The sequence below is a fragment of the Ranitomeya imitator genome, chromosome 5 (genome assembly GCF_032444005.1).
Source record: "Ranitomeya imitator isolate aRanImi1 chromosome 5, aRanImi1.pri, whole genome shotgun sequence".
NCBI lineage: Eukaryota > Metazoa > Chordata > Amphibia > Anura > Dendrobatidae > Ranitomeya > Ranitomeya imitator.
This window is the reverse complement of record NC_091286.1, coordinates 459,423,959-459,568,137: the sequence shown is the minus strand read 5'-3', so window position 1 is coordinate 459,568,137 and position 144,179 is coordinate 459,423,959. Positions and strand designations below refer to the sequence as shown.

The 144,179-nt window shown below is 45.0% G+C and overlaps 1 protein-coding gene across 2 annotated transcripts; it reads left to right on the top strand.

Annotated features, from left to right (window-relative positions):
- Positions 1-27,852: 27,852 nt before the first annotated feature.
- On the top strand, positions 27,853-90,681 carry LOC138638182 (actin-like protein 6A). 2 transcript variants are annotated; one of them, XR_011312461.1, is made up of 14 exons: positions 27,853-28,038; positions 35,314-35,390; positions 58,333-58,507; positions 73,661-73,761; positions 73,872-73,969; positions 75,982-76,076; positions 80,403-80,509; positions 80,930-81,019; positions 81,108-81,169; positions 81,432-81,546; positions 81,934-82,014; positions 82,820-84,999; positions 86,018-86,104; positions 90,166-90,681. XR_011312461.1 is itself a non-coding variant. In XM_069727267.1 (14 exons), the coding sequence occupies exons 1-14, from the start codon at positions 28,014-28,016 to the stop codon at positions 90,244-90,246; spliced, it is 1,290 nt and encodes a 429-aa protein (XP_069583368.1). In that variant the 5' UTR covers positions 27,905-28,013; the 3' UTR covers positions 90,247-90,681. The 2 variants fall into 2 exon arrangements, 1 of the variants encoding a protein (XP_069583368.1); XM_069727267.1 differs by having other exon boundaries at positions 27,905-28,038; positions 82,820-82,915.
- The last annotated feature ends 53,498 nt before the right edge of the window (positions 90,682-144,179 follow it).

Sequence of the window (144,179 nt, the reverse complement as noted above, 5' to 3'; positions counted from 1 at the left end):
TTTGCGGTCAGTAAAGTTACCACTGCTCCAGCGAAGGTCATTTCATGCTGCTCCAAGGCCACCTGATCATAACAGTACTACTGGCCAACAATGAGTTAATTGCATCTCAGAAGAAGGGAGGAAAGATCTTGAGCCATTTTTTTTTTCTCCAGTCTGTTTTGTCTTCTCCTCCCTCTTTATCTCTGGGTGGCTGAAGAGCCTTGTGCTAGCATGAATGTTCAGGAATTAGTTTCTCGTATAGACCAGCTTGCTGCTAGAGTACAGGGTATTTCTGATTACATTGTTCAGACTCCTGCTTTAGAACCGAAGATACCTACTCCTGATTTGTTTTTTGGTGACAGGTCCAAATTTTTTAGTTTTAAAAACAACTGTAAACTGTTTTTTGCATTGAAACCTCGATCCTCCGGTGATTCCATTCAACAAGTTAAAATCATCATTTCCCTGCTGCGTGGTGATCCACAGGATTGGGCATTTTCCCTGGAATCTGGGGATCCTGCTTTGCTTAATGTAGACTCCTTCTTTCAGGCGTTAGGATTACTGTATGATGAACCTAATTCGGTGGATCAAGCTGAGAAGACCTTGTTGGCCCTGTCTCAGGGTCAAGAGGCGGCAGAATTGTATTGTCAGAAATTCAGAAAATGGTCTGTATTGACTAAATGGAATAATGATGCTTTGGCGGCAATTTTCAGAAAGGGTCTTTCTGAACCTGTTAAAGATGTTATGGTGGGGTTTCCCACACCCTCCAATCTGAGTGATTCTATGTCTCTGGCCATTCAGATTGATCGGCGCTTGCGGGAGCGCAGAACTGTGCGCGCTATGGCGTTATCCTCAGAGCAAATTCCTGAGCCAATGCAATGTGATAGGATTCTGTCTAGAACGGAACGACAAGGTTTCAGACGTCAGAATAGGTTGTGTTATTATTGTGGCGATGCTTCCCATGTCATTTTTGTCTGCCCTAAGCGGACCAAGAGGATCGCCAGTTCATTTACCATCAGTACTGTACAACCTAAATTTCTGTTATCTGTGTCCTTGATCTGTTCATTGTCATCATTTTCTGTCATCGCGTTTGTGGATTCAGGCGCCGCCTTGAACTTAATGGACTTTGAGTTTGCTAGGCGTTGTGGTTTTCCCTTGCAGCCTTTGCAGAACCCTATTCCTTTAAGGGGCATTGATGCTACACCCTTGGCTAAAAATAAGCCCCAGTTTTGGACACAGGTGACCATGCGCATGGCGCCAGCCCATCAGGAAGATTGTCGATTTCTGGTGTTGCATAATTTGCATGATGCTATCGTGCTGGGTTTTCCATGGTTGCAAGTACATAATCCTGTTTTGGATTGGAAGTCCATGTCTGTGACTAGTTGGGGTTGTCAGGGGGTTCATAATGATGTTCCTCTGATGTCTATCGCCCCTTCTCCCTCTTTTGAAATTCCGGAGTTTTTGTCTGATTTTCAGGATGTATTCGATGAGCCCAAGTCCAGTTTCCTTCCACCACACAGGGACTGCGATTGTGCTATTGACTTGATTCCAGGCTGCAAGTTTCCTAAGGGCCGACTTTTCAACCTGTCTGTATCTGAACATACTGCCATGCGGAGCTATATTAAGGAGTCTTTGGAGAAAGGGCATATTCGGCCATCTTCTTCACCGTTGGGAGCGGGGTTCTTTTTTGTTGCTAAAAAAGATGGTTCCTTAAGACCCTGTATTGATTATGGCCTCTTGAATAAGATCACGGTCAAGTTTCAATATCCTTTACCTTTGCTTTCCGATTTGTTTGCTAGGATTAAGGGAGCTAGTTGGTTTACCAAGATTGACCTTCGGGGGGCTTATAATCTTGTTCGTATTAAGCAGGGTGATGAATGGAAAACTGCGTTTAACACGCCCGAGGGCCATTTTGAATACCTTGTGATGCCATTCGGACTCTCTAATGCTCCATCTGTTTTTCAGTACTTCATGCATGATATCTTCCGGGATTATCTTGATAAATTCCTGATTGTATATTTGGACGATATTTTGATTTTTTCCGATGACTGGGAGTCTCATGTGCAGCAGGTCAGGATGGTATTTCAGATCCTTCGTGACAATGCCTTGTTTGTGAAAGGGTCTAAGTGTCTTTTTGGGGTGCAGAAGGTTTCCTTTTTGGGCTTTATTTTTTCTCACTCGTCTATAGAGATGGATCCGGTTAAGGTTCAGGCCATTCATGATTGGATTCAGCCCACATCTGTGAAGAGCCTTCAGAAATGTTTGGGTTTTGCTAATTTTTATCGCCATTTCATTGCTAATTTTTCCAGCGTGGTTAAACCCTTGACTCATTTGACGAAGAAGGGTGTCACGCATGCGCCCAGACTGGTAGGCGCGGGCATACGGGGGTGTGGTCCCACTGGACCACAGACCAAACTTCCCTGGAAGGGGCGTAACTAAGTAGCTTCCTAGGTGTTCGCTGGAGCCTCTGATGGTGAGGTCAGACTTGTGCAATAGGAAGCTACCAGGTGCCACTCCAGGGTAATGTCTGGCTGTGGCTGCTGATCCCACTAAGGAACGGAGCGGGCACGGCTGGCACTCTGGCTGACAGGCGGGCACGGCTGGGACACTGGCAGGCAGACGGGTACAACAGAGACACTGGCGGGCAGGCGGACACGGCTGGCTCTCTGGTAGGCAGGCGGGTACGGCTGGAACATAGGAAGAACCGGTAGGGACCGGTCTGCAGGCAGGTATGTGGAACAGGTAGGAACCTGTTCAGACAGGAGGACTAAGAAACAAGTAGAGAAAGACCGCAAGAGCGGATGCAAAGCATAAGCACAAAAGCTAGAACCAAGAACAGAAACGCAGGAGGCTGAGTACGAGTAGAAGGTGGAACTAAGAGAAGAGAAGGAGAAGGCAGAGCCAAGGGCGGAGATGCTGGAGGCGGAGCCAAGAGCGGAGATGCTGGAGGCGGAGCCAAGAGCGGAGACGCTGGGGACGGAGCCAAGGGCGGAGACGCTGGAGGCGGAGCCAAGAGCGGAGACGCTGGAGGCGGAGCCAAGAGCGGAGACGCTGGAGGCGGAGCCAAGAGCGGAGATGCTGGAGGGGGAGCCAAGAGCGGAGACGCTGGAGGCGGAGCCAAGAGCGGAGATGCTGGAGGCGGAGCCAAGAGCGGAGACGCTGGAGGCGGAACCAAGAGCGGAGATGCTGGAGGCGGAGCCAAGAGCGGAGATGCTGGAGGCGGAGCCAAGAGCGGAGACGCTGGAGGCGGAACCAAGAGCGGAGACGCTGGAGGTAACGCCAAGAGCGGAGACGCTGGAGGCGGAGCCAAGAGCAGAGACAGTGCCAAGTGCAGAAACACAGGAGGCGGAGCCAGATAGAACCGCAAAGAGCGGAGCCAGATAGAACCGCAAAGAGCGGAGCCACAGAGCAAAGCCAGAGAGTGCGAAGCAAGGTCTGAGTGCAGAGCCGCAAGAGTGCGGAGTGTAAGCAGACTGAGAACACAAGGAAAGACAAAGCAGGGAAGGAAGCCACAGACAAGGAGACCGAGAAAAGACAAAGTACAGACAAGGCAATGGAATCAAGACACAGGGACAAAGACACAGGGACCAGGATATTCTGCCTCCTGGAGGGCGGACTACAAGATCAAGGCAATAGCACAGAGAAAAGCTCAGAGGGAGAAACTCAGAGCAAGGCCAGGCAAACTCAGCAGCTAAACACTAACTGAGCTAACACATTGCACAGGCCCAGACCACAGGGTGGAGCTGCACTATATACAGGAGGCCTCTTGATAATTGGTCAGGAACTGATTAGACAGATGCACCTGATTCCTATAAGAACCAGAGAGTTCAGGCGCCGGCCCCCTATACACATAGCCATGAAGCATGAACAGAGCAGAGACACAGAACATGGAGCTGGCATGAAACATAAACCACATCATGGCCTGGAGCAGTGGGTAAGATTGTGTGAGAGATGTGAGGCCATGCTGTGATGCCAGCAGAGTTGTTACAAAGGGCGCTGATGTGGCGATTTAGTCCCCTGCGGCTGTCTCTGCCTTTCAGGAACTTAAGCATCGTTTTACTTCTGCTCCTGTGTTGCGTCAACCGGATGTTTCTCTTCTGTTTCAGGTTGAGGTTGACGCTTCTGAGATTGGGGCAGGGGCTGTTTTGTCTCAGAGGGATCCTGTTGGTTCCTTAACGAAACCGTGTGCCTTCTTTTCCTGTAAGTTTTCGCCTGCTGAACGCAATTATGATGACGGCAATCGGGAGTTGTTGGCTATGAAGTGGGCGTTTGAGGAGTGGCAACATTGTCTTGAGGGAGCTAAGCACCGTATTGTGGTCTTGACCGATCATAAGAATCTGATTTACCTTGAGTCTGCCAAAGGGTTGAATCCTAGACAGGCTCGATGGTCCTTGTTTTTTTCTCGTTTTGATTTCGTGGTCTCGTACCTTCCGGGTTCTAAGAATATTAAGGCTGATGCCCTCTTTAGGAGTTTTCTGCCTGATTCTCCTGAGGTCTTGGAACCAGTCGGTATTTTGAAGGAAGGGGTGGTCCTTTCTGCCGTTTCTGTTGATTTACGACGGGTTCTTCAGAAATTTCAGGCTGACAAACCTGATCGTTGTCCTGTGGGGAAGCTGTTTGTTTCTGACAGATGGACTAGTAGAGTAATTTCTGAGGTTCACTGTTCTTTGTTGGCTGGTCATCCTGGCATTTTTGGTACTAGAGACTTGGTTGGTAGGTCATTTTGGTGGCCTTCTTTATCGCGTGATGTGCGGTCTTTTGTGCAGTCCTGTGGGACTTGTGCGCGGGCCAAGCATTGTTCCTCCCGTGGTAGTGGGTTGCTTTTGCCATTGCCGGTCCCTGAGAGGCCCTGGATGCATATTTCTATGGATTTTATTTCCGATCTTCCTGTTTCCCAGAGGATGTCTGTTATCTGGGTTGTTTGTGACCGATTCTCTAAGATAGTTCATTTGGTGCCTTTGCCTAAATTGCCTTCGTCTTCTGATTTGGTTTCGTTGTTTTTTCAGCATGTGGTCCGTTTGCATGGTATTCCTGAGAATATTGTGTCCGACAGAGGTTCCCAGTTTGTTTCTAGGTTTTGGCGGGCCTTTTGTGCTAGGCTGGGCATTGATTTGTCTTTTTCTTCTGCATTTCATCCTCAGACAAATGGCCAGACCGAGCGTACTAATCAGACTTTGGAGACTTATTTGAGATGCTTTGTGTCTGCTGATCAGGATGATTGGGTGGCTTTTTTGCCATTGGCCGAGTTTGCCCTTAATAATCGGGCTAGTTCGGCTACTTTGGTTTCGCCTTTTTTTTGTAATTTTGGTTTTCATCCTCGTTTTTCTTCTGGGCAGGTTGAGTCTTCTGACTTTCCTGGTGTGGATTCTGTGGTTGACAGGTTGCAGCAGATTTGGGCTCAGGTGGTGGACAATTTGGTGTTGTCTCAGGAGGAGGCTCAACGTTTTGCTAACCGACGTCGCAGTGGGGCTTCGGGTTGGGGATCTGGTTTGGTTATCTTCCCGTCATGTTCCTATGAAGGTTTCTTGGTCCTTATAGGATTTCTGAGATTATTAATCCGGTGTCTTTTCGTCTGGCGCTTCCGGCCTCTTTTGCTATCCATAATGTCTTCCATAGATCTTTGTTGCGGAAATATGTGGAGCCCGTTGTTCTCTCTGTTGATCCTCCGGCCACTGTGTTGGTCGATGGGGAGTTGGAATATGTGGTTGAGAAGATTTTGGATTCTCGTTTTTCGAGGCGGAAGCTTCAGTACCTTGTCAAATGGAAGGGTTATGGCCAGGAGGATAATTCTTGGGTTTCGGCCTCTGATGTCCATGCCGCTGATTTGGTTCGTGCCTTTCATCTTGCTCTTCCTGACCGGCCTGGGGGCTCTGGTGAGGGTTCGGTGACCCCTCCTCAAGGGGGGGTACTGTTGTGAATTCTGCTCTTGGGCTCCCTCCTGTGGTTGTTGATGGTAATGCAGTTATTCCTGAGCAGCAGTCTTGGACAGGTGTTTCTGCTGATTGCAGTTCTGACTGGGGTATTTGGCTGTGCAGGACTCATTAGTCCTTGCCAGTAGTCAATGTTCCTTTGGAAGTGTTGGTCCTCTTCCTGGCCTCTCCTGCTTGCTGCCAATTCAGCTAAGATTTTGTTCCTGCTAGACTGTGCCTGATGTTTTTCTCAGTCTAGTTGGACTCGCTGGAGTCGCAGATATATATATATATATATATATATATATATATATATAGATATAGTATCCTGTACTATCCTTTCCTATTTAGGTAGAAGTGGCCTCCTTTGCTTATCCCTGTTTTCTGTCTGCGTGTCTTTTCCTCTCCTACTCACAGTCATTATTTGTGGGGGGCTACCTATCCTTTGGGGATCTACTCTGAGGCAAGAGAGTTTTCCTATTTCCATCTTTAGGGATATTTAGTCCTTAGGCTGTGTCGAGGTGTCTAGGTCTGGTTAGGCACACCCCACGGCTACTTCTAGTTGCGGTGATAGGATCAGGGTCTGCGGTCAGTAAAGTTACCACTGCTCCAGCTAAGGTCATTTCATGCTGCTCCAAGGCCACCTGATCATAACAAGCCACCACCCCCAGTAAGCAATAAGACGCATGGATTATAAGCACCACCATTTTATTAGAAAAAGTTTTTTTCCTCTTTTTCTCCTCAAAATTTGGGGTGCGTCTTATAATCCGAAGTGTCTTATAAAGCAAAAAATACGGTGTCTTTCATGAATCTATGCTTGTTGTCAGTTATTGTATTATTCTCTGCAATATATTTCTGCAGGTCATCTCTTATAATGCCCTAAAAAACTACGCACACTCCTGATGTCAGACTTGCTAAACGGTAGTTGCCTGGATCCACCATCTTTCCTTTGTTAAATATGGGTACCACGTGAGCCATCCTCCAATCCTGTGGCACTACCCCTGTTACAAGGGAGTCTAAGAATATGAGCTACAGCGGTCTGTCAATTACTGAGCTCAATTTCTTCAGTATCCAAGGATGAATGCCATCTGGGCTGGGGGATTTGTCAATGTTTTTCATTTGCTCAGACACAGGCGTACTTCTTCTTGTGTTAAACTAGTTATATCAGGTGGTGATTGTTGCCTTGTTGAAATATCCCTGAAATAGACAGTTCATTGGTTTACACTGATGAAAAGTGAATGTTTTCTGTGTCAGCTTTTTCTTTGTCCTCATAATTATCATGTTATTATCGTCTCTTATCCATTTTTTTCTTTTTGGCATTGACGTATTTATAAAATTTTGGGGGATTTATTTTAATGTCGTTGGTGATTTTTTTCTCTGTAGTTAACATTGATAGCTTGATTTCTTTTTTACATTTGATATTGAAATCTTTATACTCCTGAAATACTAATTCTGTATTCTCTGGCTTCAAGATTTTGAATGCCCTTTGTTTTTGTCTTATTAAAACTTTGACATTTTATTACCAGAGGGTTTTTCTACGGGATTTTAGTAGTATTTCCTTAAACATGCACTATTCATGTTCAGTATCCTCAGTTACAGGGTTACACCAACAAGCATTTTGCAGCTGTGAGCGCGGATTAATGAATCATCCAGGGTACAGCAGCTAAACTTCCTTTTGTTATCTTTTTATTACATTTTTATGTAGGGCAAAAACAAGGCAAAAAGGGCACAATACTTTACAAGACCTGAAATGTTGAAACAATTACTGTAAGTTAGTGAACTCATATGGACATGAAAATGTTTGCCATAAACAATTATACAAACAAAAAGCGGTGATTAATCCACTACTGGAAAATGACTCCTAACTAATCAATACAGTGCCCCATAGAATAAAATACAATGTATACTCACAACTCACAGCAGTGCCACTTAAAGTCATGTTGATGCCGCTGTCCCCGCATGTTTGTCAAATCTTTCTCAAAACAACTCTTACCATTGGTGTTATCAGAATTTGTTTATATTTCTGCCTACTCCCTACTTCCACCCAAGTCCAAACCTGCAAGTCATAGTCCTCTCCAAACATGGCAATGATAAAGTTTGTAGTAGTTACTGCACAATGCCACTTCTAAATGAGAATTGACCAAGACCAGGCTGAAGGAGAGAGGTCGCAACAACACCCTTAAAACTCTGGGCATTATACATCACACTCACACTAAGAAAATCCCTGTTATTATTTTATCTCTAGAAGCCGAAAAGCGGTCAACTATATCTTTCAAAATAATGGCCCCATAATGACAATTGACAGGGCTGTCAACTTGTCATCCCTTTTGTATCTTCTTGTTATGTAACATCTCTTGATCTATCTTTGTGACAACCCTGACAGTACTGAGATTAAGATTGATGGTCATAAATAACATTGATTGAGCATGAAGTTTTGCACATTTGCTGATAACCTTATGGTTTATAGCTAGTGATGAGCGAATACTAAAATATTCTGATTCATGAAAATCGGCACAAATAATTTCTAATATCCGTGTATTCATACCGAATAACGAATCCAATGCAAGTCAATGGGAAAGCCGAATACATTTCTGCTGGACCCAACAAACAGGTCTAGGGGCATGAGAAAAAAACTGAAATGGTTGGGAATGAGCTAAAACCTAAATGGGAACAGCATGGAGCAGATGCCTGCACACCTTTCTGACTCACATATGGTATCTAGGAATAATGTTGTCAGACTATTGCGCCAGCTTTACGGATTTCCAAGAAGACCTACCAAACCAAACCTAAATTTTTGTTTCAAAGGGAACAATGCCAAGAAACATTTTTTCCTTCATAATTACATGTATATAACGCAAAATAAATATATATATATATATATACATATATATAAAATGATACCTCCTCTCTAGCATATGTTCACACAGAGCATTTTGTTAGCTAGATTGTTAGCTAGATAGTGGAATACATATTCCCCACCCCTTTACAATGCCAGCTAAAACATGCCCATTTGAATTTTGGGCTTCACCCGCCACCACCACGTCCACCACCACGTCATTATGTGGCCCTCGCTTTACATTTTCAGAGTGCCAGCGGGTGCCGTGAAACCTGAGATTGGGAAGGAACCTCAGGTGGCCCTGTATCCTACATTTGGGAGAGATCTCACTCCTACATTTGGGAGGTCCCTCCCTCATTCAAAATTGTTAGCTGAATAGTGGAATACATATTCCCCATCACTTTAGAATGCCAGCTAAAACATGGCTATGTTAATTTTGGGCTTCATCCGCCATCAACACCATGTCCACCGCCATGTTATGATGTGGCCCCCGCTTCACATTTTCAGAGGGCCAGCAGGTGAAACCTAAGCATTGTGAACTCTACAGTTCATTTTGGCCATCGGATCCCAATGGTGTCATGGCAGGTGAAGCCACTGTAAGTTGAATATACAGTGAAGGAAATAATTATTAGATCCCTTGCTGATTTTGTAACTTTGCACACTGACAAAGACATGAACAGTCTATAATTTTAAAGGTATGTTAGTTTTAACATTGATAGATAGAATATAAAAAATAAAATCCAGAAAATCACATTTTTAAATGTATTTGCATTTTGCAGTGAGAAATAAGTATTTGATCCCCCTGGCAAACAAGACTTAATACTTGGTGGCAAACCCCTTGCTGGCAAGCACAGCAGTCAGATGTTTTTGTAGTTGATGATGAGGTTTGTGCACGTCAGGAGACATTTTGGTCCACTCCTCTTCGCAGATCATCTCTAAATCATTAAGATTTAGAGTAGTGTAAAGTTGATTAATACTGAAATCCCATTGTGGGCTTGTCTGGTGCTGCTTTTGGAATCACTGGTGAACTTTGTCCAGTGCCCTAAGCAGAGAAACACCCCAAAATATGTTTCCACCTCCATGCTTGACAGTGGGGATGGTGTTCTTTGGGTCATAGGCAGCATTTCTCTTTCTTCAAACATGGCTAGTTGAGTTAATGCTAAAGACCTCAATTTTTGTCTCATCTGACCACAGCACCTTCTCCCAATCACTCACAGAATCATCCAGGTGTTCATTGGCAAACTTCAGATGGGCCTGCATATGTCCATTCTTGAGCAGGGTGAACTTGTAGGCACTGCAGGAGTTTAAACCTTTACGGCATAATGTGTTAACAACGGTTTTCTTGATGACTGTGTTCCCAGATGCCCTGAGATCATTAACAAGTTCCTCCCGTGTAGTTTTAGGCTGATCTCTCACCTTCCTCATGATCAAGGATACTCCACAAGGTGAGATTTTGCATGGTGCCCCAGATCGATGTCGATTGACAGTCATTTTGTATTTCTTCCATTTTCTTACAATTGCACCAACAGTTGTCTCCTTCTCACCCAGCATCTTACTTATGGTTTTGTAGCCCATTCCAGCTTTGTGAAGGTCTATGATCTTGTTCTTGACATCCTTATAAAGCTCTTTGGTCTTGCCCATCTTGTAGATGTTAGAGTCTGACTGATTAATTGAGTCTGTGGACTGAAGTCTTTTATAAAGGTGACTATATAAGACAGCTGTCTTTAATGCAGGTAACAAATTGATTAGGAGCATCTAACTGGTCTGTAGAAGCCAGAACTCTTAAAGGTTGGTAGGGGATCAAATACTTATTTCTCACTGCAAAATGCAAATAAATTGATATAATTTATACAATGTGATTTTCTGAATTTTATTTTTATATTCTATCTCTCAATATTAAAATTAACCTACCCTTAAAATTATAGAATGTTCATGTCTTTTTCAGTGGGCAAACTTTCAAAATCAGCAAGGGATCAAATAACTATTTCCTTCACTGTAATACAGGAGTTGGAGGAGCTGTATGCTCAATGTCAGTAAATTTGGATTCTACGAGACAGCAAAAGCATTAGAATTAAGTTCTTAATACAGTGTATGCAAGCGAGGGCCTGTATTGTGGTCAGTCTATAACCCATGTCAGGAACATGTAATAAGCTTAATTTTACTTGGAAACAACCTCTTCAAGGAAAAGAGACAGAAGTGCCATTGACCAATCTGCACAAGCCTATGCAGTTCTTATGGAAACTACCCAACCAGACAGAATTTACTTTTTGCATGGGTTTGAGCAACAATGGTTTAATTACAGGATATGGACCAGAGAGTGACGAGGTCTGTGGAGTGTATTACTCAGGTAACAGGCAGTGCTACAGAGGTCAGGTAAAGGCCTTAGCTTGGCAATGACCATATTCCAATATGTGTAAGGCTGCGGTCTGAATAGGTCTGTGGAGCATATTAACCCAGTCTCTTAGACCTTCTTAAAATGCGAAGAAACTGTGCCATACTCCATCACCATTTTTTTTCACCAAACTGCTCAAAATTTAAGGGAAGCGACAGTTTAATAAAGAGACACTAATCTCATGTAGGAGCCTGGAAAAGCTAGGAATGGTCTTTGTCCAGCACCAGACAATGTAAAGTGCTAACGAATATGTATGCCCTATCTAATTAACAATTTGGGAAGAGACATATGTGCTGACAAGGGACAACTAAATGGTGCGCTGGGACAACGAACTGGACTTGGTTGCTGACTGTTGTGTCTGTGCAACTGCAGGTTGTGGACAGAGGAAGGGCCAGTGGTTTCACTCTCAGACACAGATTTTGTACCCAGACATTCCACCGACTTACTGGGGTGTTGAGTATGTTGGCAGTATATGGTGTATACTGTGATGCAGCGATGTCCTTGCTGTGCAGTGAATAGGCAGTGACCCATATAAAGTTCAAATAAAGTCTTGTTTATTTTGTAGCATACTCACAAACCAAAAACATAAGCAACAAGTCCTTCGGTATGCAGCCGGGAAAAGTAAAGACAGTCCACAATCCGTTGCCGTGGACATATTACACCACTGTGTACGCTGGGGTGTCAGGCTTTTAGGCTCTGCCTGACCCGTGTTGCTCCACACGGAAGGAGATCCTCATGAACCTCCTGCTAGGTCTGACTCCCAGACCAGACTGACACACCCAAACTCTCTTGCAGGGTTTTTTTTTTCTTTCCTCCAGATTCTATGGCCATGGGCCACTATAAGATCTGGGCTGGAGGAAACGGACCGGCCCCTCTACCTTCCTGCAGTCCGTTTCAAAATAAAAGCCCATACCGGGTTTTCCTGAATAATTTCTGGGACAAATTACTTGATCCAGTTCACACTCACTTTTATTCTTCCCTGTGTCTCACAGGCAACCTGCTGTGAGCACAGGGCACTCCAGCGGATCTAATATGCTTCTAAGCACATCCTGGGGGATACATAGCGACCCTCGCATATGACACCGGTCACTGCCTCACAATACTAACAGAGGTATTATGTCGAATTTCCCTTTATAAAGGGATGTGTGGGTAACTAGCAGCATATATATATATATATATATATATATATATATATATATATATATATATAGCATGTTTAATTACTCCTCATATTATAACTCTGTGTAAGGCTGAAACCTGAAAGTGTGGAGCATATTAATGCATTGATGTTCCACAAAGTCCAAGTGCAGACACAAAAATCAACATCAGGCTCCCAGATACACACTTAAAGAGACCGTGAGATGGGCAACACAATAAAAAATTATAATAATAGAATATATAGAAATTCACAGTAGAAATTTCACCATTGAACAATGTACAAAGGTTTCCAAAATTTACCCAAGGGGTCTGTATCATACATGCCTAAAGAGACCGTGATGGTGACATCACAATAAATTTTGAAGTTAATATTATTGCTAGACATAGGGGGTACAAGTTTCACCATTGCACAATTTACATAAGATTACAAATTTAAAAACATTACCCATGTGGGGTATACATATATGACCACTAAGCTCTTGTAGCAGAAGCAGTAGGATGTGATTTCCAGAACAAAATGGGTTTGGATGGTAAGGGATGGACGTTAAGACAACTTCCAAAAATGGACATTTGGAATGCTTTTACATTGGATTGCTGTCATCTGTACGGCTTACAAAGTCAGAGGAAATCCAGCCCTTGTTCAATTTTCCATTGACCGCCGTGTGCGTCTATCTGTTATGCTTGAACTGGCTGAACTAAAAACCCACTCAGACAACACATTAGCAGCATGGCATGGCAGCACCTCCTAGGAGTACAAGGAGTGGTTTGGCCAAGTGTGCAGCTTGGACAACCAATAGTTAAAGGGAACTGAAATATCAGGAAGGACGTTGGTATGGTCACTTAAGTACTCCTTCACCATCTTGGTCAACTTCTCCCTCCTTGTCATAGTTACACCCACAGATAGCCCTTGCTGATGTGACGGATTCTTGAAAATGGCCCAATTGGTAGACATTCCCCCCCAACCTGAGTTGCACCTGTTGTCTGCATCCTTCCCATTCTTGTGGGTGAAAAGAGCCGGTACCTATGCCAGCAGCATTGTCTGAGGGTAATCTTTTCAGCAACTCTTCAACAATGGCCCTCTCGCATGCATGCACTGAAAAGGTCACGTCTGACTCAGACATGAGAGAAGGAAATTTCTCCTTTTACCGTGGGTCAAGAAAGGTGCACAGCCAGTATTTAATGGTGGACAAAATGTCTTTCACGCGAGGGTCTTGGGAAAGGCATCTGAACATGAACAGTGCACATTACAAAGAGACAAACGTTCAATTTTTTTATATCGCCTTTATGATACATGCCAGCAGACTCAGGAAAATTAGTGGCACTGGTAAATAGTGATGTTTGAGTATCTCAGCAGGCTTTGCACCAGTCTCACAACTGCTAGATAAATATAAGCTATTTAACCAATAGAAAATTATTATTTTTTCATATCGCCTTTATGACACACACCAACAGCAGAGTAAGGAAAATTATTGACACCGGTAAACAGTGAGGTTTGCGTATCTCTGCAGGCTTTGAGCAAGTTGCACAACTGTTAGATAAATATCCGCTATTTATTTAACCAATAGAATTTTTTTTATATCGCCTTTATGACACACGGCAACAGCAGAATCAGGGAAATTACTGGTAAATAGTGATGTTTGCGTATCCCTGCAGGTTTTTCGCCAGTCGCACAACTGCAAGTTAAATATTAGCTATTTTAGAAATAGGTAATGAATACCATTGAGCAATTAGCTTTTAAAAAAGATGTTTAGTATATGTTGGCACTGAGGACTATTATTTAGCTGTAAAAAAAGTAGTTTAGTATATGCTAGTATGCAGGAATATTATGTAGCTCCCCCAAAAAATTATTTAGTATATGTTGGTACTGAGTAATATTATTTGACTCTAAAAAGAGCTGTTTTCTATATTATGGTACTTGGATCAAACCTTGCCTCGCTCCCTAATCCCACAGTGTGTTCCTACACTGTACAGCACAATGAAAACTAACAGAGACCTGCAGCATGTACTTGCAATGATAACACCAAGGTATTTCCCTCTCTCTCATATTAAATCTCTCCCTACGCTATCTCCACCTAACAGAGAACTAATCTTCACTCTCAGTAGCTCTTAAAAGAGCTTTTTGACATCACAAACTCTCCCCAAATGCTGCTTTCACTCTCCCTACGCTCACACTACTGTTTCCAGTTGTAATGTGCACAAAATGGAGCCGGCAGGGATTAAATATCCCCTATGATGCTGTAAGGCCAGCCAATCACAGTAATGCCACAACAAAGATGGCACTACTGTGATTATCAAGCAAGCCCAGCATGTTCATTGGCTGCAAATAAAGCGCCAAACATGCTAGGCGGGTCACTCGGATATACCGAGGTGAATATCATATTACTCGCCGAGCAACAAATAGCCCGAATAGCCTACTGTTTGTACGAGTAACGAATAGTGCTCTATGTATTCGCTCATCACTATTTACAGCATAAATCGCAACATATCCCTTCTTTTTGATGTTGTAGTTATTTCAGGGAGTGGTCAAACTTTCAAATAAATATTTCCAAGTTGGAAGCATTGAAAATCTCACCTATTTTGCCTGGTGTGGTAATGGAATGGTGTGGTCTAGTAATGGAATGACCTATCTAGGATTAACAATTTCCTTGGGCATTTCCAAATTGTTTAGGGCAGACTTTCTCCTCTATTGTTCCAATTTCCTAGAGATCTAAACTACTAGAACTGTGAAGCATTCTCCTGCTTTGTTGCTACTGCAGACCATCCCAATTCCTATTCCCTCTTCTTTTTTAGCTTCATATAGCAATGCTTTATATGCTTTGTCACGTAATAAAAAAAGATTTGCTTTTCTGTGAAGCTGGACTACCTCCTTTCTTGGATATGCTGTCCACACTCCAGATCACAGCACTTACATGCTGGATTACTTACAATGAGACTGCCCAATCCCAATGCATGGAGGAGCTGGTAGCCCAGACTCCTGAAGAAAATGACAAATATCACTTGGTTTTATTGGAACACCTTCCTATCCTCTCAAACCAATTGTACGCTTATGGGATGATTTCACTCTATGGACAAATTATTTACATATAGTTCTTGTAGGTAGGCTAGGGTTAAATCCTAGCTTTGCAGGCTATTGTTAGTACACCTGGCTAGTTCTGCATATAAAAAGGCTAGCTGTTCATTTAAGCCAGTTAGCTCAGGGAAGCTGACCAGACTGGATGTGTCTTGGAGTAGGAAAGAGAGAGACAAGACAGAATTCCTTGTGAAGATTCTGCACAGGCAGTGTTCAGAGAACTGCAAATATCAGTGGTTGCTATGGACAGCATCTGTTTTGTTTGAACGAGCTAGGGCTAGCTCAGCCGCGTATGAATAGCCAAGGTCTGTTCTGTTTAGTTATGCCTGGACAAGGCTATGGATTTATGTTCATGAGATTGTTTTGGTATTGCGCAATTATTTATTTATTTAGCATTTATTATATAGCACTAACATATTCCACAGCGCTTTACATAATTATTGCTATCCCCAATGGGGCTCACAATCTAAACCCTATATCAGTAAGTCTTGGAGTGTGGAGGAAAACTAAGTACCAGTAGGAAACCAACGCAAAATGTGAATATCACCTGCGGTGTTGTGAATTCTGTTGTCAAGCTCCCTCCTGTGGTCATGAATGGTACTTCGGCTGGTTCTGTCCATGGGGCTGCGGCTTCTGAGTTTCCTTCCACAGGTGACGAGGTTAATTCGTTAGCTGGCTGCTCTATTTAACTCCACTTAGATCATTGCTCCATGCCACCTGTCAATGTTCCAGTATTGGTCTAGTTCACTCCTGGATCGTTCTTGTGACCTGTCTTCCCAGCAGAAGCTAAGTTCCTGCTTGTTTTTCTTTAGTTTGCTATTTTTCTGTCCAGCTTGCTATTTTGATTTTTGTCTTGCTTGCTGGAAGCTCTGGGACGCAGAGGGAGCGCCTCCGCACCGTGAGTCGGTGCGGAGGGTCTTTTGCGCCCTCTGCGTGGTCTTTTTGTAGTTTTTTGTGCTGACCGCAAAGTTACCTTTTCTATCCTCAGTCTGTTCAGTAAGTCGGGCCTCACTTTGCTAAATCTATTTCATCTCTGTGTTTGTATTTTCATCTTTACAGTCATTATATGTGGGGGGCTGCCTTTTCCTTTGGGGAATTTCCTTGAGGCAAGGTAGGCTTATTTTTCTATCTTCAGGGCTAGCTAGTTCCTTAGGCTGTGTCGAGTTGCATAGGGAGCAATCCACGGCTATTTCTAGTGTGTGTGATAGGATTAGGGATTGCGGTCAGCAGAGTTCACATGTCTCAGAGCTCGTCCTATATTATTTGTAACTATCAGGTCATTCCGTGTGCTCTTAACCACCAGGTCCATTATTGTCCTTACCACCAGGTCATAACAGTACAGGTGGCCCAAAGTATTAATGCATCTCAATAGAGGGATAAGAGAAGTTCTGAGACCATTTTTTTTTCTTTGCAGTGTGTTTTGTCTCTCTTTTCCCCTTTACCTCTGGGTGGTTCAGGATACAGGTGTAGATATGGACATTCAAGGTCTGTCCTCTTGTATGAATAATCTCACTGCAAGGGTACAAAACATTCAAGATTTTGTGGTTCAGAATCCGATGTTAGAGCCTAGGATTCCAATTCCTGATTTGTTTTTTGGGGATAGATCTAAGTTTCTGAATTTCAAAAATAATTGTAAATTGTTTCTTGCTTTGAAACCTCGCTCCTCAGGTGACCCTGTTCAACAAGTGAAAATCATTATTTCTTTGTTACGTGGCGACCCTCAAGACTCGGCATTTTCCCTTGCGCCAGGAGATCCGGCATTGCGTGATGTTGATGCGCTTTTTCTGGCACTCGGATTGCTTTATGATGAACCAAATTCAGTGGATCAGGCAGAGAAAATCTTGCTGGCTCTGTGTCAGGGTCAGGATGAGGTAGAGATATATTGTCAGAAGTTTAGGAAGTGGTCTGTACTCACTCAGTGGAATGAATGTGCCCTGGCAGCAATTTTCAGAAAGGGTCTCTCTGAAGCCCTTAAGGATGTCATGGTGGGATTTCCCATGCCTGCTGGTCTGAATAAGTCTATGTCTTTGGCCATTCAGATCGATCGACGCTTGCGTGAGCGTAAAGCTGTGCACCATTTGGCAGTATTATCTGAGCATAGACCTGAGCCTATGCAATGTGATAGGACTTTGACCAGAGCTGAACGGCAAGAACACAGACGTCGGAATGGGCTGTGCTTTTACTGTGGTGATTCCACTCATGCTATCTCCGATTGTCCTAAGCGCACTAAGCGTTTTGCTAGGTCTGCCACCATTGGTACGGTACAGTCGAAATTTCTTTTGTCCGTTACTCTGATTTGCTCTTTGTCATCCTATTCTGTTATGGCATTTGTGGATTCAGGCGCTGCCCTGAATTTGATGGACTTGGAGTTTGCTAGGCGCTGTGGTTTTTTCTTGGAGCCCTTGCAGTATCCTATTCCATTGAGAGGAATTGATGCTACGCCTTTGGCCAAGAATAAGCCTCAGTACTGGACCCAATTGACCATGTGCATGGCTCCTGCACATCAGGAGGATATTCGCTTTTTGGTGTTGAATAATCTGCATGATGTGGTCGTTTTGGGGTTGCCATGGCTACAGGTCCATAATCCAGTATTGGATTGGAAATCAATGGCTGTGTCCAGCTGGGGTTGTCAGGAGGTACATGGCGATGTTCCATTTTTGTCTATTTCGTCATCCACCCCTTCTGAAGTCCCGGAGTTTTTGTCGGATTACCGGGATGTATTTGATGAGCCCAAATCCAGTGCCCTACCTCCTCATAGGGATTGCGATTGTGCTATCAATTTGATTCCTGGTAGTAAGTTTCCTAAGGGCCGACTGTTCAATTTATCTGTGCCAGAGCACGCCGCTATGCGGAGTTATGTAAAGGAATCCTTGGAGAAGGGTCATATTCGCCCGTCGTCGTCACCATTGGGAGCAGGGTTCTTTTTTGTGGCCAAGAAGGATGGTTCTTTGAGACCTTGTATTGATTACCGCCTTCTTAATAAGATCACAGTCAAATTTCAGTATCCTTTGCCGCTGCTGTCTGATTTGTTTGCTCGGATTAAGGGGGCTAGTTGGTTCACCAAGATAGATCTTCGTGGTGCGTGTAATCTTGTGCGTATTAAACAGGGCGATGAATGGAAAACAGCATTTAATACGCCCGAGGGCCATTTTGAGTACCTGGTTATGCCATTCGGGCTTTCCAATGCTCCATCAGTATTTCAGTCCTTTATGCATGACATCTTCCGAGAGTACCTGGATAAATTCCTGATTGTATATTTGGATGATATTTTGGTCTTTTCGGATGATTGGGAGTCTCACGTGAAGCAGGTCAGAATGGTGTTCCAGGTCCTTCGTGCTAATTCTTTGTTTTTGAAGGGGTCAAAGTGTCTCTTTGGAGTTCAGAAGGTTTCATTTTTGGGTTTCATTTTTTCCCCTTCTACTATCGAGATGGACCCTGTTAAAGTCCAGGCCATTTATGATTGGACTCAGCCGACATCTGTGAAGAGTCTGCAAAAGTTTCTGGGCTTTGCTAATTTTTATCGTCGCTTCATCAGTAATTTTTCTAGTGTTGCTAAACCGTTGACTGATTTTACCAAGAAGGGTGCTGATGTGGTCAATTGGTCTTCTGCGGCTGTGGAAGCTTTTCAGGAGTGAAAGCGTCGTTTTTCTTCTGCCCCTGTGTTGTGCCAGCCAGATGTTTCGCTCCCGTTTCAGGTCGAGGTTGATGCTTCTGAGATTGGAGCAGGGGCTGTTTTGTCGCAAAGAAGTTCTGATGGCTCGGTGATGAAACCATGTGCCTTCTTTTCTAGAAAGTTTTTGCCTGCTGAGCGCAATTATGATGTTGGCAATAGAGAGTTGTTGGCCATGAAGTGGGCATTCGAGGAGTGGCGTCATTGGCTTGAAGGAGCCAAGCATCGCGTGGTGGTCTTGACGGATCACAACAATTTGACTTACCTCGAGTCTGCCAAACGGTTGAATCCTAGACAGGCTCGTTGGTCGCTATTTTTCTCCCGCTTTGATTTTGTGGTTTCGTACCTTCCAGGCTCTAAGAATGTGAAGGCTGATGCCCTGTCAAGGAGTTTTGTGCCCGACTCTCTGGGTGTTCCTGAGCCGGCGGGTATTCTCAAAGAGGGGGTAATTTTGTCTGCCATCTCCCCTGATTTGCGGCGGGTGCTGCAAAAATTTCAGGCTGATAGACCTGACCGTTGCCCAGCGGAGAAACTGTTTGTCCCTGATAAATGGACTAGTAGAGTTATCTCTGAGGTTCATTGTTCGGTGTTGGCTGGTCATCCTGGAATCTTTGGTACCAGAGAGTTGGTGGCTAGATCCTTTTGGTGGCCGTCTTTGTCGCGGGATGTGCGTTCTTTTGTGCAGTCCTGTGGGACTTGTACTCGGGCTAAGCCCTGCTGTTCTCGTGCCAGTGGGTTGCTTTTGCCCTTGCCGGTCCCGAAGAGGCCCTGGACGCATATCTCTATGGATTTTATTTCGGATCTCCCTGTCTCTCAAAAGATGTCGGTCATTTGGGTGGTTTGTGATCGCTTCTCTAAGATGGTCCATTTGGTACCCTTGTCTAAGTTGCCTTCCTCCTCTGATTTGGTGCCATTGTTTTTCCAGCATGTGGTTCGTTTACATGGCATTCCGGAGAACATCGTTTCGGGCAGAGGTTCCCAGTTTGTTTCGAGGTTTTGGCGAGCCTTTTGTGCTAGGATGGGCATTGATTTGTCTTTTTCCTCGGCTTTCCATCCTCAGACAAATGGCCAAACCGAACGAACTAATCAGACTTTGGAAACATATCTGAGATGCTTTGTTTCTGCTGATCAGGAGGATTGGGTGTCCTTTTTGCCTTTGGCTGAGTTCGCCCTTAATAAATCGGGCCAGCTCGGCTACTTTGGTTTCGCCGTTTTTCTGCAATTCTGGTTTCCATCCTCGTTTCTCTTCAGGGCAGGTTGAGTCTTCGGACTGTCCTGGTGTAGATACTGTGGTGGATAGGTTGCAGCAGATTTGGACTCATGTGGTGGACAATTTGACATTGTCCCAGGAGAAGGCTCAACGTTTCGCTAACCGCCGGCGCTGTGTGGGTCCCCGACTTCGTGTTGGGGATTTGGTTTGGTTGTCGTCTCGTTATGTTCCTATGAAGGTTTCCTCTCCTAAGTTTAAGCCTCGTTTCATTGGTCCGTATAAGATTTCGGAGGTTCTCAATCCTGTGTCGTTTCGTTTGACCCTTCCAGCTTCTTTTGCCATCCATAATGTATTCCATAGGTCGTTGTTGCGGAGATACGTGGCGCCTGTGGTTCCATCCGTTGATCCTCCTGCCCCGGTGTTGGTTGAGGGGGAGTTGGAGTATGTGGTGGAGAAGATTTTGGATTCTCGTATTTCGAGACGGAAACTCCAGTACCTGGTCAAGTGGAAGGGTTATGGTCAGGAAGATAATTCCTGGGTCTTTGCCTCCGATGTTCATGCTGCCGATCTGGTTCGTGCCTTTCATTTGGCTCGTCCTGGGGGCTCTGGTGAGGGTTCGGTGACCCCTCCTCAAGGGGGGGGTACTGTTGTGAATTCTGTTGTCAAGCTCCCTCCTGTGGTCATGAATGGTACTTCGGCTGGTTCTGTAAATTTGGCTGCGGCTTCTGAGTTTCCTTCCATAGGTGACGAGGTTAATTAGTTAGCTGGCTGCTCTATTTAACTACACTTAGATCATTGCTCCATGCCACCTGTCAATGTTCCAGTATTGGTCTAGTTCACTCCTGGATCGTTCTTGTGACCTGTCTTCCCAGCAGAAGCTAAGTTCCTGCTTGTTTTTCTCTGTTTTGCTATTTTTCTGTCCAGCTTGCTATTTTGATTTTTTTTTTTGCTTGCTGGAAGCTCTGGGACGCAGAGGGAGCGCCTCCGCACCGTGAGTCGGTGCGGAGGGTCTTTTGCGCCCTCTGCGTGGTCTTTTTGTAGTTTTTTGTGCTGACCGCAAAGTTACCTTTTCTATCCTCAGTCTGTTCAGTAAGTCGGGCCTCACTTTGCTAAATCTATTTCATCTCTGTGTTTGTATTTTCATCTTTACTCACAGTCATTATATGTGGGGGGCTGCCTTTTCCTTTGGGGAATTTCCTTGAGGCAAGGTAGGCTTATTTTTCTATCTTCAGGGCTAGCTAGTTTCTTAGGCTGTGTCGAGTTGCATAGGGAGCGTTAGGAGCAATCCACGGCTATTTCTAGTGTGTGTGATAGGATTAGGGATTGCGGTCAGCAGAGTTCCCACGTCTCAGAGCTCGTCCTATATTATTTGTAACTATCAGGTCATTCCGTGTGCTCTTAACCACCAGGTCCATTATTGTCCTTACCACCAGGTCATAACACTGTGGTTCCCTGAAGCAGACTGAGAATCTATAAACACCCAGGTCCAGGTGTGTCAATTAGAGTCAGAGGGAGGTTGCCACTGGGTCCAAAAGTCAGAAGGATTAAGAAGGCATCTGCATCTAGGTATGTTACTACTCCTTTACTGTGGATTGTTCCTGAAATCCTACTCAGATTGTCTTACTCAACATAACTCCAAATACTGTTAGAGCTCACATTGTTATTCTCATATCTGTTTCAATGTCTTTGAAATTTCTAATGTTTTTCATTTCCTGTTCAAGTGTTATTCTTTTTCATTAATAAAAAGAAAGTTGAAAAGAAAAGAAGGCATCTGCAATTCCAAATGCAGAGACCTTCTGCATCCAGATGCAGAGCGACTGTCTGCTACATCTAACACACCCATGACAGTCTCAGACAGGGCTGATTTAGAGACTGATATGAAAGGATTCATGGAATACTTGAATAGGCAAACTTTCAGACACGTAGGTCTCGGATACTGATTCAGGTACTGACCGCACTAGGACCAGAGACTATGGGTTCAGGACTTTGGCAATGTCACCAGGAACTTTCGGTTTAGGACAGGCCAAACAAGAACCAGAGACGTCGGGTTCAGGACACTGGCCACACCAGGACCAGGGGACCTCACAACTCACTGATAGACCACATTACCTAATGATTCTATGATGCTTGGTACCTCAATATTGGGGAGGTTGCCTTTTAAACAAGATGCGTCCCAGCTATTGACTGGGAGCCATCTTGAAGGCAAGAGCACTAGCCCTTTATAAACAGGGCAGCGCGTGCACTAGGTATGGCACCGTAAACTACACAAGGAAGCAATCAGTGAGCATGCCGGGGAAAACGCCATGCGGTGACTATGCCAACATCCCTGCATGGAGAGAGAAGAGGAACCATGCATGGGCATCGGCAATAACATTACAACAGACCATCTGTACATTTTGACCGTACAACCCCTTTAATTTCTTAAGAACTTATAAAGTACATTTTCCTTATAGGTTGCAAAGTATGAAGCCAGTTCTGGAGCTGAGCCTGTTTCGTACCAGGCAGTTAGGCTATGTTCCCATTGCATTTTAGCCTGCTGTCAGTGACTCACTTTAGGCTTACGTCTGAAGCGCCAGACAACCGGGTTCAGACTATTGTGATGATGAGGCCATCAACTATAATGCTTCAGACAGAGTTACATTATGCTTTGTCAGACATCACTTTCGGCAATATAACCCTATTTGAGCAGAGCATCAAGACGTGGTCAACTGCGTCTTCCGTGGCCTCCAAAAACCTACTGATAGCAGGTTCATGTACCTTAGGGTAACAAAAAAATAAATAAAAAGGATTACAAATATAAAAAAAAAGCTTAAATCCCCCTTCACCCTTGAAAAATAAAGAAATTAAAAAAATATATATATGGTATCATGTTCAAAAGTGTCAGATTTACCAAAATATAACATTTAAACAGTAAGTTGATCATTGCAAATAAATAAAATCAGAACCTCAGATGTGCATTTTTTTCATGCACTGTGCTTGCCCCCCTCTCCAAAAAATGTATGCAATAAATCACAATATCACATTAACCCCAAAGTGGTATTAAGAAAAACATATAAGCCCATACAAATAAGCCCTTCCACAAATGTATTTACAGAAAATGAAAAAAAGTTGTAGGTCTCATAAAATATCAACACAAAATTATTTTTTTTAGATTTTTAAAATGTAGTTTTATTTATTGCATTTTTAAAAGAGAAAAGGTAATGCAATCACAAGGCACACGTCATGGAAGTGACGCAACAAAAAGAACAAGAAGTACTGTCTTATCATAGGGATCTCAAAGCAACCCGAGCCAATATCACAAGTTGTACCTTGAACCTACAAGTGCTTCACAGAATTTTATAATGTTGAGCCGTGAAAATTAAAAAATACATTTTTCCTGCATACATGTTGCTTCAGCCTCAAATTTTTAATTTTCACAAGCGTAACAGGATGAAATGGTCCATACAAATTGTTGTGCAATTTGTCTTGAGTACATAGATATCCCATAAGGGCGGACTTATAACATTGGACAGTGAAAATTAAACATTTTTGGGCACAAAAATGTTGTTTTAGCCCAAATTTTGTAATTTTCTCAAAGATAACAGGAGAAAATGAACCCCAACATTTGTTACACAATGTCTCCTGAGTATGTCAGTGCCCCATATGTTGTCAAAAATTACTTTTTAGGCACAGTGGAAAACGCAGAAGGGAAGAAGCGCTATATCAGAGTGCAGATATGCAAGTGCCATGTCTCATTGGCAGAGCCTCTGAGGTCTCAGGACAGCAGTTCCCCCATAAGTGACCCCATTTTATAAACTACACCTCTAAATGAAATAATTTAGAGGTGCAGTGATCATATTGACACCACGTGTTTCACAAAATTTTATACCATTGAGCAGTGAAGGAAAAGAAACTTACATTACCACTATAACTTTACTACTGTTTTAGCCCCAGATTTTACATTTTTACAAGGAGAAATATGAAAAATTAACACAAAATTTGCCACACAATTTCTCCTGAACAAGGCAATCCACCACATGTGGCTGTACAGTACTGTTGGGTCACACGGCGAGACTCAGGAGGGACGGAGCGCTAATCGACTCTTGGAAAACACATTTTCGTAGAATAGTTTGCGGACTCCATATACAGAGCCCAGAAGTGCCATAAGAGCAGAATCCCCACCCTCCTCCTCAATTGACCACAATTTGGAAAATGTTACCACTCTGGCAAACTCTTATCTACAGGTGTAGTGAAGGTTTTGACTCCATGAGTATTTTCCAAAAACAAGCTGCAATGGATGTTGCGAAGTGAAAATGCAAATGTGCCAGTATAGTGCCCATACATTGTGCCCAGCTCGTGCTTCTGGAGACATGCACCCCATAAATTAAGTGGGATCTCATCGCTATAGAAATGCCAAAGATGTGAACACTAGCTGCGGTTTAGCCAAACTGTGGGGCTCAGGAGGGAGGGGGCATTTGGATTTGGGAGAGCAGATTTTGCTGAATTTCTTTTGGTGGGGGCCACGTCACTTTTCCAGAGACTTTGTGCTGCCAGTAATGTATAATTCCCCTATATGTCTGTTAACAGATGATAAACCTGAGTGGGGACTCGTTTTTTTGTGGGTTGAGTGGAAGCTTTTATTGGTGGTATTTTGGGGTACAGGACATATTGGATCACATTTATCCTGTGCTCTAAGCTGAACACTTACATCGGGGGGTTTCCATCTAAATCTACAAAATAAATTATTTGGATGAATCCCGAGATTCACTCAATATAACCAGTCAGACTCCGTCACACTTTTATGCATGCCTAAAAAGACAGATACCACTAGATTATAGGCCAGAAGGTGTCCACATTGCCTAATTATAGAGAATCTTCTGCCGGGGGTTCTGTCTGAAACAAATAGTTCAGAGATTTACATGGAAATTCTGGTGTAAGTGCTCAGCGTAGAGCGCAGGATAAATATTATCCAAGCTTAACTGGGATCAACAAACAAATCAACAGCAGGTAAAGAATTAGTTTTATTTATTTTTTTTAACGCCATTCCTTATGCGGTATAAGTGCTTAGACGACTTTATTCTTCGGGCCGGTGCCATTACAGCGATACCAGATTTATAACGATTTTTTAAAAAAATATAGTCTTTCATTGCCATATTTTGAGAGCTATAATTTTTCCATATTTCTCACAACAGTCATGTGAGGGTTTTGGTTTTTTTTGTGGGACGAGTTTATGTTTCTATTGGTACCATTTTCAGGCACATAACATTTTTTTATCGCTTTCTATTTTGATTTTTGGGAGGCAGAAAGAACAAAAGCCAACAATTCAGGTTTTTTTATGCCATTCACTGTGTTAAATGTGATGAGGCAGCTTTACACAGTATGATTACCCCCCCCCGCCAAACAATAGTGGAATGGGCTTTTCGCAATTTCACTGTAGCTGGAATTTTTTTTGTCATCGTGAGGTAAAATGAATGGCGTCATTCAATACAACCTGTCCTGCAGAAAACAGGCACAAATACGGCTATGTTGTTGGAAAATAAGCTATGGCTCTTAGACAAGGGAGGAGAAGTATTGAGACCGCAAAAACAAAAAATCTCTGGTCATTTTAGGGTTATGTGCAAGAAAACATCTCAAAATAAAGGGCAAAACCTCATTAGATCCAATCCCACATTTTCTCCATGGGAAAAACACAAAGACACAGATTCGTGGAGATAAAAGGGGGAGTTTCCCGCCAATGGATCCACTACTGCTGCCGCTCGGGGACATTGGGGGATGCCGGCGACGCTGAGCGCTTCGAATCCACCATGACCTTGGCCTGTAGGATTATTAGAGCAATTTTCCATGTTTTATTTACAATGTTAGCCCACATATAGCCACGGTACTAGCTGACTGACTACTAGTAGGTTTCTGTAAAGGTGGGAACAAGGCCCACTCTGCAGCCACCCAGCTATACAGGACGTGGCCCACTCTGCAGCCACCCAGCTATACAGGACGCGGCCCACTCTGCAGCCACCCAGCTATACAGGACGTGGCCCACTCTGAAGCCACCCAGCTATACAGGACGTGGCCCACTCTGCAACCACCCAGCTATACAGGACGTGGCCCACTCTGCAGCCACCCAGCTATACAGGACGTGGCCCACTCTGAAGCCACCCAGCTATACAGGACGTGGCCCACTCTGCAGCCACCCAGCTATACAGGACGTGGCCCACTCTGCAGCCACCCAGCTATACAGGACGTGGCCCACTCTGCAGCCACCCAGCTATACAGGACGTGGCCCACTCTGCAGCCACCCAGCTATACAGGACGTGGCCCACTCTGCAGCCACCCAGCTATACAGGACGTGGCCCACTCTGCAGCCACCCAGCTATACAGGACGTGGCCCACTCCGCAGCCACCCAGCTACACAGGACGCGGCCCACTCCTTAGCCACCCAGCTACACAGGACGCGGCCCACTCCTTAGCCACCAAGCTATACAGGACGTGGCCCACTCCGCAGCCACCCAGCTATACAGGACGTGGCCCACTCTGCAGCCACCCAGCTATACAGGATGTGGCCCACTCTGCAGCCACCCAGCTATACAGGACGTGGCCCACTCCGCAACCACCCAGCTATACAGGACGTGGCCCACTCTGCAACCACCCAGCTATACAGGACGTGGCCCACTCTGCAGCCACCCAGCTATACAGGACGTGGCCCACTCTGCAGCCACCCAGCTATACAGGACGTGGCCCACTCTGCAACCACCCAGCTATACAGGACGTGGCCCACTCTGCAACCACCCAGCTATACAGGACGTGGCCCACTCTGCAGCCACCCAGCTATACAGGACGTGGCCCACTCTGCAGCCACCCAGCTATACAGGACGTGGCCCACTCTGCAGCCACCCAGCTATACAGGACGTGGCCCACTCTGCAGCCACCCAGCTATACAGGACGTGGCCCACTCTGCAGCCACCCAGCTATACAGGACGTGGCCCACTCTGCAGCCACCCAGCTACACAGGACGTGGCCCACTCTGCAACCACCCAGCTATACAGGACGTGGCCCACTCTGCAGCCACCCAGCTATACAGGACGTGGCCCACTCTGCAGCCACCCAGCTATACAGGACGTGGCCCACTCTGCAGCCACCCAGCTATACAGGACGTGGCCCACTCTGCAGCCACCCAGCTATACAGGACGTGGCCCACTCTGCAGCCACCCAGCTATACAGGATGTGGCCCACTCTGCAGCCACCCAGCTATACAGGACGTGGCCCACTCTGCAGCCACCCAGCTATACAGGACGTGGCCCACTCTGCAGCCACCCAGCTATACAGGACGTGGCTCTGACTATACTCGAATAGTAGTCAGCCATTTCCTAGAGTTGCCTTTTCCCATTTGATAGCGGAAGTCTGCCCACCGCCATCTTGGTACACCCCGTGTACTCGTGTAGCACTTCACTACAGCTATTCCCGGCCCATCACTAGAGAAAAATAATATTAGCGAGCACGAATATGAAAGGCACTTCCGTTATTCCTCGAAGCCCCTCGCACATGCGCAGTCTTGAAGGACAATGATCAATTGCTTTGTGCAATTGCCCGGCCTTTATGCCGTTGGTAGGCGGGGCCTCAATGCCGTTGGTAGGCGGGGCCTCTATGCCGCTGATAGGCGGGGCCTCCGTGCGCCCTGGCATTCGATTCGTCCAGTCCGGCGGTGACGTGTTTAACGTGCGGCGAGAGTGCACCATTGTTGGCGCGCATTGTGTTTCTCCCGGCTCCAGCCCTCAGTCGTGGTAGATCGGTACCCTGGTGCAAGTGTGCAAAGCTGGAGATGAGCGGAGGAGTGTACGGCGGAGGTATGTGAGGGCCGGGAGCCATGGCGCCAGTAAGGGGAGACGGTGCAGGCACATGACACGTTTGTGTGTGCGGTACCGCAGGGTGTGACCGGGTACGTGTGAGGCAGTGCATATCCCCCTCACTGTGCAGCACGGCAGTGCCCACTATAGTCGGGGGGCTGCAGGATGATGCATGTGTAGACTTCTCCCCGAGCTGCACCATCATGTGCACAGAGATGGCCTGAAGTGGTCGCTGGCCGGACCTTAAGCCACAAACTGGTTGCCATGGATACATCACCTGATGCTGTATCCGGAACGCCATGCTGCAAAGAGGTTCTGCAGGTGCCTTGTAGCAGCTTATTGCTATAGTTTGGGTGCATGGTCTCTCATGAATGTCTCTAGTGTGTGCCCACTGCTCAGGGTCAGTGATCGGAGGCGTCCTGGCTTATAGCTGGCCATACAGAAGAAAGCTGTGAACATGTCCGCTGGATACGACCATGGCGGAGTTATTGATAAGACAGCCATCCTGCTGCAGGACAGAAGTTACAGGGTTAGTCCGAGACCCCAAAGTAACATTCCATGCCTAAATCTATAACTTCTGTAATTTAAATCCTGGTAATATTCCCTCTATATGATTTGTTTGAGGATCCCAGTGCCTGATACTGCCGTCACTCCTCTTTATCGGGGGATGTCGGGTCATCCTGACACTTCTGTTGCTTCATTTGCCGCCCTTGAACGAAGCGTCATCAGGGGCGGTAACACGCTTGTTCTCTTGGCCCATGACTAGAGACGTCATCACTTGCATCCGTTTCACTAGCTGGGCATCGTATTGTCTTCCGCCCGCGTCACTCCCCTCTGCGATCCCTCCTCGGTGCGCTTGTGATGCCTACGCAGTAGAAAATACACAACCCAACATCTGAAACGGATCTCAGTGATGACGTCTTGTTTCATGGACCAAGAGAACAAATGTGTTACCGCTTCCTGATGATGTTTTGGGGCAGAAAAGGGAGTGACAGCAGTTTCAGCCAGCAGATGATAATTCGTTTGCATATCCCATCATGCACTGAGGATTCCCAAATGAATCATCATAGGGCGTGGGTGATACATCAGAACCCTAAGCTGTAGTAGAGTGAATGCTAGGGGAGTGATGTTACGTCTGAAGGCAATAAAGGAGCTCACTTTACCAGGTATCACAAACCACACAACACACTTCACACTCCAGTCCACCAGGGGGAGCTATGCTCCTATTTATTAGGGCACTCTTCACAATCAGGTAAAACTGGTGGGCTGGATAGGAAGTAGAGAGAAGCGAGCTGGGTTTCACCCAGGCAGCACCAGTCTGGCGGACGCTGGCTGGGCTTCACCGAGTGAGCTGCTATCTGGGCTTTGCTCAGGTAGTGGGTCCCTGACAGGGGTGGGATCCTGTCAGAGGCCTAGACAGAAGGACACAGAGATGCGCCTGCTTACCAATGCGGCAGCATCCAAAGAAAGAGACATTGAAGGGAATTGCGTTGCTGAGAGTGAGAAACGAAGTCATAGCAAAAGGAGAGGAAACCAGAAGGAGTTCTGCCCTGTAAAAGGCTGCCTCCTTCTGAGGCGAAGAAGCCGGTAGCCGGAACACCGAGGGAGTCATCGTCTCCAAGCCTGGCTCCACAGACCGGCAGGACAGCTAGTTCCATATTAGTTGTCAGACTTATACCCAGGAAGCACGGTGGCAACTGTGGGGGCCAGAGCGTGCTAGAGTCCCTGTAAAAAGCCTCCGGCCATTAGTCATACGGGTTTGTCCTATCCTTACCATCAGGGGGACAGAGAGAAAGACATAACACCCACAACAGTTGTGAAGACCTTATCGAGACGCACAGCAGGGACGTACTACAACATCCAGGTACTGGAGGAAGGCTACTGATTTCCACCTGGATAAGGGGACTCTGGATTTGCCTTCAGACCGGCCGGACTCAGCCTGCCCTGTGATCTGGTGCTCTGGACTGTGGATGCTGAAGTCTTCAGTAAGGGTGTGTGCACACGTAGAAAGCTCCTCTGTGGATGTTTCCGCAGCGGATATGATAAATCCGCAGTGCAAAACCGCTGCGTTTTTTCCTGCGGATTTATCGCAATTTCTATTGTGGATTCCGCTGCGGTTTTGCATCTGCAGTTTTCTATTGGAGCAGGTGTAAAAACACTGCGGGTTCCGCACAAAGAATTGACATGCTGCGGAAAATAAAACGCTGCGTTTCTGCATGGTTTTTTACGCAGCATGTGCACTGCGGATTTCGTTTCCCATAGGTTTACATTGTACTGTAAACTCATGGGAAACTGCTGCGGATCCGCAGCTGCGGAAATCCGCAACGTGTGCACATACCATCAAGGTAAAGAGACTGCAACCTTGTGTCCTCGTTGTGTCCTCACACCATCCACACACTGGGAAGCCCTGGGGACATACTTCACCTGTGGTAAGGTATACTATCCAGCTGCCATAACATCACCCCAGCGGACCCCTAAGCAGCGTCGGTCACCCTGACCGAATACCACAGGTGGCGTCACGAACACTATCCCTTTAAAGACCTTTCCCCATTTACAACGGACGTCCCTAGGGCCACGGACCAGGTCAGCCACCGTGACATCCCCCTTGAGAACCGAAGGGCCCGGCACCGAGTAACCCCTAGCCCTTGGGGGCGCTCCAGTAGCTGTAAATCATTCAGCTTCCGGGGATGAAAACTAAATCTCCGAGCAGTCATAAATACTCGGAGGTCACCCGAGCGTGCTGGGGAAATCCCGAGCAACAAGTACACTCGCTCATCACTAATAGACATGTTTGGTGTCTATGAACTCGTAATGACCTGGATGATCATAATGGCAGTTTAGTTTTGGCATTTAGTGAAAATGGTTAAAAAAAAATAACTGGGGATTGCACTTTTTTTGTAATTGCACTGCACTTGGAATTTTTTCCCGTGATCTCGGGTTGGCTGAGGGCTTATTTTTTTGCGCACCGAGCTGAAGTTTTTAATTTTACCATTTTGGTGCAGATACGATCTTTTGATCGCCCGTTATTGCATTTCAGTGCAATGTTACAGCGACCAAAAAAAAGTAATTCTGGCGTTTTGACTTTTTTTTTTTCTCATTATGCCATTTAGTGATCAGGTTAATCCTTTTTTTTTTTTTATTGATCGGGCGATTCTGAACGCGGTGATACTAAATATGTTTGGTTTTTTTTTTTTGAATGGGGCGAAAGTGGGGCGATTTGAACTTTTACAGTACAGACCAAAAGTTTGGACACCTTCTCATTTAAAGATTTTTCTGTTTTCATGACTATGAAAATTGTACATTCACGCTGAAGGCATCAAAACTATGAAATCACACATGTGGAATTATATACTTAACAAAAAAGTGGGGTTCGGACCATCAGTTTTGTTGTGCAGAAGTCTGGTGGATACACAGCTGATAGACCTACTGAATAGACTGTTAGAATTTGTATTGAGGCAAGAAAAAAGCAGGTAAGTAAAGAAAAATGAGTGTCCATCATTACTTTAACCCTGCTGTTGTCTTCGGTCTGGGGAGACCGATTTTGAACTTTGGTATTTTTTGGGGTGTTCAAGATGCAGTTCTGAAACTTGTGGTTGATTGACTTAACAACCATCAAGCACTACAAAGAAACTGGCTCACATGAGGACCGCCCCAGAAAAGGAAGACCAAGAGTCACTTCTGCTTCTGAGAATAAGTTTATCCGAGTCACCAGCCTCAGAAATCGCAGGTTAATAGCAGCTCAGATTAGAGACCAGGTCAATGCCACACAGAGTTCTGGCAGCAGACACATCTCTACAACAACTGTTAAGAGGAGACTTTGTGCAGCAGGCCTTCATAGTAAAATAGCTGCTAGGAAACCACTGCTAAGGACAGGCAACAAGCAGAAGAGACTTGTTTGGGCTAAAGAACACAAGGAATGGACATTAGACCAGTGGAAATCTGTGCTTTGATCTGATGAGTCCAAATTTGAGAGCTTTGGTTCGAACCACCGTGTCTTTTTGCGATGCAGAAAAGGTGAACGGATGGACTCTACATGCCTGGTTGCCACCGTAAAGCACGGAGGAGGAGGTGTGATGGTGTGGGGGTGCTTTACTGGTGATTTGGGGATTTATTCAAAATTGAAGGCATACTGAACCAGCATGGCTACCACAGCATCTTGAAGCGGCATGCTATTCCATCCGGGTTTGCGTTTAGTTGGACCATCATTTATTTTTCAACAGAACAATGACCCCAAACACACCTCCAGGCTGTGTAAGGGCTATTTGACCAAGAAGGAGAGTGATGGGGTGCTACGCCAGATGACCTGGCCTCCACAGTCACCAGACCTGAACCCAATCGAGATGGTTTGGGGTGAGCTGGACCGCAGAGTGAAGGCATAAGGGTCAACAAGTGCTAAGCATCTCTGGGAACTCCTTCAAGATTGTTGGAAGACCATTCCCGGTAACTACCTCTTGAAGCTCATCAAGAGAATGCCAAGAGTGTGCAAAGCAGTCATCAAAGGAAAAGGTGGCTACTTTGAAGAACCTAGAATATAAGACATAGCAAAAATGTGTGAAACAACTGAAATTAAGTATATAATTCCACAAGTGTTAATTCATAGTTTTGTTGCCTTCAGTGTGAATGTACAATTTTCATAGTCATGAAAATACAGAAAAATATTTAAATGAGGTGTCCAAATTTTTGGTCTGTACTGTATATTTTTGTTATATTTTTAAAAACATTTTTTTTTTCTCTTGGCATGCTTCAATAGTATCCATATAAAAAGAGAAATAGCGCAATAGGGTTTTATCCGAGTTTTAAGTAGTCAATGCAAAGTAATAGCACTCACCAGATGTCGCTTAAGACGAGCATTGGAGAGATTTGCTGCCGCAGGTCCATGAGGGACTGGCCTTTGAGAATACAATATAGGAAAACGTGGTCAAATTCTGTGCTGCTGAATCATTGTACTCCAAAGGTATTATTAAAAGTGGTTTTTATTCAACGTATTTCTGAGTTTCAAAAAACTCCATCAGGAATACCACATTTGAAACCTTTCTTATGTGGTATTTCCTGATGGAGTTCTTTGAAACTCAGAAACGCGTTGAATAAAAACCACTTTTAATAATACCTTTGGAGTACAATGATTCAGCAGCACAGAATTTGACCACGTTCTCCTATATTGTATTCTCAATAGTATCCATGGGAGACTAGACGCTGCCATAACCCGATCGGCTATGCTACATACAAGCAATGATCAGATCGCCTGTATGAAGCAGAATTGCTGACTTGCTGTGAGCGCCAGTCACCAAGCCTCGCTCATAGCAAGCCGGCAGTGACAACCATAGAGGTCTGTAGGAGACTACTGGTTGTCATGCCAACCCATCAGTAACCCGCGGTCACCAATGAGGGGGTATCCAGCCCAATGCCAGAAGCGTGCGTTAAATGCTGCTGGCAGTTTGACAGGGGCATTTAACGGGTTAATAGCCATGGGTGGATCATGATTCCACCCGTTGCTGTTCCGGGCACAAGTCAGATTTTCAAAACAGCTGACATATGTAGGGAAAGATGTGGGCTCAGCGCCGGAGCTCACATCAAAGGGGGAGACACAACACGTGCAGTACATGTACGGCGCATGTCGTGAGGGGATTAAATGACTTTAGTCAGGGTGTGTGGCTATATGTGTGTATATATGTGTATATATATATATATATATATATATATATATATATATATATATATATATATATATATATATATATATATATATATATATATATATATATATATATATATATATATATATTTTGTATTTTCATATATTCATTATGGGATTAGTGATGGGGGCATCTTTTAGACGTCTTTCCATTACTAGCCTCTGAGCTTAATGTCACCTGACAATACAAAGGTGACATAACCACCCCAATTATCACACCACTTTACACTGGACCAGGGCAAGTGGGTAGACAGAGGCTAAGTGCCAGGTTTGGATGCACCATTACTGGGGCAGCTGAGAGCTGATGTTTTTAGTCTGGCAGGGGCCAATTAATTAATTAGGCTATTAATGTCAGCCCACAACGGCCTGCCTAACCTTTTCTGGTTATTGATTATAGGGGGACCTTTACATACATAAATTTATTTGTTTTTCTTGGGTCCCCCATTTTACTAACCAGTAGAGGCTAAGTATACAACTGTGAGCTGATTTTAATAGACTGGGAAGCTCCATGGGTATTAATACCTTCCCCTGGCTATAAACATCAGCCCCAGCTGTCTGCTTTCCATCTGCTGGTTACTGAAATGTCTGGGTATCCCACACCACTTATTTATTTTTTTTTCCAGAAAATAATTTGGTATGTAAAAATAAATACATGTGCAATAAGCTACCCGAGCACTGTACTAATAAAGATGTGAGTCACATATATATTATCTATCTATTCTATGTATAGCTATTCTATTCTGTAGGGTCACGCTCTGATTTTATGGTATGCGGCAGATGAATTGCCAGCATTTGGGGACGTTGCTGTGTAAAAATTGGACGGCACTCGCATGGTCCGAGTATGTAGCCAATCTGCTTCGAGGTGAATGGGATTTCTGTCCTGTCAGACCACAGGAGCACCCTCTAAGTTGGAGCAATATGGTTACAGGTCTTTGAATATACTTTTTATAATTTAAAAGAGTTGTACACTACTTGGACAACCCCTTCTTAAACTTCCGTAAATGTTTTCCCCTGATAAAATAATAAAGCGTATACTCTCCTCCGGTGCCGCTTCCATTCCAGTGGTGTCAGCACTCGCGGTGGATTGACATGTGATGCCCGCCGCCTACTCAGCGTTGGTGTCACTGTCTCCGCTTACGCACAAAGTGAACATCAAGAGGAAGTCAGAGATCGGCTGCAGCCTTGGCTTCCTCTTCACGTTCAGTTTGTCTGCAGGCGGGGACAGTGATGGCAGCGCTGATTGGGCACCGGGCATCACGTGTCACAAGTCTGCATCACAGCCCTCAGGACCGCAAGTGCCGACACCGCTGGAACGGAGCCGAGGTGAGTATAGGCTTTATTTTTTAGGGGCTGAACATTTAGTTTAAGAAAAGGTTATCCTAGTAGTGGACAATCCCTTTAATCACATTTCCACCTTTGTTCAGCATTTTGGGGGGAATTCACAATCTGTTTAATAAAGGTCTTGGCAATATTGGCTGGGCTAAGTTCTGCGCTCAGGCTTGTCTGTTAACATTTGATGTTTAAACCTTTATACGTGTGTTTTGTATTAATTTTAAGAAAAATGTATTTACTTTCTCTTGTAGATGAGGTGGGAGCATTGGTCTTTGATATCGGCTCCTTTTCGGTACGTGCTGGCTATGCAGGAGAGGACTGCCCTAAGGTGAGCAGCTGCTGTTTTTAAACTGGCATCTTTGAGCAAATCAAGTGCTTTATATATGTACTAGATGGTGGCCCGATTCTAACGCATCGGGTATTCTAGAATATGCATGTCCACATAGTATATTGCCCAGCCACGTAGTATATTGTCCAGCCACATATGTCACAGGTTAAAAAATAAACATATAATCACCTTCCGAGGGCCCCTTGTAGTTCGGTCACATGACCGTGACGTCATGGCAGGTCCTTCTCGCGCAGGACCTGTGATGATGTCGCGGTCACATGACCGTGACATCATGGCAGGTCCTTCTCCCATACCATCCTTGGCACCGGAACCTGCTGCTTGCATGGAGCGGTCACCGGAGTGTCATGAAAGGTGAGTATATAATGATTTTTTATTTTTAATATTAGATGTTTTTACTATTGACGCTGCACAGGCAGCATCAATAGTAAAAACTTGGTCACACAGGGTTAATAGCGGCGGTAAGGGAGTGAGTTACCCGCGGCATAACGCGGTCTGTTACTGCTGGCATTAACCCTGTGTGAGCGGGGAGTATGGAGCAGGCGCCGGGTGCTGACTGCAGGGGAGGGACTAATCGGACTGTGGCTGTCGCTGATTGGTCGTGGCAGCCATGACAGGCAGCTGGCGAGACCAATCAGCGACACAACCAGCTCTTTCCCCACTCTCAGTAGTGACATCAAGAGCCTCGATTACCGGTATAATGATAACCAAAGCTTTTCCACTGAAATCACACCAAGGCAGTATGCCAAGCTTTATGGTTTCTAGCTCTATCTCACCCCCATTCAGATCTGTTCTTCTGTGCAGTGCTGCACACACAAGTCACCATTTAGAGATCTGCTCTTAATAGTTATTTACACCTTGTGCTAATGCTCCTTGCTGGCAGGCAGCCACGAGCCACACCTCACGGGCTCGCGAGCCACAGGTTGGGGATCCCCGATATAGTAGATACTGTTAGCCTAATTAGATAAAGGGGTTTTCTAAAGGTACCGTCACATTAAGCAACTTACCAACGAGAACGACAGCGATCTGTGACGTTGCAGCGTCCTGGATAGCGATCTCGTTGTGTTTGACACGCAGCAGCGATCAGGATCCTGCTGTGACATCGCTGGTCGTAGCTGAAAGTCCGGAACTTTATTTGGTCGTCAGGTCGGCGTGATTCGTCATGTTTGACAGCAAAAGCAACGATGCCTGCAATGGTTTTACATGGAGCTAACAACCAGCGAGAACGATAAGTACTTCACTGGATCGCTCCTGCATCGCTCAGCTGTTGTCGGTGTTTGACGTCTCCTAGCGACCTAAACAGCGACGCTGCAGCGATCGGCTCATTGTCTATATCGCTGCAGCGTCGCTAAATGTGACGGTACCTTTAGACTTTGATATTGATTGTCTAGCCTTATTGTAGGCCATCAATCTTACACCAGTGATGGAGTAGTCTTATCACTCTCACAAATCACCTGATTGAAGGGGTCAAAGCTCTTTGGGTTCTTCATGGTTTGTCAGGCACCTACGCAATCAAGAGGTCACCCTGCTCAGCATTAACATCATATCTTTGAAAAACCCATTTAGGCTGTAATCAAATGTAGTTTTTGTGGCCTTTCAATCCTATCCTTTTAGATTTTCTTTTTGCATCCACTTTTCCCATCCAATGCTGCCTCAGAGAGCTGCAGTATTGCCTTGGTAAATGCAATTCATATCATTTTTGTAGCAGGGGCTAGTGTTAATTGGAGCTAGTAATCAATTATTGAGAGTCTGTCTGCACGATTTTGTAATTTAGGCCGGCGTCACACTACCGTAGAGTTAGGTCGAGTGCTATGTGAGGTTTTCTCCCATAGCACTCGGTCCAGTGTTAATCTATGGGGCAGCTCACATAAGCGTTTTTTCCTCAGGAGTATTGAAAGTGCGTGTAAAGTCACAGCATGCTGCAATTGGCACCAAGACTCGCCAATGCAAACCTATGGGTGCGAGAAAAATATCGCACAGCACTCGGACCATGCGAGTGATGTCCGTTTTTTATTTATTTTTTTGGTTGAAAAGCCGGCAATTCATCTGCCACCTTGTCCATGGAGAAAGCTGGACTCGGAGACCGCACAGAGGCCCTAATCATAGTGGCACAAGAGTAAGCACTAAGTACCAATTCTGAAGAAGCTGGAATCTACCAGACAAGACAAAACCCAAGGTGCAGACTATGCAAAGAAACCTCAAACAGTCCAACACATAGTGGCAGGATGCAAAATGCAAGCATGAACAGCGTATACCGAAAGTAGTGGGAATTGTATACAGGAACATCTGCACAGCATATGGGATAAGTCCAGGTAGGAGACCACAGAAAAAGTGGTGGAGAATGAAATTGCTAAAATCCTGTGGGACTTTGAGCTCCAGATGGATAAGCAGGTGGTGGCTAACCAACCAGACATTGTGATAGTAGACAGGGATCAGACAACAGCAATGATAATAGATGTGGCAGTGCCAAGTGACAGCAACATCAGAAGGAATATGAGAAGCTGTAGAAATACCAGGGCCTCAAGGGAGCACTGGAGAAATTGTGGAAGGTGATGGCAACAGTGATGATAGGAGCACTTGGAGCAGTGACCCCTAAGTTGGGAAAATGGTTACGACAGATCCCAGGAGCAACATCTGAACTCTCTGTCCAGATAATCGTAATGCTGCGAACAACTGGGATCCTGCACAGAACCCTCAAACTCCAAGACCTCTGGTAGAGGACCCGAGAATGAGAAAGGACTAAAAAGACTATCCCCATTGGGGGGTGAGAAGGAAGTTATATTTTTTTTATTTTTTTTGTATGTATGTACAGTGCCTTGTAAAAGTATTCGCCCCCCTGGAACTTTTCAACCTTTTCCCACATATCATGCTTCAAACATAGAGATACCAAATGTAAATTTTTGGTGAAGAATCAACAACAAGTGGAACACAATTGTGAAGTTGAATTACATTTATTGGTTATTTTAAATTTGTGGAAATTCAGAAACTGAAAAGTGGGGCGTGCAATATTATTCGGCTCCTTTAACTTAATACTTTGTTGCGCCACCTTTTTCTGTGATTACAGCTGCAAGTCACTTGGGGTATGTCTATCAGTTTTGTACTTCGAGAGACTGAAATTCTTGCCCATTCTTCCTAGGCAAACAGCTCGAGCTCAGTGAGGTTTGATGGAGATCATTTGTGAACAGCAGTTTTCAGCTCTTTCCACAGATTCTCAAATGGATTGAGGTCTGGACTTTGACTTGGCCATTCTAACACCTGGATACGTTTATTTGTGAACCATTCCATGGTAGATTTTGCTTTATGTTTGGGATCATTATCTTGTTGGAAGACAAATTTCCGTCCCAGTCTCAGGTATATTACAGGCTCCAACAGGTTTTCTTCAAGAATGGTCTGTGATGTGCCAGCCGGTAGAGGAAGATTCTTCCTCTTGTTTTATTTTGGTCACTGTGAGATCCTATCACAGTGATCAAAATAAAAAAAATAGTTAATAACCCCCCCTTTATCACCCCCTTAGTTAGGAAAAAATTATAAAATAAAAAAATGTATGTATTTCTATTTTCGGGTTAGGGTTGGGGTTAGAGTTGGGATTTGGGTTAGGGTTGGTATTAGGGTTACGTTTGGGATTAGGGTTAGGGTTAGGGTTGAGATTATGATTAGGGGTGTGTTGGGCTTAGGGATTTGATTAGGGTTAGGGGTGTTTTGGGGTTAGGGTATTGATTGGGTTGGGATTAGCGTTAGGGGTGTGTTGGGTTTACGGTTGGAGTTAGAATTGGGGGGTTTCCACTGCTTGGATACATCAGGGGGTCTCCAAACGTGACAGCCAATTTTGCGTTCAAAAAGTCAATTGGTGCTCCCTCTCTTCTGAGCTCTGTTGTGTGCCCACACAGTGGTTTACCCCACATATGGGTTATCAGCGTACTCAGGACTGATTGTACAACAACTTTTGGGGTCCAGTTTCTCCTGTTACCCTTGTGAAAATAAAAAAAAATTGGGGGCAAAAAATCATTTTTTATTTTCATGGCTCTGTGTCAAACTTCTGTGAAGCACTTTGGCTTTCAAAATGCTCATCACATATCTAGATAAGTTCCTTGGGAGGTCTAGTTTCCAAAATAGGGTGACTTGTGGGGGGTTTCGACTGTTTAGGTACATCAGGGGCTCTGATAATTCAACATGACACCCGCAGACCATTCCATCAAAGTCTGCATTTTAAAACGTCACTACTTCCCTTCCGAGCCCTGATGTGTGCCCAAACAGTGGTCCCCCCACATATGGGGTATCAGCGTACTCGGAACAAATTGGACAACAAATGTTGGGGTCCAATTTCTCCTGTTACCCATGGGAAAATAAAAAATGGGGGCTAAAAAAATCATTTTTGTGGGGAAAAAAAAAGATTTTTTTTTTTTATTTTCACGGCTCTTTGTTATAAATTTCTGTGAATCACTTGGGGATTCAAAGTGCTCCCCACACATCTACATAAGTGCCTTAATGGGTTTAGTTTCCAAAATGGGGTCATTTGTGGGGGGTTTCCACTGTTTAGGCACATCAGGGGCTCTCCAAACGCGACATGGCGTCCGATCTCCATTCCAGCCAATTCTGCATTGAAAAAGTCAAACGGCACTCCTCTTCCAAGCTCTGCCATGCACCCAAACAGTGGTTTATCCCCACATATGGGGTATCGGCGTACTCAGGACAAAATGCACAACATCTTTCATGGTCTATTTTCTCCTGTTACCCTTGTGAAAATAAGAATTTGTGGTCGAAAAGATCGCATTTTTATGATTTTTTATTTTTTATTTTCACGGCTCTATGTTATAAACTTCTCTGAAGCACTTGTGGGTTCAAAGTGCTCACCACACATCTAGATAAGTTCCTTAGGGGGTCTACATTCCAAGATGGTGTCACTTGTGGGGGGTTTCAATGTTTAGGCACATTAGTGGCTCTCCAAACGCAACATGGCGTCCCATCTCAATTCCAGCCAATTTTGCATTGAAAAGTGAAATGGCGCTCCTTCCCTTCCGAGCTCTGCCATGCGCCCAAACAGTGGTTTACCCCCACACATGGGGTATCGGCGTATTCAGGAGAAATTGCACAAATTTTGTGGTTCATTTTCTCTTTACACTTGTGAAAATAAAAAAATTGGTTCTGAAGTAAAATGCTTGCAAAAAAAAGTTAAATGTTCATTTTTTTCCTTCCACATTGTTTCAGTTGCTGTGAAGCACGTCAAGGGTTAATAAACTTCTTGAATGTGGTTTTGAGCACCGTGAGGGGTGTAGTTTTAGAATGGTGTCTAGTTTGGGTATTTTCTGTCATGTACACCCCTCAAAGTGACTTTAAATGTGAGATGGTCCCTAAAAAAAAAAAAAAAAAAAAAAAAAAAAAATGGTTTTGTAAATTTTGTTGTAAAAATGAGAAATCGCTGGTCAACTTTTAGGCTATGTGCACACGTTGCGGATTCTCTGCGGATCCGCAGCGTTTTCTGCGGTGCAGAAACGCTGCAGATCCGCAATTGATTTACAGTACAATGTAAATCAATGAGAAAAATATAGTTCTTACCGATAACGGTATTTCTCTGAGCCCATGACGGCACCACGGAGAGAGGGGATCCGCCCACCAAGGACAGGAAACCTACAGATAAAAAGGCGGTACCACTCTCCTGCATCAGTTGTTTTACATAGAGAACGATGGGAGACTACTAAAAACATTTGTTAATTTTAATTGTTTAGCATAACGAGATACTGCGTGACTTTAATAATAATAATAATTTTATTTATATAGCGCCAACATATTCCGCAGCGCTTTACGACTTTAAAAACTATGAATAGACTATGGCACTATGTTGATGTGTGCACCCACAAGTGAAGGGAGGGAATGTACGGGTGCCGTCATGGGCTCAGAGAAATACCGTTATCGGTAAGAACTATATTTTTCTCTGTCGCCCATGACTGCACCACGGAGAGATTTGCATAGATAGTACATTCAGGGAGGGACCACCGCTTCCAGAACCCTTTTACCAAAGGTAAGGTCTGAAGAGGAGATTAGGTCCAATCTATAGTGCCCATAGAATGTGGATGGTGAGGACCAGGTAGCAGCTCTACATATCTGGTCAATCGAAGTTCCGGCCTTCTCCGCCCAAGAAGTTGCCACTGCCCTTGTCGAGTGAGCCTTAACCTCCCCGGGAACGGACATTCCACTTGCCGAGTATGAAAGACTGATTGCGTCCGTGATCCATCTTGCTATGGTGGCTTTAGATGCTTTTTTCCCCTTCCGGGGACCCTGGAAACACACAAACAGAGAGGGATCCTCCCTACTCTCTCTAGTGACTTCTAGGTAATGTAAGAGACATCTTCTTACATCTAGTGTATGTAATGTTTGTTCCTCCTTATTTTTTAGGGTTGGGACAGAAGGAGGGGAGAGATATCTCTTGAGACCTGTGAAACTTAGACCCAGCATATCTCCCGAAACTGGCTTCGATTTTTAAAATGACCCTATCCTCTAGAAATTGTGTGTAAGGGGGGTTAGCTGAAAGAGCCTATAAGTCGCTAACCCTACGGGCAGAAGTGAGGGCGACTAGCAGGGCGGTTTTGAGAGATAGATTTTTTTTTTTATTGAAGTTTCGTGTAATGGTTCAAATGGTGGACTAGTTAGAGCTTTAAGGACCAAATTTAAGTCCCATTGAGGAACAACTTTTACCGGAAGAGGCCTCGATCTTCCTGCTGCTCTGATGAATCTAGAGACCCACCTGTTTGAAGCCAAATCAAAATTAAATAGAGCTCCCAATGCTGCCACGTGAACTTTTAGGGTACTAGTGGCTAAACCCATCTCCAACCCATTTTGTAGGAACTCTAATATGGAATTAAGGGGAATTTCTTTCCCTAATTTCGCACCTGATGATGACAGAAACTTTTTCCATATCTTGCCGTACTGTTTCGTTGTAACCGGCTTCCTACTTTGTAACAAAGTTGAGATTAACCCCGGAGAGAACCCTCTGCTTTCTAATAGTTTCCTTTCAAGAGCCTAGCTGTCAAGTGCAAGTTCTTGACTTGCGGATGATGGACTGGGCCCTGTGACAATAGATCTTGGAGGTCTGGTAATACCCATGGGTCGGATATTGACATCTTCCTCATCCAGGAGAACCAAGGTCTCTTCGGCCAGAACGGGGCAATTAAGATGACCAGCGCCCCGTCCTCCCGAATCTTCCTCAGCACTGCAGGAATCAGGATAAGAGGAGGGAAGGCATAGACCAGTTGGTGACCCCAAGACATCAGAAATGCGTCCACTACTACTGGGTTCCCCAGGGGAGATAGGGAGCAAAAGGAGACTACTTTTTTGTTTAGGTGGCTTGCAAAGAGATCTATTTTGGGAACGCCCCATTTTTCTGTGATCTGGGTAAATATCGCCTGATTTAGTTCCCATTCCCCCTGTTTTAGTCTGGACCGACTGAGAAAGTCTGCTTTGTAATTGTCTACTCCCTTTATGTGCAGGCTTGTTAGGGATAGGAGGTTGCTCTCGGCTATTTGTAGGATTGACTTGGTCACTTCCATTAGATTTTTGGAACGGGTACCCCCTTGGTGATTTAGGTATGATACCACCACCCGGTTGTCCGACATCACCCTTACGTGGTGAGAGTGAAGGACCCCCAAGAATTCCTGAAGGGCAAATTTGACCGCAAGAAGTTCCTTCATATTGGAGGATTTGTTTGCTAGTGTCGGAGACCAGATGCCCTGGGCTACCAGATCGCCCAGATGAGCCCCCCACCCTGAGGGGCTTGCGTCCGTAGTCAGGACTTTCGAGATCTGAATTACCCATGGGACTCCCTGGGAAAGATTTTCCTGCGATGTCCACCATGTCAGAGAGTGATTGGAGCGAGGAGATAGTTAACCGCCCGTCTAAATGCCCCCCTAGATGGATTTGCTCTGACAATATCTGCCATTGGAGATCTCTTGAATGTAGCTGGGCCCACTGGACCGCGGGGATGCAAGAGGTCATGGAGGCTAAGAGGGACATACCCTGACGGAGTGTTATGGAGGGGAGAGATTGAATTCTTGATACTAAACTTTTTAGTTTCTGTATTTTGTTCCCCGGGAGCCGACATTCCATTTTTTTTTTTTTAATCTAGGGTGAGACCTGGGTACTCCTGGACCTGAGAAGGCATTAGTCTGAATTTTTCTATGTTTATTAGCCAACCCAATTCCTTTAAGGAATGTATCGCTATTGCCAGTTGATTCTCGCAATGTTGCGGGGAGGAGCCTATCACCAAGAAATCGTCCAAATATGGTACAATCAAGGTACCCGCCGATAATATTGCAGAGCCACTGGGAGGTTGGAACTTCTCCCATTTAAAGCTTTCCCGCCACTCTTTTTTTTTTTCGCGCCTGCGCAGTAGCTCCCAGCCGACAGCGAGGAGCTCCCAACGCCGGTGCCTGCGCAGACGAGCTTCTACGGCGCCTGCGCAGACCATTCTAGGCGCCCGAGCGGCAAACACCGCCGGCGCCTGCGCGGAAGCTCCTGCCGCCTCGCGAGACCAGCGCAATCCCGGGCATGCGCCGTGCTTTCAAGATGGCGCCCGGGAGTGCAGATATGGCGCTGCTGACCGGAGCCCCCGGTCCTATGCAGTCCCTAATGCGCGGCTCTGCACGCCGGATGGCGGTACAGTGTGCAGACTGATGCTTCTTGGGGAGGGCCACGCCGCACCTCCCGCAACCACAGAGGGACCCCCCTGGATGTTGCTGCTGCTGCTGCTGCATCTTACCTCGGGAGGTGACCGCGAAATCATTGTCACCTCCCCCGCACACCCTAGAGGCCCACTAGCCCCCAGCGGTGGCGCTTCGGGTCACCACCCAAGCCGAGGCAGAGGGACCCCAGCTGCCTGAGTCGGACTGGTTGGCCTCGGAATTCCAACGTCGATCTGGTAAGTCCGTAGGTCTCCCATCAAGGACAGGAAACCAACTGATGCAGGAGAGTGGTACCGCCTTTTTATCTGTAGGTTTGCTGTCCTTGGTGGGCGGATCCCCTCTCTCCGTGGTGCCGTCATGGGCGACAGAGAAAAAAAAAGCTGTGCACACTTTGCGGAAAATCTGCTGCGGTTTAAAAGAAGTAGCGTGTCTCTTCTTTTTTGCGAATCTTCAGCATTTTTTTTTTTTTTTTACCCATTCCATTATAGAAATCAGCAGGGGTAAAAAACACAGCAAATCCGCAAAAAAAACACACAAAAAAACGCTGCAGAACCGCACAAAAAACGCGACAAATCCGCAGGTGCGTTTTCTGCCAGGAGAGGCAGAATCCGCACCAGAAATTCCTAAGGCTAATCCGCAAGGTGTGCACATAGCCTTTACCCTTATAACTTCATAACAAAAAAAAAAATTTGTTTCCAAAATTGTGCTGATGTAAAGTAGACATGTGGGAAATGTTATTTATTAACCATTTTGTGTGACGTATCTCTGATTTAAGGGCATAAAAATACAAAGTTGAAAAATTGCAAAATTTTAAAAATTTTCGCCATATTTTAGTTTTTTTCATAGATAATCGCAAGCAATATCGAAGAAATGTTACCACTAACATGAAGTACAATATGTCACGAAAAACAATCTCCGAATCAGCGGGATCCGTTAACCCTAGAACGCATACCTGGGGCCTCGCAGGCCTGCCAGGTTACTTGTTTTCTATTTTCTATAAAAGTACTTTAGTTAGAATTTTGAAAATCTAGGTAATCCTCAGGTATATAGTTGTTAGTAATTTCCAGTTATTCATATATTTTTATGTTACAGACATTTCAGTATAACAACCTTTTTTTGGGACTACCCCATATTCACGCACCTGGGGCCTTTTAGGCCTGTACTAGGTTTACATGTGATACTCAGTCTTTTAGTCTGTATTGTTGCTGGGGAAGAACTTTTATGACTCTAGAGAGTTTTTAGCAAGTGTTTTAAACACTCTAAAAACACTTGCTCTACCAATTTTCAATTCAGGAAAAAATATTACAATGGATAATTACTTTACCAATTTTGAAATTGCCAACTTTTTGCTTCAAAAGCAACTCACACTTGTTGGTACTATGAGGCCAAACCGCCGCAAAATTCCTCCAATCATGAAGCACAATGCACAGCGAACAATCTACGAGAGTGTATTCGGTTTCTGCAATCAAGCAACAATGGTGTCTTATAAAGCCAAGAAAGAAAAATCCGTGATATTACTGAGTACAATGCATCATGATGGAAGTATTGACACCAATGACAGGAAAAAAACAACTGAAATTATACTGCATTATAATAAGACAAAAGGAGGTGTCGACAAGATGGACGAAATGATTGGAGCGTATTCGTGCAAAAGGCAGACTAAACATTGGCCTGTTGCCCTTTTTATCCAATACTAGATTGTGGCCCGAATCTAACGCATCGGGTATTCTAGAATATGCATGTCCCCGTAGTATATGGACAATGATGATTCCAGAATTCGCGGCAGACTGTGCCCGTCGCTGATTGGTCGAGGCAACCTTTATTACATCTTCGTCGCCATGGCAACCTGTTATGAAAGGTAATTCAGTACCACAATGGACATAGAGGTCAGCGCACATACAGTGACCTGGCAATAACCCAAAAAACAAGAACGAGCTCTGAGACGTGGGAACTATGTTGACCGCAATCCCTAATCCTCTCCAACCACACTAAAGGCAGCCGTGGATTGCGCCTAACGCTCCCTATGCAACTCGGCACGGCCTGAGAAACTAGCTAGCCTGAAGATAGAAAATAAGCCTACCTTGCCTCAGAGAAATGCCCCAAAGGAAAAGGCAGCCCCCACATATAATGACTGTGAGTTAAGATGAAAAGACAAACGTAGAGATGAAATAGATTTAGCAAAGTGAGGCCCAACTTTCTGAACAGAGCGAGGATAGGAAAGGTAACTTTGCGGTCAACACAAAACCCTACAAAAACCACGCAAAGGGGGCAAAAAGACCCTCCGTACCAAATTAACGGCACGGAGGTACACCCTCTGCGTCCCAGAACTTCCAGCAAGCAGAAAAAAACAAATTGACAAGCTGGACAGAAAAAAACAGCAAACAAATAGCAAAGAGGAACTTAGCTATGCAGAGCAGCAGGCCACAGGAACGATCCAGGAGGAAACAGGTCCAATACTAGAACATTGACTGGAGGCCAGGATCAAAGCACTAGCTGGAGTTAAATAGAGCAGCACCTAACGACTTCACCATATCACCTGAGGAAGGAAACTCAGAAGCCGCAGTACCACTTTCCTCCACCAACGGAAGCTCACAGAGAGAACCAGCCGAAGTACCACTTGTGACCACAGGAGGGAGCTCTGCCACAGAATTCACAACAGCAACCTTTATGACATCATCGTCGCTGTGCCGGTCTCTGATTGGTCGAGGCCTCGACCAATCAGAGAGCCGGGATTTCCAGGACAGACAGACAGACGGAAAAACCCTGTCGATAATGTCATAATGGTTGCCATGGTGATGTCATAAAGGTTGCCATGGTGATGATGATGGCATAATGGTTGCCATGGTGATAATGATGTCATAATGGTTGCCATAGTGGTGATGATGTCATAATGGTTGCGATGGTGATGTCATAATGGTTGCCATGGCGATGATGTCATAATGGTTGCCATGGTGATGATGTCATAATGGTTGCCATGGCGATGATGATGTCATAAAGGTTGCCATGGTGATGATGATGTCATAATGGTTGCCATGGTGATGATGTCATAATGGTTGCCATGGCGATGATGATGGTCATAATGGTTGCCATGGTGATGATGATGTCATAATGGTTGCCATGGTGATGATGTCATAATGGTTGCCATGGCGATGATGATGGTCATAATGGTTGCCATGGTGATGATGATGTCATAATGGTTGCCATGGTGATGATGATGTCATAATGGTTGCCATGGCGATGATGTCAATGGTTGTCATGGCGATGATGATCTCACAATGGTTGCCATGGCGATGATGATGTCATAACGGTTGCCATGGTGATGATGTCATAATGGTTGCCATGGTGATGATGTCATAATGGTTGCCATGGTGACGATGGCCTCGACCAATCAGAGAGCCGGGATTTCCAGGACAGACAGACACAGACGGAAAAACCCTTAGACAATTATATATATATATATATATATATATATATAGATCCTTGATGTGTCAGCCCTCAATAGCTACATTGTTTATTGTCAAACTAATCCAGAATTCCATGCCAACAGGAAAGACAAGAGACGTCTATTTTTGACAGAACTTTGTTATGAACTTTTGATGCATACTATGATGGAGAGAAGCAGCATGATATGTTTATCAAGGCAAATTACGGAGGCAATGATCCGATGTGAAATACGCTTTCTGGAACATCCAGAGCAAAGAGAAAAAAAAGAAAGCGCTGCTATATTTGTCCAGCAAAGAAGGAAAGAAAATCGGAGCATTTCTGTTCTACTTGCGGACAAAATGTATGCAAGGAACATTCAGCCGAAAAAATAATATGCGAGAATTGTCGGGGGAATATGTAAAGTTACAAATAAATATTCCTGCACCAAGTTTGCTACAACCAAAAAATGTTTTCATAACAAAATTGCATATAGAATGCCTATATTTTAGTTGAAATGCATCCTTGTAAAATAAATTTTGAAAAGTATTTTTATTTGAGTTATTCTGTGTTATTTGCACACAGGCCTAAAAGGCCCCAGGTGCGTGAATATGGGGTAGTCCCCAAAAAAGGTTGTTATACCGAAATGCCTATAACATAAAAATATATGAACAACTGGAAATTACTAACAACTATATACCGGAGGAATACCTAGAGTTTCAAAATTCTAACTAAAGTAATTTTACAGAAAATAGAAAACAAGTAACCTGGCAGGCCTGCGAGGCCCCAGGTATGCGTCCGCCAGCCTTAGCTGGGGTCACCAGGAGGTCAGATCCATTACGGAATCCCGTCCTGGCGGACCCCTGCGCTAGTGGGAATGCATCCTTACTTTGCAATAAACTTTGAAAAGTATTTTTATTTGAGTTATTCCATGATAATTGTAAACAGGCCTAAAAGGCCCCAGGTGCGTGAATGTGTAGATTTCTATGGGTATGCGTTCTAGGGTTAAAGCGTTCCAGAGTTATAACCTCATAAAGTGATAGTGGTCAGAATTGTAAAAATTGGCTCGGTCATTAAGTACCAAATTGGCTCTGTCACTAAGGGGTTAAAGTTTTGGAAATCATTTTGTATCCAAATCCGGCTTTAAACTTCTCCACAACAGTATCACGGACCTGCCTGTTGTGTTCCTTGATCTTCATGATGCTCTCTGTGCTTCAAACAACCCTAAGACTATCACAGAGCAGGTGCATTTATACGGAGACTTGATTACACACAGGTGGATTATATTTCTCTATCGCCTCTCATTGGGGGACACAGGAACCATGGGTGTATGCTGCTGACACTATGCACACAAAAAGTTAGCTCCTCCTCTGCAGTGTACACCCCACCGACTGGCATTATGCACTTCAGTTTTAGCTTACTGTCAGTAGGAGGTGGACACGGGTCTTTCATTAGACCCTTTTCTACCTCAATGTGCGTCTATTTCTTACAGGTTTTCCGGAGGGATACAGGGTGAACAGTCACACCTATAATCCCACAATACGGACTATGAGTACGGTATGTACTGCCACCCCGTATCCTAATAGATCCCTCAGCAGGACCAAGATCCTAGCACACAAGCGTGCTCAGAAGTCTGGTCCTGCCTCCGTCCCCCATTCACTCGCCCACCATAGCCTGTCGGTTGCGGAGACGAGGACGTCCATCAGCTCCCTGGACGTCTCATTCCTCTTCTGGTTAGTAATGGCGTGGGATGTTTAAGGTGAGTATTTTTCCCATCCCAGATCTTCAAAGGGGGTACTTTATTGAGGGGATCTCACTGGTCGTCGCTTGTTGCATGCGGGCAGCTGCACGCAGTTCTAGGGGCCTTTTTACACCCGCACGGGCCGGGATCGCTTTGTCGCGCGGCAGCCGCGCTTCTTTCTGTCTGCCACGCCGCTTCTGTGGCTGCGGCCGCTCTGCCTCCTTTTCCGGCACGGCGGCCTTTGCAGGCTACCGCACCACTTTTTGCCCCTGCGACCGCGCGGTTCCTGCCGCTCTCAGCTGCTGCCCTGCCATCTGTGCCAGCACGGCGGCCTTGGCAGGCGGCTGTGCTGTTCCGGCCACTCTCAGCGGCTGCGATGCCATTTGTTCCAGCGCGGCGGCCTTGGCAGGCTTCCGCGCCTCTTCCTACCTGCGGCTCACTGCTCCGGCGCTGCGGTCTTGCACTGGCAGTCGCCGGCCTCTAATTTAGACCCCGGCTTCTGCCCGGACCTACTTCCGGTGCCGTGACTCGGCCCTCTTGCGTCTCTGTTTGGGCGGGCTTTTCTCCCGCCCTACAATCTCTCACAGCGTTCACCACCTTTTCTCCGCCCACCGGAGCCATCTTGGGACTCCTGAGCGCACGAGTCCTCTCCACTCTGTACCGCCATTTGGCGCCACATCTCAGCGGTCACCACCTGGAAGGCGGTCATTCGGTTCCCACTTTTCGGATTGCGGCAGGAGCTCATACCGCTTTCCTGCCTAAAGGGCTACTTCTCACCGGAGGTCCATCCCGCAAGCCGGACAGCTTCCTCCACCTGGAATCCGTTTTCGTCTGCCGTGAGTAGCTCTGCACTGCAGACTGACACCCCCCTGTCTCCTAACTCTCTGGCATTTTCTTCAGGGACCCTTCAATATGTCTTCGCTCTCATCCTCCTACTTCTTCCTCTGCCTCATCTGCCTTAGTCAAATACTTTGCATGTTCGTGTTGTAACTGCAAACTTCTCTCAGGTCAGTCCTCTCCACTCTGTCAGGCCTGCAGCAACCCGATTGTGCCCACCGCCCTGGATTTCCCGGCCCCTCCGTTTGAGTGATACCCCCACCCCAGGCTGGGCTTCCTCTGTTACAATCGGTAGCGAATCTAACTTGGGTGTCTCAAACTCTGGTGTCCATGCTTGATCGATTTTCCCCTGCAGGCTCCTGTAGTTGCCAGCGGGTCGCAGGAGCCTCCGTCCGAGCCCTCCATTATAAGCCGCAAAAGGTCCAGACAGGAACGCCGGTCTGAGTCCTCTTCTCACTCCATCTCGCCACATGGTCCTCCTCTGCGGTCGGCTTCCTCCCGGTCCTCCTCCCCTGAGTCAGGCGAGGCGTTCTCCGATGCGCCCTCGGAGGATATTTTGGAGCTGGATTCTAACCAAATCGCTACCATGAGGGATATGGTTCAGAATCTCGTCGGAGCGATAAGTCAAACCTGTGGCATTAAGGATTCCTCTACGGAACCCGCAGATCAGGCGGTGTCGTTTAGAAGGGCTAAACCACCTTCCAAGTTTTTCGCTCCTCACCCTAAATTTCAGGAGATCATGAACAGAGAGAGAGAGAGAGAGAGAATCCGACCAGACGTTTTCAGAGGGGAAAACGCCTTGGCGTTTTATATCCTTTTTCTCCAGAACTTACCGCCAATTGCACTGTTTCTCCCTCGGTGGATCCCCCAGTTTCCAGGCTGTCCATCAACACGGTGCTTCCACTGTCCGGCGGAGCATCTCTGAAGGATTCTAACGATAGTCATAGAATCTTTTGCGAAGTCAGCCTTTGAAGCGGCTGCAGTTACTCTATTCCCAACTTTTGCTTCCACTTGGGTTTCAAAATCCATATCCAAATGGGCCAAACAACTCCGTCAAGGCATCCTGGACGGGGCTCCACCCGGACAGCTGGCGGAGCTTGCCAACCAGATTTCTTACGCGGGTGAACACCTGGTCTCCGCTTCTCTGGATGCCACGTCTTGTGCGGCTCAGGCGTCCAGCAATGCTGTTGCCATCCGCTGGAGCGTTTGGCTCAAGGCCTGGCAGGCGGACTTGTCTTCCAAACAGTCCCTTACCAGCCTGCCTTTTCAAGGCTCACGTCTCTTTGGTTCTAAGGTGGACCAAATCATTAAGGACGCCACTGGGGGTACAAGTTCTCTTCTTCCCCAGGCTAAACCTCGTCGCCCTCCTCCTAGATGGCAATTTCGGTCTTTTCGTCGCTTCGCGGCATCAAACTCCTTTTCCCAGCAGCAACAGAGGCCACAGGCCCGCCAAGAGAAGAAGACGTTATCCTTTAGGCCCACTCCTTCCTGGCGTTCTAGCTACTCCCAGGGTAGATCCTCCAGGACTGGAAGATCCACCTCGGCATGACTCTCGGCAAGACCCCAGCCCACTTCCCAGGCTGGGCGGGCGTCTCCTCTTCAGGGACGTCTGGATCTCCTCATTAGAGTACGCATGGGTCAGAGAAGTTGTATCATCGGGTTACAAAATAGAGTTCGTTCCACAACCCCGGGATCGTTTCTTCGAATCCCGACCTCCAAGTTCCTCTAGTTCCGGGTTTTTTCGCAGCCATCGTTTCTCTCTCCTCAAAGCCTGGGTGATCGTTCCCGTCCCAGAAAAAGAACGGTTCACAGGTTTCTATTCAAATCTTTTTGTGGTACCGAAAAAAGACGGCAGGGTTCGTCCCATTCTGGATCTCAAATTGGTCAACAAGAGATTTCTTCTGAGTCACTTCAGGATGGAATCCCTTTGTTCAGTAATTGCTTCCATGGAGGCTCAGGAATTTCTGTGTTCCATAGATATTCAGGACGCTTACCTCCATGTCCCGATATTTCCGGGACATCACTGATTCCTGCGCTTTGCGGTGCTCCAGGACCTTTTTCAGTTCGTCGCCCTGCCATTCGGTCTTGCAACCGCTCCCAGGGTTTTCACTAAGCTCATGGCAGCGCTGATAGCCATCTTGAGGGTCAGAGGCCTGGTTCTGTTTCCATACCTCGACGACATCCTCATCAAGACTCCGTTTTTTTTCTCAGGCTCATGAAAGTCTGTCCCTCGTCCTCGACACCCTAGAGATCCATCCTTCGTCGGGACATACTCTTGCTCCAGGGTCATCGGTTTCCTTCCTTCCGATCGGCCATGAAGGTTCTGGGGAGGATGGTAGCAACATTGGAAGCGATTCCCTTCGCCCAATTTCACTCGCAACCTCTTCAGCAAGCTATCCTGTCTCAGTTAGACAGGTCTGTCTTCTCCCTGGATCGTCCGATCCAACTCTCTCCCGGGGTCAAACGGTCTCAACTGGTGGCAGACGTCCCCCCTCATCCCCTAGGGCAGGTGCTTCCTTCCAGTTCACTGGCAAGTGGTGACGACGTACGCCAGCCTGCTCGGCTGGGGTGCGGTGTTTCGCCACCTGACTGTTCAGGGTCGTTGGTCGGTGCAGGAGTCAACTCTGCCGATCAATGTCCTCGAGATTCGGGTCATCTTTCTGTCCCTTCGTCACTGGGAAAGGATTCTCAAGGGTCTATCAATCTGAATCCAGATGGACAATGCCACGACGGTGGCATATGTCAGCCATCAGGGGGGACTCGGAGCTCCTTGGCCCTGGCCGAGGTATCCAAGATATTCCTCTGGGCAGAAGCAACGGTTCCGGTGATATCCGCGGTGCATATCCCCGGCATGGACAATTGGGCCACCGACTTCCTCGGCCGCGAGGGTCTCGCGGCAGGGGAATGGTCCTTGCATCAGGAGGTCTGCCATCAGATTTGTCTTCAATGGGGGACTCCGGACGGGGACCTCACGGCGTCCCGAGTGTCCCGAATGAACAGGAAGGTTCCTCGGTTCGTCTCCAGGTCTCGCGATCCTCTTGCAGTGGGCGTTGACGCTCTGGCCATTCCTTGGTCGCACTTTGTGCTGCCCTATCATTCATTCTGATAGGGCATTCTGATCGCCCCGGATTGGCCCAGGAGAGCTTGGTTTGTGGAGATCGTCAATCTTCTCGCGGACGCCCCCTGGCGCCTTCCAGACAGGCCCGATCTGCTGTCTCAGGGTCCAATCTGCCACCCGAATTCTCTGTCGCTCAGTTTAACGGCGTGGCTGTTGAGACCGCAGTTCTAACAGCGTCCGGCCTTTCGGACCGGGTGATTCATACTATGATCCAGGCTCGGAAGCCTTCATCTTCCAGGATCTACTATCGTACCTGGAAGGCTTACTTCCGTTGGTGCGAGTCCAACCGCGTTTCAACTATGTCCTTTTCCCTGCCTTCTATCTTGGCCTTCCTTCGGGCAGGACTGGATTCGGGCCTTGCTCTTAGTTCCCTAAAGGGCCAGGTTTCTGCGCTCTCTACCTTTTTTCAGAAGACGTTATCTTCTTGGCCACAGGTTAAGACCTTCCTTCAAGGAGTAGCCCATGTTGTTCCTCCGTACAAGGCCCCTGTGGATCCATGGGATTTAAATCTTGTGCTGGACGTTTTGAGAGGTTCCCCCTTTGAGCCTGTCGGGGAGGTTTCCATGTCCGTTCTATCTTGGAAAGGTAGCCTTTCTTGTGGCCATCACTTCTGTCCGCCGCGTTTCCGAGTTGGCGGCCCTTTCTTGCTGAACTTTCCTCAGACCTCCACCTTCCTTCCTTCCTTCCTTCCTTCCTAAGGTGGTTTCCACCTTAATGAGGACATTGTTCTACCTTCCTTTTGTCCAGCTCTGACTCATCCTCTGGAGCGATCGTTGAGCAAGTTGGACCTCGTCAGGGCAGTGAGGATCTACCTGGCTAGAACGGCCGCTTTCCGGAAGACTGATTCTCTTTTCGTTATTCCTGATGGCATGCGTAGAGGCCTGCTGGCTTCCAAGGCGACTATTGCTCGCTGGATCAGAACGGCAATTTTGGAGGCTTACCAGGTCAAGAACAGAGTGTCCCCTCCTGGGATAAAGGCTCACTCTACCCGGGCAGTCGGCGCTTCCTGAGTGGTACACCACAGGGCTTCTGCCCTACAGCTTTGCAAAGCGGCAACCTGGTTTTCCATCCACACGTTCGCCAAATTTTACAGGGTCCATACCTACGGTTTGGCGGACGCCAGCCTAGGCAAAAGGATCTTGCAGGCGGCAGTGGTGAGTCCTCTGACCTGATGGGAGTCTGTTTTTTCCCACCCCAGGGACTGCTTTGGGACGTCCCATGGTTCCTGTGTCCCTCAATGAGGCGATGGAGAAAACAGGATTTTTGGTTGCTTACCGTAAAATCTGTTTCTTGGAGCCTCCATTGGGGGACACAGCACCCTACCAATGTTTCTCAGTTTCTGATGTTCTATGACTGTTCTCACGTTTACAGTTCTCATGTTTGTGGTTATGTTTCAACCTTGTTGTTTTTCTCCTGCTTTCTCACAAACTGAAGTGTATAATGCCAGTCAGTGGGGTGTACACTGCAGAGGAGGAGCTAACTTTTCTTGTGCGTAGTGGCAGCCTCCTAGTGGCAACAGCATACACCCATGGTTCCTGTGTCCCCCAATGGAGGCTCCGAGAAACAGATTTTACGGTAAGCAACCAAAAATCCTGTTTTATCATTAGGCATTTAGGACAACATTGCATCTTTCAGAGATCAACAATGAACTTTTGGAGTTAGTTTGCTGCACTGAAAGTAAAGGGGCCAAACAATATTGCACGCCCCACTTTTCAGTTTTTGAATTTCCACAAAATTTAAAATAACCAATGAATTTCGTTCAACTTCACAATTGTGTTCCACTTGTTGTTGATTCTTCACCACAAATTTACATTTGGTGTATATATATGTATATATGTGTGTGTGTGTGTGTATATATGCCCGATGCATCGGGTATTCTAGAGTATGCATGTCCACGTAGTATATTGCACAGAGCCACATAGTATATTGCCCAGCTTTGTAGTATATTGCACAGAGCCACATAGTATATTGCCCAGCTTTGTAGTATATTGCACAGAGCCACGTAGTATATTGCCCAGCTTTGTAGTATACTGCACAGAGCCACGTAGGATATTGCCCAGTGACGTACTATATTACCGAGCCACGTATGTCATAGGCTAAAAAAATAAACATACTCACCTAACGATCCGAGGGCCCCTTGTAGTGTAACATACTCACCAGTCTTGTTGCTGCTCCTCTGCGTCCCGTCTGTCCTCTTCCTGGGATCCTGTGCAGATGGGCGCGCGGCTTCCCGGGGCTTCAGGAAATGGCCGCGTGATGCCGCGCGTGTGCAGATGGAGATCGCGGCGGCCATTTTCCTGAAGCAGAGTCCCAGGGCCGGTGTGAGCAGGACCTATGATGACGTCGCGGTCACATGACCGTGACGACGCGGCAGGTCCTTGCCGCACACCAGCCCTGGGACGGGACCTCACCGAAAGCTGCCGCTTGCAATGGAGCGAACCGGGGAGCGTGGCGAGGAGCGAGAAAGGCGGCGGAGGGTGAGTATAGCAGGTTTTTTTTTATTATTTTTAACATGCATATTTTTACTATTGATGCTGCATTGGCAGCATCAATAGTAAATAGTTGGGGGACACACAGGGTTAATAGCAGCGGTAACGGAGTCCGTTACACCGCGGGCCGTTACCGCTGCCATTAACCCTGTGTGAGCGGGATTACGGAGCGGGCGCCGGGCAGTGAGTGTAGGGGAGGGACTAATCGGACTGTGGCCACCGCTGATTGGTCGCGGCAGCCATGACCGGCAGCTGCCGAGACCAATCGGCGAACGATTAACCGTGACAGAAAGACAGACGGAAGTACCCCCTAGACAATTATGTGTGTGTGTGTGAGGATATGTACATACATACAATGTCAGCTCCTGCTCTGATTTTACACTACGTGGCTGCTGAATTGCCGGGTTTTCTTCTATGCAAAATTTATATATAACATATATATATATATATATATATATATAATCATAGAAGAAAAGCCGGCAATTCAGCAGCCACGTAGTGTAAAATCAGAGCAGGAGCTGACAGCATAGAATACATGGATTACATACAGTAAATACACATAGAATACGAGAGAATTTTTCTAATTAAAAAAATGGCGTGGGCTTCTACATAATTTTCTTAACCAGCAGAGGGAAAGCAGATGGCTGGGGGTCGATGTTTATAGCCTGGGAAGGGGGTAATACCCATGGAGCTTCTCATGCTATTAATATCAGCTCACAACTATAAACTTAGGTTTTACTGGCTATTAAAATTGGGGACTCTAAAAAAAGACGTAGGGTCCCCCTATAATTAATAACCAGCAAAGGCTATGCAGACAGCTGCGGGCTGATATTAATAGCTTAGGAAGGGGCCATGGATACTGCCCCACCCCAGGCTAGAAACATGAGCTCTCAGCCATCCCAGAAATGGTGCATCTCTAAAATGTGCCAATTCTGTTACTTAGCCTCGCTCTTCCCATTTGCCCTGTGGCGGTGTCAAGTGGGGTGATAGTTGGAGGGGGGTTCTAGCCTCGAGGTTAGAACTGTAGAGGCATCAATAAGACCCCCCTCCCCCCCCCCCCCCATTACTAACCCCATAGTCATATCGTATAAAAACACACACACACACACACATTCTTTAATTGAAAGACTGACATACTCCTTTTAATAAATCGTAATTAAACCATACTAACGACTTCGCCCATTCCCTCAACTCTATTGTCTCCTGCAGTAGAGTTTAAAATACAAAACCACAATATTCTTCACCTTTCCGCAGAGATGATAATCCATTTGTCCTACGACTGGTCTAGCACTGCTACATGGCATGGCTAGATGGAAGGCTGCATGGTTGACTTATGCGACCATACAGCCTGTCATCCAGCAGAGACGCTGAGCACCATGTGCTCAGTGTCTCCTTGTGAACTCCTATTCCCTGTCTGAGGGCACCATGAGCAGGAGAACTTTCTTGTATGGTAACGGGTCCCCGGGCAGGGCTCACCTCTGCCCCTTTTCCCCACTGCTTCAATCTCTCCTCTGCACATCTCGGTACAGTGGACACGTTTTAGTCAAGTCATCTTGCCCGCTCTGCTGAGACATCAAGCGCAGGGGTGGAATGATGGGAGAGGGAGCAGCAGATTATTATTTATTTATATAGCACCATTAATTCCATGGTGCTATACATGAGAAAGGGGTTACATACAGGGTTATAGATATCGTTTACAGTAAACAAATTTACAATGACAGACTGGTACAGAGGGGAGAGGACCCTGTCCTTGCGGACTTACATTCTATGGGACTCTTCCTCTTCCATTGTTTCTTTCAACTGTATCGACATCTAGGATGCCGATATAGTTGAAAGTGCGATGCCGAGTGAGTCAAATCTATTTGGGGGACCCAAATGGCTTTGTGGGTCAAATATACTCACACTGCAGGCCAGATGTGGCCAGCAGGCCCAAGTTTGACATATCTGGATTAGGAGGATTGTTGTTCTCTCTGCTGTGTATGTTATCTGCACATCCAGAACATTTATTTTTAGGGCATGTTCCGCGGTCCTATTCTATTTAGTAAGAATCCTAGCCTAATTGTGTGTCTACAATATTTTGCTATGTGCACACGTTGCAGATTTGCGGTTTTTTAGCATTTTTGCACTATAAAAACGCTATAAAACTGCAAATAATCTGCATACATTAAGCATCCTATCATTTTTAATGAAATCCGCAATTTCTGTGCACATGATGTGCATTTTTCCGCATGAAAAACGCATTGCGGAAAAATAATGAACCTGCTCATTAATTTTGCGGTTTTTTTCGCGGTTTTCCCACTGTCTAATGCATTGGGAAGTGTCTGGGAAAAAACGCGCAAAAAAGCGCCAAAACCGCGCAAAAAACGCGCAAAAAAACGCATGCGGATTTCATGCGGAAATCTGGCAGAAATGTCCAGATTTCCACAGGAATTTTCTGCATGAATTCCTGAACGTGTGCACATAGCCTTACACTACTGCCTGCTGTGCAATAATGACTCATCAATGTCTGATCACAAGGGGGTGGAGGAACACTTTAATGCAAAAAAAAAAACAATGTAAAGTCTAAATTTGAAGGAAACATTAATTGTAATTTATAATTACAGAAATGAGTAGTTTTCAATGGTTTCATTTTTAATCAATTTTGCAGGTAGACTTTCCTACAACAATTGGTGTAGTACTGGACAGGGAAGATGGAAGCATTCCGATGGAGACAGATGGTGATCAAAGCAAATCCAGAGGGCCTACCTACTACATAGATACCAACTCACTCAGGGTACCAAGGGAAAACATGGAGGCTTTCTCACCGCTCAAAAATGGAATGAGTAAGATCCCTTCACTGGTTCACACCACTAATTAACTGTTATTGGGCTACATTTATGCACATTCTGGTTACATTTAGCTATTGTATGGTGTAATTAAATATTAGTATCTAAACAAATTTGGATTGACTGTTGCCAAGCTTTTTCAGAAGAGGATGTCAGACGTTTTCCTCTTAAGACTATTTATCATATGTCTGCTAGATACCTAATAAATATAAGGTTGTGAAAAGTTTGCAAGGTCCAGTGTGCTTCTCCATACAATATGTGTCAGCCAAGTTAACACCACATCCCGACAACTGTGATACTTAGAGTATGTTCATATGACATTTTCTTCAGGCGATCAAACTGGATGAGGTTTTCATAAGGGAAACCGCTCTCTGAAATGTCACCATTTTTATATTATTTATTTTTTCCCTTTAAGAGTCTTCCTGAAACTGTTTGTTGGTTTGAAGTGCATTAAAGGGAGTCTGTCAGTAGGATCATTCCTCCTAAGCCATCTACACTGCTCAAAAAAATAAAGGGAACACTAAAATACCACATCCTATATTACAGGCTGATCCAACTTCAGTGGAAATGAATCGTGACACGGAAAAGATGCTCAGTATTGTGTGTGGCCTCCACGTGCCTGTATGACCTCCCTACTGGGCATGCTTCTGATGAGGCGGCGGATGGTCTCCTGAGGGATCTCCTCCCAGACCTGGACTAAAGCATCTGCCAACTCCTGGACAGTCAGTGGTGCAACATGACGTTGGTGGATGGAGCGAGACATTCTGTCCCATATGTGCTCAATCGGATTCAGGTCTGAAGAACGGGCGGGCCAGTCCATAGCTTCAATGCCTTCATCCACATGAGGTCTTGCATTGTCCTGCATTAGGAGGAACCCAGGGCCAACCGCACCAGCATATGGTTTCACAAGGGGTCTGAAGATTTCCTATCGGTACCTAATGGCATTCAGGCTACCTCTGGCAAGCACATGGAGGGCTGTGCGGCCCTCCAAAGAAATGCCACCCCACACCATTACTGACCCACTGCCAAACCGGTCATGCTGAAGGCTGTTGCAGGCAGCAGATCGCTCTCCACGGCATCTCCAGACTCTTTCACGGACCTGTCACCTGCGCTCAGTGTGAACCTGCTTTCATCTGTGAAGAGCACAGGACGCCAGTGGCGAATTTGCCAATCCTGGTGTTCTGTGGCAAATGCCAAGTGTCCTGCACGGTGTTGGGCTGTGAGCACAACCCCCATCTGTGGACGTCGGGCATTCCGACCATCCTCATGGAGTCAGTTTCTAACCGTTTGTGCAGACACATGCACATTTGTGGCCTGCTGGAGATCATTTTGCAGGGCTCTGGCAGTGCTCCTCCTGTTCCTCCTTGCACAAAGGCTGAGGTAGCGGTCCTGCAGCTGGGTTGTTGCCCTCCTACGGCCCTCTCCACATCTCCTGGTGTACTGGCCTGTCTCTTGGTAGCGCCTCCAGCCTGTGGACACTACTCTGACAGACACAGCAAACCTTGCCACAACTCGCATTGATGTGCCATCCTGGATGAGCTGCACTACCTGAGCCACTTGTGTGTGTTGTAGAGTCTGTCTCATGCTACCATGAGTGTGAAAGCACAACCAACATTCAAAAGTGACCAAAACATCAGTACCGAGATGTGGTCTGTGGTCCCCACCTGCAGAACCACTCCTTTGTGTGTGTCTTGATAATTGTAAATAATTTCTCTAGTCACCTTGCAGGACAGCATAGGGGATGTCTCCATTCCCTAATGGGGGACAGGATGCACAAGAGGTTAAAAGGCCCCTCCTACCCCTTATTCGCCAGTGTCTTTCCTGTCTCCTGTGGGGCATGGAGAGGTTTTCATATGCTGCGTGGACGGCGACTGCAGTGTACCTGTTTGTTTTCTTTCTGCCGGGTAGTGGTGGTCATGGGCTTTACCGCCTTCCACATCATGCTGCTCCCATCTCCCCATGATTCGGGACCTTTCCTGGCCCACCCGCGCCTCCATGGGAGGTAAAGCAGGCCAGTGATCCCCAGCGGTGGCCTCCTTGAGCTCACCGGCTTTCCTCCTCCCTCCGCAGTGATGTTCGGCGTCCCGGAAGTGATGTCATCGCCGCGCGCGTGTCACTTCTGGTCCACTGCAGTGGAACACATCCACTTCTGGATTATCAGCCTCCTGCGGCCACCCAGACCTCTGGACACTACGGAGAGCACGCCATTCCACGTGGAGGCCTGCGCTTGGACCCGGCGAGGAGGAGGGGAATAGTTTCATCCGCGCTGGGGGCAGGGTTTATTTCTATGTAAACCTGCATGAAGATACCTTGTGGGCAGGAAGGTGCTTCCTGCCGTGCATCTGCAGAACCCAGCGCTGCCCCAGCTCCAGTAAGTTTGTTGCCGGATGGGTCCAAGGCCAGGGGTAATAAGGGGCCCCTTTTTACACTGCTCTCCCTCTTGCAGGGAGAAAAGTCTGCCCAGAAAATCCTGGCCAAAGTCTTCAAAATGTGCAATCTGAAGCTTCCCTCTCTATGGGAAAAAAAACTGTCAGGGGTGCACGGATAAAGTGGTCAGAGCAGAACAGTACCCTCCTTGAAGAAATCCGTGCCCTGGTTAAAAATGAAGTGCAATCCTCTCTAGCCGCCTTCAATCCTCCACCTCCACTGCCAGGTCCATCTCCTTCTAAAAAAAGGAAGATACATATTGAAGATTCATGCTCTGAGTCTGATCACTCATATTCTTCTTCAGAGAAATGGGGTGAATCTTCCACGTCTAAAAATTCGGAGGCGAGAAAGTATCTTTTCTCCTCTGATTACATTGAGGAGTTAGTAATGGCTGTACGTAACACAATGGGGTTACAGGAGGAATCTGTCCCTCAATCCATACAGGATGAAATGTTTGGAGGATTGAAATCAGAGACACATTTGGGGTTCCTGGTGCATAGGAACATTCTAGATTTAATTTCTCAGGAGTGGGAGCTCCCAGAAAAACGCCTAACCACTCCCTCTGAAATGAAGCACCGTTTTCCCTTAGAATCGGGTTCTCCTTCATAGGATATACCTAAAGTAGATATACAGGTGGCAAGAGTAGCGGAATAAAACTTTGCTCCCCTTTGAGCACTCCTCTCAGCTGAGAGATCTGCTGGATAGAAAAATGGAGAGCTTATTGAAAAAGTCATGGGAAACATCCACCTCGGGGTTAAAATCTAATATTGCTGCCACCTGTGTTGCCAGAGCGCTCTCACGTTGGATGGATGAGCTGGAAAAACAGATCTCCCAGGGTACGTCGAGAGGGGAACTTCTAGACTCTTCCCATTCTCCAAAAGGCTTCTGCTTTTCTGGCCTCTATGGAGTCAATTAGAATAGTGGCCAGAGCCTTAGTCCAGTCTAATTCTGCCTGGAGAGCCCTCTGGCTCAACATGTGGAGCGGTGACGTAACTTCAAAAATTAAGTTATGCTCCATTCCCTTTTAAGGGCGATTATCTTTTTGGTCCTGCTTTAGACGAAATTCTGAAAAAGGCCCTTCCAGAGCAGAAACCTGTAAGAAAACATTTTTTTTTTTCGTGCCCCCAGTCTAATACCTCCCAAACAAGAGGTAAGGGGAAAACCGGGAGATGGAGCTATGCCAAGGGCAAGGGGAAAAATATCCTTATTCAGCAACAGCCCCAGCAGGATAAACAATGACTCCATCCCGGTGGGGGGGAGGCTCGCACCTCCCCAACGTCACAGGGAGCGCATACATTTATGATGACGGGCATCGGAGATCTCTTAAAATCAATTGCAATCTCCCCAGTACCCCCTGAAGAATGTGGTTTGGGTCATTACACATATTTTCCTGGTGAAAAAGCCATCGGGGGATGCACGAGTTATAATAAATCTGAAAAACCTCAATTTTCATATTCAATAACGAAAATTCAAAATTGAGTCAGTGAAATCTGCTATTCCCCTGATAAGTCCGCATTATTTTATGGTAACCATCGACCTAAAAGTTGCGTATTTTCACGTGCCGATTCACCTCCGGCACAGGAAGTATCTCCGATGCGCAATACAGTACAACCAGCAAGTGAGACACTTCCAATTCAATGTACTTCTTTTCGGGATTTCTTCAGCGCCGAGAGTATTCTCCAGGATAATGGCAGAGGCGGTATCATATATCCGGAGATAGGGAGTCTGTATCGTTTCTTATGTGGACGATCTGCTTATCATGGCTCCCTCAGCCCAGACGCTCAGTGATCATGTTTCAAAGACTCTCGACATTCTCAGAACCCTTGGGTGGCTCCCAAATCTAAGGAAATCCCAGCTTCAACCTTCCAAATCAAGGAAGTTTTTGGGAGTTCTGTTAGACACTGTAAAAAAAATAAAAATAATAATTTCTCCCGGAGGATCATCGCCAGGCTGTAATCGGAAAAATTGCAGACTTCAGAGAAGAGAGATCCCCGACTCTTCGAAAGGGCATGTCAGTCTTAGGCTCCATGACTGCCTGCATCCAGTCAGTGTCATGGGCTCAGGCACATTCCAGAATCCTTCAAGCCCACATCCTCACAAACTGGGACGGGAATCCGGGCTCTTTGAACAAAAGAGTGCACACACGGGGGCATTTGAAAGCATCCCTAGCGTGGTGGTTAAACCCCAAAAATATACGCAAGGGTGTGAGCTGGTCACAATCTCCCCTGGTGACGATTACTACCGATGCCAGCAAATGAGGCTGGGGAGCTGTGATATCCCATACTCCTTTCCAGGGACACTGGAATCCGGCAACAAGCGCCAGGTCATGCAACTTCAGGGAGTTGAAGGCAGTGGAAGAAGCACTCTTGGCCGCAAGCAGCCTAGTATCAGGAAGTCACGTCAAAGTTTATTCGGACATCACGACTACAGTTGCTCACCTCAGACATCAGGGGAGCTCAAAATTCAACAGCCTAAGGAGCATCTCGAACCGAATTTTCTATTGGGCCGAAAAGCACCTTCTCTCTCTGACAGTCGTCCATTTAAAGGGGTCTTTCAACCTACAGGTGGATTTCCTGAGTCGCCAGGGCATTCAACCAGGAGAGTGGAGCCTTGAACAAAAGTCTTTAACATGCTGGTAGACAGATTGTGTCTGCCAGAGATCGATTTGTTTGCCTCAAGCCAAGATGCGCAGGTCCAAACCTTTTTTTCCCCTGAACCCCAGTGACAATTGCAGAGGAGTGGATGCCCTGGCCCAGCCATGGAATTTCCAAGTGGCCTACGCCTTCTCGCCAATTCCAATACTGGCGGAAACCCTTCAGAAAATCTGGGAAGATCAGGTTCCAACCATACTAGTGGCTCCAGTATGGCCAAAAAGAAGCTGGTTCAATCTCATTATCGAGTTACAGACAGATGGACCAGTCCTCCTGCCAATAGACGCCGATCTTCTCCTTCAGGGGGCCCCTTCAACATCAAAATCCCCAAAAATTGAACCTTGCAGCCTGGCTACTGAGGCCCAGGTCCTGAGTGCTAGAGGGCTATCGGATGCGGTAATCTCTACCTTGCAAAAATCCAGGAAGCCTGTTACTAATGCAATTTCTAGCAAGATGTGGAAAAAATGTTCATCTTTCTGTCTTCCTAATAGCCCAGATCCTTTTCATCCAAATATCTCGCAAATATTAGATTTCCTTCAGCGTGGGCTGGAATTAGGCCTTAGACCCAGCACGCTGAAGATTCAGGTCTCCGCCCTCAGTGCTGTTTTTGACTAAGATTTGGCGAACCACCGTTGGATCAGAAGATTCATGGTATCGGCTCTCAGATCACAACCCATAAAGCAATGGGACTTAAATTTAGTTCTCAGGGGACTCGCACAAGCACCGTTCGAGCCCCTGTCATCATGTACTCCTCAATTCCTGTCATCCAAAGCTTTTTTTCTTGTAGCGATAACCACAGCAAGACGTGTGGGGGAGCTGCAAGCTTTATCAGTAAGAGAACCCTATTTATTGATTACAGACAACTCTAGAATTCTCCGTCTTGATCCATAGTTCCTCCCGAAGGTGGTGTCTGATTTTCACCGATCTCAGAATATTGTTCTTCCTTCCTTCTGCCAAAATCCGGCAAACCCAAAAGAAGAAGAGTTCCATACTCTTGACGTTAAACAAACTATTCTACATTACCTTGAACTGACTAGCTCCTTCAGAGTTGATCAAAATTTATTCATCCATCTGTCAGGTCAGAATAAGGGGAGGAAGGTGGCAAAAAGTACCATCACCAATTGGATCAAGAGGGCCTTAACACGAAACCTATCTAGCCCAGAAAATAACTCTCCCAATCGGGTCAAGGCCCACTCAATGAGATCTACCTCTGTTTCATGGGCAAAAAAAGCGGGCGCTTCCATCGAGCAGATTTGCAGGGCCGCAACATGGTCTTCATCTCATACCTTTACCAAACGCTACAGATTGGACTCATTGTCCAATAGGGATCTAGGCTTTGGCCGGAAAGTTCTCCAGGCTATTGTCCCTCCCTAGTGTAGAATTGGTTAGTACTCCTCCTATTCTGTCATGGAAGGTGACTAGAGAAAATAGAATTAGACTTACCAGTAATTTGGTTTCTAGGAACTTTCCACGACAGCCCTAATTCCCTCCCTTGCCTTGAATAATATCCTGGGTTCATTAAGGTAGCTAGTGCTATGGTATACGTTATAAGTCACCGGTGAATAGGAGGTAGGAGGAGCCTTTTAACCTCTTGTGCTTCCTGTCCCCCATTAGGGAATGGAGACATTCTCCTATTCTGTCGTGGAAGGTTCCTAGAAACTGAAATACCGGTAAGTCTAATTCTATTTTCCATATGTTGTCTATTCCATTTGCACAGCAACATGTGAAATTGATTGTCAAACAGTGTTGCTTCCTGCTAAGTGGACAGTTTGATTTCACAGAAGTTTGATTTACTAGGAGTTATATTCTGTTGTTTTAAGTGTTCCCTTTTATTTTTTTTGAGCAGTGTACAGTCATGGCCAAAAGTATTGACACCCCTGCAATTCTGTCAGATAGTACTCATTTTCTTCCTGAAAATGATTGCAAACACAAATTATTTGGTATTATTTTCTTCATTTAATTTGTCTTAAATGAAAAAACACAAAAAGAATTGTCCTAAAGCCAAATTGGATATAATTCCACACCAAACATAAAAAAGGGGGTGGACAAAAGTATTGGCACTGTTCGAAAAATCATGTGATGCTTCTCTAATTTGTGTAATTAACAGCACCTGTAACTTACCTGTGACACCTAACAGGTGTTGGCAATAACTAAATCACACTTGCAGCCAGTTGACATGGATTAAAGCTGACTCAACCGCTGTCCTGTGTCATTTGTGTGTACCACATTGAGCATGGAGAAAAGAAAGAAGACCAAAGAACGGTCTGAGGACTTGAGAAACCAAATTGTGAGGAAGCATGAGCAATCTCAAGGCTACAAGTCCATCTCCAAAGACCTGAATGTTTGTGTCTACCGTGCACAGTGTCATCAAGAAGTTTAAAGCCCGTGGCACTGTGGCTAACCTCCCTAGATGTGAACGGAAAAGAAAAATGAACAAGAGATTTCAACGCAAGATTGTGCGGATGTTGGATAAAGAACCTCGACTAACATCCATCAAGTTCAAGCTGCCCTGCAGTCCGAGGGTACAACAGTGTCAACCCGTACTATCCGTCGGCGTCTGAATGAAAAGGGACTGTATGGTAGGAGACACAGGAAGACCCCACTTCTTACCCCGAGACATAAAAAAGCCAGGCTGGAGTTTGCCAAAACTTCCCTGAAAAAGCCTAAAACGTTTTGGAAGAATGTTCTCTGGTCAGATGAGACAAAAGAAGAGCTTTTTGGGCCAAGGCATCAACACGGTCCCTACAGTCAAACATGGCGGAGGTTCCCTGATGTTTTGGGGTTGCTTTGCTGCCTCTGGCGCTGGACTGCTTGACCGTGTGCATGGCATTATGAAGTCTGAAGACTACCAACAAATTTTGCAGCATAATGTAGGGCCCAGTCTGAGAAAGCTGGGTCTCCCTCAGAGGTCATGGGTCTTCCAGCAGGACAATGACCCAAAACACACTTCAAAAAGCACTAGAAAATGGTTTGAGAAAGCACTGGAGATTTCTAAGGTGGCCAGCAATGAGTCCAGACCTGAATCCCATAGAACACCTGTGGAGAGATCTAAAAATGGCAGTTTGGAGAAGGCACCCTTCAAATATCAGGGACCTGGAGCAGTTTGCCAAAGAAGAATGGTCTAAAATTCCAGCAGAGCATTGTAAGAAACTCATTGATGGTTACTGGAAGCGGTTGGTCGCAGTTATTTTAGCTAAAGGTTGAGCAACCAAGTATTAGGCTGAGGGTGCCAATACTTTTGTCTGGCCCATTTTTGGAGTTTTGTGTGAAATGATCAATGTTTTGCTTTTTTTTGCTTCATTCTCTTTTGTGTTTTTTCATTTAAGACAAATTAAATGAAGATAATAATACCAAATAATTTGTGTTTGCAATCATTTTCAGGATGAAAATGAGTATTATCTGACAGAATTGCAGGGGTGTCAATACTTTTGACCATGACTGTCTATGGGCATGTAGGTCATAGGAAGCTGAATAAAATACTATGATATCCAATGTCTTTTTCCAGAGAAATGCATGTTTTTTATGTAAGTGAGCTGTCAAGATCTATAGGCCCGATACTGATCTGCATGAGAATTAGCCTCCAGAGACTATTTTAAAGGAGCACCCACATGTTTGGCATTTCTGTAGCGATGACAGCCTGCCTAATTTGTGGGTACGTGTGTCCAGAAGCATGTACTGGGCACAACAACGTGCTGGTGACTACAACGTACTGGGCACTATAATGGACGTTTACAATTTTCACTCAGCAACATGTACTATGGCTTGTTTCTGGAAAACAACCATGGAGTCAAAATCGCCAATACACCTGTAGGTAAATTCCCAAATTGGTGTAATTTCCAAAATAGGGTCACTTGAGGGGGTAAATCTGTTCTTCAAGCATTTACAGGCTCTATATAAGGAGTCTGCAAACTGTTCTAGGAAAATCTGCGCTCCAGGAGACAAATGGCGCTCGTCCCTTCAGAGTCTCTCCTCATGGCCAAGCAGTACTGTACAGCCACATATGGGGTATTTCTACGTTCATTAGAATTGTGGTACAAATTTGCGTGCCGTGTTTACCAATTTCCCAGTATGAAAAAGTAAAATCTGGGGCTAAAACAAAATTTTTGTGGTAAAAAATATTTTTTTTTCTTTACTGCACAATAGTATAAAATTCTGTTATGCACCTGTGGTGTCAATATGGTGACTGTACCCCTGAATGAATTCGTTGAGGTGTAGATTGTATAATGGGGACACTTATGGGTTCTGACACCTTAGGGGCTCTGCCAATGTGACATGGCACCCTCAAACCAATGCAGCAAAATCTGAACTTCAATATGGCACTTCTTCCCTTCTGAGCATTACACTGTGCCTCAAAAGTAGTTTTCAACAAAATATGGGGTATTTGTGTGTGCAAAAGAAATTTCACCAAAAAAATTTGGGATTAATTTTCCCCTGCTATCCTTGTAAAAGAGAAAACAATTGGGCTAAAACCCATATATTCTGTGAAGCACCTGTGGGTTCAAGGTGCAAACCACATATCAACTAGATAAATTCCTTTAGGGGTCTTGTTTCCAAAATAGGGTCGCTTTTTGGGGTGTTTCCACTGTTAAGACACATCAGGGGATCTCCAAATGCTACACAACACCTGCAAACATTCCATCAAAGGCCGGCTTCACACTCAGCGTATGAAAATACGGTCCGTATATTACGGCCGTAATACGCTGAAATGTCCCGAAAATAGTGGTCCGTAGCTCCTCCGCAGGCAGGGTGTGTCAGCGTTTTTTGCGCATGGCATCCTCCGTATGTAATCCGTATGGCATCCGTACTGCGTGGTTTTCTCGCAGGCTTGCAAAACCAACATACCGCTATAGAAATGATCCATGTGTCCCAAAAAGAAAAAAAAAAAAAAAAAAATATATATATATATACTGTATGTATGTGTATATATATATATATACTGTATGTATGTGTGTATATATATATATATATATATATATATATATATATATATATATATATATATATATATATATATATATATATGTATGTCAGTAGACACATATATGTATATACAGTGGGGCAAAAAAGTATTTAGTCAGTCAGCAATAGTGCAAGTTCCACCACTTAAAAAGATGAGAGGCGTCTGTAATTTACATCATAGGTAGACCTCAACTATGGGAGACAAACTGAGAAAAAAAAAATCCAGAAAATCACATTGTCTGTTTTTTTTAACATTTTATTTGCATATTATGGTGGAAAATAAGTATTTGGTCAGAAACAAACAATCAAGATTTCTGGTTCTCACAGACCTGTAACTTCTTCTTTAAGAGTCTCCTCTATCCTCCACTCATTACCTGTAGTAATGGCACCTGTTTAAACTTGTTATCAGTATAAAAAGACACCTGTGCACACCCTCAAACAGTCTGACTCCAAACTCCACTATGGTGAAGACCAAAGAGCTGTCAAAGGACACCAGAAACAAAATTGTAGCCCTGCACCAGGCTGGGAAGACTGAATCTGCAATAGCCAACCAGCTTGGAGTAAAGAAATCAACAGTGGGAGCAATAATTAGAAAATAGAAGACATACAAGACCACTGATAATCTCCCTCGATCTGGGGCTCCACGCAAAATCCCACCCCGTGGGGTCAAAATGATCATAAGAACGGTGAGCAAAAATCCCAGAACCACGCGGGGGGACCTAGTGAATGAACTGCAGAGAGCTGGGACCAATGTAACAAGGCCTACCATAAGTAACACACTACGCCACCATGGACTCAGATTCTGCAGTGCCAGACGTGTCCCACTGCTTAAGCCAGTACATGTCCGGGCCCGTCTGAAGTTTGCTAGAGAGCATTTGGATGATCCAGAGGAGTTTTGGGAGAATGTCCTATGGTCTGATGAAACCAAACTGGAACTGTTTGGTAGAAACACAACTTGTCGTGTTTGGAGGAAAAAGAATACTGAGTTGCATCCATCAAACACCATACCTACTGTAAAGCATGGTGGTGGAAACATCATGCTTTGGGGCTGTTTCTCTGCAAAGGGGCCAGGACGACTGATCTGGGTACATGAAAGAATGAATGGGGCCATGTATCGTGAGATTTTGAGTGCAAACCTCCTTCCATCAGCAAGGGCATTGAAGATGAAACGTGGATGGGTCTTTCAACATGACAATGATCCAAAGCACACCGCCAGGGCAACAAAGGAGTGGCTTCGTAAGAAGCATTTCAAGGTCCTGGAGTGGCCTAGCCAGTCTCCAGATCTCAACCCTATAGAAAACCTTTGGAGGGAGTTGAAAGTCCGTGTTGCCAAGCGAAAAGCCAAAAACATCACTGCTCTAGAGGAGATCTGCATGGAGGAATGGGCCAACATACCAACAACAGTGTGTGGCAACCTTGTGAAGACTTACGTAAAACGTTTGACCTCTGTCATTGCCAACAAAGGATATATTACAAAGTATTGAGATGAAATTTTGTTTCTGACCAAATACTTATTTTCCACCATAATATGCAAATAAAATGTTAAAAAAACAGACAATGTGATTTTCTGGATTTTTTTTTCTCAGTTTGTCTCCCATAGTTGAGGTCTACCTATGATGTAAATTACAGACGCCTCTCATCTTTTTAAGTGGTGGAACTTGCACTATTGCTGACTGACTAAATACTTTTTTGCCCCACTGTATATTACTAATTTTTCCAGCGCTATACAGCTTGAAAGCCGGTAATTCAATTACCGGCTTTTTCTTTCTCCTTCCTAAAACCCGACATGATTTGAGACATGGTTTACATACAGTAAACCATGTCTTCTCTCCTTTTTTTTTTTGCAGATTCCACACTACTAATGTCAGTAGTGTGTATCTGCAAAATTTGGCCGTTCTAGCTCTTAAAATAAAGGGTTAAATGGCGGAAAAAAATTGGCGTGGGCTCCCGCACAATTTTCTCCGCCAGAGTAGTAAAGCCAGTGACTGAGGGCAGATATTAATAGCCTGGAGAGGGTCCATGGTTATTGGCCCCCCCCTGGCTAAAAATATCTGCCCCCAGCCACCCCAGAAAAGGCACATCTGGAAGATGCGCCTATTCTGGCACTTGGCCACTCTCTTCCCATTCCCGTGTAGCGGTGGGATATGGGGTAATGAAGGGTTAATGCCATCTTGCTATTGTAAGGTGACATTAAGCCAAATTAATAATGGAGAGGCGTCAATTATGACACCTATCCATTATTAATCCAATTGTAGTAAAGGGTTAAATAAAACACAAACACATTATTTAAAATTATTTTAATGAAATAAAAACAATGGTTGTTGGAGTATTTTATTCTACGCCCAATCCAGTCACTGAAGACCCTCGTTCTGTGAAAGAAAAAACATAATAAACCAACAATATACTTACCCTCCGCAGATCTGTAACGTCCAACGATGTAAATCCTTCTGAAGGGGTTAAAACATTTTGCAGCAAGGAGCTTTGCTAATGCAATGCTACTCCTCGCTGCAAAACCCCGGGGAATGAGTCTAAATATAGATCAATGAGCTATATTTAGCTTCATTTGCGGTGAGGCGCCCTCTGCTGGATGTTCATAGATCGTGGGAACTTACCTGGAAAGCTCCCAGGCAGAGGGCGCCTCACCGCAAATGAAGCTAAATATAGCTCATTGATCTATATTTAGACTCATTCCCCGGGGTTTTGCAGCGAGGAGTAGCATTGCATTAGCAAAGCTCCTTGCTGCAAAATGTTTTAACCCCTTCAGAAGGATTTACATCGTTGGACGTTACAGATCTGCGGAGGGTAAGTATATTGTTGGTTTATTATGTTTTTTCTTTCACAGAACGAGGGTCTTCAGTGACTGGATTGGGCGTAGAATAAAATACTCCAACAACCATTGTTTTTATTTCATTAAAATAATTTTAAATAATGTGTTTGTGTTTTATTTAACCCTTTACTACAATTGGATTAATAATGGATAGGTGTCATAATTGACGCCTCTCCATTATTAATTTGGCTTAATGTCACCTTACAATAGCAAGGTGGCATTAACCCTTCATTACCCCATATCCCACCGCTACACGGGAATGGGAAGAGAGTGGCCAAGTGCCAGAATAGGCGCATCTTCCAGATGTGCCTTTTCTGGGGTGGCTGGGGGCAGATATTTTTAGCCAGGGGGGGCCAATAACCATGGACCCTCTCCAGGCTATTAATATCTGCCCTCAGTCACTGGCTTTACTACTCTGGCGGAGAAAATGGCGCGGGAGCCCACGCCAATTTTTTCCGCCATTTAACCCTTTATTTTAAGAGCTAGAACAGCCAAATTTTGCAGATACACACTACTGACATTAGTAGTGTGGAATCTGCAAAAAAAAGGAGAGAAGACATGGTTTACTGTATGTAAACCATGTCTCAAATCATGTCGGGTTTTAGGAAGGAGAAAGAAAAAGCCGGTAATTGAATTACCGGCTTTCAAGCTGTATAGCGCTGGAAAAAATATTAATATATATACATATACCGTATGTGTCTCACTGACATATATATATATATATATATATATATATATATATATATATATATATATATATATATATATATATATATATATATATATATACCTATTCTATGTGTACACATTTATTCTACCTATTCTACTGTAAGCTGTCAGTGTGATTTTACTGTACACCGCACTGAATTACCGGCTTTTCTCTCTAACAGCGCTGCGTATTTCTCGCAAGTCACACTGCTTGTCCGTGTGTAATCCGTATTTTTCACGCTTCCATAGACTTTCATTGGCGTATTTCTTGCGCAGTACGGTGACAAACGCAGCATGCTGCGATTTTGTACGGCCGTAGAAAGCCGTATAATACTGATCAGTAAAATACGGCAGATAGGAGCAGAGGCATAGAGAATAATTGTGCCGTATTTTTTGCGAGTTTTACGGACGTAGTTTCTGCGCTCTTACGTCCGTAAAACTCGCAAGTGTGAAGCCGGCCAAAGTCTGCACTTTCTACTGCTATCTTTGTGAAAGTTAAAAAAAAAAATTGGGGTCTTAAGTAAAAATGTTAAATGGTTATTTTTTCCTTTTTACATTCCATTAATTCATTTTAACCCTTTTAACTTCCTAACAAAAGAAAAGTTTCAAAAGTTGTGCTGATGTAAAGTAGACTTGGTAAATGTTGTTAACTATTTTGGGTGACATAAACCACAGAGTTAAGGGCAAAGAAATTAAGTTTAAAAATTGGAAAAATTTTCACCACATTTCCGATATTTTCCACAAATAAACACGTCATATTGAAGACTTTTTACTACTATCATGAAGTACAATATGTAATAAGAGAACAGTCTCCAAATCACTGGGATCCATTGAAGCGTTCCCAGAATTATCGTATAAAGTGGCACTGGTCAGAATTGTTAAATTTCTCTTCATCATGGAGGTGAAAATGGACTCGAGGGTGAAAAGGGTTAAGAAATGAGTAAAATGCAAGCTGTTTTTTGAGGGGTTTTTTTGCGCAGAAACTTTTTACAAAATGCTCCTGAGGATGATAAAGGTGTCTTCTGGGCTTTTTTTTTTCTTTCTTTTTATTGTAAAGTTCTGCGTGGAGGAAACCTCATCATAAACGCCCGTTGAATGGTTCACTAAGTACTTTTAACAGCTTCACTTTTTCAGACACCTGGTGTGTTTCAGGCTCAAAAAGCCTGAGCGTGGGAACAGCATGCTGTTTTAACATAAAAATTAATGTGACTATTGTTTGGAGTGGTTTGAGTGCTTTTTTTGGAGCAGACCCCTTCCTAACCTGCCGGGAAAAAAAACCTTTCATGAAAATACCCTTAGGTCCAGTTCTCCTTGAGACAGCATATGGCACCTGTCTGTATTCCGGATGTAACATTTGGAACTTCCTAGACAGTACTTTGCACCCAACTACATAGCTAATCAGAGGTGCAATGCCTCCATACGATTTATGCCTTACTGGCTCTTATATTATGGTTGGGAATTTTCTCCAATGTTTTTGCTAATTAGTTTCTAATTTTAAGTTTGTTCCAAAGAATCATGTATGGTTGATTTATGGTAGTAATATAATATAATTTTTTTGCCTTTGTTTTTTTTTAATAGTTGAAGATTGGGACAGCTTTCAAGCCATATTAGATCACACGTACAAAATGCACATCAAGTCAGAAGCGAGCTTACATCCGGTTCTGATGTCTGAGGCTGCTGTTAGTACCATTATTCTTTATTTCTAAGTTTGGAAAGCAGAACTAAATGTCCATCATGGAAGGAATTGTGTGGCCTTATAATTTATTATTTCTGTTTCATTCCTCTTCAGTGGAATACGAGGGCAAAGAGAGAAAAATTAACAGAACTGATGTTTGAGCACTATAATATTCCAGCATTTTTCCTCTGCAAGACTGCAGTTCTCACTGCGTATCCTTTTTAGTTATACAACTACAAGATGGTCCTCATGTACACCTATGTATTTTGCATCAGTATTTTTAAGCCTAGCCCAGAAGTGTAGATTCACCAGAATTATTTTGGACTTCTTGCTGACTTTGACTAATTCAAAGTACGCGAAGATGAAGTGATATTATACCTTTTATCCAAGGCTGTGTGCACACGTTGCTGATTTTTCGTGTTTTTTCGCGATAAAACCGCAAAAAAACTGCATACAATATGCATCCCATCATTTAGAATGAATTCTGCATGTTTTGTGCGCATAATGCTTTTTTTTCCGCGAAAAAAACGCATCGCGGTAAAAAACACTGCATGTTCATTAATTTTGCGGTTTGTTTTTTTTTGTTTGTTTTTTTTTTTCGGATTTCCCACTATAAAATGCATTGGGAAATGTCCGGAAAAAACGCATCAAAAACGCATGCAGATTTCTTGCAGAAAATTTCAGGTTTTTCTCATATGCAAATTGCCTCTTCTGAGAAAAAGAGGACTTAAACTCTATAGCGCCACCTGTTGGAAGTAGCGATCCTACAAGTCACAATCAACTCTTTAACGAGTCGTGCAATATGACTTAGGATAAAAGCCAAATCAGTATCTCAATTCGCAGACACGGTGTTTCGGGCTGTTGGCCCTCGTCATTGCGAAGCATGAGAACTGATTTGGCTAGGTGAGAGGCTCTGGACTGAGGTCTAAGGGGTATCGTTTCTTCTTATGGAGAGTGACATACCAGCTCTGGCTTGTCAAGGTAAGGAGGCTTATTCGCCGTGCAATGCTCCTCTGGGAAATATAATATGCAAATTGCCTCTTCTGAGAAAAAGTGGACTTAAACTCTATAGCGCCACCTGTTGGAAGTAGCGATCCTACAAGTCACAATCAACCCTTTAACGAGTCGTGCAATATGACTTGGGATAAAAGCCAAATCAATATCTCAAATCGCAGACACGGTGTTTCGGGCTGTTGGCCCTCGTCAGTGCGAAGCATGAGAACTGATTTGGCTAGGTGAGAGGCTCTGGACTGGGGTCTAAGGGGTATCGTTTCTCCTTATGGAGAGTGACATACCATCTCTGGCTTGTCAAGGTAAGGAGGCTTATTCGCCGTGCAATGCTCCTCTGGGAAATATAACATCCAAATTGCCTCTTCTGAGGTTTTTCTCAGGAATTTTCTGCAAGAAATCCTGAACGTGTGCACATAGCCAATTACTCGGTGAGAGGAGTTTTAAAGCAAATTGCTGCATATCAACGTGCAATCGGCTCACGTCTGAGCCTATGTGCCCACGATCTGGAACTGGCAGCCCTTTGGACGCAGCGCGTTATCACTGCTTCCAAAGTCTATTGAACGCAGGTGAATCCGCATGTGTTCACAGAACCGTGTGGAGTCATCGCATCCAATATCTTCTATGGGCGAAATTTCTCTTGCGGGAATTGACATGCTGCTGTCTGGAGAGTGGTGCCTCATGTCCGTCTCTACAGGTGAGCCTTGGGCATCTCTGGACGCATTTCTTGAAATCCCATCCACTATACTGTAACATTTGGAAGCTGCGTAAGTACAGTGTCCAACCCGCAGCGTTTGCTGATCGTGGGGACATACGTTGAGTTGTGGTTTTCTTTAGTAAGATAAATCACATGTTCGTTTTATAAAAAGCGTGTACTTTGTGTACTCTACTCTGTGTGCACGCTCAGTCTGGATCTGTGCGCTCCTCAGAGATCTTTAGAGTGAGTGGTGGGGTCCTCAGAGCCCAGTTCCCCATCGATGTAAAGAGAATATAAAGACAAAAAAATCTCTAAATTTTACTTGTAAATGTTTTGCTTATTGAGCAACAAGTGTCTTCTATCACTGACCACAAACTATCTCTTAAATGATGAGGAGTTAAAATCTGTTATAATAGTTTTATGACCCTTCATTCAGGGATAAATTATTAACCTAATACAGAAAGCCCCCTTATAGACTTCTTCTTTAGAGTTAAATGATTCCTTCACTCCTTTGATTAGCTTTGCTAATGGTCGATCTACCGGTCTAATTTTGGATAGTGGTTCCACACACACTACAGCCATTCCAGTACATGATGGATATGTACTTCAACAAGGTAAGACAACCTCCATAAAAGCAAAGGTCTTTGCTCATACTCTAGCGACTACTTCATATATTCCGTTGGAATGAAGTGATTTGAATAAGCACGCTGGCTTTTCTCTTATCCCTCTGGAACAGATCACCCGTCTGTCTATCTGTTCTTCAGACTACATCCTGAACTTGAGAAATGACAGGTTATTTTTTATTCCTGTCTGTGCTCTATGTATCCCATGGTTCGCCAGTACATGCCATGGGCAGCTAAAGCATGTACCTTCTCCTGTTGTGGCAACTGTTATTATTCTTCCCTCCTTATATTCTTCTAAATGGGCGAATAGAAAATTATCGCTTTACAGTGAAGTAGGCTGAACTGTGATTTTTTTACATTTCAAGACTGGGTCCATATGAGTGTATTTCATGGTCCTTACAAAGGAGTGTAATGCCCAGACTGACTGCTGGTCTCCCAACCTGAAGTTACAGCCTAAGGCTAGGTTCCCATTGCGTTAATGTGTGCACGCTAACGGACTGCGTTGCACGGCGAAAATGTCGCAATTAACGCCGTGCAACGGGTCCGTTGGCGCACCCATTGACAGCAATGTTATTTTTTGCTGAAGCGCATCGCTAGCGCATGCCATTTTCGGCACACGCTAGCAATGTGCCGTTCTTTTGTGATGGACCTCGGACGCTGCAAGCAGCGTCCGAGGCCCGTTCCTCTCTAGCGCAGATCCGGGATCTGCGCTAGCGGGGAGGGAGACCGCCGATCCTATAGAAGCATTGCGTTAGCGCAATCCGCTAGCGCTATGCGCTTAACGGATTGCCCTAACGCAATGGGAACCTAGCCTAATAGATATATATTAGTTTGCAAGCTCGGTTCAGGACACCAGCGGTCAGACTGTGAAGTACGCCTATCTGAACCCAGCCTAAAGCTCCCCCCATACTCATTAGACTGTCGGCCAATATTGACTGGTTCAGCAGACAGTCTAATGTGTACAAGGGTCTATGAAAGATGATGTCGAAGGAGATGAGGATCCAACATGTCTGATTTTTGCCTGGCAATCTTTGTTCAAGAAATATGACGCCATTTGCCAAACCATTATTCTTCCAACAACTATGTAAAGTGTATAAGGGGCTTACTGCAGCTGTCTAATAATCATCAGTATTTATGATAGTATTTTCTGTCTCCTCCTCTCCCACATTCACTACCCCAAGCACAATCATGTGGGAAAAGGAGTTTTGTATAGTCCACATTGGTTTGTCATACAGGATATCTGGGAGACCCCCTTGAGAGAACAGAAAGGCACATAATACAGTTTCAGATAGAAAAGAACAGTTAAATGAAGTAATACTAGCTATGTTATTTATAATACTGTACATATTCGAGTTATCTTTGTAGCGCCATAACGCTCCCCCCTAGGGCGTCTACCTCCGAAGCCAGGCAGGGGCCTTTAATAGGGTGTTCTAGGTTTCCCCATTAGTTTTATTTTATTCGTTTTGAGCACATTTTTTTGTTTGCTGGTTCTTGATTTGTGTTGGTTACTGTAGGTGGGTTTGCTTGCCTTGTTTTTAATAATAAAAATAATTTTATACTGAGGTTTTTTCATATGATTTTGAGGATTTATACCTCATGCCTATTGGATTTTGAGTTAGATTAATACATATTCGAGTTAGTTAACATTTTGTGCATGTATAGAATATTTTTTTTCATGTATTTTAACAAACATTATGAGATACTACATTTAAAGGGGTTCTTCTCTACACAGAATGACTGTTCAAACCAAGTACAGGCGCTCAGTGCACCATGGCATGGACAAACATATAACTGCATCTTCTAATCTGCTTGTTTTCCATCTATATCCACTTTTCTCTGGCTCTATGAAGCCTGAGCTGTCAGCGGATGGGTGTAGATAGAGGGAAATCAAGCAGGTGGGCAGATGCGCTATGATACCAGGAGTGCTATGTTGGCCATCTCTTCAACCTTTCACTAACTTCTGGTACCTTCTCCTCTGCCTTCAAACATGGCACAATCACACATATCCTCAAAAACCATCCCTTGACCCAAGCGGTATGTCCAGCTATTGCCCCATATCTTTGCTCCCATTTGCTTCCAAACTCCTTGAGCAGCACGTCCATGCTGAACTTTCCTCTCACTTTGCATCTAACTCTCTCTTCGACAACCTACAAACTGGCTTCCGTCCCCACCATTCCACTGAGACTACCCTGACCAAAATTACTAACGACTAACTTACAGCCAAAGCTAACAGACAATTCTCTATACTCCTCCTCCTAGACCTGTCCTCTGCCTTCGACACAGTTGACCACTGCCTCCTACTACAGATCCTTTCTTCCTTTTGGGTCAAAGACCTTGCCCTATCTTGGATCTCCTCATACCTTGCCAACCGCACATTTAGCGTTTCCTACTCCCATACTACCTCTTCATCTCGCCCCCTCTCTGGTGGAGTCCCCCAAGGCTCTGTCCTAGGACCCTTACTCTTAATCTATACACTCTGCCTGGGACAACTCATAAGGTCCTATGGCTTCCAGTACCATCTATATGCCGATGACACTCAGATCTACCTCTCTCTCCCAGATGTCACCTCTCTGCTCTCCAGAATCCCAGATTGTCTATCAGCCACATCCTCCTTCTCCTCTCGCTTCCTCAAGCTCAATGTGGACAAATCTGAACTAATTATCTTTCCCCCATCACGCATATCTTCCCTACCTGATCTATCTATCAAAATAAATGAAATCCCACTTTCCCCTGTCCAGCAAATCCGCTGCCTCGGAGTAACCCTTGACTCTGCCCTGTCCTTCAAACCGCACATCCAAGCTCTCGCCACCTCCTTTCGCCTCCAGCTCAAAATTATTTCCAGAATCCGTCCTTTCCTCAACCCACACTCTACAAAAATGCTCGTGCATGCCATAATCATCTCCCGCCTCGACTACTGCAACATACTCCTCTGTGGCCTACCTTCTAACACTCTCGCACCCCTCCAGTCCATCCTTAACTCTGCTGCCCGACTAATTAATCTCTCTCCTCGCTACACTCCTGCTTCACCTCTTTGCAAATCCCTTCACTGGCTCACAATTTCCCAGCATATCCAGTTTAAATTACTAACACTGACCTAGATCCAAGAAGTATCATTTCTCCTTGCGGAGAGTGACATGATAAGCATGTCGAGGTGAGGAGACTTAAAGCCGCAATGCTCCTCTGAGAAATATGCAAATTGTCTCTTCAGAGAGGAAGAGGACTAGAACTCTAGTGCCACCTATTGGAAGTAGCAATCCTAACAGTCAATGTCGACTCTTTAACGAGCCTTGTCACATGACTTAGGATAATAGCCAAACCAGAATCTCAATTCTCAAAAGAAATGATACTTCTTGGATCCCAGTCATACGCCTCTCAATCAGCCAAACCAGACCTCCACTTTGCACTGACGAGGGGCAGTACCCCGAAACACAGTGTCTGCAAATTGAGATTCTGGTTTGGCTATTATCCTAAGTCATGTGACAAGGCTCGTTAAAGAGTCGACATTGACTGTTAGGATTGCTACTTCCAATAGGTGGCACTAGAGTTCTAGTCCTCTTCCTCTCTGAAGCGACAATTTGCATAACACTGACCTACAAAGCCATCCATAACCTTTCTCCTCCGTATATTTCCACACTAATCTCTCAATATCTTCCCTCACAATATATATATATATATTGTGATTTCTAGTCACAGCCTTTCAAATTCCAAACCCCCTTTTCCCTAACAATATTCTATTTGTTACAGTTGTCAGTTTGGTGGACAGTGAAATTATTACATACGGTTGTTTCTAAGTTAAAGTGTAGCCAGTTCATCCTATTCTGCAGGAAACCCCTTGGGCAGAAGCCTATTTTCTTCACATTTTGGGGGAAAAAATCCTCTCCCAAGTCAAAATGTACCCATTTAATTTTTTTCTTTTTCTTTTTTGTGATTTGTTTTTCAGCACAGATCATTTTAGTGTAGAATTATTTTTTTTAAAACCAGCGCATATGACGATTAGATCTAAGTGCGAATATTTGAAGCACTTGACGGAAGATCCGCCTGGATTTGAATTAAGGCCATGTTCAGTATTTGGTTAGTATTTTACATCAGTATGTGTAAGCTAAAACCAGGATTGGTGGTAAATACAGAAGTGGTGACGTGATTCGATTATAATTTTCCTCTGATTGTTCCACTCCTGATTTTGGCTTACAAATAGTGATGTAATGTACTGGCCGAATACTAAAAGTATGAATTTGGCCTAAACTTGTAGCTTTGTTCAAGAGGTTTTAACTTTTGATTCTTCTTGACATACCCCCCCCCCTTTTTTTTTTTTTGTAGGTATTGTAAAATCCCCTCTTGCTGGTGACTTTATCACTATGCAGTGTAGAGAGTTATTTCAAGAAATGAGCGTGGACTTGATCCCTCCATATATGATTGCTTCAAAGGTAAGAAATATTTACTACTAAGCATGAGTGAATAAATTTGAGTATAATTGAAATCTCCTTGAACTTTACAAAAATCCAGATTTGCCAAAATGTGGTGGTGGTTTTTTTTTTTTTTATTTTGTAATTCGCTTCTGCTCAGATCCAGCAATGTGGCAGGTGCTAGCAACTATCTTTCCTTATCCATTATTAAAATGTTAAAAAAAAACAAAAAAAAAAACTGATCGGCTCTTCTTGCAAAACCCCAGAAAATCCTAATAATAGACAATAAATTGACAAAGAATAACGTCTCTGCGGCGAATTTCCCAGAAAAAAAGGGCACATTTAAATTTAACCTGATGGGCTCATCTCTCCTTTCTACATATGATAAAGGTGTAAGGTATGACATGATCTGTGATGCCATCCCGTTTTTGGGCATTTCAGGAAGCCGTACGGGAGGGAGCTCCAGCTAATTGGAAGAGAAAAGAGAAGCTACCTCAAGTCACTCGATCTTGGCATAACTATATGTGTAGTGTAAGTGCACGGTTACTTTGGTTGCACATATGTTTTTATCTTCCTGTTGCATTAAAGGTGTTCATATTTCCCTTCTTTTGTTCACTAGTCTGTAATACAGGATTTTCAAGCGTCCGTTCTTCAAGTGTCGGATTCCACCTACGACGAGCAGTAAGTCTCCAAGGTTTGCATATTTGTGCCGAGAAATCCACAGCAGACTACAGTAGCAGAAAAGTGGATGAGATTAATCAAATCTTATCAATATGTTGTAGATCTTTTGCAGTGCTTTTTTTTTTTTCTTGATTCGTATATCAATTTTAACCCTCTTGAAATAGAGCAAAACAGGCAGTGATCTTTGTACCAGAAAAAACTCCCTTGTGTGCGTTGCAATGTGGAGAGCATTTATTTGTGCTGTTTTGTCACATTTCTTCAGGGTGGCAGCCCAGATGCCTACTGTTCACTACGAGTTTCCAAATGGTTATAACTGTGATTTTGGAGCTGAGCGTCTGAAGATTCCAGAAGGATTGTTTGATCCTTCAAATGTTAAGGTCAGTTTTCGTTTTTTATTTTTTCTTGCTAAATTTAGTGGTTTCCATGTTAAATGTGCAATTAAAATGACTGCAGCAATGTCCACAAAAAGTGTTCTTTCATATTCTCTAATCACTTTTTGTTCAGTGTATTGAAAAAAAAAATATCACTTTGTTCACTACAGTTAACGGCAGATGCTGGCTGTATAGTGTAGCTGCCATGTGTTCTGTGTGAAAGAGGCTCAGGAGTAGAGCCAGCCCGGTCCAAACACCCAGACATGTTACATGATATCATAGTGTTAAGAGGTTAAACATTTTTTTTATTTGATAATTAGATTTCTATACTCAACTGCCTATGAAAGTCGATGGATCATTTGACATATACTAAAGATGTGCTTTTGTCTCCAGGGTTTGTCCGGTAATACTATGCTTGGGGTCAGTCATGTAGTAACTACAAGTGTTGGAATGTGTGACATTGATATCAGACCGGTAAGTGTTACTAATGGCTTATTAATCAGTCTAAGGCTGTGTGCACACGTTCAGGATTTTTCGCTATAAAACTGTGACAAAAACCGCATACATTAAGCATCCTATTATTAGAATGCAATCTGCAATTTTTGTGCACATTTTGCATTTTTTTCCTCGGCGGAATTGCATTCCGGAAAAAAACGCAGCATGTTCATTCTTTGTGCAGAATCGTGGGGATTCCGCACACATAGGAATGCATTGATCTGCTTTCTTTCCGCACGTGGCTATGCCCACCATGCGGGAAGTAAGCGGATCATGTGCGGTTGGTACCCAGGGTGGAGGAGAGAAGACTCTCCTCCAGGCCCTGGGAACCATATACCTGTAAAAAAAAAAAATAAAAAATTAAACGTGATATCTCACCTTCCGGCGGCCCCGGGAGGCTTACCGCTCCTTGCAATGCTCCTGTTCCCTGGGATGCTTTGCAGCAATGACCTGTGATAACGTAGTGGTCTCACGTGATGCTACGTCATCTGGGGTCATTGTCGCGAAGCATTGCTGGGAACGACGTTTTTTGCTGCCGACGGTCCGCCATTTCCGACCGCACATGCACGGCCAGAACTCCGCCCCCACCTCCCCGCACCTCACAATGGGGCAGCGGATGTGCTGGAAAAATGCATCCGCTGCCCCCGTTGTGCAGTGCATTCACTGCTAGCGTCGGTACATCGGCCCGACGCACTGCGACGGGCCGAGTACGACGCTAGTGTGAAAGTAGCCTTAAGTGGACAGTGGTTGTTTGCTTTTATTGACTTATTTGTTCTCATCACAGGGATTGTATGGCAGTGTGATCGTTGCTGGAGGGAATACTTTGTTACAAGGCTTTACAGACAGGTTGACACGAGAACTCTCACAGAAGACTCCACCGGTACGTGTTTTGTCCTTTTGCTGACTGATTCACTGCAAAGTGGAGTATGATGACAAGTGCTGTTTTATGGAAGAATGTAATATTCCTTAAAGGTCTAAAAGCATTTGTAAATAAATATCTTATTTACTTTTTGTTGTCAAGTTGTAAAATATTGCATATAATTAAAGTCGAGCAAACAGATTTGCAAGGCCCAGCAGCTATGTCAGTAATATATTACTGCTGGATGAGAGCCCTGTGAACCTCCTACTACACGTGGCATGCCTGGCGGTTTTTGTCACTAGTAACAGCCCTGTCCCCCACTCACCCCACAGTCAAATATGTCATGCATGTGTAATGCTGCAGAAATGATATCCTGTTGGGAATATTTACCAAAGAGGCGGTGGGAATGCCGCAGGTAATACAATCTATAAGACCAAGACCTACATATGTAACTGCTGGACCATTGTGTTGTTTTTTTCTCAACTTTAGTCCTCATTCAGACATCAGTGTTTGTTCAAGTAAGCAAACAACCCTTCTGCGTGTCATCAGTGTTTTGGATCTGACTTTTTCTCAGTGTACTGTCCATATTTCATTTTTTGGCATCAATGATTTTCAGCTACTATATAATTGTCTAAAGGTCACTTCCGTCTGTCTGTCTGTCACGGTTATTCATTCTCTGATTGGTCTCGCCAGCTGCCTGTCATGGCTGCCGCGACCAATCAGCGATGGGCATAGTCCGGAAGAAAATGGCCGCTCCTTACTCCCCGCAGTCAGTGCCTGTCGCCCGCATATTCCCCTTCCGTCACCGCTAACACAGGGTTAATGCCGGCGGTAACGGACCGCGTTATGCCGCGGGTAACGCACTCCGTTACCGCCGCTATTAACCCTGTGTGTCCCCAACTTTTTACTATTGACGCTGCCTATGCGGCATCAATAGTAAAAAATGTAATGTTAAAAATAATTAAAAAAAATAAACCTGCTATACTCACCCTCCGTAGTCCGCTGAGCTGCTCCCGCCGGCCGCCATCTTCCGCTGCAGTTTCCGGTGGCAAAGATGGTATGGCAGAAGGACCTGCCATGACGTCACGGTCATATGACCGGGACATCATCACAGGCCCTGCGTGCCTGCGCTAGAAAGACCTGCCATGACGTCAGTCATGTGACCTCGATGTCATCACAGGTCCTGCGCTCTGATACCAACCCTGGGACCGCAAGCTGCCATGGACTACAAGGGGACTTCGGAAAGGTGAGTATATGTTTATTTTTTATTTTTTCACCTGTGGCAAACCTGGGCAATATACTATGTAGCTGGGCAATATACTACGTGACTGGCCAATATACTACGTGGCTCTGTGCTGTATACTACTTTACTGGGCAATATACTACGTGACTGGGCAATATACTACGTGGCTCTGTGCTGTATACTACGTGGCTGCGCAATATACTACGTGACTGGGCAATATACTACGTGGCTGTGCTATATACTACGTAACTGGCCAATATACTACGTAACTGGCCAATATACTACGTCGCTGGGCAATATACTACGTGGCTGAGCAATATACTACGTGGCTGGGCAATATACTACGTGGCTGGGCAATATACTACGTGGCTGGGCAATTTACTACGTGGCTGGGCAATATACTACGTCGCTGGGCAATATAATACGTGGTTGTGCAATATACTACGTGGTTGTGCAATATACTACGTGGGCTGTGCAATATACTACGTGGGCTGTGCAATATACTACGTGGATATGCATATTCTAGAATACCCGATGCGTTAGAATCGGGCCACCATCTAGTGTATCGATAAATGACAAAGCTTCTCATACATTACAATGTTAATCACAGACAGCACACTAATGCCATCCAAGTTCTGTTCGGGATTTTTCACGAAGCCGTAGACTTGTATTGGTGCTATTTATCCATTATGACAGTTTTATGACGATTTTTTATTTTTTTTCATGGATACACGGTCCACAAGAAAACATGGACATGTGAACTGCCCCATAGACTATAATTGGTACATGCTCTATCACATTTGAAAACCACGCTGTCTGAATGAGGCCTTAAATGTACACTGTGTGCAGAATTATTAGGCAAGTGAGTATTTGACCTCACCATCCTTTTTATGCAGATTTTCTAACTCTAAGCTGTGTGTACTTGAATGCTTATTGGATGAAGCAGATCAGGTGATGTGTATTTGTGAAAAGAGGAAATTGCTGCCTAAGGACATTAACTTCCTTTTATCAAGGTGTGCAGAATTAATAGGCAAAATAGTCCAAAAAAGAGATTTGACTGACTCTGAAAAGTCAAAAATTAAGTGTCATAGAGAGAGGCAGCACTCTTGAAATTGTTCTGTGATCACACCTGAATATCTTCGCAATCAAAAAAGTTTTGTTGCAAATAGTCAACATGGTCACAAAAACGCAAAAGAAAATCACAACTGCCAAAAATTTGAGAAGGATCAAATGTGAAGCAACCCGGAACCCATTATCCTCCAGTGCTGTCATATTCCAGAACTGCAACCTCCCTGGAGTGCCCAGAAGGACAAGGTGTCTGTCATTGTGAATCTGCTGTGAATGCCGCGTTGTGGACGACCGCAGCTTCAGAAAGTCTGCATCTTTTAGGCTATGTGCACACGTTCAGGATTTCTTGCAGAAATTTCCTGAGCAAAACCGGACATTTTCTGCAAGAAATCCGCATGTGTTTTTTGCGCGTTTTTGACGCTTTTTTTTGCGCGTTTTTGATGTGTGTTTTTTTTCCTGGGGCTTCCCAATGCATTAAATAGTGGGAAAAACGTGAAAAATCCGCAAAATTAATGAACATGCTGCTGTTTTTACCGAGATGCATTTTTTTCGCGGAAAAAAAACGCATCATGTGCACAAAAATTGCAGAATGCATTCTAAATGATGGGATGCATAATGTATGCGTTTTTAATGCGTTTTTATAGTGAAAAACCGCAACGTGTGCACACAGCCTTAAAAGAACCATGTTTTTAATGCAGCACAATATTCCATCCCATGCATCGAAATACTCTACTGCTCGGCTAGCCAGTAAAGACCTTTAAGATAAGAGAATATTGTTATTACTTCAATTTATTGTTTTTCTTTTTTTTCAGAGCATGAGGCTAAAGCTAATTGCAAATAACACAACAGTAGAACGAAGGTTTAGTTCTTGGATTGGTGGTTCCATCCTTGCCTCTTTGGTAAGTGAACAATTATTTATTTTTTAATCACCAGTGATTACTTACTATATGTGATAAAGGTTTATATAGAAATGTAAAATTATAGTTAAACAGTGACAAACTGGTAAAGAGAGGGAGAGCACTCTACCCTTGTGACTTTACAGGGTAATGGGGAATGAGACATTAGGTCGGGAGGTTGCAGCATGATAGTGAGGTGACAGCAGTTTCATTGCAAGCTGAAGGTTTTCAAGTTCCGTCTGAAAGTGGGAGAAAATTGGACGTGTTCAGGCTCTGAATTCCGGAGTATGAGTAATGCTTGGGAGGAGTCCTAGAGGTGATTGGATGAGGAACATATTAGCGTAAGGGAAAGAGGGGGAGGTCTTGTGAGGACTGGAGGTTACATGTGGGAAGTTCTCTGGAGATTAGTTTGGAGATGTATGGAGGAGACAGATTATAGACAGTCTTGTAGGTCACTGTTAGTAAAGTAAACTGGATTTGTTGTGCAATTAGAAACCAATTAAGGGATTTGTATAGCAGAGGGGTGGATTAATCAGGCAGTAGAGTTAAGGTACCTTCACACATAATGATATCGTTAACGATATCGTTGCTTTTTGTGACGTAGCAACGATATCGTTAAGGAAATCGTTCTGTGTGACAGCGACCAACGATCAGGCCCCTGCTGGGAGATCGTTGGTCGCTGAGGAAAGTCCAGAACTTTATTTTGTCGCTGGACTCCCTGCTGACATCGCTGAATCGGCGTGTGTGACACCGATCCAGCGATGTCTTCACTGGTAACCAGGGTAAACATCGGGTTACTAAGCGCAGGGCCGCACTTAGTAACCCGATGTTTACCCTGGTTACCAGCGTAAAAGTAGAAAAAACAAACACTACATACTTACCTACCGCTGTCTGTCCCCGGCGCTCAGCTTCTCTGCACTCCTGCACTGGCTGTGAGCGTCGGTCAGCCGGAAAGCAGAGCGGTGACGTCACCACTCTGCTTTCCGGCCGCTGTGCTCACAGCCAGTGCAGAGAAGCTGAGCGCCGGGGACAGACAGCGGTAGGTAAGTATGTAGTGTTTGTTTTTTTTACTTTTACGCTGGTAACCAGGGTAAACATCGGGTTACTAAGCGCGGCCCTGCGCTTAGTAACCCGATGTTTACCCTGGTTACCCGGGGACCTCGGGATCGTTGGTCGCTGGAGAGCTGTCTGTGTGACAGCTCTCCAGCGACCAAACAGCGACGCTGCAGCGATCGACATCGTTGTCGGTATCGCTGCAGCGTCGCTGAGTGTGAAGGTACCTTTAAGGATGGACTGGAGAGGTGTTAATTGGGTGGCCACATAGGATATTGCCATAGTTGAGGCGGGAGATGAGAGCTGGGTGTAACATTTTAGTAGATTCACGGTTAAGGAACAGACGAATTCAGGAAATATTTTTGAGTTGGAAGTGGTGAGGCTGTGGATGTGTGTTTTGAAGGGCAGGTCAAGGAATACTCCCAAGGCAATGGACTTGTGGTACCAGGGAATGTGTTGTCATTTACAGTGATGTATACATCAGTTAGGGGTTTAAATGAGATGGAGGAAAGATGGTTAGTTTGGTTTTGTCCACATGGAGTTTTGGAAAGCCTGAGGACATACAGTAGTTGAAACTCTGCCCCGGACACCTCTGCTGTCCAGAATACCAGAGAGTGAGATTTGAGTGGTACTGGAAGCCATGGGACTTTGAGTTGTCCCAGGTCAGAGGTAAAAATGGAGAAGAGTAGGGATACCAGGACAGAGTCTTGAGGGACACCGACAGAGGGTGGGATGAGGAAGTAGTGTGAGACATTAAATGTGCAGATTGTGAGGTATGTGGAGATCTGGGAGTGAGCAATGTCTTTGACACATTTCAACCACCTCTTCATACCACAGATATGCTCTTCTATTGGTATCAAAGGCAGAGGAATGGTCAAGGAGGAGGAGTACAGAGTATGGTCTGTTAGCTTTGGTGATAAGTAAATCTTTAGTAATTTTAGTTAGAGCAGTTTGTGGAATGGGGGGAGGAGGGGGGGCGGGGTCAGAAGTGGATTGTAGATTCAGTGAGCGAATTGGATGACCGGTGGGAGGAAAGTTCAATGTGGATGTGTAATTCAAAGAGTTTGCTTATTTGAATGTAGTAGTGTTCCTGTAAGTACCTTTTATTATAGTGATACTCCACAACCCTGGATACTTTCCAAAGCTTTTTTGTGAGGTTTGTGTGGCCACGGTTGTCTATTAATTTGTAGACATCTGCTATGCACAAGATGGGTGATCTTTTTAATAGCTAATGCGAGTGTTTCATTGTAGAAAATGGCTGTGTGTGTTGTGGAGTGAGGATATGCTGGACCACGTTCGAAGAGGGAGAGTGTGAATGTCTAGGTGTTAAAGGTTTCTTTTTAGGGTGTGCTAGCTGCTGGACTGTGGGGGCAGATTAAGAGAACAGTGATGAGAAAGTGAGTAGATGGTGGTCAGAGGGAGAGGTGAGGTTAGACAGGGAACGAACGGAGGTAAAGATGAGATCTAGTGTATGTCAATCTGCTTGGGTGGATGTGGAGAACTATTGTGTGAGACCAAAGAATGAAGTGAAGAAGTGAGTGACAAGGGTAGGTTGCTTACTGGTGGATGTCAATGGGGATGATGGTGGACGTGCCAACAGAGCAAAATGTAGAAACCAGGTGTTGAAGTGGTCGATAAAGGCGGTGGCAGAGCCTGGAGGTCGGTATATGATAGCCTTCTGAAAGTTGAAGGGAGGGAGGATATGGACAGAGTGCACTTCAAAATAAGGGAGCGTAGAGGTGGGATCGAGTTAAAAGTGCAGTTGTTAGAAAGGAGAAGCCAACTCCTCCACCATGTTTATTATCAGGGTGAGGTGTGGGTTAAATGAAGGCCACCATAATACAATGAAGTAGAGGAGGCTGTGTCAAAGGGTGAGGTGCAAGCCATGTTTAAGTGAGGCCCAAAAAAAGATATAATGAGAAATGTAAAGAGGTTGTGAATAACCAGTCTAGTACAAATGGAGCTGCCGTTCCATAATGCTCCAGAGAGAGGGGATGGTAGGGGTCAAGTGAATGGGTTTTTGGTTAGAGAGGTTGTAGTATTTTGTATATCACCAACAGAGAAAGGGAGAGCAGGTGGGGGGAGATTGCATGGCTTGTTTTGTGTTTTTAGAAGGAGCGGTCTGAGGTTTAGGAGCAGGTAAGCAGATGAGATCAAGTGAGGGGAGTGGAAAGTAGAGATACATATGTAGGTGGTGGAGTTTGGGGATAGCGAAGGAAACTAGAGATTAGTGCAGCAATAATTTTAAGGACCTATTCAAGGCTAGTGGAAAAGGAATTGTGGGAAAATTTAAGGGAGCTGCCGTTGGTAATAGGTTATCGCCCTTTTCTGTTAACTTCTAGCACATTTCTGGTATATTTGTATTGTGCACCGGACAAGCTCCACTTGACGGAGCGTGCATAGACCAACAATTACTATATAGAAGAAAGGTAGCATTGTTGATGCTATTACAGTAGTGAAGGTGGTTATACTGAAAGAAGTCGACCTCGCTCATTTCTCCCTGACCTGTGCAATTCAGAGATGATCTTTCTCTTATTAAAAAAAACAAAAAACAGTGCCTGACCATTGGACCCTTTCTTACTACATGCATGTGTGCCCCTGGGTAACATTTCAGGAAGTAATCAATGATGACTTGCTGTGTTCGCCACTTGTCGGCCTATTTACTTTTAGTAGCTTCTATAATTGATTGCATTTCTACATTGTACGGCCTATAGAATCTCAATTGATGATTTGAACCTGTTTTGCATTACAGTTGATAGACAAAATATCTTTTGACCAACAGTCCTAATGTGAAAGAAAGGACATTGGTCTGGATTTAGATTTGTCCATGAACATGTCGCCTAATTGTGATATACAAAGCGATGTCTGTTCAGAATGTGGGGAAATGTAACTAGTGCTGCCGTGAACCACATTGACTTAATTTTTGATGAATTTTGGGCTTGGGGAAGACTAAATGCTGATATAAATATTGTGACCTCGCGACTTCTCAATCTACTTGTTCTTTCTTGCAGGGTACATTCCAACAGATGTGGATTTCTAAACAAGAATATGAAGAAGGAGGGAAACAATGTGTAGAAAGAAAATGCCCTTAATCCTTTTCAGGCCACTGCCCCGTCTTGTGCCCTTTTCTGAAATAGCTTTAGCGCACTCAGGAAACCAACGGACTTCTTTTGTAGTTAACAGCCTCCTATAGACGTTCAACTCCTCAATAGAAATCTGGGTGTCGAGCATTTGCACACAGCATCTGTTTCCAAGCAATAACCTCCAATTTTATAATACTCCCTTGGAACCTCTCCTGTCACCAAGACTCCTTCATAAGTGCAGATTCTGGCAATGTGATATACAGTAGAGGCATCCGGATCAAGACACAAGATTTTGTTAGACACTGCATTTTTTTTATATTTAAGGAAACTTTACAGCAGTTTTTTTTTTTTTTTTTTTTTTTATTAATTGTATTCAGCATTTTTGTTGAGCAAACTGATGAATGGTTCAAAATTAAAATTACTGTCTAAATACATATCATATAACTTCTATCTGTTTCTTTTTACTGTTGCCAACCAAAAACGACTATTTCTCAGAAAATATCTCAGACCGAAAATGTTTAGTCGCACAATATGGATGCGGTTGTAGTACATCTTTTGAGGCGTGGTTATGCAGCTAAGCTGAGTGGTCACACTGGAGCAGAATAAAGCCTGAATTATCGTAATGTACGTTTCCCTCCCTGGTTGGAATTTGTCGGGGGCAGAGGCTCCGTGTGGCAGTGGTGGAGAAGGCAGAAAGACCCATGAATGGCCCTCTTCCCTGAATCCATGTTTTACTCTCCATACACGGAGTGCTACCTCATCTTCATCTCCCTGGTTGGATTTGTCACAATGTTGTTTAGGTGATGCCTGTTGAGCTAATTAGCTGCCTGGTTGATGCTGGTTGTAAAAGGTATGCATTACCTTGATTAGTGCTGGTGTCCTCCTTTTCATTGCTAAGACACCGCTGGATCCTAGTGCCGCCATACCTCCAATGCTGCCGGCGGTAAGGAGATGCAGAGGCAAAGAGAGGTACTGTGAGAGGAAGAAGGCCCCTGTGAGTGTAAAAGAAAGGCATCTTTTCCCTTCTCTCATGACTGCACCACCTGAGAGCGGGTATCCGTCCACTAGGACAGGAAACCTACTGAATAAAAAGGCAGTACCTCTCCTCTGCATCAGTTTGGTTTCCTGTCCTTGTGGGAACCTGCAGAATGAAGCGGGACACTTACCCAGGAGGGTGTCCAGGAATGCAGGATGCCATCCGCAGGTGATGTAACGCCAACCGCGAGGTTGGTGCAGCGCTGTGCAGGCAGAGACCTCTAGTGCAAATGTCTCCTAGCTGCCATCTGGGTCTTTGCATGCGCGGAGCTTGGGGAACTTCTGCACACAGCGCGCCGGATTTGAAACCTCAGGAGACAAAGGGGGCATGGCCACCCGATATTTAAAGGGAAATGCCCAGGAAGATGGTGGCATTTCCGGCAGCATCCGGATCATGGATGAGCCACAGCAGCAGCGTTCCCCGACTGACGCAGCAGCTGCCACCACCTCTACCACATCTTCTTTGCTGCAGTTGACACAGGACCTTTTTCAGCACCATCAGCAAGGGCAGAATGGCAGTCGTACAAGCAGCAGGACCAGCCTGAAGAGCAGGGCAGGTCACAAGCCCACCGTCAGGGAGGGACGTTCATCGGAACCAGCTCAGCCTCCGTCTCTGGTATCGTAGATTGATCAGCTGAATGGTGAAACTGCACTGTACTAAAACAGGCACCCCTTTGTATATTCCTTTACTAGGGAAGGCCCCTGAAGCGTACATCCAAGCACAATAGGGTGTTCGCCCTGTGCAAAGGGGATCTACCCAGCACTTATAATAAGAGACTCTGCCCGGGGTGTATACAGCAGACTATCTCAGAGGGAACTCCAGGGTTTGCTATGGACGTAAAAACCATCTTTAGATTGGAGGTGCAGGAGTCCTTAAAACACCTGATGGGGCAAAGAGAAGAAAGGAAGCCAGAACCACTGTCGTCAGTCTGAAGGATCGGTGGAGTTCAGGGGGGGAGAGTTGGACCCGGCGGAGTCCTCCTCCGATGGGGACACAAGGGGGGGGGGGGAGGGTTGGTAGGCCCTGCTTCCCAGCAGAGGATACTGACAGGCTGGTTAGGGCTATAAGGTCCACTACGGGCAAATCTGATCCCAAGTCAACCAAGACAGTTCAGGACATTGTTGTGAGTTCTTAGCTCTGCTGAAGTCTCGAATGGGAGGGGGTATGTAGCTGCGCTCAAGATTCTCTGTATATTCTGTCCTTGGTGTAGTATGCGCTGATAGATCTGTGTTTTGTTTAAAGCAACAGTACTGTATTGAAGTAGGATGAAATATTGTAAGTTGAAAGTAAAATATGGTGCCTAGTTTTAGAAGGAAACTTGTAAGTGATTGTTAGTAAGTGTAACTTGTAAGTGATTCACTTGTAGTGAATATCTACAGGTAACTTTGACATAGTGGGAATAACCGAGACATGGTTAGATGAAAGCTATGACTGGGCAGTTAACTTACAGGGTTACAGTCTGTTTAGAAAGGATCGTAAAAATCGGAGCGGAGGAGGGGTTTGTCTCTATGTAAAGTCTTGTCTAAAGTCCACTTTAAGGGAGGATATTAGCGAAGGGAATGAGGATGTCGAGTCCATATGGGTTGAAATTCATGGAGGGAAAAATGGTAACAAAATTCTCATTGGGGTCTGTTACAAACCCCCAAATATAACAGAAAGCATGGAAAGTCTACTTCTAAAGCAGATAGATGAAGCTGCAACCCATAATGAGGTCCTGGTTATGGGGGACTTTAACTACCCGGATATTAACTGGGAAACAGAAACCTGTGAAACCCAAAAAGGCAACAGGTTTCTGCTAATAACCAAGAAAAATTATCTTTCACAATTGGTGCAGAATCCAACCAGAGGAGCAGCACTTTTAGACCTAATACTATCTAATAGACCTGACAGAATAACAAATCTGCAGGTGGTTGGGCATTTAGGAAATAGCGACCACAATATTGTGCAGTTTCACCTGTCTTTCACTAGGGGGACTTGTCAGGGAGTCACAAAATCATTGAACTTTAGGAAGGCAAAGTTTGAACAGCTTAGAGATGCCCTTAATCTGGTAGACTGGGACAATATCCTCAGAAATGAGAATACAGATAATAAATGGGAAATGTTTAAGAACATCCTAAATAGGCAGTGTAAGCGGTTTATACCTTGTGGGAATAAAAGGACTAGAAATAGGAAAAACCCAATGTGGCTAAACAAAGAAGTAAGACAGGCAATTAACAGTAAAAAGAAAGCATTTGCACTATTAAAGCAGGATGGCACCATTGAAGCTCTAAAAAACTATAGGGAGAAAAATACTTTATCTAAAAAACTAATTAAAGCTGCCAAAAAGGAAACAGAGAAGCACATTGCTAAGGAGAGTAAAACTAATCCCAAACTGTTCTTCAACTATATCAATAGTAAAAGAATAAAAACTGAAAATGTAGGCCCCTTAAAAAATAGTGAGGAAAGAATGGTTGTAGATGACGAGGAAAAAGCTAACATATTAAACACCTTCTTCTCCACGGTATTCACGGTGGAAAATGAAATGCTAGGTGAAATCCCAAGAAACAATGAAAACCCTATATTAAGGGTCACCAATCTAACCCAAGAAGAGGTGCGAAACCGGCTAAATAAGATTAAAATAGATAAATCTCCGGGTCCGGATGGCATACACCCACGAGTACTAAGAGAACTAAGTAATGTAATAGATAAACCATTATTTCTTATTTTTAGGGACTCTATAGAGACAGGGTCTGTTCCGCAGGATTGGCGCATAGCAAATGTGGTGCCAATATTCAAAAAGGGCTCTAAAAGTGAACCTGGAAATTATAGGCCAGTAAGTCTAACCTCTATTGTTGGTAAAATATTTGAAGGGTTTCTGAGGGATGTTATTCTGGATTATCTCAATGAGAATAACTGTTTAACTCCATATCAGCATGGGTTTATGAGAAATCGCTCCTGTCAAACCAATCTAATCAGTTTTTATGAAGAGGTAAGCTATAGACTGGACCACGGTGAGTCATTGGACGTGGTATATCTCGATTTTTCCAAAGCGTTTGATACCGTGCCGCACAAGAGGTTGGTACACAAAATGAGAATGCTTGGTCTGGGGGAAAATGTGTGTAAATGGGTTAGTAACTGGCTTAGTGATAGAAAGCAGAGGGTGGTTATAAATGGTATAGTCTCTAACTGGGTCGCTGTGACCAGTGGGGTACCGCAGGGGTCAGTGTTGGGACCTGTTCTCTTCAACATATTCATTAATGATCTGGTAGAAGGTTTACACAGTAAAATATCGATATTTGCAGATGATACAAAACTATGTAAAGCAGTTAATACAAGAGAAGATAGTATTCTGCTACAGATGGATCTGGATAAGTTGGAAACTTGGGCTGAAAGGTGGCAGATGAGGTTTAACAATGATAAATGTAAGGTTATACACATGGGAAGAGGGAATCAACATCACCATTACACACTGAACGGGAAACCACTGGGTAAATCTGACAGGGAGAAGGACTTGGGGATCCTAGTTAATGATAAACTTACCTGGAGCAGCCAGTGCCAGGCAGCAGCTGCCAAGGCAAACAGGATCATGGGGTGCATTAAAAGAGGTCTGGATACACATGATGAGAGCATTATACTGCCTCTGTACAAATCCCTAGTTAGACCGCACATGGAGTACTGTGTCCAGTTTTGGGCACCGGTGCTCAGGAAGGATATAATGGAACTAGAGAGAGTACAAAGGAGGGCAACAAAATTAATAAAGGGGATGGGAGAACTACAATACCCAGATAGATTAGCGAAATTAGGATTATTTAGTCTAGAAAAAAGACGACTGAGGGGCGATCTAATAACCATGTATAAGTATATAAGGGGACAATACAAATATCTCGCTGAGGATCTGTTTATACCAAGGAAGGTGACGGGCACAAGGGGGCATTCTTTGCGTCTGGAGGAGAGAAGGTTTTTCCACCAACATAGAAGAGGATTCTTTACTGTTAGGGCAGTGAGAATCTGGAATTGCTTGCCTGAGGAGGTGGTGATGGCGAACTCAGTCGAGGGGTTCAAGAGAGGCCTGGATGTCTTCCTGGAGCAGAACTATATTGTATCATACAATTATTAGGTTCTGTAGAAGGACGTAGATCTGGGTATTTATTATGATGGAATATAGGCTGAACTGGATGGACAAATGTCTTTTTTCGGCCTTACTAACTATGTTACTATGTTACTATGGTTATCAGTGTGATTGAAAGATTGGTAAAAGATTCACCTGTTTCAAGTTGAGTGGTTGATATATATAGAAAATTGAGGATCAACAGAGGAAGTGAGTTCTGATTGTTTCTGTTATTGTTACGTTGAAAAAGGAAAGCTGTCTACTACTATGACAAAGGATGTATTGTGGTGCAAGAAGGAATTGAGGAAGTGATTGAAGGTAATGTGCTAGAAAGACAATTAAAAATAATGATCTGGGACAGGGGGGGCTCCCTGTTAGGAAAACCTCAAGATGCTTATTAATAAGGAGTGAAAAAGGCTGGAAGGGAAAGGGCCGCTACAGTCTTCTTCGAAAAGGAGATATCCTTTTGATAAGGCATATGGGAGAAAACCCCAAAACTTCACTGCAGTTGCTAAATCAGTTTAAAAAAAATCTACGTTGACCTAGGGACTCTAAAGGATCCTTTGGACAAAAAGGCAGAGTTATTGGCAGGCTTGTTAAAGCCGGCAATAGTAGAAACTGCATGACCAGATCAATGATGGTGTGGCTACAGCAGCTAGGTGACCATCTGAGAGAAAATACCCCAAGAGTGAAGATCCTGGCAGATCTTCCCCTGTTGCAGGGAGCAGCTTCCTTTTTGGCCGATGCCTCGGCCGACTCAGATTAGATGCAAGATAAGCAAACGTCTCTAATGCTGCCCGTAGAGCCTTATGGCTCAAAAGCTGGCCGGGAGATGCTCAGTCCAAGACTAGGCTCTGCTCTATCCTGTGTAAATGCAAATATCTCTTTGATCAAGCTCAGAACGATATTCTCGATAAGGCAGCAGACAAAAAAGGTTTCCCTAGTGTATCCCATCCTCAGTTTAAAAGTTCCTTTCGTAGGAGAAAGTATAGCAGGAGTAGACCCTCCAAGGAACAGGGCGACTGGAGGGATAAGAAACAGAAGAGCAAGGGTTTCTCATGTTTGGGGTTCCTCGTCAACGAGCCGAAAGTCCACCAAGTGATGTGCGGTCCCAGGTAGGAGGAAGGCTGTCCCACTTCCAAACTGCCTGGGGGAAAATCTTGGCCAATGCCTGGGTGCTCAGTATAATAAAATCAGGGCCGAGACTAGAGTTCACATCCATCCCCAGATCCTGGAAGGAACAACAGGCCCTGGAAGCAGAAGTGTTGCTCCTTCTTAAAAAGAGAGTGCTGGTGTATGTGCCCGTTCAGCAGCAGGGGAGGGAATTTTATTCTCTGTTTCTGATAAGGAAGCCCCACCAGTCGTTCAGGACTATTTAAATCTGAAAGGCCTCAACAAGTTCCTGGTCTACAGTCCATTCAAAATGGAGTCAATAAAGATCTTGTTCCCAGGCTGTTATGAGTGTCTTGGACTTAAAGGATGCATATTACCATGTCCCCATTCATCAGGAAGACCAGCAATTCCTAAGGGTAGCGGTATATAACAAGACAACTCAGACATTTCCAGTACAGGGCACTGCCCTTTGTTGTGTCCATGGCCCAGAGAATCTTCAAGGTTGTTCTGGAGGTGACGGCACATTTACAGGAAATTAACGTGTTAGTAGTGCCATATCAGGACGATTTTTTAGTGATCGGCAGAACAGAACACGAATGCAGTTCTCAACTAAATCACATCCGAGACACTATGTCCACACTGTTAGATGATAAATATCAAAGTCGAGGCTGCAGCCCCTGAAGGTTCAATCCTTCTTGGACCTTATTTTGTACTCAGAAGCAGGTCTGTCTCCTACCTGAGGGAAAGAAAGACAGGATTATATGCCTGGTGTCAGCAGTTTTGACCATTTATATAGTATATGATGGAATCCTGAAGGGGCTTTCCACTTTTTTTCCCCCAACCATCCCTTAGCTCAAGACCCAAAAAAAAAAAGGGTCGCTGACCTTTCTAAGCTTGCGATACTCTTCTGAAGTACTGATGTCCCTCATATACAGTACAGACCAAAAGTTTGGACACACCTTCTCATTTAAAGATTTTTCTGTATTTTCAGGACTATGAAAATTGTACATTCACACTGAAGGCATAAAAACTGAATTAACACATGTGGAATTACATACTTAACAAAAAAGTGTGAAACAACTGAAAATATGTCTCATATTCTAGGTTTTTCAAAGTAGCCACCATTTGCTTTGATGACTGCTTTGCACACTCTTGGCATTCTCTTGATGAGCTTCAAGAGGTACTCACCGGAAATGGTTTTCACTTCACAGGTGTGCCCTGTCAGGTTTTATAAGTGGGATTTCTTGCCTTATAAGAAAAGGTTTGTAAAAGGATGAGGCACACAATAACACTATCAATGCTTATAATTTCAAAAGCTGAATCTAAGACCTATCGCCTTTCATCTGTTGATGTATATACAAGTCCCACAGCATGTTTTGGAGTTAATGGATCATTATCCTCTCCCAGTGTGATCCAAAACGGGATTAGACGGGGTTGCCCACTTTCTCCTCTGGTACACGTCATAGTAATGGAACGTTTAGCTAACCACATCAGAAATAATGCCGACATACATGGTGTCAAAATAGGTTCAGTAAACTACAAAACTGCTTTATATTTATTTGATTATTATAGCTCCATTTATTCCATGGTCCTTTACATGCGCAAAGGGGTATACATAACTAAAACAAGTACAATAATCTTGGAACAAAACCAGTAATTGACTGGTACAAGAGGTGAGGCCTTAGTCTAACAGATAGGTGAGGCTACAGTAGGTGAGGGTAGAGCTAGTCATGCAGCGGTGTGGTGGAGCGAGGGTTACTACATATTGTAGGCTTGTTGGAAGAGGTAGGGCTTCAGGTTCATTTTGAAGGTTTCCACGGTAGGCAAGAGTCTTTACACGTTGGGGTTGAGCATTCCAGAGTAGGGATGTACGGGATGCCGCTGCTGGCGTATGTGTCCCTATTACTGCACCTGATATCCCAATACTGAGCCGCTGCTGGCGTATGTGTCCCTATTACTGCAACTGATACCCCAATACTGAGCCGCTGCTGGCGTATGTGTCCCTATTACTGCAACTCATATCCCAATACTGAGCCGCTGCTACAGTATGTGTCCCTATTACTGCACCTGATATCCCAATACTGAGCTGCTGCTGCCGTATGTGTCCCTATTACTGCACCTGATACCCCAATACTGAGCCGCTGCTGCAGTATGTGTCCCTATTACTGCACCTGATATCCCAATACTGAGCCGCTGCTGCCGTATGTGACCCTATTACGGCACCTACTCTGTGGTTCTCTGTACCCTCTAAATTCTAAAGTACCCCTCTATAATATAGTAATGCCGGGTGCAAGTGCCCTAGAAAACAGCCCACATTTTGCCCCCTAGAAAGTAATAATGCCCTCTGTGTGCCCCTTTGATAGTCACAGTAACCTGAGCTTCCCTATTACAATAAGTGCCCACTTTAAATTTAATAATGTCCTGAGTCTACCCCCGTACAGCTCCCCTATACACAGTATAATGCCCCCTAACTGTATAGTACCACCCACACAGTATACTGACCCCTTAGTAGCCTTCAAACTGTTTGATGGCTCCAACACTGTAATCCCCACACTGTATGATGGCCCCATAGATAACCGCCATATAGTATAATGTGCCAGATAGTCCTCAATATAGCACAAGGCAGCACCCCTATAGGCAGACCCTGTAGTTTAAAGCTCCCTCATAGGCAGACCCTGTAGTATAAGGCAGCACCCCCCCTATCCTGTAGAATAAGGCATCACCCCCATAGGCAGATCCTGTATATGAGACAGCACTCCCCCCATAGGCAGATCCTGTATATAAGGCAGCACTCCCCCATAGGCAGATCCTGTAGAATAAGTCAGCACTCCCCCCATAGGCAGATCCTGTATATAAGGCAGCACTCCTCTCATAGGCAGATCCTGTAGAATAAGGCAGCACTCCCCCATAGGCAGATCCTGTAGAATAAGGCAGCACTCCCCCCATAGGCAGATCCTGTAGAATAAGGCAGCACTCCCCCCATAGGCAGATCCTGCAGAATAAGGCAGCACTCCCCCATAAACAGATCCCGTAGAATAAGGCAGCACTCTTCCCCCCCCCCTATAGGCAGATCCTGTAGAATAAGGCAGCACTCCCCCCTATAGGCAGATCCTTTAGTATAAGGCAGCACTCCCCCTATAGGCAGATCATGTATATAAGGCAGCACTCCCCCCCCCCCCCCATTGGCAGATCCAGTAGAACAAGACAGCACTCCCCCCCCCCCCATAGGCAGATCCTGTAGAATATGGTAGCACTCCCCCCCCATAGGCAGATCCTGTAGAATAAGGCAGCACTCCCCCCCTATAGGCAGATCCTGTATATAAGGCAGCATTCCCCCCTATAGGCAGATCCTGTATATAAGGCAGCACTCCCTCTCCTATAGGCAGATCCTGTATATGAGGCAGCACTCCCCCCCCCCCCCCTATAGGCAGATCCTGTATATAAGGCAGCACTCCCTCTCCTATAGGCAGATACTTTAGAATAAGGCAGCACTCCCTCCCCTATAGGCAGATACTGTAGAATAAGGCAGCCCCCATAAAAACACAGTAAATACTCACCTCTCTAACTCCTTGTTCCAGCGGTGCTTCCTGCTCCTGCTCATCTGACAGTGGGTGCTGGGCAGTGACATCATTGCACCCACTGTCAGACGGTGTGGGGGATGATGGGAGGAGCGCAGTGCAGCGCTCCTTCCCTCATCACTGCAGTGAGCTGTATTGGCCAGATGTCAATACAGCTCATCATGCGATGATGGGCGGGGGGCCCACTGCTGGCACCGGGCCCCCTCCGCCGGCTCAGGGGCCCCATAGCGGCAGAGCAGGGAGATCGATTCTCCCTGCTCTGCACGCGCCGATGCAGTTACAGTAGTGTAGCTCCCGGTGGGCCCCCTCAGAGCACGGGGCCTGGGGCGATGGCCCCCTCTGCCCCCCCGGTAGCTACGCTACTGGTGAGCAGCCATTGACTTTGATGGCTAGGTCTGTTGGGGGGATTGAGTGAAATGAGGGGAGTGATGACCAATTCTGTTTGGTCCATGTTGGGTTTTAAAAATGTAGAAGAGAAGGATGAACTAGAGGCCAGACACTGTGGGATTCTGGTTAATAAGGAGGTGATCTCTGGTTCATAGAAGTAGATCTGTGCGTCATCAGCATAGAACTGATACTGAAGGATGTGGGACTCTGAGATGTCCCAGCCGAAGGTGTAGATGAAGGGTAGGGGTCCTAGAATTGAACCTTGGGGTACAGACAGTGGGCGAAATGAGGATGTGGTATGTGAGTCAGAGAGGGAGACGCTGAATGTCCAGTCTGTTAGGTATGTAGACATCCAAGATAGAGCCAAGTCTGTGATGCCAAGAGATGAGAATCTATAGTAAGAGGGAATGTTCCACTGTGTCGAAGGGAGGACTGAGTAATGTCGCTTGTAATTTGGCAGTTAGTAGGTCATTTGTCACTTCAGTGAAATTATGCTGTCGGAAGCCAGATTGTAAGATGTCAAAGTGGGAGCAGGAGGAGAGGTGGGAGGACAGTGCAAGATGGATGTGTTGCCCCAGTAGTTTAAGGCATAGTGGAGAAGATATTTCAAGGGAGGGATTTTTTTAAGCTGGGTCTGATCGAGGCATGTTTGAAGCATGAGGGGAAGACACTAGTTACTAGCGATAGATTGAAGAGATGGGTTAGGTTTGGGATGAGGTGGGACGGGATTGGGTCAAGTACACAGGTGGTGAGATTTAATCTGGAGAGTAGAGAGGAAAGTTGGTGTTCTGTAATGATAGAGAAGCTGGTTTTTGGGGAAGGAAGGCTGAGTACTTATGAAGAGGGGCTGTGGGGACTGTAGACCAAAGCTTTCTCTAATCTCAATCTTCTGCTTGAAGAATGAGGAAAAGTCTTCAGCTGATAGGAGAGGGAGGATGTGCTGGGGAACGGAAGAGAGAATTGAAAGTGTTGAATAGCTGTTTAGGGTTGTGTGACATGGAGGACAAGTAGGTTTGTTTTGCTGTAGTGAGTGTGGACTCCAAAGTGGTTGAATGTGATTAAGTGCTTGTGTTGAGGGAGGATCTGAAGTGACCCTAAGCGGTTGACACAGTGATTTTCAAATTGATCCACAGGGCGTTGCCGGCAACTGAAAATGACCAGACTGAGACGTGTGTCTCTGTTTGGGGGGATCGAGCAGATCTCTAACGCTCGTTTGTGTCGCAGTTTTCATAATCTTAACAAGTTCCACTTCAACCAATCAACATAAGAACACGCTCACAGTTCTTAACCTATAAGAATGCAGTAATAGCCTGCACGTCAAGGTCCCGTAGAACAATACACCCCCAGTGCCATATCTTGTTTGGGCTGGAATAATCAAGGCCTCATAACTATGAACTTTAGCCTAGTAACAAAAATGTATCTCAAAACTGCAAGATGGAGTCGAAAAGCACAAATTGAAGCCTGCTTTAATTTTTCTTAGTTTAACCTTTCACATTCCCCCTAGATAAATTTGAACTAATATGCAGCATCAGAGGTACTATCCCGAGCTATAAGCTCGAGGGGTACGGTCTTCACATGACTGGTGCCATGTTACCAGCCATGGCTGTTGGGGCGCACCCATCCCCCTGTATACAATTTAGGGATAACTATTTTTGATGACGGTGGAGGAGGTCTTTTGAAGTTAGCCATGCGCTTGGCTTCAACATCTTCATCAGGTAACTTTGTGAAATCGGTGTAGAGAAGAGCAGGGGTGGCAACGCTTTTGGTATCATCATTAGTTGTCCTAGTGCAGAATTTCCTAATACAAAAATACACCAAAGAACAAGTTTTAGTATTACATACATGACAAGGATAAAGGCAGTGATGTGTGTCAAACTTTGCAAGATTCCAGCTATCCAGCCCCCAAGTCCCTCAAACCAATTGGCTGGATTAAGAAAGAAGGTGTCTGCGCACCAACTGTCCCTATTACATGGCCCAGAGAATCTTCAAGGTTGTTCTGGAGGTGACGGCACATTTACAGGAAATTAACGTGTTAGTAGTGCCATATCTGGACGATTTTTTAGTGATCGGCAGAACAGAACACGAATGCAGTTCTCCACTAAATCACATCCGAGACACTATGTCCACACTGTTAGATGATAAATATCAAAGTCGAGGCTGCAGCCCCTGAAGGTCCAATCCTTCTTGGACCTTATTTTGTAATCAGAGAAGCAGGTCTGTCTCCTACCTGAGGGAAAGAAAGACTGGATTATAGGCCTGGTGTCAGCAGTTTTGACCATTTATATAGTGTATGATGGAATCCTGAAGGGGCTTTCCACTTTTTTTTTTCCCCCCCAACCATCCCTTAGCTCAAGATAAAAAAAAAAAAGTGTAGCTGACCTTTCCAAGCTTATGATACTCTCCTGAAGTACTGATGTCTCTCATATACAGTACAGACCAAAAGTTTGGACACACCTTCTCATTTAAAAAATTTTCTGTATTTTCAGGACTATGAAAATTGTAAATTCACACTGAAGGCATCAAAACTGAATTAACACATGTGGAATTATATACTTAACAAAAAAGTGTGAAACAACTGAAAATATGTCTCATATTCTAGGTTCTTCAAAGTAGCCACCATTTGCTTTGATGACTGCTTTGCACACTCTTGGCATTCTCTTGATGAGCTTCAAGAGGTAGTCACCGGAAATGGTTTTCACTTCACAGGTGTGCCCTGTCAGGTTTAATAAGTGGGATTTCTTGCCTTATAAGAAAAGGTTTGTAAAAGGATGAGGCACACAATAACACTATCAATGCTTATAATTTCAAAAGCTGAATCTAAGACCTATTGCCTTTCATCTGTTGATGTAGAAAAATCCTTTGACAGGGTACATTGGGGGTTTACGAGAGAAGCTCTATGACAAATGGACCATGTTTCCTACAAATGAGCTTTTCCATATATACAAGTCCTACAGCATGTTTTGGAGTTAATGGATCATTATCCTCTCCCAGTGTGATCCAAAACGGGATTAGACGGGGTTGCCCACTTTCTCCTCTGGTACACGTCATAGTAATGGAACGTTTAGCTAACCCCATCAGAAATAATGCCGACATACATGGTGTCAAAATAGGTTCAGTAAACTACAAAACTGCTTTAATTTATTTGATTATTATAGCTCCATTTATTCCATGGTCCTTTACATGCGCAAAGGGGTATACATAACTAAAACAAGTACAATAATCTTGGAACAAAACCAGTAATTGACTGGTACAAGAGGTGAGGCCTTAGTCTAACAGATAGGTGAGGCTACAGTAGGTGAGGGTAGAGCTAGTCATGCAGCGGTGTGGTGGAGCGAGCGTTACTACATATTGTAGGCTTGTTGGAAGAGGTAAGGCTTCAGGTTCATTTTGAAGGTTTCCACGGTAGGCAAGAGTCTTTATACTGAAGACACAAAAGAGAATAGTAAAACCAAAAACACTCAGTTTGAAAAAATGTTGCAGTAATCCGCAAGTGCTAGTAAAAGATGTAAAAAACAGGGTATTTGGTTGATACGTTTTTTGCAAAAAATGTATACTAAGCTGCTCTACCAATCTTCACGGTATACCCTTATCAGAGCAGTCCTAACTAATGTATGCAATCCCTATCTGATGTATTTAAAACCTGATCATCTGTATATAACCTGTGTGAACAGGGTTCAGAGAGGAAAAATCCATGTGTGCATACAGGGTAGAACAGCTTTTGTGCAGATAGCCCAAGAGGAGTGGTGGAACTCCCCAGTCTTGTAGACACAAGAGAACAATTATGGAAACAGGAACACATGGGCTACTTGCACAGTGAACAAGTCTGTATGATCATGTTCACACACCACCAAGAAACCTGAAGACACAAAAGAGAATAGTAAAACCAAAAACACTCAGTTTGAAAAAATGTTGCAGTAATCCGCAAGTGCTAGTAAAAGATGTAAAAAACAGGGTATTTGGTTGATACGTTTTTTGCAAAAAATGTATACTAAGCTGCTCTACCAATCTTCACGGTATACCCTTATCAGAGCAGTCCTAACTAATGTATGCAATCCCTATCTGATGTATTTAAAACCTGATCATCTGTATATAACCTGTGTGAACAGGGTTCAGAGAGGAAAAATCCATGTGTGCATACAGGGTAGAACAGCTTTTGTGCAGATAGCCCAAGAGGAGTGGTGGAACTCCCCAGTCTTGTAGACACAAGAGAACAATTATGGAAACAGGAACACATGGGCTACTTGCACAGTGAACAAGTCTTTATACGTTGGGGTTGAGCATTCCAGAGTAGGGATGCACGGGATGCCGCTGCTGGCGTATGTGTCCCTATTACTGCACCTGATCTCCCAATACTGAGCTGCTGCTGCCGCATGTGTCCCTATTACTGCACCTGATATCCCAATACTGAGCCGCTGCTGGCGTATGTGTCCCTACTACTGCACCTGATATCCCAATACTGAGCCGCTGCTGCCGTATGTGTCCTTATTACTGCACCTGATACCCCAATACTGAGCCACTGCTGCAGTATGTGTCCCTATTACTGCACCGGATACCCCAATACTGAGCCGCTGCTGCCGTATGTGTCCCTATTACTGCACCTGATACCCCAATACTGAGCCGCTGCTGCCGTATGTGTCCCTATTACTCCACCTGATACCCTGATACTGAGCCTCTGCTGCCGTATGTGACGCTATTACTGCACCTACTCTGTGGTTCTCTGTACCCTCTAAATTCTAAAGCACCCCTCTATAATATAGTAATGCTGGGTGCAAGTGCCCTAGAAAACAGAGCCCACATTTTGCCCCCTAGAAAGTAATAATGCCCTCTGTGTGCCCCTTTGATAGTCACAGTAACCTGAGCTCCCCTATTACAATAAGTGCCCACTTTAACCCCTTCATGACCAGGGGATTTTTCGTTTTTCCGTGTTCGTTTTTCGCTCCCCTCCTTCCCAGAGCCATAACTTTTTTATTTTTCCGTCAATTTGGCCATGTGAGGGCTTATTTTTTGCGGGACGAGTTGTACTTTTGAACGACATCATTGGTTTTAGCATGTCGTGTACTAGAAAACGGGAAAAAAATTCCAAGTGCGGTGAAATTGCAAAAAAAGTGCAATCCCACATTGGTTTTTTGTTTGGCTTTTTTGCTAGGTTCACTAAATGCTAAAAATGACCTGCCATTATGATTCTCCAGGTCATTACGAGTTCATAGACACCAAACATGACTAGGTTATTTTTTATCTAAGTGGTGAAAAAAAATTCCAAACTTTGCTAAAAAAAAAAAAAAAAAAAAAAAAATTGCGCCATTTTCCGATACTCGTAGCGTCTCCATTTTTCGTGATCTGGGGTCGGTTGAGGGCTTATTTTTTGCGTGCCGAGATGACGTTTTTAATGATAGCATTTCGGTGCAGATACGTTCTTTTGATCGCCCGTTATTGCATTTTAATGCAATGTCGCGGCGACCAAAAAAACGTAATTCTGGCGTTTCGAGTTTTTTTCCCGCTACGCTGTTTAGCAATCAGGTTAATACTTTTTTTTATTTGATAGATCGGGCAATTCTGAGCGCGGCGATACCAAATATGCGTAGATTTGATATTTTTTTTATTGATTTATTTTGATTGGGGCGAAAGGGGGGTGATTTAAACTTTTATGTTTTTTTTATTTTTTTCACATTTTTTTAAACTTTTTTTTTTAACTTTTGCCATGCTTCAATAGCCTCCATGGGAGGCTAGAAGCAGGGACAGCACGATCGGCTCTGCTACATAGCAGCGATCTGCTGATCGCTGCTTTGTAGCAGAATTGCACGTGTGCTGTGAGCGCCGACCACAGGGTGGCGCTCACAGCGACGGGCAATCAGTAACCATAGAGGTCTCAAGGACCTCTATGGCTACAATGGAGACGCATCGCCGACCCCCGGACATGTGACGGGGGTCGGCGATGACGTCATTTCCGGCCGCCCGGCCGGAAGCGGTAGTTAAATGCCGCTGTCTGCGTTTGACAGCGGCATTTAACTAGTTAATAGGTGCGGGCAGATCGCGATTCTGCCCGCGCCTATTACGGGCACATGTCAGCTGTTCAAAACAGCTGACATGTCCCGGCTTTGGTGCGGGCTCACCGCGGAGCCCTGCATCAAAGCAGGGGAGCCGGCATCGGACGGTATAGTACGTCCGATGCCGGTAAGGGGTTAAATGTAATAATGTCCCGAGTCTCCCCCCCCCCCCCGTACAGCTCCCCTATACACAGTATAATGCCCCCTAACTGTATAGTACCACCCACACAGTATACTGACCCCTTAGTAGCCTTCAAACTGTTTGATGGCTCCAAAGGCCCCGTCACACATAGCGAGATCGCTAGCGAGATCGCTGCTGAGTCACAAGTTTTGTGACGCAACAGCGATCTCAGTAGCGATCTCGCTATGTGTGACACGTACCAGCGATCAGCCCCCTGCTGTGAGATCGCTGGTCGTGTTGGAATGGCCTGGGCCATTTTTTGATCGTTGAGGTCCCGCTGACATCGCTGAATCGGCGTGTGTGACGCCGATTCAGCGATGTCTTCGCTGGTAACCAGGGTAAACATCGGGTAACTAAGCGCAGGGCCGCGCTTAGTAACCCGATGTTTACCCTGGTTACCATCCTAAAAGTAAAAAAACAAACGCTACATACTTACCTATCGCTGTCTGTCCTCGGCGCTCTGCTTCTCTGGTCTGGCTGTGAGCGCCGGTCAGCCGGAAAGCAGAGCGGTGACGTCACCGCTCTACTTTCCGGCCGCTGTGCTCACAGCCAGACCAGAGAAGCAGAGCGCCGAGGACAGACAGCGATAGGTAAGTATGTAGTGTTTTTTTTTTTTTACTTTAACGATGGTAACCAGGGTAAACATCGGGTTACTAAGCGCGGCCCTGCGCTTAGTTACCCGATGTTTACCCTGGTTACCGGGGACCTCGGGATCGTTGGTCGCTGGAGAGCTGTCTGTGTGACAGCTCTCCAGCGACCAAACAGCGACGCTGCAGCGATCCGGATCGTTGTCGGTATCGCTGCAGCGTCGCTATGTGTGACGGGGCCTCAACACTGTAATCTCCACACTGTATGATGACCCCATAGATAACCGCCATATAGTATAATGTGCCAGATAGTCCTCAATATAGCACAAGGCAGCACCTCTATAGGCAGACCCTGTGGTTTAAAGGACCCCAATAGGCAGACCCTGTAGTATAATGCAGCCCCCCCCCCATATGCAGATCCTATAGAATAAGCAGCACCCCCCATAGGCAGATCCTGTAGAATAAGGCAGCACTCCCCCCTATTGGCAGATCCTTTAGAATAAGGCAGCACCCCCCCCCATATGCAGATCCTGTAGAATAAGGCAGCACTCCCCCCCCCCCATAGGCAGATCCTGTAGAATAAGGCAGCACTCCCCCCTATAAGCAGATCCTGTATATAAGGCAGCACTCCCCCCTATGAGCAGATCCTGTATATAAGGCAGCTCTCCCCCCCTATACGCAGATCCTGAATATAAGGCAGCACTCCCCCCTATAGGCAGATCCTGTATATAAGGAAGCACTCCCCCCTATAGGCAGATCCTGTATATAAGGCAGCTCTCCCTCTCCTATAGGCAGATCCTGTATATGAGGAAGCACTTCCCCCCTATAGGCAGATCCTGTATATAAGGCAGCACTCCCCCCTATAGGCAGATCCTGCATATAAGGCAGCAGTCCCTCTCCTATAGGCAGATACTGTATATGAGGCAGCACTCCCCCTATAGGCAGATCCTGTATATAAGGCAGCACTCCCCCCTATAGGCAGATCCTGTATATAAGGCAGCACTCCCCCCTATAGGCAGATCCTGTATATAAGGCAGCACTCCCCCCTATAGGCAGATCCTGTATATAAGGCAGCACTACCCCCCTATAGGCAGATCCTGTATATAAGGCAGCACTCCCTCTCCTATAGGCAGATCCTGTATATAAGGCAGCACTCCCCCCCTATAGGCAGATCCTGTATATAAGGCAGCACTCCCTCTCCTATAGGCAGATCCTGTATATGAGGCAGCACTCCCCCCCCTATAGGCAGATCCTGTATATAAGGCAGCACTCCCCCCTATAGGCAGATCCTGTATATAAGGCAGCACTCCCCCCTATAGGCAGATCCTGTATATAAGGCAGCACTCCCCCCTATAGGCAGATCCTGTATATAAGGCAGCACTCCCCCCTATAGGCAGATCCTGTATATAAGGCAGCACTCCCCCCTATAGTCAGATCCTGTATATAAGGCAGCACTCCCTCTCCTATAGGCAGATCCTGTATATAAGGCAGCACTCCCCCCCTATAGGCAGATCCTGTATATAAGGCAGCACTCCCTCTCCTATAGGCAGATCCTGTATATGAGGCAGCACTCCCCCTATAGGCAGATCCTGTATATAAGGCAGCATTCCCCCCCCCCCCCCCCCCCCCCCACACACACACACACACACACACACACGCAGATCCTGTATGGGGCAGCACACCCTCTCCTATAGGCAGATCCTGTATATGAGGCAGCACTCCCCCTATAGGCAGATCCTGTATATAAGGCAGCACCCCCCCCCCCCCCATAGGCAGATCCTGTATATCAATAAAGAATGATTTATTGGTAATCAGTCAGCAAGAAAACAGACATCAGAACTCCAACGTTTCGGCATACAATGCCTTTATCAAGGAAGTCTATGATAACAGAACAAAAAAGATAAATTCTCATTAATGAAATAAATCCAAATATGAAACTATATGACATGATTTGAGGCTGAATAAATCATACCCAAGAAAAAAATATTTAATAGGAAAGAGGAGACTAGAGACACCATGTGAACAGAAAACACCGTGTAGGAATAAAAGACGATAATCTTTTTATTAAACAGTAAGAAAATTAGATGCCAAACGGACCAAACAAAGAGGATGTGTAGGGAATAAAGTAAAAAGACATCCAGGAAAGGAATACATAATAAATGAGACCACAAAGTGACAATAAGGAGAACACATAATAGTGAATAGACATCCAAATAAGGTCCATCCCGAAGTGCATGTGAACATAGTCACGAGAAACAGGGAGTAGATTCCACTCATATATACAAGTGGGAGTATGTGCATGTATATTAATGCCAGCCCATCTATATCCATATAACTAAAGGAAAAAAAATTAGTCAAGGGCAAATCACTTGAAAAACGACGCCATAGTGTACCTGTATATGATCAACGCTCTGTGTGTCAAAGGATAACTTACTAAAGAGAAATAATAGCTGTAGAGAAACCCAAAATAATACGGTATGAACTACGACCATAAAAAATAAGCGTAGTTATAAATGCGATAGCATATTGATTACCAGAACCCTGACCAGGGAGGTCAAACCACATAATAACTAATATATCCATAAGGACAAGAAAAGTGAAATCAATAAGGACAAAAGATATACCTGTATACATAGGGGAAAACCCTATTCTGTCGTTTGCCAAAACATAGGCTATAGAAGATGAGTCAAGACTGTAGGGAAACCCAAAATAATGTGATATAAGTTCCAAATATTGATAAACCAACATGTATGGTAAAAATGAAAAACGAAATAAAGACCATACCCAAAGCCGGATACTGAACTAGGAAGGTCCACAGGTGTGTGACCTCATGCCTATAATAGACAAAATACCAATAGGTATCAGGTAGTCCATAACCGAAAAAAGTTACCGGTCATATAAAGAAAGCACAATCCCCAACTAAAATCTACCTAAAGTGGATAAGATGCCGGCGTGCGTCCCGTGGCTTCAGGGCAGGGTGACGTGCAGTGTGCCGTAAATCCGGTATATATGTGGTGAAATCCATGAGGTCATATCCGGTGATACGAGTAACACTCGTGTATAGCACGGAAAAAGCCGACGGAGAAAGACGGCGCGTGCGCAGTATGCTGGGATAAGCGCTAGACACCAGTACAGGGAAAGCCTATGACAGCAAACAGACATGCGTGATGCGCCGAGGAACTTCACATAGACGGGCAGTAGGATACAGCCAACGAACCGGGTAGTTAGAAACTAGTCCCCCAGGGAAAGACATAAGAGAGATAGCACAAAGGCCATTAATCATGTGGGTCAAAACTATGGAGGGACAGAACTAACCACCAAGAATGGACCTAAGGAAATAGAAATCCAGACAGAAACATGCACTAAGAGAAAAAAAAGGGAAAAAAAAAAGAAAATAAAAACAGTAACATATATGCCAAGTGTAATACATATACTGCTCTCACAGCGTCCTCTATGGTGAGTGGCCAGCAGGTATAATTACAGTGAAGCCATTCCTCTTGCATGGGGAGAATTCTGATATTTCAGCGGAAAAAGATTGAAATTAAAGGTTTTTTTTTAGAGACATGAGCAATGGGAGGATGAAGTAAACCTCGATTCCATGTATTATGTCTCCAAATAACGGGCTTGAGCATCACCACACTGTGAAAACCATCATGGATAGAGACTGGGTGACTGAGGAAAGACCATTCCAAAGACATACTGATAGGGCATTTAGATTGTGAGCCCCATCGGGGACAGCGATGATAATGTGTGCAACCTGTAAAGCACTGCGGAATATGTTAGCGATATATAAAAAAAATAAAGATTATTATTATGGACGTGTTGCTCCAGTAGGTTAAGGCATAGTGGAGAAGATATTTCAAGGGAGGAATTTTTTAAGCTGGGTCTGATCGAGGCATGTTTGAAGCATGAGGGGAAGACACTAGTTACTAGCGATAGATTGAAGAGATGGGTTAGGTTTGGGATGAGGTGGGACGGGATTGGGTCAAGTACACAGGTGGTGAGATTTAATCTGGAGAGTAGAGAGGAAAGTTGGTGTTCTGTAATGATAGAGAAGCTGGTTTTTGGGGAAGAAAGGCTGAGTACTTATGAAGAGCGGCTGTGGGGACTGTAGACCAAAGCTTTCTCTAATCTCAATCTTCTGCTTGAAGAATGAGGAAAAATCTTCAGCTGATAGGAGAGGGAGGATGTGCTGGGGAACGGAAGAGAGAATTGAAAGTGTTGAATAGCTGTTTAGGGTTGTGTGACATGGAGGACAAGTAGGTTTGTTTTGCTGTAGTGAGTGTGGACTCCAAAGTGGTTGAATGTGATTAAGTGCTTGTGTTGAGGGAGGATCTGAAGTGACCCTTCGTGGTTGACACAGTTCTTTTCAAATTGATCCACAGGGTGTTGCCGGCAACTGAAAATGACCAGACTGAGACGTGTGTCTCTGTTTGGGGGGATCGAGCAGATCTTTAACCCTCGTTTATTGTGTCGCACTTTTCATAATCTTAACAAGTTCCACTTCAACCAATCAACATAAGAACACGCTCACAGTTCTTAACCTATAAGAATGCAGTAATAGCCTGCACGTCAAGGTCCCGTAGAACAATACACCCTCAGTGCCATATCTTGTTCGGGCTGCAATAATCAAGGTCTCATAACAACTATGAACTTTAGCCTAGTAACAAAAATGTATCTCAAAACCGCAAGATGGAGTCGAAAAGCACAAAATGAAGCCTGCTTTAATTTTTCTTAGTTTAACCCTTCACATTCCCCCTAGATAAATTTTGTTAACTAATATGCAGCATTATAGGTACTATCCCGAGCTATAAGCTCGAGGGGTACGGTCTTCACATGACTGGTGCCATGTTACCAGCCATGGCTGTTGGGACGCACCCGTCCCCCTGTATGCTACAATTTATGGATAACTATTTTTGATGATGGTGGAGGAGGTCTTTTGAAGTTAGCCATGCGCTTGGCTTCAACATCTTCATCAGGTAACTTTGTGAAATCGGTGTAGAGAAGAGCAGGGGTGGCAACGCTTTTGGTATCATCATTAGTTGTCCTAGTGCAGAATTTCCTAATACATACAAAAATACACCAAAGAACAAGTTTTAGTATTACATACATGACAAGGATAAAGGCAGTGGTGTGTAACAAACTTTGCAAGATTCCAGCTATCCAGCCCCCAAGTCCCTCAAACCAATTGGCTGGATTAAGAAAGGAGAAGGTCCCCTATGGGATAATGAATATTTCCCGAGATTATTAAATCACCCGTCTGCTCAATTCTGGATATCACACGGTGTTTCGTCGCTTGATGATCTTTATGATCGGGATGCCCTGATGTCCTTTGAACAACTACAACTTAGGTATAATATACCAAGGCCTCAATTCTTTCGCTATCTCCAACTTAGATCGGCGATTCAGTCGCATGTTCGTAGCGTGGAAGGGACGCAAGCAATATCCTCCTTCCCGCTGATAGGGATCCTTAAGTCACAGGGGCCCCGCGGTCTTATCTCTGCATTATATACTTATATGTTATCCGTGGGTGCCGATGCTGCTTTGTTGCCGGCCAGGGAAAAGTGGAGGGTCCTGGTGCCTGATCTTCAGGGCGAGGACTGGGAAATGGTCCTTGAGTCCCCAACCAAGGTGTCCCCCTCGGCTAATAATAAAATGATACAGTTATACATACTACATCAATCATATTTAACCCCGTTACGGCTATTTAAAATTGGGTGGTCCCGGTCTTCGGAATGCCTCAGATGTCATATGGGGGAGGCAGATTTCATACACATGATATGGGATTGTCCAGTTATTCTTTCTTATTGGGGAGAGGTAACCTCGTTGTTGTCCTCCCTTATACATATTCCCGTTCCCCTGACTCCATTAGTGTGCTTATTTGGGGTATTGGAGGAGGAGATGTGGGACCATCATGTTCTAATTTTCTTGAGAGAGACACTTTTCCTGGCAAGAAAGTTAATCGCTTTACGTTGGATGGGCACCACACATCCATCACTTAGGGCCTGGATAGAGCAAGTAAATCTAATTGTGCCTTATGAACGTACTTTATATCAGAATAGAGGTTGTTTGGAGAAATTTAATAAAATCTGGGATTTGTGGAACTCATCGTACCTCACCATGTCATCACGTGGTTGAGGGCTTAGATTCAATTTGTTAAGGTTTGAGAAACAGTGTTGTTCACGTCGAGCTTCAACGTTATTCTGTTAATGTGGTGGAGAAGGTTTTGTTTTGGCAGTAAATAGTTTAGTTTTAGGATTCTTAGTGTATAAGGCATACTATAATACTTTGAATTTATATAGCCCGATCGGTGTATTAAGATTTCTGTCAATTAAACTACTATCAAAATGTAATTGCACTGACCTGGGAACTTGTGAACTATGTATGTATATTTGATTTATGTGATTTAATAAACGAATTTAAAAAAAAGAAAGGAGAAGGTGTCTGCGCACCAACTGTCCCTATTACAGTAATTGTCTTTATCATATTGATCTCTGAGTCTTTGAATGTCTTCTAACTTTAACTTTAGCTTCATAGTGCTATTGGGATCTATGTAATGACAGCAAGCGGGTCCAATAACCTGACACATACCACCCTGTCCTGCTGTTAAGTAATCCAGTACATCCCAAATTTGATCATCTAGATAATATGTGGCCCTAACCAATTTATCCCACATTTGTGTAATCATAGGTAAATGAAAATAGAACTGACAATTTTATTGGCTATACCCATCTGTATTACATGTGATGTCCCCGAAGGGAAAAACCAAAACATTATGCCCCTTTATCTGCCACTAGTCTGTTTAACCAGCTTGCAGTGCGATGTGTGGATCCACGTCGGTCTTCCTTCCAGCTTTACTGATGTAGGAGTGAGAAGGAGGACTTGATAGGGACCGTCATACAAGGGTTCTAGTCCGTGTTTTCTGACATGTGTCGGTTTCTGCTGAATCTGGAAGGGAAGAAGAAACTAGAGCATGGGTGTTAGCAAGATTTTTACTAAGCTGAATAACATATTGAACAGCACGGTCAGTTTCCTCTGACAACTGCTGAGGCTGGAAATTTGCAACTGGGGGCCTAGCACCAAACAATATCTCATATGGGGACAGGCCATGTTTTGCAATAGGGGTAGTATGAATGTGGTACAGTACAATGGGCAGGAGCTCTGGCCATGGAGCCGTAGTCTCCTGCATCTTTTTGGTCAATTGTCCCTTCAGTGTGCCGTTCAGCCTCTCAACTTTCCCACTGGATTGTGGATGGTACGGAGTACGGAGGGCTACAGTGGATCCAAGCATTGTCAGAACCTCCTGATACACATGAGAAGAAAAGGCTGGGCCTTGGTCACTTTCAACAACTTCTGGAACACCATATCTGCATATAACTTCCATCACCAGTTTCTTTGCTGTAGTTTTTGCAGTCATGTTAGTAAGGCTGCCGTCACACTAGCAGTATTTGGTCAGTATTTTACATCAGTATTTGTAAGCCAAAACCAGGAGTGGGTGATAAATGCAGAAGTGGTGCATATGTTTCTTTTATACTTTTCCTCTAAAGCCGGCGTCACACTCAGCGTAAGACAATACGGTCCGTATATTACGGCCGTAATACGCTGAAAAGTCCCCAAAATAGTGGTCCGTAGCTCCTCCGTAGGCAGGGTGTTTCAGCGTTTTTTGCGCATGGCATCCTCCGTATGTAATCCGTATGGCATCCGTACTGCGTGTTTTTCTTGCAGGCTTGCAAAGCCGACATACGGCTGGCTATACAAGGGATCCATGTGTAAAAAAAAAACAAAAAAACATATATACTGTATATATATATATATATATATATATGTCAGTAGACACATATATGTATATATATTATTACTTCATACAGCGCTAGATAGCTTTAAAGCCGGTAATTCAATTGCCGGCTTTTGCTATCTCCTTCCTAAAACCCGACATGATATGAGACCTGGTTTACATACAGTAAACCATCTCATATCCCCATTTTTTTGCATATTCCACACTACTAATGTTAGTAGTGTGTATATGCGAAATTTGGCTGTTCTAGCTATTAAAATAAAGGGTTAAATGGCAGAAAAAATTGGTGTGGGCTCCCGCGCAATTTTCTCCGCCAGAGTAGTAAAGCCAGTGACTGAGGGCAGATATTATAGCAATCTAGAACGAAACTGCCGCACAGCTCTTCCTTAAACATCGGCGATATTACCGGTACACGTGTTACTTCTCATGGATCCGACTACCAGGTAGAGGTGCACGCAGGAGACAAGTCACGCCACTGGTACTGTATAGAAAGAAGCGGCAACACTCACCGGTCCTGTGTGGTCCGAGTCTTTATTAGAAAAATACACACATCGTATCTTCACGGCATTGGGATACAAACGAAGGGGGAGGTGAGCAGGATGTGACGACGGCCGTTTCGCGCCGACGATAGCGCTTCCACGGGTCTAAGGTGCAGGAGCATGAAAACCCCTCCCCCTCCTCCAGATCCCTGCCCCCCTACTCACCGCACCCACAGACAAGGTAATCATACGTGATAAATGAATTTAAAAAGAGCCGGGGTTAACCCGGATCATTAACACCATAGCTCCCAATTAAAAACAAAGCAAAGCAATATAAGACCCCAAGGTCTGAGGGCAGATATTAATAGCCTGGAGAGGGTCCATGGTTATTGCCCCCCCCCCCCGGCTAAAAACACCTGCCCCCAGCCACCCCAGAAAAGGCACATCTGGAAGATGCGCCTATTCTGGCACTTGGCCACTCTCTTCCCATTCCCGTGTAGCGGTGGGATATGGGGTAATGAAGGGTTAATGACACCTTGCTATTGTAAGGTGACATTAAGCCAAATTAATAATGGAGAGGCGTCAATTATGACACCTATCCATTATTAATCCAATACTAGTAAAGGGTTAAAACAAAACCACACACATTATTAAAAATTATTTTATTGAAATAAAAACAAAGGTTGTTGTAATAATTTATTCTACGCTCAATCCTTCTGAAGACCCTCGCTCTGTAACAAACAAAAAATAATAAACCAACAATATACATACCTTCCGAAGATCTGTAAGGTCTCACGATGTAAATCCATCTGAAGGGGTTAAAACATTTTGCAGCCAGGAGCTCTGCTAATGCAGCGCTGCTCCTGCCTGCAAAACCACGGAGAATGAAGGTAAAGTAGGTCAATGACCTATATTTACCTTCATTTGCGGTGAGGCGCCCTCTGCTGGTTGTTCCTGGAGTGTGGGAACTTTCCTAGAAAGTTCCCGGCTTGAGTTCATATGAGGACAACCAGCAGAGGGAGCCCTCATATGAACTCGAGCCTGGGAGCTTTTTTGATAGAAAAAACTAATATATACAGTATATATATATATATATATTTATATATATATATATTATACGTATATATATATATCTATACTTATTATATATATATATATATTTACTGTATATATTAGTTTTTTCTATCACACACTAGAAATGCTCTTTTTACATAAAGTTTTTTGCATAGCTATATTTTGAAGGTTATAGTTTTCTTATTTTTCTGCTGGCAAAGTCATGTTACGGCTTGTTTTTTTGCAAGATGAGTTGGAGTTTATATTGGTACCAATTTTGGGCACATAATATTTTTTGATCGCTTTCTCTTCTGCTTTTTGGTAGGCAAAATTAACAGAAAACAGCAATTCAGGATTTTTTTTAATGCTGTTCACCGTACTATAAAAATGGTAAGACTGCTTTACTCTTTGGTTAAGCACAATTACAGTACATATATATATATCACGGTAATTGTTCCAACCCGAAGAATAAAGCTGAAGAAGCCCTGAAGAAGCCATGGATGTAGCTGGAGATATGTGCAGTGCCCCAGGGTCCTGGTCATTGCAGTAATATCATTCCCTCTAGGGGGGAGTGATGTTATGTTTGGAGGCAATAGAGGAGAACTCTTTCCCAGGTACCACAAACATACATCACATTTCATACTCCAGTCCACCAGGGGGAGCTATGCTCCTATTTATTAGGGCACTCTTCACAATTAGGGAAAACTGGTGGCCTGGATAGGTAGTGAGGCAGTTGCTGGCTGAGCTTCGCTCAGGCAGTTGGTCCCGGACAGGGGTGGGATCCTGTCAGAGACCCAGACAGAAGGTCACGGAGCTGAACCTGCCCCACATGCAGCAGTTCCTAAGAAAGGACACGAACAGAGAACTGTATTGTAGAGAGTGAGAAAGAAGTCATAGCAAAAGTAGTGGAAACCAGAAGGAGTTCTGCCCTACACAGGCTGCCTCCTTCTGAGGCGCAGGATCCCGGTAGCCAGAACACCGAGGGAGCATCAGTCCTTTATGCCTTGCTCCAGAGACCGGCAGGACAGCTAATTGCAAATTACTAATCCACCCTATACCCAGGAGGCAAGGTGGCACCCACGAGAGGCCGGGGCATGATAGAGTCCCTGTAAAAAGCCTCAAGCCACCGGTCATACGGGTTTGTCCTATCCATCTGGGGGACAGAGAGAGAGAGATAACATCGATAACATCTACAATATCGGTGAGGACCTTATGAGAGGCTTAGCAATAAGGTACAACAACACCAAGGCACTAGAGGAAGGCTACTGATTTCCACCTGGATAAGGGGACGCTGGAGTTGCCTCCAAACCGGCCAGACTCTGCCTGCCCTGTGATCTGGTGCTCTGGACTGTGGATGCTGAATCCTTCAGTAAAAAGGTAAAGAGACTGCAACCTTGTGTCCTCGTTCTTCACTGCGCCTCACACCATCCACCATCTACACACTGGGAAGCCCTGGGGACATACTTCACCTGTGGGAAGGTATACCATCTAGCTGCCATAACATCACCCCAGCGGACCACTTAGCAGCGTCGGTCACCCTGACCGAATACCACATCACGAGCATTTCCCCTTTAAAGACCTTCCCCCCTTTTAAACGGACCTCCCGAGGGCCACGGACCGGGTCAGCCACCGTGACATCCCCCTTGAGAACCGAAGGACTCGGTACCGAGTACCCCACTGCCCATGGGGGCGCTCCATATGCGTGGGGTCTGCTCCTCCCCAAATTTTCTACTCGCAAAAATGGCTCCAAATAGGAGTTTTACATCTTAATACCCTAATACCAGCAGGTTTGAACCCTGATATTTTTTCACAAATATTTTTGATTTGCTAGAAAGGTTTTCTTGCTCTTAGGCTACGTTCACATTCGCGTCTTTCGACGCAGCGTTGTCGACGCATATCGACGCATGCGTTATGCGCCCCTATCTTTAACATTGGGGGCGCATGGACATGCGTTTGTATGCGTTTTCATGCGTTCTCCAACGCATGCGTCGTTTTGGCGCACCTGGCGGGGCGCGGCCGACGCTACATGTTGCAGTTTTGTAGCGTCTAATTTTTCTAAAAAAAAACCATTTTTTAGAAAGCCTTGCGTCGTCAATGCGTTTAATATCCCATTGAAACCAATTGACGACGCAGATGACGCAAGTGCGTGCGTCGCTGCGCGTTGTGCGACGCATGCGTCGTTTAATAAAATAACAAGATAAAGTGTCTAGACGGTGTCTAGACAGTGACAAAACAACCCAGATATAAAATAAAGGTTGATGCATTCTTTGGCAGTTGGTTGCAGCATTGGACACACACCAGACAAGCTCTCTCTCATCTGCTTTCAAGAGATGTAAGTATAGAATGTATTCTGCGCATTTTCTTGGTGTTTTATTTTTTAAAATTTTTTATTGCCAGTTGTGGATGTTGTACTGTACTTTATTCAGGCTATACTGTTGTTGTTTAATGGAAATTGGTGTTTTTTTATTCTGGTTGTGATGTATTTCTGCCGTTATATGATGGCGTTTCATTATCTCCGGCCTTGTTGGTTTTATTGTAAAGTATGGTGGTCTATCCTGGATTGACGTCCCTTTTTTTTTTTCTCTACGAGTTTATGGTGCCTAACGTTTTTTTTGGGTTGTTATGTATAGCATGCGGTTGGTCCACTCTTTTTTTTTTAATAGAAATGTTTTTTTTCTTATCAGGTTCTGTTGTCTTTCTGGGGTTATATGTAACCGTATGGCGTTATCTTGGCTTTCTTGTTTTTTAAGAAAATTGTAAAATATGGTGGTTTATAATGGATTGCCTTGTCTTGTGCCTTTCTGAAAAAGATTAAGTATTTGTAAAAAAAAGATATATGTGTCTTTTTTGGATTTGTACATTGTGGCTGTTGTTTATTTTTTTGTTATCTTTTCTGGGACTGTTGTATTCTGTTTTTGCTATACTCTGCCATTGTGTCGTCTCTGCCATTGATTTTTTTTTCAATGTATGGCGGTGTTGTTTGCTCAGCGCTTGTTCAGTTGGCATTGTACTATGAGTGCACTGTTCATTGTGGTCGTAATGTTTATGTATGAATTTTTTTATATTTTCTTCTATGTGGTTGCGTATTGTGCATTCTGTTAATGTAATAATTTTTTAACTTTTTCCTTGCAGAATTAATCTTGTTAAACCATGGCCAGCGACTCAAGCCACACAACACCGCAGGGCAGTTTGGTGAGTACATGATCTACTGTTGTTTACTATTCGTTGTATTTGTACACGTGTCAGTACATTTTTTGTAAACTGTTTTCCAGGCTTCATCAAATGAGGAGGAAGAGAACCAGCAGGAGCAGCGACCTCGGGGCCAAGCTGTGGTGGCAAGCCGGCGAGTAAGTATTTTTTAAAACTACATTAGGAATGTTTTTAATGGTTAAATATTTTTTTTGTGTGTGTTTTTTTTTTTTTTGGGGGGGGGGGGAAATATTTGTATTTAGCTTGCAAACATTAATGTTTTCCAATTATTCTAGGTTCCACGACGGGACCAACATGAGTCCATAGACATTGATATGATGGTCGCCTGTATCCAGGAGCGAGGCCCGTTGTGGGACAGCCGTGACCCCCGGCACCCGGACCAGGTTGTTTTGAGGCGCCTGTGGAATGAGGTGGCAAAATCGCTGTGGGATGGCTTTGACAGCGCTTCTCCCACGGACAAAGGAAACTTTGGTAAGTATTGCTGAAACGCCGCTCTGACACATCAGGCCAGGATAACACAACCGTGTGCAATGTGATCAACTCCTGCAAGTTTGTTGCATCGCACACGGTTGTGTTATCATTTGAAAATGTATAATCTCTAAACTTAATTTTTTTTTATTTTGGCTTTTTCAGTCAAAAAATTGAAGACAAGATGGCGTTCCATGAAGGACCGTTTAAATCGTTTCCTGCGGAAGGAGGAGGAACAGGCTCGAAGTGGTGCTGCTGCGGCAAGGACATCAACGTATAAGTACGCACGACTTCTACAGTTTATGAGACCGATCCTTGGCCGACGAGAGTAAGTATCTAGTACCTATTCCAACACATCGGGTATTGTACAACATGCATGTTCACGTAGTATATTCTCCAGCCATGTCGTATATTGCCCAGCCATTTAGTATATTGCCCAGTGACGTAGTCTACATCCCAGAGACACATAGTATATTGCCCAGCCATGTACAATATTTCATAGTGGCGTAGTATATTGACCGTGACGTCATGGCAGGTCCGACGATAAGCGTAAACCATGACGGCTGTCACAGACGGCTACGGAGGGTGAGTATAGCCTGGTAATTTTTGAAATCTAAATTTTTACATTTTTTAACCCCTTCATGACCTTGGGATTTTTCGTTTTTCCGTGTTCGTTTTTCACTCCTCTCCTTCCCAGAGCCATAACTTTTTTATTTTTCCGTCAATTTGGCCATGTGAGGGCTTATTTTTTGCGGGACGAGTTGTACTTTTGAATGACATCATTGATTTTAGCATGTCGTGTACTAGAAAATGGGAAAAAAATTCCAAGTGCGGTGAAATTGCAAAAAAAAGTGCAATCCCACACTTGTTTTTTGTTTGGCTTTTTTGCTAGGTTCACTAAATGCTAAAACTGACCTGCCATTATGATTCTCCAGGTCAGTACGAGTTCATAGACACCTAACATGACTAGGTTATTTTTTACCTAAGTGGTGAAAAAAAATTCCAAACTTTGCTAAAAAAAAAAAAAAATTGCGCCATTTTCCGATACCCGTAGCATCTCCATTTTTCATGATCTGGGGTCGGTTGAGGGCTTATTTTTTGTGTGCCGAGATGACGTTTTTAATGATAGCATTTTGGTGCTGATACATTCTTTTGATCGCCCGTTATTGCATTTTAATGCAATGTCACGGCGACCAAAAAAACGTAATTCTGGCGTTTCGCATTTTTTCTCGCTACGCCGTTTAGTGATCAGGTTAATGCTTTTTTTTAATTGATAGATCGGGCGATTCTGAGCGCAGCGATACCAAATATGTGTAGATTTGATTTTTTTTTTATTCATTTATTTTGATTGGGTCTTAAGGGGGGTGATTTAAACTTTTATATTTTTTTTATTTTTTTCACATTTTTTTAAACTTTTTTTTTTACTTTTGCCATGCTTCAATAGCCTCCATGGGAGGCTAGAAGCAGGCATAGCATGATCGGCTCTGCTACATAGCAGCGATCATCAGATCGCTGCTATGTAGCAGAATTGCAGGTGTGCTGTGAGCGCCGACCACAAGGTGGCGCTCACAGCTGCCGAGGATCAGTAACCATAGAGGTCTCAAGGACCTCTATGGTTACTATTCTGAAGCATCGCCGACCCCCGATCATGTGACGGGGGTCGGCGATGACGTCATTTCCGGCCGCCCGGCCGGAAATGGTAGTTAAATGCCGCTGTCTGCGATTGACAGCGGTATTTAACTAGTTAATAGGTGCGGGCAGATCGCGATTCTGCCCGTGCCTATTACGGGCACATGTCAGCTGTTCAAAACAGCTGACATGTCCCGGCTTTGATGCGGGCTCACCGCGGAGCCCTGCATCAAAGCAGGGGATCTGACCTCGGACGTACTATCCCGTCAGAAAGGGGTTAATACTGATGCGGTATAGGCAGCGTCAATATTAAAACGTTGGTGACATCAATACGGCGGCAATGGATTGCACCCGCGGCGAGGGGAGTATGCGGGCGACAGGCATTCACTGCGTGGTGTAAGGAGCGTCCATTTTATTCAGGACTGTGCCCGTCGCTGATTGGTCGCATCAGCCATGACAGCCAGCTAGCCAGAACAATCAGCGAATGAATAACCGTGACAGAAGGACAGACAGACTGACAGACGGAACTGACCCTTTACAATTATGTTAGATTATTTTATAGTGTTGTGTGATGCAATGTTAACTTTTTATTACACAGGAGGTGGCGAAAGTAAAATTTTACATGTTGTATACTAATGTTTTGCTTATGTTTTCACAGAACACACAGCAGCACCTGTTATGATTAGGTAATTCAGAACCACAATGGACCTTGAAGTTCAGAGCACACAAAGTGACCTGACAATAACCAAAAGACATAGGACGAGCTCTGAGACGTGGGAACTCTGCTGACCGCAATCCCTAATCCTATCCAACCACACTAGAGGCAGCCGTGGATTGCGCCTAACGCTCCCTATGCAACTCGGCACAGCCTGAGAAACTAGCTAGGCCTAAGATAGAAAAATAAGCCTACCTTGCCTCAGAGAAACACCCCAAAGGAAAAGGCAGCCCCCCACATATAATGACGTGAGTAGAGATGAAAATACAAACGCAGAGATGAAATAGATTTAGCAAAGTGAGGCCCAACTTACTGAACAGACCGAAGATAGGAAAGATAACTTTGCGGTCAACACAAAACCCTACAAACAACCATGCAGAGGGGCAAAAAGACCCTCCGCACCGACTAACGGTACGGAGGTGCTCCCTCTGCGTCCCAGAGCTTCCAGCAAGCCAGAAAAACCAATTAAGCAAGCTGGACAGAAAAAATAGCAAACAAAAATAACACAAGCAAAACTTAGCTTATGCAGAGCAGACAGGCCACAGGAACGATCCAGGAGGAAGCAAGACCAATACTAGAACATTGACTGGAGGCCAGGAGCAAAGCACTAGGTGGAGTTAAATAGAGCAGCACCTAACGACTTCACCACATCACCTGAGGAAGGAAACTCAGAAGCCGCAGTACCACTTGTGACCACAGGAGGGAGCTCTGCCACAGAATTCACAACAAGCACCCTCGAGCCTGTTCGGCCATCTGGAGCGGTCCTTCATGAATCGCCATCTGACCCGTCACAGCCATCCCACAGCGTGAGCAGGCTTGCACCACCATCTGGAGAACCGGCAGCCGGCACATCTGGTGTTCCCCTGGCCGAGGCCTCAGGCGCTCCTTCTTTCGGGTATTCCCAGCGTCAGCGGGCTTCGGACAGGCCGCTAATGCCCGAATATTTCCATTTGGGCACGGTTTTCCAAAATTGTTTCAAGGTGCTGGGAGATAGGATGGACACTGCTCTGTCCATTATTGACCGGCGCCTTGAATCTATGGAATCCAAGCTCATGAAGCCGGTGAAACATTTTTTTAGTACAATTGCGAAGGGCATGGTGGAACACCTTACGCCGGAACTCCAGATTTCGGTGATGCAGGCCTGCAACAACGCCTATGTGAGTGCTCTGCAGCAGGCTAGGATAATGCAGTCAGCGGCTCCAATGCCAGTAGTACCAACGCTGGCAAGCATGACTCCTAGTCCTGCTGCAGAGCAACTCTACCAAGGTCCGGGTGCTGAGGGATGCCGCCACCGAGACCATCGCACCGAGCCGCCGAGGCCTGCTCCTGCCAGGCCCTCAAGTTCCCGAAGATGGCCTGCGGAGGAACACCCAGAGGGAGAGAGAAAGAAAAGGAAAACCCGGACAGCTACGGTGGCTCTGGCTGCTCCAACACCCACACCAAGCTCTCATCCGGGTTCAAGCTGGAGCAGGAGTAGCCAGAGCCAGTCGTCAGTGACTCGTAGACTGGTCGTGCCTCCTCCCCCCCCTCCTGAGTTGGCAATCTCACCACCGAGGGCCACACCACCGACGGCCACAGGGTGGTCTGAGATACCGTCAAGCATCCTTGATTATGCTTCTGTGGCACCCCTAGGGGTATTTGCCACAAAAATAATTACTGACAGTAAATACAAATACTAAAATAGCAAGACTGCACTACCACCTCCGGCCAGAAGGGGGAGCTCCAGAGACTCCCCTTGATCCATTCTGGTCTGAGAGAAGAAATGGCAGTTGGGCTAAGGAGCTCTAAGTGAGAGGTCATACAGCTGAATTTCTAACAGCCCTATGACGGTTTCCAGGCCCAAATCACCGGCCTGAGGAGAAGAGGGATAGAGAAAAAGAACATTGTGAGAACCGGGTAGCATTAATCACTACCCAGAATAGGCGCAAAGACGGATACCGGATCCGTGGCTGTATTCATTACATATAATACAGCAACCGGAAAAACGTGAGGTGATATCAGCTTCACTAGGGTCGGACGCAGCAACAGACACAGAGTTCAGCGGTACTCCCGGAGGGGGTAAGCCGATAAAAGGACTCGGGTTGCCCGTCGAACCAGGACCCGGAGGGGACAGATTGGGCCGGCAGCCAGTTCACATACAGCAGCAGGGCCACACAGAAATTGCGTACAATAAGAGGCGAAGACCCCGGCAGGGTCAAAGTAACTCAGAGTTCCCATACAGACTTCGGTGACAGGACTGGTTGTAAATCCTTTTATGTTAAAGTAAACTGGTTAAACGTTTCAGTGCCTCAGTCTTTCATTTGGACAATAGCCATCTATCCAGGATCGGGATCGTCACCGCTGGGAGAACCTGCTGCTGATCAAGTAAGTGCCTGTCCCCTCACGATACCCCTTACACTGTGCATTGCCTGAGGCCACAGCACCGGGTCAAGCCACCCGTGACATCCCCCTCAAGAGACAGACTCCATTGGTCCGGTGCTGGGTATCCCGGTCTCCTGGGCGTCACAATTGGCGTCACGAACAGGATTCAGCCAGCCCGTATACCGGGTATTGTGTGCCATGATTGGAGTCCAAAATTGTGAAAACTTGGATGAAAAATCTTGAAAATTGACTTTATTAAAGAAAATTCCATTTCCCATTGAAAACTATTGAAAGTGACTTTTCCCCATTGGTTATAATGGAGTAAAGATGGCCGCCATCCCCTGAGGTAATCACCTCATAACCGTTAGGCACGAGACTGTTAATTGAGCTACGCCATCACCTGAGCCCCAGTCTAACTGAAAAACTTCAGAATCCGCCATTACAGAGCGCGCGGCGGGTGGGAGCAGCAGGGGGCGTGTCATTGTGGGCGGCACCAAGCTGAGCGCTCTGACATCAGAGCAAGGGGAAAATCGATCCTGCTGCACAGCGGAACGAATCTACACTATCCCGACGGAAGCGGAGGACCGGAAGGGTCCAGATTAACTAAGGGGGCACAGTATGTCGCAGCACGGAGACGCCGCAGCACCCGGCGACGCTAATGCAGCTGAAAGACAGAGTGTCGATAGAGAGTCCGGTAGCGCAGCGGTTCAAGGAGTGGCGCCCATCATGCCGGTGCTGATGCCATATACCCCGGGTGGTCCATGGCTTCCAATGTATGAAGGTGAGCCTAATACCCTTGACGATTTCAGAGAAAAGATGCTGGCCCATTTTGACATGTTCCCCGTCTGTGAAGTTCAGCGTGTTAGTCTCCTGATGATGCAGTTAAGTGGCCATGCTAAGCGAGAAGTCACAGCATGGGCAGCTGATCTAAAAGGCACTGTTGAACGCATATTTGCTGGATTAAAAGCTACATTTGAAACCACTGCCAGCAGCAAAGCTAAAGTACGATTCTTTAATTGCAAACAAAAAGTTAATGAGTGCGTGAGAGACTTTGCCTTAAACCTGCAGGAAGCCCTTAAATCACTTACACTGGCTGAACCCATTTTTAACACCGGAGCGGATAAACTGCTAAGAGATCAATTTATTGAGGGACTCTACACCCCTTCTCACCGGGGGCATGTGAGCATGCTTGTTTTTAAGAACCCTGAATTGACATTTGCCCAATTAGAGGAGAGCGTTATACGTCTCCAGCTGGCAGAAGCACCTCGGGATCAGGAGCCTGCGCAACTCATGGCAGAGGCTCCTCAACAACATGGAGTACCAGTGACATCAGCTATGTCCGGGGCCATTGCTAAGCCCCTGGGGTCCAGTACTATTGAGGCTCTTCAACAAAAGCTTGACTCTTTAACTGATGTTGTTGCTTCAATGGCTAAAACCATGCAGGAGATGAGAGGACCCAAGATGGAGTTGGCAAACCGTGGAGAAGATGTTCCATGGATGAGACCCCGGAGATACCCGACATGGAGAGGACGACCCCGCGACCGCTACCAACCGGATGGACAGCCCATTTGCCGCCGTTGCCAGCAGCCAGGCCACTTTGCACGAGATTGTGATTTAAATGGGAATCCCCTGGGAATGCGGGCCGCTTCACAGGAATGAACTTTCAAGGCCCAACACCCTGGCACGACAGGTACATCGGAGGACGACCCATTATCCCTATCGTGCTGGACGGAATTCCTCTCAACGCTTTGCTGGACACAGGTTCCCAGATTTCATCTATACCGTATATCCTTTATAAGAGGTACTGGGCTGATGCAGATATTGATAAAGGGCCCTCTGATGTTGAACTAGATATATGGGCCAGTAATGGTAAGTTGGTACCGAAACTAGGATTCAGGGAGATGACCATAAAGATTGGTAAAGTAGAATTGAAGAAACAGGGTATAATTGTTGTTGATGTTGACCGGCGAAACTGTGAACCAACTGTATTGATAGGAATGAATGTGTTAGAGAACTGCTTTTCCGAAGTCATTTCTGTCTTACAGCAAATTGCTGAAACTGCCCAATACTGCCAGCAGAGAGTTCTCCGGAGGGAAATAAAAGTATTGATGTTAAGGCAACAGGTAGAAGTTGCAGGTGGAGAAATCGGCAGTGTGAGGGTAAGTGATCCAACGTCTATTGTAATCCCACCAAAAACAGAAATGCTGGTATGGTGTAGAGCAGCCATTGGTACTAAGGGACGAGATTATCAAGCCTTAATAGAACCAGTGTACACCGACAGCAGGCCCACTATACTCACAGCACGAGGGATAGTCGAGGTACACCGGGGACGAGTGCCGGTACGACTTTTGAACTGTGGAGAGGAAGAGGTCACTTTGCCAAGGTATGCTACAATGGCAAAGCTATATACTGTTGACAACAATGCCATCACAACCATTGAGCCCTTAGAACCAACCTGTCAGGTGGAAGGCAATGGCTCAGATGGAGAAATGGAGGATTGGTGCCAACAGCTACACGTGGGCATAAATTCAACACCTACCCATCAAAAACAAGGGGTGTATAGGCTAGTGATGGAATATGAACAAGTCTTCAGTAAACACCCATTGGACTTCGGACAGATAGAAGGGGTAGAACACACAATCCCCACCGGTGACCATCCCCCAATAAAAGAAAGATATAGACCCATACCGCCCGCTCACTATCAGTGTGCAAAAGATATGCTGAGGGAGATGAAACAGGCCGGGGTAATAAGAGACAGCTGTAGCCCCTGGGCGGCCCCTCTAGTGATTGTCAAAAAAAAGGACGGAACCATGAGAATGTGCGTAGACTACCGGAAGATTAATAACATCACCCATAAAGACGCCTACCCCTTGCCTAGGATAGAAGAGTCCTTAACTGCTTTGAAATCTGCTAATTATTTTTCCACCTTAGACTTAACAAGCGGGTATTGGCAAGTCCCTGTGGCTGAGAGAGATAAGGAAAAGACAGCATTCACCACACCAATGGGTCTATGTGAATTTAATCGCATGCCGTTCGGACTCTGCAACGCATCCGGTACCTTCCAGCGGCTGATGGAATGCTGCCTCGGACACAAGAACTTCGAGACCGTCCTCCTGTACCTAGATGATGTGATCGTCTACTCAAAGACTTACGAACAACACTTAATAGACCTGGCAGAAGTGTTCGAAGCCTTATCCAGGTATGGCATGAAAGTCAAGCCATCCAAATGTCACCTTCTCAAGCCAAAGGTACAGTACCTGGGACACATCGTGAGTTCGGAGGGAGTAGCACCAGATCCCGAGAAAATAAGCGCCATAAGGGATTGGCCAAGACCTACCAGCGCAAAAGAAGTTAGACAATTCCTGGGATTGGTGGGTTACTATCGCAGATTTATAAAAGGATTTACCAAGTTGGCAGCACCCTTGCAAGACACCTTGGTAGGGCAGACGAAGAAACCTTCAAACCGAAACCCTCCTTTTCAGTGGAACGACGAAAGGGAAGACTCCTTTGAACAACTAAAGAAGGCACTAACCGGAGAAGAGGTTCTGGCATACCCAGATTACCATCAACCTTTCATCCTCTACACCGATGCCAGTAATGTGGGACTAGGAGCGGTGCTGTCACAAAAGCAAGAAGGTCGTGAGAAAGTCATCGCCTTTGCAAGTAGAAAGCTCCGGCCTACTGAAAGAAATTCAGAAAATTACAGCTCCTTCAAATTGGAACTACTGGCAGTAGTTTGGGCTGTGACTGAACGTTTCAAACACTATCTGGCCGCTGCAGAATTTATTGTCTATACTGACAACAATCCGTTGACCCACCTGGACACAGCCAAATTAGGTGCGTTAGAACAGCAATGGATAGCCCGGTTATCTAATTACAACTTCATAATCAAGTATCGAGCAGGTCGCAAGAATGGAAATGCCGATGCCCTATCCCGGATGCCACACTTGAGAGATGTAGAAGAAGAAACGGGGGAGCTTGAAGAAATTGAACTACCAGCCTTCCATCATCCCAAGGCGAAACATCATCAGTCAAGTACCTATCAGAAACAACAAGAGGTGAATTTTAATCCGTTAGCACACCATAGATGGGCTGACACCCAAGACAGCAATCCGGCTGTGAAGTTGGTGAAGGAACTGTTAACTGAGCAAAGTGCATATCCCGATGAGGATGCCCCAGAAGAGACGCATCAACTCTGGAAAGAGAGAGGCAAAATGTTCCTGTATCAAGGGAAGCTCTGTAGAAGGTACACCAATCCGAAAACACATGAATTGGTTTGGCAGATTATCGTGCCTAAACAAGATGTGAAGATGGTCCTCGAAGCTTACCATAATGGTGCTGGTCACTTCGGTTGGAAAAAGTTAGAAGTACTTCTAAGAGAAAGATTTTATTGGGTCGGGATGAGAAAATCAATCGAACAGTGGTGCAGAAATTGTGGCCCGTGCAACCTCAGAAGAAACGATCAAAAGAACCAAAGAGCACCACTGCAGCCCATAATCACCAAACAACCACTTGAACTTGTAGCCATAGACCACGTGAAGTTAATACCAAGCCGGTCTGGCTATGTCTATGCCTTGACCATCGTGGACCATTATTCACGCTTCTTGGTAGTAGTACCCGTAAAAGATCTGACAGCAAAAACAGCAGCTAAAGCGTTCCAAACGTACTTTTGTAGACCCCATGGATATCCGGAACAGGTTCTCACCGACCAAGGTACAGCCTTTGAATCAGAGATCTTCAGAGAATTCTGTAATATGTATGGTTGCAAAAAGATCCGGACGACGGCCTATCATCCACAAACAAACGGCTTATGCGAGAAGATGAACCATATTGTAATAGACCTACTAAAGACTTTACCTGAGACAGAAAGGAATCAATGGCCAGAGAAATTGCCTGACTTGGTGGATCTGTATAATCATGTCCCGGTGAGCTCCACCAACTGCACCCCAGCTTACCTTATGCGTGCAAGACCCGGCCAATTACCAATCGATCTAGAAATGGGAATTCTGAAACCAGACGCAGAAGTTCAAGACTCCAATTGGGATATCATACGGCAAAAGCAGTATCGCCAAGTGCAAGAGAGTGTGGAAAGAAGCCTTCAGCAAACTAGAGAAAGACAAGAGTGAACTTTCAACCAGAATGCTCTAGCGACCCCATTAAGACCGGGTGACCAAGTGCTCAAGAGAAATCGTCGAACCAATAAACTAGACAATCAGTGGGAAGCCGTACCCTACACAGTTTTACCAACAAGAATGGATAATCCTAAAATGTGTCTCATTAGCAAAAACGGGGGCTTATCATCTGTACTAGTGTCAAGAGACAATCTTAAATTATGTCCGGAAGCATTGAAAGAGACAGAAGTTGTCCAGCCAGAACCAGAAGTTATTCAACCCATGCAGGTCCAACCAGTAAAGGAAAAAGAAGAGGAAATGTATCACACCTGTATAGGAGACTTTCCCAAAACCCTACTAACATACCATGGTGCAGTAGTGGTTCCCATGGTGGCCTTTTACCCAACACCGAACCCAATACCAGAAGTCCCAAGACAGGAAGAGGCTGACCCCGTACTACAGGAGATTCCAGGCCAGGAAGAACAGATTCCTGATCAGAGTGATCCCATTCACGGTGGACTTGCCAACTCCATAGTCATGGAATTATCTTTAGCAGAGCGGGCAGATACTACATCCGCAGTAGACAGTAGTACACCACATGAAGAGACACCGCTATTACGTAGATCACAGCGTAGTACCCAGGGTCAATTACCGGCCAGGTATGCAGATTACCAACTATAAAGCTCATAATGTGAATTGTATATATGTTATGCCGTATATAGTTAAACAGAAAATGTAGTATAGTCATTGTTATCAGCCTGCAACGTTTAAGCCCAGTGCCTACAGAGACTTGTCTGTATGAACTTCTTGCATATTCTTGAACTTTTTATCAGCCCGGAGACACTAAATCAAATCTCCGGAAAGACTGCTTTTTGAACTTTGCTTTTTGCTCTTTTTGAACTTTCTTTAGACTTTATATTAATAACTCCGTTGGAAAAATGGAACTAAATTCCTGGACACAAAGTGCAGTGCCTTTCCTAGTACCTTCAAGGATAGAACTGTATTAATAGACGCTATTTGAAGTGACTTTTTACAGAACTCTATTTTTGTTTCCTTGAGTGGTTTTTGTAACTTTTCATTTTTAAGACTCTGTATATATTAATTGTTATTTCAAAATGTTATCGTCCCACAGTCCTGGAGTACTGTTCTTAACTAAGGGGGAATGTGGCACCCCTAGGGGTATTTGCCACAAAAATAATTACTGACAGTAAATACAAATACTAAAATAGCAAGACTGCACTACCACCTCCGGCCAGAAGGGGGAGCTCCAGAGACTCCCCTTGATCCATTCTGGTCTGAGAGAAGAAATGGCAGTTGGGCTAAGGAGCTGAAAGTGAGAGGTCATACAGCTGAATTTCTAACAGCCCTATGACGGTTTCCAGGCCCAAATCACCGGCCTGAGGAGAAGAGGGATAGAGAAAAAGGACATTGTGAGAACCGGGTAGCATTAATCACTACCCAGAACAGGCGCAAAGACGGATACCGGATCCGTGGCTGTATTCATTACATATAATACAGCAACCGGAAAAACGTGAGGTGATATCAGCTTCACTAGGGCCGGACGCAGCAACAGACACAGAGTTCAGCGGTACTCCCGGAGGGGGTAAGCCGATAAAAGGACTCGGGTTGCCCGTCGAACCAGGACCCGGAGGGGACAGATTGGGCCGGCAGCCAGTTCACATACAGCAGCAGGGCCACACAGAAATTGCGTACAATAAGAGGCGAAGACCCCGGCAGGGTCAAAGTAACTCAGAGTTCCCATACAGACTTCGGTGACAGGACTGGTTGTAAATCCTTTTATGTTAAAGTAAACTGGTTAAACGTTTCAGTGCCTCAGTCTTTCATTTGGACAATAGCCATCTATCCAGGATCGGGATCGTCACCGCTGGGAGAACCTGCTGCTGATCAAGTAAGTGCCTGTCCCCTCACGATACCCCTTACACTGTGCATTGCCTGAGGCCACAGCACCGGGTCAAGCCACCCGTGACATCCCCCTCAAGAGACAGACTCCATTGGTCCGGTGCTGGGTATCCCGGTCTCCTGGGCGTCACACTTCCACCTCCTCCTACTCCCCCCCCCCCCTCCCCTACAGACTCCCAAAGCGGTGGATATCAGTCGCCCTTAATTGCCGACGTGGATACCCCTTAATCTTTCCCCCTTTTTTTTTGTGTCCCCCAATAAAAAAGTTTGTTACAAACTCAATTTATTTTTATTGTTGTTGCCGACAACTCACACCGTGCACCGTGTACACAAATCTAAGGTTTTTCACACCTCATATCTGCAATGTCTGACACTATTTTATCAATTTTTTAATCTCCTTTTTTTCGTGTCTCTCATTGTACTATGAGGTGTTAAACACAAAGAGAGGAATAATATTACAATTTTTAGGCTGCCGTCACACTCGCAGTATTTGTTCAGTATTTTACTTCTGTATTTTTAAGCCAAAACCAGGAGTGGAACAAATAGAGGAAAAGTGTACTAGAAACATATGCACCACTTCTGCATTTATCATCCACTCCTGGTTTTGGCTACAAATACTGATGTCAAATACTGAACAAATACTGCTAGTGTGACGGCAGCCTAAAACATACTTGAAGGTAATGGGTCAGGTGAGGTGTTAGCAATGGTCACGTGGCCAAGTGTCGCCACTATGTGACGCAGGATGTTTTTCAGCATCCTGAGTTCAATAGTGTTAACTCACTAGAGTTGAGCGAACATAATCGGCTCCCTCCTTGGCAAGCTATAACACTTGCCGACTACTAGCATATGGAAGCCGGCTTCCTAGAGTGGGGATTTTTTTCCTCCACCGCAGCCGCATGTTCCGAGGCTGTGTGACAGGCAGAACACATGCACAACCCAAGCCTATTTGTTGGCCTCACCATGCATGTATAGTGCCTGTCACACAGCCACGGCACATGCAGCTGCGGCGGCTGAAAAATGCTTCAACCAGCGTGCTACATGAAGCCGTGTTCCATATGCAACTAGTCTGCAAGCTTCATTGCTTGACAAGGTGAGAGCCGATCATGTTTGTGAACATAATTGGGGTGGTTAGGCAGAGTGTTTTGGGGAACTGGTAATCACTTGAATACATTTTTTTAGTGGTACACACAGTTGGTATTAAAATGGACATTGGAATAGTTTAAAAAATATTTTATTGACAACAACTTTTTGTTAAAAAAGGGGAACCGTTTTTATAAAGGAAAGGCACAATAACGTACATTTGTTCAAAACACAACACAGTAGATATTCTAGGTACATTACAAAATTAGAAGAACATTACATTAGGCACCCAACTGGTTACATTTTATGGACACAATTGTGTTAAAATCGTTAAATGTCAGTATTTTCTTTGACTTTAATCACAATAAATGTATGGTACAATAAAAGCAGGATAAAGTAGAACTGAAACATAAACACCACACCATTTGATCTTGCCATGACACACGGCCAACATCAGAAACAAAATAGGAAGCAAATCGGTCCCTCATCTGCCCAATTTCAACACTTGTCCTCAGAGGATGATCATGGTAGTCGGGCAAAGGGTTTGGTATGGGTTCATCTAGTTCCACGTTCAGTCTCTCTTTAGCAATAACATAATTGTGTAGAACCACACAAGCCTTCACCACCTCATCCACAGTCTCAATTGGAGACCAGGATGCCAAAGGCGCACTCCACAGTTCTTCTGGCCCTGGACAGTCTATAATTAAATACACTTTTGGTGTGGTCCAAGCCCCGAATGGAGTAGGGTTTCAGTAGGTTGCCACACATTTGAAATGCCTCATCCCCAACCACAACAAATGGCATCGCCGGGCCATCGGTGTTGGGAAGAGGTCGTGGCTGGGGGAAATTAAAATTGTTTCCATATAATCTTCTGCCCACATCAGACTCTTTAAATGTCCGCGAGTCATTGGTCTGGCCAAAAGCTCCAATGTCCACGGCAAGAAACCTGCAGTCCGCACCTGCAATTGCCATGAGCACGGTGGAAAAGTATTTTTTATAATTAAAAAACAGAGATCCACTTCTTGCAGGCTTTGCAATCCAAATGTGCTTCCAATCCACAGCTCCAATACAGTTAGGGAAAGAACACACTTGATCAAATTTCTTGGCGTTGGCCTCCCATATTTCTCTTGTAGGGAGGGGTAAAAATTCTTCACGGAGATTTTCCCACAAAACGCGGCATGTGTCCGCAATAATTCCCGAAAGTGCGGAGACTCCAATCCTGAATTGGAAATGCAAGGATCTCAAGGTCTCTCCGGTAGCCAGAAAACTGCCAAGAAGAAAAATAAATAAATGTAATTAACCCCTTTACCCCCAAGGGTGGTTTGTACGTCAATGACCAGGCCAATTTTTACAATTCTGACCACTGTCCCTTTATGAGGTTATAACTCCGAAACGCTTCAACGGATCTTAGCGATTCTGAGACTGTTTTCTTGTAACATATTGTACTTCATGATAGTGCTAAAATTTCTTCGATATAACTTGCGTTTATTTGTGAAAAAAACGGAAATTTGGCGAAAATTTTGAAAATTTCACAATTTTCCAACTTTGAATTTTTATTCTGTTAAACCAGAGAGTTATGTGACACAATATAGTTAATAAATAACATTTCCCACATGTCTACTTTACATCAGCACAATTTTTGAAACAAACTTTTTTTTTTCAAGGAAGTTATAAGGGTTAAAATTTGACTAGCAATTTCTCATTTTTACAACCAAATTTACAAAACCATTTTTTTTAGGGACCACCTCACATTTGAAGTCATTTTGAGGGGTCTATATGGCAGAAAATACCCAAAAGCGACACCATTCTAAAAACTGCACCCCTCAAGGTGCTCAAAACCACATTCAAGAAGTTTATTAACCCTTCAGGTGATTCACAGCAGCAGAAGCAACATGGAAGGAAAAAATTAACATTTTACTTTTTCGTCACAAAAATGATCTTTCAGCAATAATCTTTTTAATTTCCCAAGGGTAAAAAGAGAAAATGGACCTCAAAAGTTGTTGTCCAATTTATCCTGAGTACGCTGATACCCCACATGTGAGGGGGAACCACTTTTTGGGCGCATGGCAGGGCTCAGAAGGAAAGGAGCGCCGTTTGACTTTTTCAAGCTAAATTTGGCTGGAATTGAGATCGGACGCCATGTCGCGTTTGGCGACCCCCTGATGTGCCTAAACAGTGGAAACCCCCCACAAGTGACCCTATTTTGGAAACTAGACCCCCTAAGGAACTTATCTAGATGTGTCATGAGCACTTTTATCCCCCAAGTGCTTCACGAAAGTTTATAACGCCCGGGCGTGAAAAAAAAAATCCTATTTTTTCCACAAACATGATCGTTTAGTCCCCAATTTTTTATTTTCTCAAGGGTAAAAGGAGAAATTGTACCCCAAAAGTTGTTGTCCAATTTGTCCTGAGTACGCTGATACCCCATATGTGGGGGGGACCACTGTTTGGGCGCATGGCAGGGCTCAGAAGGAAAGGAGCGCCGTTTGACTTTTTCAAGCTAAATTTGGCTGGAATTGAGATCGGACGCCATGTCGCGTTTGGCGACCCCCTGATGTGCCTAAACAGTGGAAACCCCCCACAAGTGACCCCATTTTGGAAACTAGACCCCCTAAGGAACTTATCTAGATGTGTCATGAGCACTTTTATCCCCCAAGTGCTTCACGAAAGTTTATAACGCCCGGGCGTGAAAAAAAAAATCCTATTTTTTCCACAAACATGATCGTTTAGTCCCCAATTTTTTATTTTTTCAAGGGTAAAAGGAGAAATTGGACCCCAAAAGTTGTTGTCCAATTTGTCCTGAGTACGCTGATACCCCATATGTGGGGGGGACCACTGTTTGGGCGCATGGCAGGGCTCAGAAGGAAAGGAGCGCCGTTTGACTTTTTCAAGCTAAATTTGGCTGGAATTGAGATCGGACGCCATGTCGCGTTTGGCGACCCCCTGATGTGCCTAAACAGTGGAAACCCCCCACAAGTGACCCCATTTTGGAAACTAGACCCCCTAAGGAACTTATCTAGATGTGTCATGAGCACTTTTATCCCCCAAGTGCTTCACGAAAGTTTATAACGCCCGGGCGTGAAAAAAAAAATTCCTATTTTTTCCACAAACATGATCGTTTAGTCCCCAATTTTTTATTTTCTCAAGGGTAAAAGGAGAAATTGGACCCCAAAAGTTGTTGTCCAATTTGTCCTGAGTACGCTCATACCCCATATTTGGGGGGAACCACTGTTTGGGCGCATGGCAGGGCTCAGAAGGAAAGGAGCGCCGTTTGACTTTTTCAAGCTAAATTTGGCTGGAATTGAGATCAGACGCCATGTCGCGTTTGGAGAGCCCATGATGTGCCTAAACAGTGGAAACCCCCCACAAGTGACCCCATTTTGGAAACTAGACCCTCTAAGGAACTTATCTAGTTGTGTGGTGAGAATTTTGAACCCCCACGTGCTTCACTAAAGTTTATAATGCCCAGGCGTGAAAATAAAAAATCCTATTTTTTCCTACAAAAATGATATTTTAGTCCCCAATTTTTAATTTTCCCAAGGGTACCAGGAGAAATTGGACCCCAAAAGTTGTTGTCCAATTTGTCCTGAGTACGCTGATACCCCATATGTGGGGAGGAACTACTGTTTGGGCACACGTTGGGGCTAGAAAGGGAAGTAGTGACGTTTTGGAATGCAGACTTTGATGGAATGTTCTGCTGGCATCATGTTCCATTTGCAGAGCCCCTGATGTGACTAAACAGTAGAAACCCCCCACAAGTGACCCCATTTTGGAAACTGTACCCCCTAAGGAACTTATCTAGGTGTTTGGTGAGAATTTTGAACCCCCACGTGCTTCACTAAAGTTTATAATGCCCAGGCGTGAAAATAAAAAATCCTATTTTTTCCTACAAAAATGATATTTTAGTCCCCAATTTTTAATTTTCCCAAGGGTACCAGGAGAAATTGGACCCCAAAAGTTGTTGTCCAATTTGTCCTGAGTACGCTGATACCCCATATGTGGGGAGGAACTATTGTTTGGGCACACGTTGGGGCTCGAAAGGGAAGTAGTGACGTTTTGGAATGCAGACTTTGATGGAATGTTCTGCTGGCATCATGTTCCATTTGCAGAGCCCCTGATGTGACTAAACAGTAGAAACCCCCCACAAGTGACCCCATTTTGGAAACTGTACCCCCTAAGGAACTTATCTAGGTGTTTGGTGAGAAATTTGAACCCCCACGTGCTTCACTAAAGTTTATAATGCCCAGGCATGAAAATAAAAAATCCTATTTTTTCCCACAAAAATGATATTTTAGTCCCCAATTTTTAATTTTCCCAAAGGTAACAGGAGAAATTGGACATCAAAAGTTGTTGTCCAAATTGTCCTGATTACGCTGGTACGCCATATGTGGGAAAAAACTGTTTAGGCACACGTTGGGGCTCGAAAGGGAAGTTGTGACGTTTTGGAATGCAGAAATGGTCTGCGGTCGTCATGTTCCGTTTGCAGAGCCCCTGATGTGCCTAAACAGTAAAAGAAAAACCACAAGTGACATCATTTTGGAACCTAGACCCCCCCCCCCAAGGAACTTATCTAGATGTGCCCCCTTTTTGGAACTAATGTACGCTTTCTTGTAAAGTAAATTAGTAGTGCATGGAGGTGTGGTACAATCTGAAGCAATCCTTCATACACAGGCCAGGTTTTTCGGGGCAGGTGTCGCATTGATAAATGGTGTCCTTGCGTATTCCTTTTTTGTAACACACTCGGCACCTTTTTTGCGGCTTACCTTTTCTGCCGGTTGGCGGGACCACCCCCGGAAAATGCTGGCCTGGTACGATACGAGCACCTTCAGTTCCGGAAGTACTGGGGCCCTCTCCTTCCGGAGTACCAAATATCAGGGCCTTAACCACTACCTCCTGGAACTGAAGGTACGACGTATCGGTGTGGCGTGCACATCGTAACAGCAGGAAAGCGTTGAGCATTGCCATTTGTACGATGTGGACGGCCAACTTTTTGTACCACACCTTGGCCTTTCTCAAAGCACTGTATGGTTGGAGGAGTTGATCAGAGAGATCAACCCCCCCATGCTTTTGTTGTAGCCCAGTACACAGTCCGGTTTGCAGACCTGTGTAGAGGTACCCCGTACAGTGCTGAGGGCTCTGCCATCACCATGTATGGTGGTCAAGAGAAGGACATCCCTCTTGTCCTTGTACTTGACCACCAGCAGGTGGTCGCTACATTGGGCCTTGCTCTCACCTTTTCTGAGCATCTGCCGAAGTAGCGTCTTTGGGAGGCCTCTCTGATTTTTGCGCACAGTACCACAGGCTGCGGTACCTCGCGCAGAGAGGGATTTGTAGAGTGGGATGCTGGTATAAAAGTTATCAGTATAGAGGTGATAACCTTTATCCAGCAGTGGGTGCACCAAATCCCACACGATCTTCCCACTCACTCCCAGGACAGGAGGACACTCAGGGGGTTCAATCCTGCTGTCCTTCCCTTCATACACTCTAAACCTGTGGATGTACCCTGAGGCACTCTCACACAGCTTGTAGAGTTTGATTCCGTACCTGGCCCTTTTGTTGGGCAGGTATTGACGGAATCCGAGCCGCCCCTTAAAATGGACCAAGGACTCATCCACGCAGATGTCCCTTTTGGGCACGTACACTTCAGAAAACTTTTTGTTGAAGTGTTCGATGACCGGCCGAACTTTGAACAGACGGTCAAAGTTGGGGTCATCTCGTGCGGGACACTGTGCATTATCGGAATAATGCAGGAATTTATGGATGGCCTCAAAACGTCTCCGAACCATGGCCATTCGGAATACTGGAGTGTTATATAAAACATCTACACTCCAATATTGCCGCATTTCTGGCTTCTTCACGATCCCCATGTGGAGGACCAGGCCCCAAAACTGCATCATTTCAACTGCGTCTACAGGAGACCAGTTGGAAAATGATGTACCGGGGTTTTGCTCCAAAAATTGACGAGCATACAAATTAGTTTGCTCCACCATGAGGTTAATAAAATCCTCAGAGAAAAAGACTTTGAAAAAGTCTGTTTCTGTGAGGCCCGTGGTGTCAAACTTGATTCCTGATTCTGCCACAAAATCAGGAATCAGTGGCTCGTAATTTTCGGGGGGCGAGGTCCATGTGGGTTCCGCAGTGGGGAGCGCTGGTTCAGGAGTGGTGGGGGCTGCCTCATCTTCTGTCCTGGGGCGTCTGCGTGGTGGTTCCGCAGGACCCGAGGAGGAAGATGAGGAGGAAGAGGAGGAGGAGGAGGAAGAGGATGAAGAATCAGAAAAGTAAAGAAAAGTGGGATCCTCTCCCTCGCTATCAGTGTCGGAGGCAAGGAAAGCATATGCCTCCTCCAATGAATAGCGCTGTTGGGACGAACGGGACGAGCGGGACATTTTTGTGTGAATATGGTGATTGGGTGCACTTTATTGATAACTGTATGTGTATGTGTGGGGGGATAGTGATTTGTGCAAACTTATCTGAAAAGAAAATGCTAAAAGGAGAAGAAAAACCTGTAAAAAAAAAAAAAAAAGGCAGGCACAAACTCTGATAAGAGAACTACGTCACTTATCAAAGTTTGGCGGCTGCGGGATGTGTGTACGGAGGTTGCGCAAAAAGGCTGAGGGGAAAAAAGCGAGCGCGAGAGTTGATCGGTGAACTGCGTCACCAATCAACGCTCGGCGGCTGTTAAATGGGCGCACGGAAGGAGGTGCAAAGGGGGGTAAAAAAAGGGGGAAGGGAGATGGGGGTGGAAGTGGGGATTGGGCAGGGATCAGTGATCAAAACGTACGGTTGTAGTCAGGTGGCGCAAAAGGGGGGTGAAAAAAAAAAAAAGGAAAACGGCAGGCACAAACTCTGATAAGTGAACTGCGTCACTTATCAAACTTTGGCGGCTGCGGGATGTGTGTACGGAGTTGGCGCAACGGGGGTGAGGGAAAAAAAGCGAGCGCGAGCGTTGATCGGTGAACTGCGTCACCAATCAACGTTCGGCGGCTGTTAAATGGGCGCACGGAAGGAGGTGCAAAGGGGGGTAAAAAGAGGGGGAAGGGAGATGGGGGTGGAAGTGGGGATTGGGCAGGGATCAGTGATCAAAACGTACGGTTGTAGTCAAGTGGTGCAAAAGGGGGGTGAAAAAAAAAAAAAAGGAAAACGGCAGGCACAAACTCTGATAAGTGAACTGCGTCACTTATCAAACTTTGGCGGCTGCGGGATGTGTGTACGGAGTTGGCGCAACGGGGGTGAGGGAAAAAAAGCGAGCGCGAGCGTTGATCGGTGAACTGCGTCACCAATCAACGTTCGGCGGCTGTTAAATGGGCGCACGGAAGGAGGTGCAAAGGGGGGTAAAAAGAGGGGGAAGGGAGATGGGGGTGGAAGTGGGGATTGGGCAGGGATCAGTGATCAAAACGTACGGTTGTAGTCAGGTGGCGCAAAAGGGGGGGTGAAAAAAAAAAAAAGGAAAACGGCAGGCACAAACTCTGATAAGTGAACTGCGTCACTTATCAAACTTTGGCGGCTGCGGGATGTGTGTACGGAGTTGGCGCAACGGGGGTGAGGGAAAAAAAGCGAGTGCGAGCGTTGATCGGTGAACTGCGTCACCAATCAACGTTCGGCGGCTGTTAAATGGGCGCACGGAAGGAGGTGCAAAGGGGGGTAAAAAGAGGGGGAAGGGAGATGGGGGTGGAAGTGGGGATTGGGCAGGGATCAGTGATCAAAACGTACGGTTGTAGTCAGGTGGCGCAAAAGGGGGGTGAAAAAAAGCGAGCGCGAGCATTGATCGGTGAACTGCGTCACCAATCAACGCTCGGCGGCTACTAAATGTGCGCACGGAGGCGGCACAAATGGGGGTGGAGGGGGTAAAAAGAGGGGGAAGGGGGGATTGGGGTGGATGAACGGGGATTGGGGTGGATGAACGGGGATTGGGCACGGATGAACGGGGATTGGGCAGGGATCAGGGATAAAACTTACGTTTAGTTGTCTTCTTTCTTTAGCAGGGATTGTGGTGCTACAGGCTGCTGTGGCACCACAATACCCAGCACAGAAGGTAGATCCAGCAGAGAGATCAAGCCAGGAGATCCAGCAGTATGACCGCTCTGTAGGAATCCTCAGCTAGAATTAGGACCCTGCAGAGCGGTCATACACAGGTCAGGCAGGTGACACAGACAGGTCACAGAGCGGTCATGCTGCTGCTGTGACCTGTCATTGGTGGGATCGACCATAACATCGATCCCACCAATCAGAGCTTTCCTGGTGACCTGGCTGTGACCTGCCTAGGATCGGATCTGTTCGCGCCATCCTAGGCAGGTCACAGCCAGGTCACCTGCAGGGCACAGAGCGGTCACAGCGTGATCGCCGCTGCGCCCTGTGATTGGCGCGATCGACGATGACATCGATCGCGCCAATCGGCTCCTGCAGGCCCTGCTGGGCCTGCAATGTGTCCTATCCTATCCTATCCTAGGAACGGTGCTATTAGAGCACCGATCCACGCAGGTTCCGGCGGGGCACAGCGCGGTAATACCGCGCGGTGCCCTGCGATTGGCGCGATCGATGCGATCGGCGATCGCGCCAATCCGGGGCGTTCTTGCCGGTGCCTGGCGTTGCCAGGCACCGGACCTAGGATCGAGTACATCGGTACTCGATCCTAGCCTGTGACCTCATTGTTTCAGCCACTCCGATTGGCTGAAACAATGAGAATGGCTGTGATTGGCTGTTCAGAATTGAACAGCCAATCACAGCGATCGAGAGGGCGGGTGGGCGGCGACAATGCCCTGGATGCCGAGGCCATCTCCCCCCAGGTGAGATGGCGTCGGAATTTTAATGCGATCACCGCGATTTAAGTCGCGGTATCGCATTAAAGGGCATGACGTACTATCCTGTCAAGGGTCAGATAGGCCCAGGGCACCTCGACGGGATAGTACGTCCAAGGTCACAGAGGGGTTAAAGTACATTGTAATTAAAAAAAAAACATTTGCCATACCCACCCAAAAAAAAATTAAAAATAAAAACAAAAGGCCAGAACATATCACAGTCGTTCAAATAGAACTACATTACGTACCGTAGAGTCACCAGCAGCCGTTCCTCTGCAGAAATTGATCTCGGGAGCTGTGTGTCCTGCCTGGTAATGGCTCCTTCCACACGACGAGGCAGATAGCGGAAGCTGTCTTGAGACATCCTGGTATATTCAAAATATTTTTCCACGTTCTCATTTAGCTCGCCAAACAAGCAATGGTAGGCTCCACGGCTTTCCCGGACTTCCACGATAGGGTGTAGCCAAAAGTGCCGATGACTCCTTCTCTGTTTATCCCTTTTCCTTTGCTCGTAATATGCAATAGCAAATAGCATAGGCATTAGCCAAGGCAAAATCCATCTCCATATCCATGTAGATACTCTCCATAGGACGCGCCATCATGATGAACCACAGCCAAATCTGAGGAAATCATCTCTGCCTGGGTATATATACACAATTACATTACACCCACCCTCTTCTAGCCATTGGTGGTCTTTATCTAGTGTCTAGACAGTAATTGGGGCTTTATTTTGTGCAATTGTGTAAAGAATGACATCACTTTAGGGAAACGCATGCGTCGGAAAACGCAGCGTTTTTTTGCAAAAACGCAAAGATTTTATAAAAAACGCAGCGTTTTCCGATGCATGCGTTGAACGCATGCGTCAATAAAACCTGCGTTTCACATGCGTTTCACATGCGTCATGCGTTGCGTCGACGACGCTGCGTCGAAAGACGCGAATGTGAGCGTAGCCTTAATAGCTTTTCTTTTTTTTTATTCTTATTCTCCCTTATGTATTTTCGTTTGGGATAATCACTTTACGGGTTAAACCGTCTGGTAGTTCCAACTAGCTGCATTTTTTTGTATTTAAGTCACAGCTGCTATTCCTTACTGACATGGGGTTGTGAATAGGGTTATTTAGCCTTTTACTGTCTTCATATTGTGTGTGTTTTTTGCGCATCTATGGGTTTAACCACTTAGTAAGAATACATATCAATGTTCTGTTTTCTCATGAAACTTTGTTTATATGAAATTTTTCTGCTGGTATTATATACTAATATACTGCTATTTGGATTTTTGTGAACTTCTGTGGAGGTAGGTTATTGCCATATCAAGGGCATAACCAGTTATTGCACCTGTCTTTGTTTTTTTAAATGTTTTTATGAGTCTGTCTTGTTGCACGTGATTTGTTGTTGTTTACATTAATAAAGTTCAAAATTTATATATTTTACTGGTAGTTCCCTATTTTTTAAGGATGCATCTTTCTCTCTTCTATTTTTTCCAAAGCTGTCTTTTCACTTAGTTGTACTTAAAAGTTTACATACCCCGGCAGAATTTTTGCTTTCTTAGCCTTTTTTCAGAGAATATGAATGATAACGCCAAAACTTTTTCTCCGTCATGGGTAGTGGTTGGGTGGAACCATTTATTGTCAAACTACTGTGTTTTCTCTTTTTAAATCATAATGACAACCCAAAACATCCAAATGACCCTGATCAAAAGTTCACATACCCTAGTGATTTTGGCCTGATAACATGCACAGACGTTAACACAAATGGGTTTGAATGGCTACTAAAGGTAACATCCTCATCTGTGACCTGTTTGCTTGTAATCAGTGAGTGTGCATAAAAGCTGAGTGACTTTCTGGGATCCAGACAGACTCTTCCATATTTCATCCAGCCACTGACGTTTCTGGATTGTGAGTCATGGGGATAATAAAAGAATTGTCAACGGATGTACGGGAAAAGGTAGTTTAACTGTATAAAACAGAATAGGGATACAAAAAGATATCCATGGGATTGATAATGCCAGTCAGCAGCATTGAAACTATGATTAACAAATGGAAAATCAAGGGCTCTGTAAAAACAAAACCACGGTCAGGTAGACCAACAAAAATTTTATCCACAACTGCCAGGACAATTGTTCGGGATGCAAAGAAAAACCCACAAATAACATCAGCTGAAATACAGGACTCTCTGAAAACTAGCAGTGTGGCTGTTTAAAGATGCACAATAAGGAGACACTTGAAGAAAAATGGGCCGCATGGTCGCGAGACGAAAGCCATTACTGCGCAAATGCCACAAAGTATCTCTCCTACAATAAGCGATAAGCAAAACG

Excerpts from the sequence above, each read along its gene's own strand:
- LOC138638182 (XM_069727267.1), top strand. The coding sequence starts at position 28,014 with ATGAGCGGAGGAGTGTACGGCGGAG. Across the intron at positions 82,015-82,819 it reads GTGACATTGATATCAGACCG|GGATTGTATGGCAGTGTGAT; the intron begins GTAAGTGTTACT and ends TTCTCATCACAG. Across the intron at positions 82,916-86,017 it reads TCTCACAGAAGACTCCACCG|AGCATGAGGCTAAAGCTAAT; the intron begins GTACGTGTTTTG and ends CTTTTTTTTCAG.